Source organism: Ascidiella aspersa, chromosome 4, assembly GCF_963924565.1.
Source record: "Ascidiella aspersa chromosome 4, kaAscAspe10.2, whole genome shotgun sequence".
NCBI lineage: Eukaryota > Metazoa > Chordata > Ascidiacea > Phlebobranchia > Ascidiidae > Ascidiella > Ascidiella aspersa.
Window position 1 is genome coordinate 5,641,621 of NC_139450.1, and position 144,179 is coordinate 5,785,799.

Sequence of the window (144,179 nt, forward strand, 5' to 3'; positions counted from 1 at the left end):
CATACGCGCCCAGGAAACTTGACAGCTGTCCCGGCGGCCAAGGCAAAGGCAGGGAATGTTGTTCGTCGCACTTGATTGTTTGCAGGATGCACCGCCCACGTGTTAGGAGAAATTTCCAGTGTTGTAATGGCTTGTTAATGACTTGACTCTAGAGGACTTAAGACACTGTTTTGAATGACTTTATTTGAGTCGTTTTGGTAAAATGACTTGACTTGAATTAAGCCTTTTAGACAATGAGATGACTTGAATATTACTTAAGGCAATGAGTCAAACGACTTGGGTTGAGCTTATTCTAATGGTTTATCGTTTTATTTTTTATATTAATGGTGACTTGGAGATGACTTACTGTAATGATGACTTGACTGGGACTTGAATTATTTCTCGAATGAATTGAGTGGGACTCAGTCATTTCAAAAAGATATGTTTACAACAGTGGAAATTTCCCATCGCCTGCATGCGCCGCTCTGCCTAGTAGGTGGCCCAAACAGAAGCCCCGGCGCGATTAAAACCTTAACGACGTGTGGCCGCGACTGTTTTCTTTGCACGGAAAGTGAACGTGTGCTAGCTGTCAGCCTCGCGCCTTTTTCTGCCCGCTACTTTCCCAGCGATGCTCGTCGCGAGACGCCTTCATTGAAAAGCGCCCTCAATAAGTGGCAGGCCGGCATAAGGGCCCGGGCACTTGGCGTGCGCGGCGCACCAGGACACTTGTCCCTGCTCCTTGTTGGTCTTGAGTCGATTTGTCGATTTCTTTTCGGCCCTTGACAAGCTTAGCGCAAATGCCTTGGTAGCCTTATCGAGTTTCGGTCGAGGGTTGCCGGTGGCCTTTCGAGCGGTAATCGAATCCGTCGTTTCCTCGCGAGCCCGCTGCTGTCAGTCAACGCGACCCGGGATTAAGTGGCGCATTACATGCAGCCGGATTTTTTATACGTTACCCATATATCGTCAGGCGATTTTTTGGTGATCACGTTCGCATTTGTGCTTTACAGGCAAATCCTGCAGCATATAGGATTTCATCAGGGAATTTACCGGCGATAAAGATGCCAGGTTTAAGTAAAAGTTTCTGCTGATAACGTTTTAACAAAACCGTGGTGCGGAGTGTGCAATTCTTAAGAATAGCGTTAAACATTTTCATATTTACTCGAGGACAGAGCAAGGTTCCGGCATGAAGTTTTTGTCCAGGAGAGTGGCCCCAGCTTTGTGGCTTTGCTGCTGTCTGGCCACCCTAAGTGCCGGCCAAAGACGCTTCGGCGGAAGGAACAAGCCGGACGCCCGACCTATAGCGCGATCGCGCCTGAGCTTTCGCGAACTGTTTGCGTCGCGATTTACAACGCCACGCGTACAACGCAACCTCACGGGCTTTGCGCCTTTTAATCCCCGCGTAACGCCCGGGACATGCCCCTTAGGCTGTCGCTGCTACGGTGAGCGCGAGGTGCACTGCTCCTTCAAGAGACTAAAACGCGTGCCGGCCAATCTGCCGCCCAACGCTGTCAAAATCAACCTTGCCTTCAACAAGATCTCAGTCATCACGCCAGGCGCTTTCGCAGCGTCCAACGCCAGCCTCAAAGTGCTGGTTCTGCAGAGCAACGAGATAGCAGCTCTGCGTGGCGGCGAACTAAACGACCTTCGCCGCCTGGGAATTCTGCGACTCAGTTCGAACCGACTGACCGGTGTCTACCGTCGAAGCTTCCAGAACATGAGCGACCTGGCTCGTCTTCACCTCGACCAGAACGCGATCGGCTTTGTCCACCCGCAAGCTTTCCGCGGCCTCGCCAAGCTCACGTTTCTCCAGCTGGAAGGTAACCGGCTATCGCGCCTGCACAGCGACACCTTCGCCACCGTCCAGTTTATGAGCTACTTTACGTGAGTATTTTCTAAGTATATAAATAGGTGTGCTTTAATGCATTCGTTAGTTTGCCTTTTCGCATCTAATCGTGCAGCGAATTTGTTGCGAGCGAGACACGTGTATTATTGCAAAGACGTCATATATGCTGACCTCACTGGTCGGGGTTTGTGCAAACCTTAGCAGTATGTCGTTGAATTCGGCGCAAAGAAACGGAGTAATTTGGTTTTAGACTGTATTTCAGGCAGAGTATTAGTAAATATGGGAAACTGTGACTAATACGTTTATAGTAAAGAAACAGCGAAATTATGAACTAATATACGAGTCTACATCCATTTGTTGAACTATTAAATGTGAATTGTGCATACGAATTTTAAAATGTATGGTGAATTTTTGAAATCCAATAATTGTTTTAAAAATATGCGAATATAATAAAAAAAAATCCGCTTTGCATTATTTCAAGACTTCCAAATTTCCTACAAAAGTGTCGTTTTGATTCCACACACTTTAACGGAAATCTTAAAAAAGTTAACAGCAGTTTATTTTCCACAATTACTCGAATTGGCCGATTAGCTCCAAAGAACGGCAACACTCCCCAATTCCAAGCATTCGAAAACCAAAAAAAAACACCCTGGCCTTTACAGAAGCAAAAAAGACTTTGTGTGTTTTGTCTTGATTCCTTTCAGCTTCTCGCACGTGCAATATCTCTACCTGTCGAACAACCGCTTCACCCTGCTACCGCAAGCGCTCCTGGCCGGCCTGACCAGCCTGCGCAAGATCTACCTGCACGGAAATCCATGGGACTGCTCGTGCCAGATCCAGTGGCTTCACCAGTGGATGCGAGAGAGTGGAAAATACAGGCAAGTTTTTTTGTGTGTGCTAATTTTTATGCCTTTTAGGTTCATAGAATATGCTTATAGACTGTAAAAGTACATAAGTCGTTCCGACCAAAGGGTGTTACTTCAAATTATTTGTTTTGACTAAGAGATCAAATAAGCCGTTGGACAAAGTAGCATTTTTTCTATTGATTTTTTGGTAAATTAGATTAGAACTAAAATTGGAGCACATAAGCAATTCACAAATTATTACTATTTTTTACTAAAAAGAAAGTAAAGAAAGTAATGTGAAATAGCTGGTTAGCGTGTAGTGGCTTTTTCTTCCAATTGGCCAAAACGGAGGCCGGAAATGCCTGACATGTCAGTAATTGTTCGGATCCAGTCCTCAGGACAACCGTTCTCCAAAAGGGGGACGGTGCCGCCACTTAGAGATAGGGCCAGAGTTGACCTGCGCATCTGCAGAAGGTTAACATTTTGACATTTTTGGTTATGGTGTTAGAGTTAATGTGAATGTAAATGTAAGTAATAATTTTAGTATTTTTCTGCCCCCCCCAAAACCGGTGTTACCCACGAAAAAATGGCAGGATACTACCCTAAAGGCACCATTTAGGGTACCATTTATAATGTTCAAGGGTGCCGAGAGATATTTGAGAATCTTTAAGAATTTTATTTTTGCTCAACTCTTACAACTTTTTGTGTAAGATTAGAGTGTAATATATCCATTTATAACTTCCTACGCTGAGTAGAGTTGATGTGTGTTGTTCAATTCCGTTTATTGTGATATTCTAGTCATTTACCTAAGGAAAAAATTTGCAGGGTGCCGCAATCTATTTATTATTTCGGAGGGGTGCTGCAAGTCATAAAAGTTGAAAACCACTGAATTAGGCCTTCATGGACCCACTAAAACTAGTTCACGTACCCCCACTAAAACTAGTTCACGTAGGGTCCAGGGACCCCAGTTTAAGAACCCATGCCTTAAGGGATCCGGCTAATGACGACCGGTCAGGTAAAAAGTACAAGCAAGTCCGCCGTTGATCGGTTTCCGGCGGGGACAAGATAGCACTGCGCTCTCTCTCTGTCTTCTACCTCTCAAACATCGTCGCATAGCACGTATGAAATCGACTTGCCTCCTTTCCCCCGCGATGCCAGGCATAATTTGCGGTCGTGCCAGCTGCCGCGAAGTTCGTGGGTGATCCCGGCGCATTTTCATTCCGAATTCTCGCGAGGTGTTTTCGCGAATCGAACGGCGCATCCCCGCCTCGCATTTAAACCGCTCGCCCGCTACCGGAGCGCTTGTAATTGGCCACGCCCGGCGGGGATGGGTGAAAGTGAACGCGGTGGCGAGATTTCGTGCTTTTCATACATTTATAGTAAATAAATTGTGATCCAATAACCAGTATTGTGTATACTGTGAACCACAAATGTCACTCGTTTGTAGTATTGGTACAGTATCAATAAATCACATTGTGGCGAGATTTCGTGCTTTTTATACATTTAAAGTAAAGAAACTGATAAATTATGAATCAATATAGAAAATAACCAGTATTGTGTCGACATAGGTGGTGTGTGTATTCCATTTACGCACAAGTGTTTCTTGTTGTAGTAGTGGTGCAGTATTAAATAAACGCACGTGTGGAGAGATTTCGTGCTATAGCGCGTTTTCAAACATTTACAGGAAAGAAACGGAGAAATTATGAAGCAATATAGAAAATAACCAGTATTGTGTATACTTAAGGTGGTGTGTGTGTCATCCACTTATGCACAAATATTACTCGGTTGTAGTAGTGGTGCAGTATCAATTAATCACATGTGTGGTGAGATTTCGTGCTACAACGCGTTTTCATACATTCATTTAAAGAAACAGAGAAATTATGAACCAATATAGCAAATAAAATCGCAGACTCACCGAATCTGTCGATCAATGACTTCGGTGTAATAATGATACCGTAGTCGTCGGTCAAAAAGCAGCTTCAGAAAGGCTAGATCGCAGTTGTTAACACAAATATCTGTGTGCATGTTTCGTTCAATATTACCAGTTATCCAGTATTTTATCGTTTGTATCATTTTTCAATAACGATCGCTTGGCTAAGTCTTACCCGCTTTCTAAAAATCGTTACCAACAGATGCAAGATGAGCTTATTCGGTGCCAACAACGCTTCCAGCTGTGCCTTGTGTGCCAGCCCCTCCAATCTACGAGGTCTAGAGGTGATCAGGGTTCCATTTGACAACGTCACGTGCTTCTCGCCTCGTCCAAAAACACCGCACGAGGGCGCCATATCGGAGAAGTTTCAAGATGAAACGAGCTGGCTGGAGCTGCAGAACGGTAAAGTGTTTTTTTTTCTAAAATGCTTTTTTAAATTAGCAGAAAATGGATTTAAATAGTATTTAACACTTAAAACGTTTACAAAACACTATATTTTTTCTATTTGCGCTTTCATATTTTACCTACGTATTTCAACAACCTCCAATCCTCCATCCATTATGACGTCGACAATGTGCATTGTTCAAAATCGAACGTGGAAACAATGCCAAATATTTTAAACCTACTTTACCTACCGCTGTTTTAAAGGTAATATAGAAATGTACATACAAGTGAAACATACATAGGCCTATACACAGCGTTTATATTCTGCGATCAAGCTATTCTCGAGCCAACGATAACTACACAAGATGCATTCGAAGAGACTAACCGGAATCAGTCAACCTAATCAGGATTGTAATATGTTCAGAAACTGAAACGTACATATGCAGCTATATACAAGGTGTATTCTTTGATCAACCCCTTCTGGAGTCGTACTGGCCAATGATAACGGACTCATATATAATATATAAAATGCCTAGGGACAGGCTTACCGAAGTCAGTCAGCTTGATCAGGATTGCAGTCCAAGTAAGGCCAGGCTAGAAAACACAACTAGTATACGTTGAGGTTCGAACTTGCGACCTCCGGTACAAACGTGCATTTATTATAAACTGACATCATCCCCTTGGCAAGTCGTCCGTCCAACGATAAGGGCGACTCCGTTTTAAGAACACGGGAATGATCTTGCTTTAAATTGTAATCCTCTTTCATCGAAAAGAAAACTCGACCATAATTTTACAATATTGATGACGTAAGCTTTTGTCGAACCGTTTAAAAAAGTTCAAATGTTCTAGTTTTCAACGAGTTTTATGTTTCTTTTATTGTTACATTGATATCGATTGTCTTTTTATACCATTGAAAATAGGTAATTAGTTAAATATAGCACTCGCACAGTTTTCAGCCGCCCCCGTCTTTTCACGACCGCCAACTTTTGTAGTATTCCTGAGATATTTGCAGTGGAATTAACATTAGAAAAAGTATGTTTTTATTAAATGGAAAAAATTGCCGACAAATAACTTCGTAGTCAGCTTGATTCATCATTGTTTACACGTTTGCCCTACAAAACAAACAATTTTGTTAGTTTAAAGTCTCCCACCGCGGCGAAATCTCCATCGACGACATTGTAATGTAAATGTTGTCTGCGGTTGTTGATATTTGTCTGGGCCCTTGCTTAGTTCTCCAACTTGCCTGTCTGATCACAACCGTCAAACATTGCAGTATTCCGGAGATATTTGCAGTAATATTAACGTTTGAAATATTACGTTTGTTAAGCTGAAAATTGCCAAATATTCAATCAAAGTCAGTCACGAGGTTTACAGATTTGCGACAAAACAAACGATTTTGGTCGCGCCATAAACACTATTGACGATATTGTGACATTGTAAACTTTGGCTGCGGTTGTTGGCATTCACTGTCTCGTGGGAGGTTTCGTGTTTACTTTTCGGCGATAGTTCAGTTGCTTAGGGTGTTCACTTTCGTGTTGTGGGACACCGCAAGATTACACTAAAACGCGACAGTCGTATATCCACCCGCCAACGGAAATGGCAGTAACTGACGTTGCCATATACTCTTTAATGTGAACGCTAAGCACTGTCGCGACGGCGAATCGCTAAGCACGCTGTTAACATTCAAACGAACCTTGCGTGATATTTGCGCGATTCGGCAGTAAACCACTCGGCTTTGCGACGGATGTCGTTTGACGGGGTCCCTGACATTTAAGGGCGGACTTGACATTCGACCCGGGTTCGAAGCATGAAAAATGCGTTGGAAAAACGCACTTTGGTTGGGATGGTAATGCTTACAAGTATGTGATTACACGCCCAACCCTCCACGTCTGAGAATTGATCCTCGGATAACATAATGACATGTCGCTAAGCCACAATCTTCGTTCCCCGATCTCCTAAACCCGAGGTAGTTGCAAGTTTCGTCCGGGAGTTTTGCAGGTCTAAAAATACTAAAGGTAATGCATATTATAAACGGGACTGTTTTCTACGGAATATGGACAGTTTATAATGCTTGTTCTAATAAATTTTCGCTCCTTTCGTTTTACAGCGAATTTAATAAAATACTTGCTATAAAAAGCTTATTCTTGTACAAATGTAAAGCCTAAAATAAACGTGTTGTTAGATCTACCACTTTATGTAGATGTTGTGATCTTGATTAAACTCACGTTAATTAGATTTTTACTTCTGCAACATTTCCACCGCACTTCTTCAAGATTTATAAACGCCTTTATCAAAACATCACACAATAATAAAGTTGCATTTAGAGAGAAAGGCAGTTTACCGCCTAGAATCCACGCCTGTAGTTAAACTGCCACTCACACCGAAAGCGCGGGCCAAGGCAATAAAGACGCACCATAACATGCAAAAAGGCTTTTCACATTGTTGGCGCATTCCGTCAAGGCTAATGTAGTACCGAAAATGGTCGTAGAAGGATGTCGGTGGCGAGAGCGTTCGCCCTCCCTTAAATCATGAAAAAATGCTTAAAGGAAATATACAGGGAAAAAGCTCAGAGAAAATATTCTGGGAAAGGGCTTAGAGGAAATATGCTGGGGAATTGCTCAAGGGAAATATACAGGGAAATGCTCACAGAAAATATTCTGAAAAACGGCACAGAGCAAATATGCTAGGAAATGGCTCCGAAGAAGTATGTCGGAAAAGCATATTCTGGGCCCGAAAAATGCTGGGCTCTACCCGCGACCGCAAGGCTAAACGCGACAACTTTTTTCGCCGCCCCCAATCCTTTTCCCGTCATTTAGCGACATTTTCAAAACCTTACCGTCATGAAACAATCTGTGTGTGCAAAATAGGAAGATATCTCCTCGCCCTTACAATAAATGACGACAATGGCTTCAAATGGGAACAATAATACTTTAGTTTAGGCTTTCCGGTCTTAGTCAAAGTGAGTCATTCATAAGTTTTAGTCTTTAACAGAGAAATATATTTCACAATTCGCAAATGCTCCATCGTAGACAAATCAAAGATAACCTTCAAAATAGACGAAAATCAGCATAAACTAATAAACACTTCAACGAACGAAATTAACGAGGGCAAAATCAAATATATTTCTCTGTTAAAGACTAGAACTTATGAATGACTGACTTTGACTAAGACGAGAAAGTTAAAAGCAGTGCTTCCCAACCATTTTCAGTTTGCGGCCCACTTTAAATGCAAGTTTTATTGTCCGACCCACAATGAGGTATGACCAAACGAATGAAAAACAAATCAATGAGAAAAAAATGCATACGCAGGCAACTTGCTATTAGTGCGAACTTGAGCTTGCATATTGGATATTATCAGATCAAGCATAAATGTTACGTAATGATAATGCAATAATTTCCCGATCTAATAGAAAACTGTAACGCTAAAAATGCTCCGCGACCCACCAATGAGTCGCGACCCACTAGTTGGGAAGCAGTGTTTCTTAAGCTTTTTTAGTTTTGTTCACCCCTAGCATCTATCTCCAGATTTTGTTCCCCCTTGTTTAATGATATGATAAAACTATCTTGTCTATATATATAGAAACAGGTTAAACACCCGGAATATCCGCCCTGATCGCAAGCTATCATCCATTTCTGACGGTTCACTCTTATTCACCCGTTTTGGTTGGTTCACCCCTGCAATTTTTTTTTCTCACTGGGGTGAACACATTCACCTGATTAAGAAACACTGGTCTAAAGTATATTTGCCTTGACGTCATGTTGTTTCTTTTCAGAGGCCGTTCTCTTTAGGCAGGGAGCACGCGCCAAAGAGAGCATGACGCTGCGACTTGACAGCAGGATTGGTTCGCTGCTGCTTATGCACTGTGAGGCGGCCCGAAAGCCTGAGACCTCGACGGGCCTGCAACGCGGCGGAACGGCCGAGAACGACGACGGATCGGCCAGCAGCTACGTCGGCACCTTTGAAGCCATAATGACATGTATGGTCGACTACCCGGCCAAGACGCAGCGTCTCGACGACCTGCTCAAGCCATACCTGAACGCGGCCTTGAACTTCACCGTTCGCAGCGTCGGCGCGCGGCAACGGGCCGGTCGTCGCCGCGACTACGACGTTAAGGTTGGTTTACACTTTACAGTATACGCGTTTTGCGTTAAAGAAAAACGTCGACACCGAAAGCGGCTGTAGCGCTTTCGGTTGCGGAAAGTTAGAACATTAGGATGTGTTGTGTTAACTGGACAACGCTAGCGTTTTGCGCCAGACTCTTAACACCTGCAGACGTAAAACGCGTCTAGTGTGAACGAACCTTTTAAGGTACTGTGCGCGAGTTTTCGAGAGCGTAAAAGGCCATTTCGCTTCGCTTCTCTTTCGTGTAAAGCGCTTAGAGACAAATGGTGATTTCATCTTTATCCTGTCGGGTTGGGTGACGATAACATCTATCTAAAGTACAGTATATGGCGGTCTTATAATAGTGACACCACATACAAACAAAAGCTTTCCGAATTTCTGTTTCAGGCAATATGCCCCTTTTGGTTTATAGCATTTCAGTAGGATCTATTCCGCTAGTAGTACGTATCAGGGTTTAAACAAACACAGTTAACCTTACATATTACATACTTAAGAGAGCTATGTGTGTTTACTTAAAAACATTAAACAGCAAGGCTACAAATGTATCCTTGTCCTTCACTCCAAAAAAGATGGAGAAACTCGTCTAAAGGTTTAAGAGTAAAAATACTGGAAAAGCAAAAACGTCCAAAATGAAACGCTTTACCGTTAAAACAATTGAGACGTTTATGCTTCAAGTCACTTTAGTACGTCCTCTTTAAATTACGCTGCCCACGTTAAGTATTAGGTTTTGAATAAACATATAGATCATCTAAATGTATTAAAATCAACTATACTATCACGGTGATTTGCATTCCAAGATAAAAAAATACAAACAGGGTTAAACCTTTGACCAACACAAAAGCTTTCCCCTCTGTTTTTCTGCCAGATTATCGGCGAACCCTTCGAGCCCCTTGCCCCGCTCGGCTCCGGTTTGAGGATCGCCACCGCCTCCGTTCTGGAAAGTTCTCCGGTGCTCGAGAGCGGCCAGTTCATCGTTACCATCGCAAGTAACCGCTTTTACCCAGAGGTTGGTGAATTTTGAAAACTTGCTGGCGCGGCAGAGTTTTAACGCACTGCAGTCTAAAATGCTTCATTGCGGTTTGCCAAGTCCGGTTGTAATATGCGAAAGACGCTTTGTGTAAAATTAATCAGGGAACTAGGCATTTTATTTGCAAGCAAACTCGCAATTCAGTTTTGAAAACTCGCAATTCAGTTTGAAAGTTTGAAATGTTTTGTAATACCAAACGTAACGACGCCACTGGTATGAAACGCTTCAATTTCAGTGTGTTATCTTATAAAGTTCACGGCTGAAGAGGATTGGTAGTAATAGAATCGTTCAGTGTTGAAAGAAAGTCATTTTGAAATCAAGTCCAAGTCATGTCATTCGTAAAATACCTTAAGAACAAGTCCAGTCCCAGTCCAAGTCATCGTTTGCTGAAGTCAAGTCATTTGAAAACAGTTACTCAAGTCAAGTCATTATACTTCATTGAATTAAGTCATTACAATACTGGGATCGTTGTAAGCCAAGCTTATCTAAAAATAGTTGGATAAATCTTAACACTCATAAAAACTAGTTTTTATATACAAAATGCATAAACAAGCTTACTTAATTTAAAATTTTGGTTCATGTATAAAAATGGTAGCCATATTTTGCGTGTTAAGTTATCGTTTGTTTGCTGTTACGTCAGCGTGAAGATGATATCGTTTTTTGATCGCGCCACCAAACAGATATTATCGCTTTAAGGGCGATGTCGCATTCACTTGAAAAGCAAACGGGCAGATAGCGCCGAGCCAATAATAAATCGAAGCAGGGTGGCCTCATAAATCAGGTGCCGCGACATACGCCGCCTCAGCGCGTCCTTACAAACTACTCCTTGTCGTTTCAGCGCTCCTCGACCTTTTGTGACTGGCGAGGGCCACTTAGGACACCTCTCCTTCCTTATTTTAAATCGCCTTAACTCCCTTCGTCCAGACCAAAGTTTCATTCATGATTTCCGCAAGAAATTGTGATGTACATGCACGTATGCAGTGGCGTGTTTCTAATATTTAAGCATATGTTAAAAAAACAATTAGTTGCCTTACAAAATGATGATGGCGAATTTATATTAAACGTGCCAAATAATATTTTGTCAGTTGTCTTTGGAAAGTCGCTTCGCAAATAGAAAGAAGATTTCCATGCATGCAAATCAAATAACTTGTCTTGTGTTAATTTTGGCTTGTATATAATACGTCATAAAATTCACGAAAAGGGCGAGAAAAAAAAGTTCCATATTGTATTAACTGTTACGTCTGCAGCCATATTACGTCTTCAATAAACAGCCCAAAACCTAATATGGAAAACAAAACGTTCATTTATAGAAAGGTCAACCTAAAAAGCATCCATTGACGGAAACATCAACAACATTAGTATCTTAAAAGGGAGAAAAATGGATAATTTGATACGCATATTTTAGTTACAAACGTTTCATATGACTTTTTAAGCATTAGTGTGACATAGATTGCCTCGAATGACGCCTGAATAACTAACATGCTTCAATTCAAAACGACAAAGTACGAGACATCTAAGAATAAAATTGAAATTCAATATAACGAACAATAGAGATTTAATTTTGAACATTTACAATTTAGATTGTTTCGATGTGGCCTTTCAAGTTTGGTCATTCTAATGCACTGGACATTTTAGTTTCAAAAACTGGGCACGCTTGCAAAAAACTGAACACGCTAACTGCGGTGCTTTATCGTATTTGGGCATTAACAGTGATTTAAATTTTGCTGAGTTGCAACTATCGGCCTTCAATTATTCCGAAAAAAAACAAGTCCAAGTCCAGTCTTTAAGTTTTTTTAAATAAACAACAGGTCAATTGTTTTGTTTGCGATGTCTCAACCATAAAATAACACAAAACACAATTTACCGCAAGAAAATTGCTTTAAGTGGAGATTAAAATAATCAACCAAGGTTTATAAAAAAGCTTAACAAAAAGCACTTCTTTAAAAAGTCATTTGTCAAACGACTAAAGTCAAGTTTTTTCCCCCAAAATACCTAGGTCAAGTCAAGTCATTTATATACAGTTATACCTAAATACACTTAGGTCAACTTATTTTCCCCTTAATACTTCAAGTCATATAAAACAGTGACTTAAGAGCAGTTAAATCAAGTCATTTGTCCAAACGACTTAAGTCAAGTATTTTTTCCCCAAAAGACTTAGGTCAAGTCAAGTCATATCAAACAGTTACTTAAGGGCACTTAAATCAAGTAATTTTCCCAAAAGACTCAAGTCAAGACATGTCATTTGAAAGCAGTGACTTAAGTCATTGACTTACTCCATTACATTCCATCACTAGTGTTTTCTTAACATTACCTCTACCTTTGTGCTCTCCTGCAGGATCACAAGCTGGCGTTGCTCTTCCAGTCCAAGCAGGTCTTCAGACCGACGCCGGAACAGCAATGGAAGGGCGATCCTTGGACGACGGTGATGCGGCCGCGGCCCGACGCCAGAGATACGGTGGTGGGCCTGGTGCGCCTCTCAGTGGTCCTCACGTGCCGGGCCATGGGAGTTCCCCGTCCGAAGCTGTCATGGGTCAGTGCGCACATGGATAACTAGATAATTCTAAAACGTAGTAAGAATATCAAAGCCGATACAGACGTAGGTATCATTTTGATGTTTGTAATAACATTTTCATTCAATTTAACATAATAATAAGGCACTGTTAAGTGTTTATATATATACTGCTCTGGTTAATTCTAGCTTTCCAATTGGATGGATTAGAGCAAAGTGCAGCTAATTCTAGTTCTAATTTAACTTAACAAAAAAATAATTACCAAAATTGCTACTTTGTCCAATGGCTTTTTCGGCCGCTAACCAGAACAAAGAATTTGAATTACAACTCTTTGGTTGGAACGACCTATGCAATTTAAAACAAAAGGCATATGCTGTGCTAAAACGCATGAAAGTTAGCACATTTTTGCAAAACACATTCTTATTAGAACTATTCTTCATTTAAATGAAATTGATTGTGAATAATTAAATGTAATTTTAGTTTGAATTTTAGTTTAAATTCGTATTTTTAAGAATTCGGTAATTCAAATTCTAATGTAATTTAAGAAAACTCAAAAAGATATCAATCTTATTCTAACCTGATTTATAAAATGTGAAATCCTCTAATTTTAATTCTAATCTAATTTAAAAAAAAAAGCTAAAATAAATCTAGTTGTCCAAGTCATGGGTGAGCGTAATTGTGTCTTGGTCGCGCCATCAGCAAGGACATCGCCGCAAATATTTGCGCCTCGGAATCGGGTTTGGAACGATTTTTACCATCGCCCCGAATCTTGTATATCTTGTAAATGTTTTGCCGCCCGGTTAAAATTGCCCACGGGCGATGCGAGGGGCGACATGTGCGTACAAAGAATAACGCCCAAAACGTCAAAGGCAGAGTTTCAATTAAGCCATGTTAGACTCGATACTTGGCCAAACCATATAGGTACCCAAACACAAGCCTCAGACCTATAGTTGTTTAAACTTAAGCTCTCAGCCCTGGTTGTTTAAACTTTATTTCTTTACCTGATAATTCAAATCCAGCCCGATTATAATCCGCAAGCAAAAAAACAAGTAGACTAAATTGAAATTTTAGGTGTGGCCTTTGCATGTGGTAAGATTCACCAGACTCAAGTCACAGGTTGTTTGATTTTGTAATGTGGTTTCGAATCGGCCTTTCTTTTACCCAGCCCTAGTTTTTAACAATTTTGTAAATAACTTAAGATATTTCGCGTGCTTACTCGATGAGCGGTTGCAAAAACCACAGACCGGAGGGTCGTTCATATCGCTCGTCTTTTTGGACTACGTCTTATTTACATGCACGCATTTAACGCATGCTGATTTGGTAATCCTTATTTTGCCAAACCCAAAAAAGAGAAATTTTGCCCTGCCTTCGTTTCACTCCAGTCAATTCCTAATCTCGTTTTGCCCTGCAGTTTGCAAACTTGAAATACGAACATCCTGTCCGTATGAAACAAATAATGCTACACGCCTTCGTTTTTTCAAGGTTCAGACTATTCAGAATTTTACTTAGAATGTTTAGATTTTCATATTTTTCACTCTTTGCAATCACAAAAAGGACTAACTGAACTTGGTCCCTGTTTTACAATATGCACACAAATATTTTAGCAATAAACGCCTGAATGTTTCTTTCATACAGTAGAATCAGTCAGATAAACAGGAAGTTGTATTCTAGTTCTTCGACTTTAGGAATGTACAATCACACAATTAAATTATCAACTTCGACATATTAAGGGTGGATATGAGTTTGATCACGGCGCCTTCCTGTATAATCCACTTTAGAATTGGCAGGTTATAATAATCCACTTAGGGATGGAAATGTATGAAAATGGTGGTCAATTCCACCATCATGTAAAAAAAGATGGAAATTAAACACTCAAGCGTGGAATTTTGCATGAACACCTTTAGCATAATATTTATAGCGTTAAAATTTCCACCCTATGATTGTGAAAGTGTGTTGAAAGTCATTCCTAGCAAGTATTCCCTAAACTATGTGGCTAATTGGAATGTTTTACTTAAAAGTGTATCCTAGTAAAAGTAACTAATATATAACGAATGACCTTGCCTATGGTGCACTTACTTCGCTTTATTCCATTTGGGTCTAGAAGACAACTTTTAGATTGGCGGACCTCATAAGCTGTTTCACGGGCTCCAATTGGTTTGGGGACTCCCTTTTAAAACCGTCGTATAAGAGGATAGTTTATATTAAGGTTGGAATATAAAACAGAAAACGCCAAAACAATTTCCTTGCCTTTGGTCAACAGATCCTTCCCGATAAGACGGTTTTAGCCGCTTCGCGACGGTACAAGCGATTCCGTGTGTCCAGGGGCGGAAGACTGATCATCCGCAAGCTTAGCAAGCAAGATGCAGGCGTCTACTACTGCATGTCGACGTCAAGTTGCGATGACAAGGTAGCTGAGGACGCCGCCTCTGTTCGCCTCCATGTCTTCTCCTCCTCCGAGGTAGGAGGGAGGAGCGAAGTGAGGAGCGCCCGGGCGCAGGAGGGAGAGGACGTCCGGATCGACTGTGCGGTGGAGGTAGGTCGGGAGGTTTTGTTAGAATTGTTGGATTCACGCTCATCCAGCATATCTTACCCTATGTTAACATGCTGTACTAGGGGAAAAAATATTTTGTTTACTTGCTATATAGGTAGTTTCGTTTGATCGTTTTGTTTTGAAGGGTGCATCGCACCTATAGAAAAAAAGTGTCCTCCAGGGTCAAAGTCTTTTGTTCAATTTTATGTTTTACTTACTACCCTTTGAATTGTTCAATATGTTGTGATTATTGAGCATTAGGACTCGGACATCTTAAATGTCGAGTAAAACATAGAAAAAAGTACGAACAGCGCTGAAACATTTTTTAAGATCAAGTGACACAGTGTAGGAGTTATCGTTATTAAAACACTTTTACAGTCCCAGTATCACGGCGGTATGTGCGAGAAGTGCTTTAACGAACGTCGTGTATACTTTTCAATGAGAAATTCATTTGCGTTCATGCTTTGCATGAAGAATTGCAACTCAATGTAAATTTAACTACTAAGTTCGCTTTTCCAATGACAAACTGTTCGAGTGGGTTTTGATTTAACTCCTTATTATATAAAATGTTAGTTTTCCTTGTACATACGAAGGTTTATCTAATGCTTACAATTATCAGGGTGATGATAGTTGCGCTGCTGCATATATCAGGAATATTTACCAAACATTTTAACATCCGTATTTGATAGACCTATTTTGCTTCACAAATATTCCTTAGATTTTCCTGTCCTAATCACAGTCAGTCAATAAATTTAAAGAAAAATAAATCTTCGTCATAAAATAAGGTATAATCAGTCAAAAGAAATAAAGAAAACAACGCAAAAATAATAACTTACGTCTTAATCAAGATGATGCCAATCTACTCGATCGTTTTGGCTTTGCAATTCTTTATCAAGCTAGATTACAGATCCGTGCATAGAGTAGCCTACCCAAGTATATTAACTTTTGTTTTATGAAGACAGAAAAGTCAAATAATGTTTTGCTTCAACTTGTACCCATTGTCGTGATTTACCTGAAAGGGCGAGGAGATTTCTTTTTGTTACACATTCAGTCTCCAATGTTGTGGTTTGTGGTTAATACACCAGGCTTATTTTCGCAGCTGAGCGAATTGAGCGCGCCGAGATTTAATTGAAACAATATCTCCGGAAGTTGTGACGTTACAGAGTTGAAATTTTTACACAGTCCTTGTATTGGCTACAAGCTTTCCAGAAAACATACTTATAGCAAAACATTAATGTTTATAAATATGAATAGTAATATTCAGCTATATTCCCCCTTGTCTAGCAGACAAGTTCAAACTTTAACGATATAAACTAGGAGGCGTTCTCTTAAAACAGAGCTACAGATCATGTTTAAATTTATTCAGAAGGGGTGTTTAATATTCCTTCGAAAATTCATAACTGCCCAATTTCAAAAAAAGCCCTTCGCAATTAAAGTACGTAAAAAGCAATTAATAGTAACCTGACAGGGTTGAATTTTTACACAGTCCTTGTATTGGCTGAAGGAGATATTCCTCTATATAAATCTCGGCGCGCCCAATTAGCTCAGGTCATTTTCGCGGCGTCTGAGAACGCGCCGAAATGACAGCGGGCGACGTGACGCAGCGGTGAACACCGGGGCCGAAGAATTTCGATTGATCAAGGCCTCTGCGTCCAATATCGGCACCCCGATCCGAAAATAGTCGTCCCGCAATTGGGTTACCGTCGATTTCAGGCGTCTCCTGCGGCAACGATCGTCTGGAGCACGCCGACGAGGTCCCTACTCAACTCCAACTCGTCGGAAGGAGCGCGAATCCTGGCCAACGGCAGCCTCTCGCTGGAAATGGTCGAAATATCACAGTCGGGATTCTACAGGTCGGCAAATTTGCCTTGGTGCGCGAAGCAGGGTTGCCAGATAGCCAAATTAAAAAAGGCCAGACTTAACTAAAAAAAGCCTAAAAAAGCTAAATCCAAAAACTCTAACAAGATGTTTGCCTGAAATAAATAAAAAATGAGATAAATAGTCATGCTGGTACATTGAATTTCTCTTTTTGTAAATTTTTCGTTTTTTTGTTTGGCAGTTTTTCTCTTTTTCTGTTCGTTTAATCTATTTTTAACATAATACCCATGATATTTTTGAATAAAATCAAAAAAGGCTAAAAAAGCCAAATTTCATTTGGATATTTTTTTGAAAAAATAAAATCCAAAGGAGTTCAAAAAAAGCATAAATTTTCAATGGCTTTAGAAAATCCCAACTGGCAATCCTGGCGCGAACGTGTCCTATACGCCACAAGTCGGACGACAGTTCGCGGACGTCCTTATTGCTGTGTATTTGCCCGACCGCAAAATGTAATAAGACCCTTAATATGTTTTCGCACTGGCTGTTGGCTTAGCGGTCTCGGCCCTGTGCTTAATGGAATCGTGATCTTGCCCGACATGTTTGCCCAATGGCGACAGGATGTTGCGGTGCTGTAACGGTTTTAGACTGGGTGCAAACCTCGATGACCTTTAATAAATCAACTTACAGTGTAGTAAAGAAAATGGAATGATAATTTTGTTGCTATTTGAGCTTTGATCGAAAGTAACGATACAAAATATTCGATTTTAATTTCTGAAAATATATTTCTATATGGGAAGTGAATTATGTTATACTATTACTCTATAAGCTCATATTTATACGTATATAGTGCATTTAATACGCCTGGGCAATAAATATTGTTGAAGCAGTTTTATTGCAATATTGCTGTGATTAATTGGACGATGTGGAACCAATATGTGACCAAGTGTTCGTATTGCGTTTCCGTTTTAGTTGTGTAGCGGCCAACCGAATGGGGGCACTCCTGATGACGACATTCCTGGAAGTGACTAAAAACCACGAAATCGTCGAAAGCGAGATAGGTGAAAATATACTTAGCAAATCCAACATAAGAAAAATGTCTGGCATTTTACGTTTGATACTTTAAGTTATAAATTTTGCATATTAGTTCACAACATTAAATTACACTTTTTTTTCAAAAAACGTCATTTACAAAGTGGTAAAGAAAATAAAGTCCCAAACACCACAAAACGTTGTTTGTATTGATTTTGATTGCTGTTGATACCACTATTGTAGCATGTTAAGTCGGTGGTCCTTTCAAAATACCAACATACATGTCCGCATGTAGTGGAAAGGATACACTTTTTCTATAGTGCTTTGTTTTTTTAAACAACGTGGTAATAAATAAAGAATTAAAAAAAAATATAAATGTAACCCTCTTAATCTGGTATTTCAGGTGATGATATGTTTGAATGGGACGAATACGACAACATGGACATCGAGTACGTGGTTAACCCAGCGTTGGACGAAGATACGACTACCTGGTTACCACCATCGACCACATGGTTTCCACCATCGACAACATGGTTACCACCATCAACCACAAAGATACCATTTTCAACCACAAAAACACCAACCATGACCAGAAAGATTCCATTTTCAACCACAAAAACACCAACCATGACCAGAAAGATTCCATTTTCAACCACAAAAACACCAACCATGACCAGAAAGATTCCATTTTCAACCACAAAAACACCAACCATAACCATGAAGATTCCATTTTCAACCACAAAAACACCAACCATAACCACGAAGATACCATTTACAACCACAAAAACACCAACCATGATCACAAAGATACCAGTTTCAAGCACAGAACAACAACCCTCGAATACACAGCATTTTCCCTTTGAAAAAGTCAAGGCGACAGACGCAGTTGTGACAACGGAACCGTTCGTTCCCAATGGACCGCAGTTCACCTCGACCGAAATAGATGCAGTAGCTGCCGCTTCAACCACACGGACGACAAGCGCTGCGCCAGAAACGGCGAGTCATCAAAAAGAAAGGGCCTCCTTTTATCGGCCAATCACTGGCGCTGGGTTGGGCGGCTCAGCAGAGCAGCGATCAAACGGGTTCGGCCAGACGACACTGAAAGACGTCCCCAGTGTATCCCTCGCGCCAATAACAACAACAACCTCAGCGAAAACAACGCTTGGCGCAACAACACAAACAAGTTTACCCCCGTTTAAAGGAGTTTTGTCAACTAAAGTGACCGAAACGGTAACTGTGATTTCCCCAACACGTGCGTCAACGTTGCCATTATCAAAACCTAGATCTACGACCAGATTTCTCACGACCGACAGTGACGTAAATGACCAACTGTCTAACCTTTTACCTGCTGGTTTGAAAGCAGAAGAACTACCGCGAAACAACTACAAAAAGTTAGACGTGGAAAATGCTGTCGAAGAAATAGAAACAATTTTAAAGCCTACCATACGAAATTTAACCGGTGATTTTGTGGATATAGGTACGGCTAATACATCTCATCAAGCAACAACGGAAAGAAGTTCACCCCAGTTCACGACTACAACGTTTTTGTCACCAACAAATGCTAAAGCGACAACCACGGTTTTATCAACGATATCAACACCAAAACCTGGATCGATGTTCAAACTAATCACAACAAACAGCAACGGGGTGAATGGGCATTCTGATGTTTTACAAGAGGGTTTGGGATTAGAAGAATCTAATCCAAATAAAGAGAAAGCCTTTGACGTTGAAAAGGCTGTCGAAGAATTAGAGGTTATTTTCGAGCCAAGGCTACGAATTTTGAATGGCGATTTGGTTGATATTGGCACGAACGAGATGTCTACTCTTGCAAAAACGAAAACAAGTGTATCCCTTGCTGCAAAACTTTCGCCACCAACAACGACAAGCCAAGCAAAAGTCGGGTCAACCACTTCGCGAACGCTTGCATCCGACAGTTTGGTCACAACAATACCCAAATCAACGACTGAATTTCTGACAACCAGTAGCAGCAAAGTTTTAGAACCTTCTAGTATTTTACCAGAGTCTTTGGAAATAAACGTACTATCACCGAACAGTGAAAAAGCGTTCGATGTAGAAAAATCAGTCGAAAGGGGAGAGGTAATTTTTGAACCAAAAATACATAATGTGGCTAATTACCTGGTTGATATTGACACGGATAAGTCATCGACCCAAGGAACAACAACGGCAAGTTTACAGCCGGTTATGGCAACAACCAAAGCACAACCTGTGGTTTCCACAACTCTTGCGTCTATAAAAGCAGCGTCTGAAGCCGGAACAACAACCTTGCTTTCCACAACCGCCAGCTCTGCAATTAGCGACCTTACAAGACTTTTAACGGCGGGTTTGAAAATAAAAGAACTCTTGCCAAATAAAGACAAAGCTTTCGATGTTGAAAAAGCTGTGGAAGAAGTCAAGTTCATCGTAGAGCCAAGGCCAGCACATGTGACTAATGGTTTGCTGGATGTTGGCAACGGCAAGTCATTGAATCATATAAACAAGCAATCGCAAGCGACTACAAACGACATCGTTTCAACCCAAGCCTTGGCAACATCAACGGACCAAACAGAAATGGAACCAGTCCCTGACACTTCGCATTCCCCTCAACAGTCTCAAACAAGTGGTAAGCCCGATAGGCAATATACCTTGTTTGGGGGTAAAAGCATAACGGACAAGGCCACTTCGGGGCAAAACATCGGGCAGACAGGCCAGGCTTTCCGCTTTACCCCGACACCGGGTATTTCACTCTCGCCATTAACGTTTGCGAGCCAAGCGTCTATTGGCACCCTGTCGGCATCACAGCTGAGTGACAGCAAGCCATTGCCAGTCTCGACACCTGCAGTCATTCGCGATGGCCAGGAGCCGACTAGAGCGTTACTCAAAGAGGGGAATTCAGTTCCAGTCAGCCAGAGGACAAGGTTTACCTCAGCACCTCCAATCACGCCCGATGATGTAATTACAAAGGAGTCGCTCTTTGAAGTTACTCAGACAGACAAGGCGCCGGTCATCTATACTTCTCGTACAGAGAAACCCAACGGAAACGACTTGACTTCTTTCTTCGTTAATGACCAAGTGACGACCGCCACGCAGAGTGGACACAGCGAATTGGGAAATCCCGAATTTGACGGGAGCGAAATTGTCGTTTTCCCGTCGTTGAGTTCTCTGACCAAGCCGAGCCGAAACGTAACCAAAATCGTTCGCGAAGCACCGAGGACCGTTTCAACGCAACTGCACCAGTCGGAATGTGCGTATAACTTCGAACTTTGTGCCAACAACATATTTTTCATTGCTTATATTAGCAAATCGATTACTCAGCGGTAAAAAAGTGAGCGACATGGCTAGAGGCTTTGGACAGTTTATATTACTTGTGCTATCAGAAAATTGTTACTTTTCATGGTCATAGTAGGTCACAAATCTGAAACAAATATATTTGGTTGTCTAAAAGAATGTAATTGTTATTGACGATATAAATATTTTTATTTTGAGTAATTACCATGTGTTACTAAAAAAGTCCAATTCTTTTTTGAAAACATCTAAAAATATTTATTTGCCACTAGCTACATGATTTAACATAGTATTTCTCAAACTTTTATGGCTAGCGGCACCTCTCAGAAATATTTATTACATTGCGGCACCCATATAGGATTTTTTTTAAGTAATTCACTAAAATAACAAACCATAAATGTACTTGAACAACGCAACCACTGATTAAACAACACGACAAAAAACCTTTTTTACCAATTCGAATTGCTTCGATTATTAGGTCTGCCGTTTCTCTCATCGCTTTCTCAATAAAATGAGATTTAATATTTTATATTCCTGTGTTAGCCTCAGTGCAGGAATTCTCTTACTCCGTGGAGGGCGTCGAAAAGAACTTCGTCACTTTGCTATGCAAGCGTGAAGCGCCACCAAGTGACGATCGGCGGCCCAGCAACTCCGCCACTAGAGGTCCGACGGTGTTGAAGTCCACATGGACACTTCCCAGCGGCGAACGGGTTAGCTTTCCTGACCAGTTGTCCGAGAGGTTTGTCGTCGGATTGAATTCGATCATCATCCTTGAACTAAAGTTAAACGACAGCGGAACCTACTTTTGCGACAGCTCGAGCGAAACCGGGTGAGTTGGTACGTTTTCTGTTTTGATTTCTTCGCAAATCCTTTCATTTTTCGTGAGAAACAATCTATCACTTGCAATTACCAGGAATATTTTGCTCGAAGCGTTACCTCATTAAAAATATACATTAATGCTAAAAATGATTTGAAATGCTTTCAATTCGAAATAGATTTTTCTCTTTTAACTGACTAGAACTTATAAATGTCTGACTTTGACCAAAACAGAAAAATCGAAAGTATATTTGCTCCCATTTGAAGCCATTGTCATCATTTATGTGTAAGGGCGAGGAGATATCCAATTCTTATTTTACACATTCAGTTTGCTGGTGTACTACGGTTTAGCTCAACTTGCATTATTTACGTCCCCTTACAATAAAATGAAGAGCAAAATAAGCTTTCTACATACAACTTTACCAACTTGATAACAACATACAGCTTATTTCAATCTAAAACTGATTTTCCATTGATCTCTTACGAATACGACTATCTAGACCAGTGGTTCTCAAATGGGGTGTGCGCCGAACTGTGGGCCTGGCATGATTTTAATGGGATATGCTTGTTTTTGTGGCGACAAAGCAAAACATATTTTTATGACGTGTAAATTGTTTCTTGTTGGGCCTGCCATTTTTGAAAAACCAAAGTGCGTCCTGCTTTATAACAGTTTAAGGATTACTGGCCCAGTCGAAACGTATGTCGTAGTTACTTTAAGCACAAGCTTTTTTTTATAATACAGTTTGAGCAGAGCCGTAATCACACTGGCCGTTCGACCTAAGTCAGTGTCAACTGAAGCCTCTGGAAGCACGGTTTTGCCTATTGAAGATCCACCAAAGTTTGACGTGGACTCGCAATTTGTCGAACCAGGTGAAGGTCGTACGTTGGCGGCCAACAGTCCAGCTGCAGTTTGGCGCACAGTTAAACCGAACGAAGCCGAAACCAGGAAAGTGTCAACTGGGTAAGACATATATTTATTGGACTAAGTCATGATGGGCCCCAATAATAAGGGAGTTCTTAAAATATGTCATCGAATTTAGGCATATCTATGATTATTAACCGAAAGACAATAGTTGTTTGTTTCCCGTTGATGCGTAAGTTGCCAGTTTGCTGCTTAGGTATAAGTGGAATATAGCCGAAATGCCAATTTTGTTCTCACCCAAACAGCTTAAGCTGTCGCAATAAAAAAACTGAAAGTGAATAAATAGCGAAAGAATCAGTATTCCAGTACTCGAGTGTGATTGGTGCCTATCTTAAACCTAATTCAATCATGTATTCTAGCCATGGTTTGCGGTGGAAAGCAGTGCTTTCGGCACGAAACGATTAAGTATCAGCAGAAAGTAGTATACGCTAACAAGCAAGGGCATAACTTACTTCCTAAGGCTAAAGTATTTATATGGTTTAATTTCCTCTTTTTTATATTTTTATTGAATTAAAATAAATGGTGTTCGGTCATACGTTCAACATGTTTCACTAAAACTGAAATAATCGGTATCGTGATCAAAAAGGATGTACCAGACATCCCCGAGGTATACGGGTGAAAATTAAAAATCATCGTAATTTTTTTGGCAGAAAGGTCGAGTTTAACAACAGAAACGCGATAGAAGAAACCTCTGCTGTATCCACCAGGCCAACTTGTAAGTACATTGTGAAATTTATTTTCGGTCATTGCGTAAATTGAATAGTGCTTTAAAAGAGAAATAAATATCACCTGATTTTTTGTGTTTTACCTAGCTCAAGCTACAACAAAAGATACGAAACCCTCAAACGATAAAGAAGCCCGGCCGGAAAGCAGGTATTTATTTTCCAGCAATTCTACGCAAGTCTTAAATACGCCGAAATACCACCTGAATGGTCAGAATCAGGCATTTTTTTTGCATAACCTTAAAACCCTCCCATAAGTAGATCACTAGCTCCCCTGAATTATAACCCTAGCAATCTCCAGAACGGCCAATGTCGCGTATGCCCCAGATCGTCCCCTACCCTCTCACTACAGTTCAAGGCCTGATTTTGGTCGACAGGTTTAGGTCTTATTCAAACGATTTTGTTCTTATTCCGTCGCAGATATTACTGTGTATTTGGCTTTATTACGTCGTTGGTCTTAAACAATAGTAATATAGATTATTATGCTTTAAATATTGCTGCTTTGTGGATATTATTTTGTGTACCATTACTACCACCAAAGTTAAACGTTTTTGTCCATTAAAAAAATTTCCATTTTTCTTTCATTAGATCGGACAAAGTGTTCCGTAGTGTAGAGGTTGTGCGTGCTTCGTACGGCGACGCTCTGGACATTAAATGCTCGCTGTCCGGCGTCGACGCAGAAGCTCTGACGTGGAAATTCATTGCCAGTGACGTCACAGATGCCATCAACCACTTTGACGTCACATCTCTGGGAAAAATCGGCGACGATCGATCAGTATTTTCAATAACAAAGTGAGTGCGTCAACAGTTTAAACGAAAGTTTTATTTGTACCAGAGTCGTACAACTGATACTATTTATTGTATCCTTCTTGGTATTTACATTTCGCAGTTCGAAATCAAATGTATGAACGATTGTGATACTATATTTGGCATTCATTTTGACAATGGCGTGTGCCGTTGTACTGTTTTTGCTTTAAAGCATAGTGTATAGACATATTTGTCATTTCGAGCAATCGGTATGAGTTTCACTATTTAGGGCAACTACCAATTGCTTAACGTTTACCTTGTTTCGTATCAGTTAATTTTTCATGACTATTACGCTCGTGTTTTGCATAAACTTATCCAGATGTGGAGTATTGACTATTTAAACTCTTATAGAACTCTGTTTAATTTATAGCAGGGGTCGGCAAATCATTTTTAAAATGCGGCGACATGAGAAAAAAATGTTTTGTAGGACCGGGTCAAAATGTGGATGTGAAACAGCCACTATTTACGGGGTAATTTTTTAAATGATCCTGTCAATGTTTTGACAAACTTGTATAGGAGTATGGAAAAGTAAGGTTGCATTACACGTATAATAAAATTAATCAATAAAATATTTTAAAATCAAGGAAAATAACTTAAGGACTTAGTTTTGCTTAAAACTAATTTTATGGAAAATAAGCCGCGGGCCGGATTAAATTGCTTGGCGGGCCCGACCAGGCCAGTAGGCGGTATAGTTTGCCCAGGTCTATGCCGGGTGTAAGCTTTATCGAGCTTGAAATAATGTACATTAACCACAAAAAATTTACAAAATCGGGTGGCACCGTTTAAAAAGAAATTGTATTGTAATGCTGAAGAGGTTTGTCACAACCGTGCTTCATCATGTTGAAGCAGCAAAGCTTTCCAGATGATTTTTAAGATTTACTTGAAATAAATATGGCCACCAACAAAAATTGATATAAACAAATCAGGTTTATTCCTTTGTTTCAGGCTGAGCCTGATGCACAACGGTACGTTTACCTGTTCCGCAAACGACACCCGCGGCCGTCACATCCATGAAACGCAGCTCATGGTCCTTTCCAGCGCTCCGAGCTTCACTCAGCCCAGTCAAAAAAGTTTGACGATCGAGCGCGGACAGTCGGTCACGATCCCTTGTGAGGCCAAAGGTGAGAATCTTGCGGTTGCATGCGAGCGGCTCGCGTGACACTTGGCCGTCCGCAAGCCCCTTAACCTTTGCGCGGACATGCGAAGTGATGCTATCTGGCCATAGAGTGGGTCGCTGTCACCGATAATAGCGCCTGTATCTGGCGATGCGGTCTTATCGCCAGTTAATATTGCGGTCAATGCGGAGGCCGAAAGGTTACATTACAATGGCGACCTGTTGTGTTTTGTCGCAGGAGCACCCAAGCCGGAGGTTGGTTGGTCGTGGCCGCGTACAGTTGCTGTTTCAAAGCGTTACACGACCGCAGATTCGTCGCGGCCCGCCAAGGTCTACACCTCGCCCGATAACGTGCTTCACATTGAGAACGTAAGTGTTACCCAAACTGCAGGATCCCCACTTAACGGCCTATATTGGATGCCAAGCGCTACACGTGTCGAAACTGTATTAATATAAGCTAACGTAAATAAAACAATAAAACACGTAAAACAATAAGAGCGGCCAACGTCTGAAAAGGTAGCAGAAACGTCAATTACCAAGTTTTCTAAATGTTCCACAATGTCGCCCCAAATCCGACTACCTTCGTTGGATTTTGGTTTCCAGAATCACCACAACGAAGAGAAAAAAATGATGTAAAGTGCCAAAAGTAACTAATATTTGGTGCTAACGGAAAATATGATAAGATAAGAAATAAAGCGTGAAAGGTGAGGTGCAACATTGGAAAAGCGATATAACGTGAGGGAGAAAGAATGAGTGAAAAGAACAACAAGCGTACATACGATAAAGCAAAGCAACAATACCACAAGCACACACGCAAACAAAAAATAATCGTTGCAACATAAGTACCCCCTTTGCAGGTGGAAGGCGACTTTGGCTTAAGTGAATTGACATTTGCTTTTACCCGTCGCTGAGTAGATTTCCATCGATAGTGGCTTACTGTACATGTCAGTTAGACATTCTGGACTATCGTCCAAAGGATTCTCCTTGAGCGAAACAACTATAAGTGCATTGAAATGATGTTGGCCAATAGAACCACTTTAGATTAGTGTATGATTTGTCAATATGGATATCCGATTTGCGTCGTACACCCTTGGTATGCTGGTTTAAAGGCGTAACGTAATTAACTAAGTGGCTAACGCTTAACAACATTGGTAATTATACACATTTTTATTCATGTCGCACATAGGTCTATGTAACTAACGGACACTTTTTTTAATTTCGCCTTAGGGTCACTGATGCAAATTGAGTATTCAGCCTCCACAAAATCGTTGAAACAAACGAACAAATATTTTTTAAACTTGAAAGTTCATCAAACGTGGATCGTGAATATTCCGAATCGTTTTGTCGACTATGTAATAACTTCAATATTACATACATTCCTGGTATTCATTTGAATCAAGTCCACAGATAATGCCATTGATACATAAGGCGAAATGCATATTTATATTAGAAGTTGTAGACCTTGATAACTGATTGTTGTTCGAAGCTTTCATCCTTGGCTTTAGGTGTTCTGTTGTACGGCATGCTTCTGCTGTGGAAACACACACTATACGCTTGTGTATTCGTGGTTCAGCTTTAAACACTTAACTTAAAATAAAAACCGTTTTAAATGTAACCGCTTTTAAAAGCCATCTGAGGTGGAATGTTTAAAACTCCTTTTTGTAATATGAATTGTGGATATATAGTTCCTTTACCTGGTATATCATGAGAGAAGAACAAACGGTTAATTGCAAAATATTTATTTTTTAAAGGCTGTCCCGCAATTTGGTGTGATGTTCCTCTGCACGGCGAGCAACGCGGTCGGCCGGGCAATGCACGAGGTGTACGTGACCATTTCGCCAGCGCACAGGGCGCCCCAACTCACCACCGACCTACCGGAAAGCTACGACATTGAAAGTGGCCAGGAGTTGACCCTCGATTGTTCGGCGACAGGACACCCGCTTCCAAGGTAGTTTTATGTCATTGGTTATCGGGAAAGCAGTCGTTTGAAATAAGAATTTAACCTACTGTAGAAATCCGCCTGGTTTACTCTGTTGCGTAAAATAAATATGATTTAACCAGTGGTTGTTAAATTTTTTTTCACGAGGCCCCGCACCAATCGATTGGAATTTGATATACAAAAGACAGCCCGTGCTATTCAGATGAGAAATTTTGTGTGACGTGTAGCGTTTAAACTTCTAACAAACTAGCCTACTCGTATTTAAACGAATTGTAATTGTGACTAATTGTTTTAACTGACGCCTAAGCTAATTAGGAATTATGATGTTACTTGTCAACATTAAAAAAAAGATTGTTAAAAAAATGATTATTGTACTCAGTTTAAAATGACTATAGTTTAAAGCAGGGGTCGGCAACCTTTTTTGCTCTGTGGACCGGTTTTACAACTTGAATTTGTCGCGGACCGGCCTTAAAAAAAAACAAATGTTTAGTAAAGGAAATTTATTACAGTTTTTTCAATGAACTAATACAAAAAGAGCGGAGATGTGGGCCAATTGGTCAGTTTAGACGTTTTTGGATCTGCAGGTTTTATTTGCCTCGTAAAATGGGATTTAAAAGTCTTAACATGAAATTTAATCTATAATCATTCAACATACCACAACATTTAACTCAAAATATAAGCATAAAAGTTGTTTATTTTGCATGCAAAAATGCTACTCAAGTGAACCATTCGTTTACGGGTTGGCGATCATTGGTTTATTTTTTACAACAACAAGAAAAACTCAAGCACCGACCAATAAAATTGCAATTTTTATCTGCATTATTTGCGAATTATTTTTATTACTTATACATGGACTTGTAGTTTAATATATATTTCTATCAACAAAAGTATACTGGGGAATTACTATGTCCCTTTAATACTATCGAGTTAATAATTACATGGTGGTCTGTTAATACGTTTAAGGCTACCACTAACTTTAAAGTTTAGAGATCTGTGGAAAAGATGTTAATAAATTTGCATGCCTCTGTGATTTGTTTACTCGGTAGACTAACAATACTGCTGAATCAGTTAACCACCTGCCCCCATCGGGTTGTGAACCACTGGTCCCCATGGCGGCCATTGGCACCCGGCCTGAGTTCAAACTTAGACTAGCTTTTCATGTGTACTATTTGCCATCACAACTAAAATGCAATAATATTTTTTCCTATTAAACAACGTTTCTAAAAGCATTTGCTTTAGTACAAAATACAATTCTTTAGGAATGAAAAATTTTACTTTTTTGCAAAAATCGTTTTACTGTTTCAAATCTAAGTTTCCGTCTTGTTTGAAACCTCGTAGACAAAGATGGCGTTGCATAATGCATTTATGGATGTTGTGAACGTGCTATGTAGACCTAACTCTTGAAGCTCACGATTCTTATAACTAAATGTGATTTTCTATCATACAAATCGACCATGCATGAGGTATATCTAAATTCTAAACGAAAGTTATTGTGATTTAAATATAAAAATACATCCAATTGTTGTTGACTTTTTGTTGTTTTTTTACGAACTGTTTGGGTTTAAATCAAAGTTTTAATCTGGCAACCCTGCTATGGACCGGTAACGAACTCCTCGCGGACCGGCACCGGTCCGTGGACCGGCGGTTGCCGACCACTGGTTTAGAACACTAATTTTTCTGAGTTTAATTTTTACCAGGTCTCATTTTTATTATAGGGATTATTTAATGACCAAAATACATATTTTTGAAAAAAAAAAATTATTTTTGATATATTCACGTTATGTTTGTTCGTAAATACATTTTCTATTAAGAATTTCCTGGAAGTTACCGAACAACCAGAGGTTGCATGCGAATCAGACAAAGAATGGCTACGTAATGATGGAAAACGGTGCCTTGAAACTACCAAGCGTGACTCTAGAAATGGCAGGTAAGCCAAGCAATCGAGCACAACTCATGCAGGTATAGGCCGACTCGGATAGGTACCTTTATCGATTGGTGATGTCCTTTTGTCAAATCAAATCGTTTTACTGAGTCCCTTTGCTTCTAGCCATGTACAGGCTTAATTAAAGCTAGTTCTAGAGACGGAGGTTATTTGCAAGTATAGGTTTCGCGACCATTACATCACGATTGTGTTCCAGGTCGCTATCAATGTATTGCTGAAAACACGGAGGGCATCGTTCACAAATCTTTAGAGCTAACTGTCCATGCAGCAATAAGTGAAGCTGAATTGGAAACGACAGGTTAGTTGACTATAACTGTTCTTCACTTGAATCATGTCAAACAGAATTCTTTCTAATAAAGTCGCGACTCATTTTAAAATTTACTACATTAAATTATTTCGGGTTTATAATTTATACTTTGTATAGTTCATCGATTTAACACAGAAATGCTTTCCAGCTATAAAGAATTTGTGGTATAGCGTTACAAGTCCTGTAAGTTATTATAAAAGACGATAAGATTTACCTAGGACAATTGTCCAAGTCCGTAACTTTGGTTTAAACAATTGCAGCCATCGCCCCTAATATACTCCAATAACTTTAAATAAATTGAAATGTTACCGTCCTTCTTTTAAGGTCCTTCGTCCAGCCCGACCATAGCAAAAACATCAACAAGGTTTCAAGTGACAAAAGCATCATCGATAACCAACAGTTTGTCAAGAGATGTTCCGCGAAAAACCATAACACGTCAGACAGATGTGCCGATCAGTCTTTATAGGTATAGAACTTAGAGTTTTGTAATGATATTTTCCTGTAATTTTACAACCTACATTGTGATATCTACTTTCTATTCGTTTTTGCAAATATATTTGTACCCTGAAAATAACAAAAAAACTTGTTGTGCGAAACAACGGAGATTTGGCCGATATTTGCCGAAATACCCGGCGTTGCCCTGATAAATTATCAAAGTATCTTTTTGGAGGACTTTTTACTCAGGAGACTTTCACAAATTAGTCGACCATAATTTAATGCTTGATGCCACGTTTTAGAACACGCTTTGAGTATTAAAGTAAAAGAGCTGCGAAGTTGGAGTTGGAAATCGGGTCTCGAATAAGACCACATAAAATTACCCGAGTCCGACTTTCCCATGCGCAGTACCAAATTTCGAAACTGATTAGGCCGATGCACTTAAATTGTAAAGGTGGAATATAGCATATGATAAAATATTTGCCAACCTCGTATAGTGGGTGGATTAGTTGCCCTATGAGTGGCTTTCTCAAGCCTTGTGTAAGTTTCGAGAAGCCGGAACCGGTATCTGGACTCGACGAAATCGGTGCATTGGGCCGGATTGGGTAAGGTCAGTGTTTCTTAACCTTTTTTACTTAGTGGCGCACCTAAAAATGTATGAAATCGTGGCGGCGCACCTTGCGTGCGAAGAGAGCGCGAAATTTTTGAGGTGTAGCAATATTTCTCTTAAATTGCTTTCATTTTTATATTATATGGGTTTTATAGTTGTTAAAAACGTATTTTTGCCCGTTAAGTCTTATTCCGATTAATTTTGGAATGATTTCGACATTTTTTCTTTTCGCTTGCGGCGCACCAAGCAGCCTTCCATGGCGCACCAGTGCGAAAACGCTGGGTTAGGTTAACAACTCACAATCAACTCCGGCGAAGACAAAGTCGCCCAAAGCCTTTGCCAGGTAACTCAGCTTTGTCTCGCCTTACTTACAGTTACAAAACAGCTTCCTACTACGGCGATACCGTCGAGCTACAATGCACACGACCTCCCAGAAATCGGCAAAGAACTCGTCAGCGATGGATGCCCCCACAACCGGTAATCACCCGGTGGGAACTCCCCTCGGGTGAAGTGGCCAGCTTCCCGGCCCAGGTGCCCTCCTGGCGCCACCGACCCCTCTACGACGGCGTCCTGCGCATAAGAGAAGTGACGTCAAACGACAGCGGCGTGTACCGCTGCGTCCGCCGCGATAAGTTCAAGGGAAACATGTAAGCATTGCTCTTAGAAAATGAGACGTTTTTTAGAGTCTTACTTATTGAAACCACTATTTTCAAATCATTTTACTTTACTTAGGTATTTTAGGAGAAAATATTCTTGAATTGACTCAAGTTAATGAAACATTCACACATATGTGTGTTCATAACTGAGACCTAGCCCTTCAAAGCTGCTTTTTGACCAACGACTACGGCTTACGTATAATTGGCTTTCGGTGTACTATTGACTCAAGTCTTTAGACTTTTAGTAAAATGACTTTGAGTACCTTTAGACTTTTAGTATGCTACAACTGATGGCTTGGACTGAGACCCGACTTATTTTTGCCAATGATTTCTCTTGGATTTAGGTTATTTTAAAACTCAAATGGACTTGATTACAACGCTATACCTGTTTTCAATATTTCTACTTTGACTTAATAAGCACGTTTGTGCGAAAGTTTGTAAATATTTTACCACAAATTTTAGGCAAACTTACGTGACTTGATTGAAGTTTTAAGATTTTTCTTATTTACTTTGAGAGGCTTATTACTTTCGTTTTGACTTTGTGTGCTTTTGTTACTCTTTTAAAATGGCTCGTACTGAGACACGACTTTTTCTTTTGCAAAACCTAAATAATTAAATTCCGATTGTACAATTTCCTAAACATATCTGTACCCAAATTCAGTTACATTACGCAGCAATTATATTGATGAAATGTACTAAAGTCACTGTTTTTTTAAAAGACGTGACTTAAGACTTTCAGACAAAATGACAAAATGGGATTAAAATTAAGCGTTTTTAGTCAGCATTTTTTTTATTGTGTTATTTATCTTGATTTATTTATATAAAATAGTTTGCTTGCTATATATGTTACATTTATGTTATTTTTACTTTAGTTTTTGCTCATAATAATCGGACGAGTTTACTAGTTTAAAATTTTATTTTTATTACTAAGACTTGACTTGGGCAACCGATGACTTGGACTGGGACTTGACTTGCTTAAGTAAATTTGTGAATGACTTGACTCAGTCATTTCAAAATAAGTTTACAACACTGTTATGCATTGACTATTAACTTAATCAGCATGTGCCCTGTACGTTTAGCCTCTCGCGAACAGAAGCAACTCTGTCAGTAAGGATGCAGCCACCAGTACTGCGACAGGCGCTCAGGCAGAGGGTGGTCGCCTACAAGGGAAGGATGGCCAAGGCCGATTGCTCCGTATCAAGAGGAAATCCGAAACCGCGTGTCTACTGGGTGGCACCTAACGGTCGGATATACACAGCGGGATCCTATGGAAACGGGTAACAGCAGCCTAATCGGGTTTTATTATGTAATGTAATGAGTCTTTTAAAGCAGTGACTTCACCACGCTTGCAGGATTACATCGTTTTTTTTTCCACGCCATAAATCTCATGCTATTGGCGATGGTGGAAAATTCCACATTTATAAGTTTCAGTTCCACCTTTTTCCCCCTGATGGTGGAAATTTAACACCATTTTTTTGTTGGATTATTACAACCTCTAAATTTACAGTGTAGCATTAGCAAGCAAATTACAGCTGATCCGGAAAAAACATGATAGCTCCAAGCCGGGTAAATATTTTTTCCTGGGCCTTCAAGCCAAGCAGTAAATATTCCTTTTTTTACCAGTTGACAGTGTCACAAGGTTAAGAACCACAGGTATATAAGTCATACCATCGTATAAATATATATTGTTGCTCTATAAGCAATATCGCGTGCTCCCTGATTATCGAGTGGCAGTAGTTTGTTTTCGCCTTCTATAGTGCTATATATAAGCATTCTTTTTATATCTAACAGTCTGTACGTGAAATATGACGGCCAGTTGGTGATTCGAAGTCTGGACCTTTCGTTTCTTGGCACCTACCAGTGCATTGCTGAAAATCTCGCAGGAAACCTCACTCGACTCGTTGCTTTTCAGGTAGGTAAAATTTTTGTTTTAAACGTTGGATGCCAGGTTGTATAGCACTGTCGACAGAAAGTCGAGTTCCATTTCGAGATTGGACGAATTGGTGACCTAAAACAAAAATTTTACAAAAAGAAAAACGAAAGAGATGGTCTTTTATGGCAATTTGCATTGGGTTCAAATGATTATTGTTTCCGATTTTGGCAAGTTTTGGGGTAAATGTGTCTCCCTGTATTTTTTTTATTTCGTTTAGGTAAGTAATATTAAGTGTATACTGTATAGGCTACATAGGTCAAGTTAGTTATTTAACTCTATATAGCCTATCTTTGCCAGTCGACTTTGAGCAAACCCGGTGCAAATAGGTTCCGTTGATGTAATTATCGAACAGACACGCCTGTTGCCTGTGCTATACGCCCATATTAAAACGTTTTGAGCTTCTGAGGCAAAGCCAGCTTTGTTCGACCTGAAAGCAAGGTGAATTTGTAAACGATGATTTGTACCTAAAAAAATCTGTGTTGGAAAAACTGCCTATCAAGAAATTTCCAACGACGTTTACTATTAATCTAACAGGTTTTTAATTTAAATTATAAGAGATGGTTTATTTTGCTTACAGTATCGGAAGTTAAAAATGATGTATTGCGGCTATAATCTTCCCCTAGAAAAGACCAACTATTTTACGAAATTGAAGGAAACACACAATGGAATAAGACCTAAATAGTAAAGAAACGATAACAAAAGCGGAAATATCTTTAATACCATAGTATTAAGACCAACAACATGCTTATTTTTATGTATTAGCTCTATTTTGGCCTAATCAGGATTTAGTTTTTGAAGATTATGTTATCTTATGGGTCTTATTGCTGGAATTTCAATTTTGAATTGAATCACAACCGTTATTGATCTTCAGGCAACATAGCCCAAGTTGTCGCAATTGCTAGTCTGTAAACCTGTTTTCATGTTTTTTTTTGCTGCTGTCTTGCACAACATCGATTCTAAGGGTCGCCCAATTTTTGGTCTCAGTTTTCTGTATATTGTTTTTCAGACCAAGCCCTTCGTGCCGAAAATCAGGAGGAGTCGGTACACGAGAACGGTTTATGTACGCCACGGCAGAACGGCCCGGCTTGAATGCACAGCAGTTGGTGTACCTACTCCTGACGTGTACTGGATTCTGCCACGCGGACAGCGCGTTGTGGAAAGCAGGGTTCGTTTTTCTTTATTTCATTTTAAATAGATTATGTGAAACATAAAACAGACTACTCTGATCAACGATAATGGCACACATATCTGTACTTGTAAACAATTGTGAATGAATGTTTTATTGATTATGTTTTCAAAAACTATATTTTTAGGGTGCACACTATGCACGGATATAAATATGATGTTGCTACCAGGCATAGTATATTTAAAACAGGTTCCTCTGGCAATATATATTATTTTCTACCAACGTTTCGGCTTACTATCCGGCAAGCCTTCGTCAGTATATATATATTGCCAGAGGAACCTGTTTTAAATATGCACGGATATGTAATGCACCTTGATAATGAATTGCAAAGCGAAAAGTGACGAATAGATCAACATCATCTTAATTAGGACGTTATGAGCTTGTAATCATCTTATATGAGCTTGTAATCATCTTCAGTTAATTCATTTTCAGTTAATAAACCAACTGAAGATAATACTTTCTGGCTTGACAACACACTATCAAGCTATATTTTTTAAATTTAGATATGTAGGGCATACAACTTCGGTAGTGGTTAAGTTAAATTCGTTGCATAGCTAATTGCCTTCAGTCCGTAAATTGATATAATTGTATTGATTAGGTTTCTCACCCAATACAGCAATTATTAGTATAGATAGAACATTTGTTGACCACTTAATCAAGGGAAATACGATTAATTCGAAACGTTCGTACAAAAATTGTGCTAAACTCGGGTGTGGTTTTACGGAATTTAGCCCTAAGTTATTCATTGCAACATACGACCATAATCGTTATGCTTTACCAAAGAATTTTCAGTTCTCTGAACGAATTGTAATTTAGCACAACATACAACTGTTAGTGGCAGCCATATTGCGTAATTCATCTCTCTGGCAAATGACTGTTTAATCCACCACAAATCCACGATATATTTGGATTACTTGGATCAGGGGTGGGCAACCTACGGCCCACGGGCCAGATCCGGCCGGCCAGCACACATCACCTAATTTACTAAGGCACTAGACCATTCCTTATATATTTTAGGTGTTTTAACTACGTAAAAAGCAATCGAGGGTAACATGTAGGGTAACCTTTTTAAACACAAAATACTCTAGTTTCATACCTAATGTTATAAAGGTGCGAAGGTCAATACCAGTTGTTCTCAAACTTTAGTAGCATGCGGCACACGAAAAAAATCTTAAATATTTCACGGCACACTTTTAACAGAACAGCAATGGAGTAGTTTTACAATCGCACGACAAACTATAAGTAAATGTTTCAATATTATTAATTTGTGAGGGATAGTGCGTATTTAAGTCTAAAATGCATTCGTGTATGCCTATTGGTAATACAGAAACCTTATTTTACAAAATTACAGTTTGGGAATCACTGGTCTATACAATTAAAATTAGAAGCCCGCAGAGACCTTTCTGAGTTTGGTTTTGGTCCACGACTAAAAAAGCATTTTTACACATACACTGTTTAATCGAATTCTCCAGATGTTGATCAACGGCGACGGCAGCAGCGGCGACGGCGCGGTCGGCGGCAACGGCAAGTATACTCTCCTCGCCTCCGGAACGCTGCAGGTCAGCCACGCCAAGTCATCGGACGACGGCCGCTACATTTGCCGCGCCGCTAATGTTATGGGTGTAGCGTCGAAGACCGTAAGGCTTCGAGTCTACCGCTAGCGTTCGCCGCTGCCCGGAAAGCAGCATCGCATGATCACACGCTCGGCTATAGTGCTCGCTGTTCTTTCAGTTCCTCACCGTTTGCTTTTTTCGCCGCCCGAAAGGGTTGCCAGATGGCCAAAATAGATAAGCCAAACTGACCACCCAAAAAAGTCAAAACTGATAAATCTACTACAAGCTATAACAAGCCTATGTTTTTCCTGAAATAACTAAAAAATTCAATAAATGGTCATGCTGGTACATTAAATTTCTCTTTTTTTCCGCAACTTTTCTCTTTTTGTGTTAGTTATATCTCTTCTAAACATAACACTCATGAAATTTTTGAATCAAACCAAAAGAAAGCCTAAAAAAGCCATTCGGATTTTCTTTTAAAAAAAAAAAGAAATCCAAAGAGGTTAAAAAAAGCCTAAATTTTCAAATAAATCTGGCAACCCTGCCGTCCGACCGTCGCCCGCGCGTTCCGCATTGCTGCGCACAGGAAGACGCGCGCGATTTTTTTCAATACTGCCGCTGCCTCAGAAAGAAAAGTTCAAGCTTCCGTTTTTGTGTTTTGTACGAGCGACGCGCTGTAATAAAAGAGACCTTTTATAGTGTGTGACGCCCGATTTTGTTTTGATTCAGAAATCCTAAATGTGTTAAAGCATCCCAGACACTGTTGATTGCATACATAGCATGATCTTTTTACATAATCTGGTTGTTTAACTTACAGAAACCTGTAAAACTTAAACATGTTTCAAATGAATATACCGTTGCAGGTCTTCCGGCAATTATTTTTTGTTCCAAAATGTGGCGGCATTTTAGTACCTATTGGTAAAAGACAATGCCGTCAATAATAGTTTAGATAATAAAATATCTGAATACTGACTATAGTTTCCTTCAGACACCGTCAAAAACTACAAAATAGGCCTAGTGGTTGACTTTGGCTACTCATAAGTAAACTAAAACGACAAGATCCGTGGCAATCTCGAAAAGTTTAAGTTCATCTTAAAATCAACGCGGTATAATAGAATGTATTTTTATGAAACCTGATCATTTCCCTTTATAAACCGAAAATATTTAACAAAAGTTGTTAGTTCACTTTCGTTAATTTTGTTAAAGTCGAGCTTGGTTGCCGTTCTTTAAATTTAAGTCTTTTTGGGGGCATCACACCGTTATGACTTTGAGTCTCGTCGTAGTTTGAACGACATCGTTGGGGCGCCACTCTTTGGAAACCGGATTGTGTGTATAAGGATGGGAAATGGTTTTAAGGTTATAATTTGTATTGTTATTGAAAATATTGGTGGAGTTAGTTATGAAGTCTGTGGTGGGGTTTGGGGTTAAATTAAAAGTTCTTTAGATCTTATTTAGAAAGTTTATGAAATATTCCGATGTGTTTAGGTTCGATTTAGACCTTGGTCCGCCTATTATACGTATTTGTCATATTTTTTGGTATTATTCCGAACATTCCGAACTGGTGTTTATTCCGACATTGATGGAATTGTAGTTCTGGACTTATTGAGTCCTTTTGGGGAGCAACGCGGTTTATTAAAATGTCGGTTAACCTGCTTATTTCATTTCAGAAACCTTAAGAAATATTAAGCGGACCGAAAAGACAATTCTACTTGAACTAACTATATGTTATAAGAATACTTCGGTTGCCCTTTGAGTCCAGGTCCTGTTTTACAAGCGCTCATATAAAACCTTTATTTATAGTGTAACGTTTGAACATTTCTTTCCTTTAATCACCTGTAAAAGTGAAACATGTTCAGACAAGGCCGAAATTAATTATTGTCATAATTCAGTAAGACGAGTCTCGTTGCGGTCTTGATAAAAGTTCGAGCTCCTCGTGATGATATCTGTCCTATATTTACAAGCTGACGCCTTTATATTTGACCGAAAAGTCACCTGTGGAATATCTGAGAAGCCACCAAATCATATTTGGTCTTATGAGCTTTAAGAAAAGTTCCTTAAATGAGCGATGCGTTGTCGCTTTCGGAGTGACGCGAGCATATTTCATTTTAACGTGTTTTAAAAAATAGGCATGTACGTTGTTATCATCCAAGTTGTCTGTTGTTACTAACGACTTTTCTTTTCGCCTCGAGGAAAGTTCACGTCCCTGTTACGAGCAACACGTTGTAATAAAATTGCGATTTTTCGGTGACGTATGATTATTCAGCTAAAGTCACATCATAAAATAATTAAACAAGCTAAACACCTAAATCAAGCGTCATTAAGGGCAAGGTTCTCCGTGCCCTTAATTTTAGGCTAAACTTTATTTATGTGGTTGGAGTCCGACCTGTACTCCCCCTAAAGTAAGTAAATAACCCATAAGACCGCACATTGTAAATAGTAATTGTGTAATAGCATAGCGCGGAAAATTTACCATCCACGTATTATAGCAATATAGGTGGTTGAGTTATATTTTTGAAGTTGCTCTACATGCACCTTATTATAGACACGTGTGTGGCTTGAATAGAGGTATGTGGACCGAAGTCTGCCAATTTGGCTGGATTCGGCCTCGAGTTGTTTTAAACTAACTCTACAGCCCCTGTTTTATTTAGAATAGCCGCTTGTCCCACATTTTAAAGTAAAAATAACGACAAAGCGGCGATGAAGGTATTTTGCATTCAACTTGGTGCACTTAGCTAATGTGTATGGTACGACCCCTCGCGTTATCCTGTTTGAAACATGAAATTCCCCCCGAATGTTGCACTTCGTTAGAGTTTGCGATTTCAGTTGTTAAAGAAAATGCGTGCTGACCGGAAGATGTAACCCAACCTGTAACTGGAATTACTGGTTCTATTTCGAAAATGTGCCACAGGTAACACTTAAGGTCAGTGGTATTCAACAGTCTTTTAAGGCAGACGTTTCCTCTATCCTTCTGTTCATTGGAATATTTTAGGGGTGGCCATCCAGTAAGTGACCAATAGCTGCATTTGTTACTTGATTAACCGCCAAAAGCCACAAGTTGCACATATGGGAATAAATTAATATCTACGTTTCTTTCCTACTTACATATACTCAATGCGAGTTGTTATATAAGAGTCGTTAACTCATACTTTAGTGCAGCCAATAAGTGACCCTGCGAAATGTATACTTTAAGATAAGATATTTGGTCTTATCTTACATATATTTTAAATTGCTGTGTAAGTTCTGTCTTGCTTTTCTGCATCCTTCTTATCATGGTAATATATAATAATTTCCATCATGAAGCCTCCCAGTTTGGAAGGGCGTGTAACACAACATCCACCTTGTTGTATGGAAAGTCTGTCAGTTTCCGCTGCCTTGCCTCGAACGATTATTTTTTAGTCCTGAATTGAGATCATAATATAAAAATTCATATCCATAGCTTTCACAAGATCACTGTTTACGCCAACAGGTGTTTGTTTAAGGTAGTTATTAATGTTGTGTTACCTTATTGCTGATTTCTTTCTTCATTTTTCTTTGCTTGACTAAACTTCTTGCCTTATTTGGTTTCATGCCGTTACACCTTCACGTTTTCGCTCGTAATCACGCTTTTGTTTTAGCCCTAAAGAATCATTCCTTAGTTGCGGTGCAAACTGTTTTACAGCAAATGGGCAATTTGTTTTAGTAGGTTGTGAGATGGTCGGTTCATAGAACAAGCGATCTATAGCGTACACGCTTGTCTTGCTTAAGAAAAGCTTTGCGTTGGCGTTCTCAAATTTTGTATAAAAGTTGTTTGCGTACATGAGGTCAGCGACAGGCCGATTAGCAGAAACCAATCTATGACGTGACATGAATTGGTAAAAGGCGAAAAGATTTACTAACTATCAGCGCAACAAATCTTGTACAGTCAGTTTTGTTTTATCATATATAGCTTCATTAATTTTTGTAATTCTACTGCATAACGACAATGCCAAGTGTACACCATAATGTGGCTATAGCCCGTTAAAGTAAAGTTGAACTTTGTCCCACAGATAGTTTATTGCGAATTATTTATTACGTGACGCCCGGCGTTAAATTACAAGCAAGCAGATGGATTGGGTCGCGTTGTTACGATGTATAACCGTCTGTTTGCTGGCAACGGTTAAATTTTACGACTTGCTTCGACGTCGCCCAAGTTAAGGCCCTTTTACAAGTCTTTCAAGTTTTACGATGAGTTCCATCGTGGACTAATTCTATTGTGCCGGTGGTACACCCAACAGGTGCGCACAGGTTGCCAATACAGTAGTTCTATTGACGGAACGTGACAGTTTCACAAATCTGAGAAGAAAACGACGGCGGAATTTTGACGCAGTTAAAAAAATTCTTGTTAAGGTCACGCAAAGCTTCGGTTTTGGTTGATGGAGCAGCGTCGCAAGCTGGAATTTTGACGAGTTGATTTCTTCTTTTCTCTACTTGTATATCGCTGACAAGAACGGGCGTTTTCTCGTTAATTTTTTTGATTTATTAGGGCGTAGCGCGTAAGTGCGTCATTGAAAATACAGCTTTGCGCGCTTCATATATTTTTACACGATCGATCTCACACATTTCGAACAGCGGAAAAAGTTGGAACTTTAGGAGAAGCGAAGTAAATTTTCACACAAACTATAAACAAAAATGATTACATGATTATTGCAATGCGGTGAATTGAAACATTGCTTACAAACAAGAAAAGAAAATGTCGCCGACCCCCGTTCGTCTCGTCGCCAGTGCAGTCCGCTTAATGAGGGCAACTGTTGAAGCAGAGTGGGTCGGCAAAGTTGCAATGCAGACAGCTCCGGGCCTCAACTGCGACAAACCGCAAAACAAATATTATTTCCTGCCATTACCCCGTTCTGCCGCCGTTTGGAAACCGCGGACGCTTCCTTTCGTTTTTGGAGTGCTCAACAAATTGGAAGTGCACGACAAGGTCTCGCTATCGACCCACACCAAACAGTGTGGACGTTTACCAAGGCAATTAATCACCGCAATGCGACCGCGACATTTTACCTTTGGAATATAAGTGAGACATCTTAAGGGCTTAAACTCGATGGACAAAGTATTTATAATTGCCAAAAACGTTTGAAAATAAAGCATGTCGCTTTTAACGTCTATTTGGGCCGTTATTTTCACCATTAAAGTATTTGTGTTGGCTTAAAAGCAAAGGGTAAGGCATTTATTTAACTGTAGTGTGTATAGGTGAAAAATTTTAACAGGTTTTCGCGCACCGAATGGAATAAGCATTGCTGGTATGGTAAATCATAAGAAACGATTGGTTGTTTGCGACAATTTTGGTTTTCAACACTTTGATCACTCTAACTGTATTTAAAGTAAACCGAAAATTTAGCCGTGTGCATGTCGAAACAACCAAAATATATAAACTCAATCAAATTTACATTTATTAATCAATAAGTTGGCCAATTTTTTTTCCGGCTTTATAGAGTAGGTTATTTTTCAGGTCAAATTCAAGAAACCAGTAGAAAAATACTTATTAAACAACATGAAACTTTAAGTTCTATTGGACAAAACAACTCACTGTCGAAGCTGGAGCTGGCAGTCTTCCCAAGGTACCGTCTGATCGCTCTCTGACAAAAGGTCTCCAAGATTTCAGGTTCGGTTTCGGGGTTAAGGCACAGCTCCCCAATAATTTTAGCGGCAGCCCGCTTCAGCTGAATCTTGGACCTCTCGGAAAACTCAAAACCCTCCATCTGCCAAAAATTAACGATCGACGTTAATTGCTTCCCAGCGCCACTCAAAAAAATCTTGACCGTTATTTGTACTTTGCCTTACGTAACGCGTAAAATAATTTTAGGTATGAAAATGACTGTGCAAAGTCCTTTCAACCGAAGTGACAGTCTTTAAAATATTGAAAGTCAACCAATTGTAATTCTTTCGGAAAAAAGTTTAATGTGTTAAATATAACGCTGCTCAATATATTATGGAAATCTCGGTTTAAAATCCATTTTAATTACAAAAGGCCTTTCGGGCTACTTAATGACACCTCGCTTTATCAAACTAGTAAAATTTATATTTGATTTAATAAGCCTGCATACCAATTTGTTTTTGTGGTTCCTAATCATATTTTTTAATTGTGCTGAAAGTAATAGTTTACAAAACTTGATTTCGACCCTAAAAACATTCCAAACATTTTCTAAAGGAGTGTTTTCGAAAAGGGTTTATCAAACTAATAAACTCTATATTCTGATTAATATGCATGCATACCAACACCCGCTGGCGTTGCCACGTTTACTTTTACAAGCTCACCTGTTCTCTTTCTCTCTTGGGATAGGCTGACCCTGCGTTGACGAACAAAACACAAACCAAGGCCAACAGCATCAGCGTTCCACATCGAAGCGACATCTTGCAGTAAAGGGCGTAAACTTGATGCTGGTCGATCTTTCTTCGGTAGGCGCTGGCTCAGAGTGTTCCAATTTGTTTCAAGTCGAGCTACAGTGCTGTCGTATGTGCTCACAGGCAAGTTGTGCCTGCCTGGTCGCGGCAGTTCTTTTAAACGCGAAGGCGACGCCCAGTTGTTTGCCAACGCAATAAAATGCTCGTCGGGAAGCGATTTACTTTCGTCCGGGAGACCTTAGCTCGGCAGTGGTCATTGGCTTGCTCTGAATCGTAGTTTTATGGCACTAACACCGCCGACGCAACCACGCTGGTACTGAATGGATACGCTGCCAGGTCGAACAGTGATGTATGACCACCCATTACTCTTCCCCTGGGTGCGCCTATTCGTCCTGTTTAGACTTTCAGAGGTGCGCAGACGTCACTGAAGGAGATAAATAGGTTTTACGATTTTCGAAAGCCCATTGAAAGAAACACCTTGATTTGAAGTCGAACATAATCTTTAGGATAATTTGAAATAGAACACTATAACGATATCCTTTAATAACGCATGAGATTTTGTTCTAAAGGATTGGCTGGGTTATTTTAGGTTAATTACATATGTATGTTTATTGTACGTCTGATAACTATATCTTTAACTGTTTAAAAAAACGTGCGATATGTAAGATTGATAATAATTTACAAGGTTTATTAATATAGTAGATATTATCTAATTGATGCCTTAAACGTTACTATTCTTAATTCCTGGACGTTTTCAAATTTAAACTTTAAAAGTTATTGGTTAAATCGACCTTCCTAATTTGGTTGTGTTAGCTGTAAGATTTAACAGCGAAAGTGAAAAATCGCGCTTATGCCTGGAACATTGCGAAACTTATCAAATGACACTTTTATAGTCTTTTGCAATATTTAAGGGGTGCTTTAATCACTCAAGTAACAGCGTTTATTGCCACCTTTCGACAAAATGAAAGTCGTTAATTACACACGCTTTACCCCCCACCACTCGAACTGTATATCCGGCATTTCGCCGCTGTGTAAACTTGTTAGTCATCATTGTTTTCGGAAACTGCAATTTGAGAAAGTCTGCTGGCGCCGGTGTGGTAATTCTGATTGATTACCAAGTCATTTGTCTTGCTGACGTAAATTAGTTAAAACACTCTACAAGCAAAAGCAGCTTTCTATATCTGTTGCTGGATTTTTATTAAACAAGTTGTATAGACGAGGTATGAAAGTAGTAAGTAAAATCATTTCATCACTTAGACATACAAATATGCCATAAATTATATGTCAAAGTTAATATAAGTTAACTCTTGAGCTGATAGGTGTGACTGTTTTTCTGTCTATATTAAAAAAAAATACTTTCTCGTTATTAAAGCTCGTTTAACAAATATAAGGCTAAAGATATATGGGAATTATTAAAAGAAAAGTATGATTTTTCCGAAATACGGTCAAAAAAAGTTTTAACAACGCTGAGTCAGATAAAAAACAACACGTTCCATGGCTGAGTATTTTAGTTAACACAGATATATATAGTGAGCTTCATAAAATGGAGCCGCAACTGAGCCGCGAAAAGTGATATTTTAAGTTAAATAAGTGAAATACTACTAATAATTTAGCGCATCCAAATTTTTACACAGATGATAAAAGAGTTTGCAAAGCAACGCTTTTGTATACCATAAAGTTCCCAAACAAAAACAAATGATTATAATTGTTCTAATGATTAATTATATTTAACAGTTTTTTTCCTTTGTTTAGGTAGCTAGCACCTTATTTTTAACTGTTGCCAGTGTTTCTTCACCTTTTTTCGCGGCCCCCCAAATACTAAGTGTAAGTATAACAGCAAATCAATGGAGACCCCATTCTCTTCACTAAACGTTTGTAAACTTAGAGTAAACAAACACAAATAAGAAAGTAGCATAAATAAGTTCGAATTTACCCAAAATGAGCCATGTTTTCGTGTTGAGTTGGCAATTTTCTCAATTTTACGAAAAAACTTGCCCGTAACCAATCTCAATAAATTCAACCACATAAAACGAGTGCAATCGGCTACCCAATTTTGGGTCAAATAGTTTTTCGGAAAAATAGTTCTATTTCAGAACACCACATAACATGACAGTTATAACGTATTTAGTCATTTCTTCAGTGGAACATTAATTCAGTATAAGCAAAGTGTCGTTAGGCACTTGTTCGAGATTAAGACGGAGTTATTTTTTGAAGGTAGATTATAGGATAGAAAACACACACTATAAAACTTTTGTGGCTTCTAATGATTGTCCTGTATATTGGTTGTCCATCGCATAGTTATCAAAACATGTATATATAGTCGATTCTATTTATTAATAAAAAAGTCGATTAGTAATGAAACCATGCACCAAATAATGCATTCGTACATTTTTGCTCTGATTTATGCATTTAGGCAACTACATGGTGTAATAAAACTAACAATAAAATTGTTTAACGGAGTACAGGCTACAGTGATTCGGAAAATGTATTGAACAAACTTTCTCATTGGTAGACGGCGTTTCTTCGAGCAATTGACGAGCACCGATAGAAATTTCTGTTTTCTTCTTTCTTGACCATTCTGACTCTAATCGGTCAAAGGAATCACGCAAAGCGGAACCGGTTTGAATTGGTCGGTCGTTGGGCTGTTGAAAAACCCACTCACGCTACGGCCGGGTCCCTTGGTTACTTGAAAGCCGACCCCGACGTACGAGGTGTTGGAGTGCGGAAAGCCAGTGTGGTAGAGGTTCGCTCGTGGCTTCCAAGAATTTCCGTCAGTCAAGGCGATCGTGTTGGTAGCGTGCTGCAACAATTCGTTCGTTATGCGTGATTACAATTTGCTCTGTATGTTGCTGATATTGACAGTTCATCGTTTTTGGTAATTTTTAGTTGAGGTATTGCTCTTATTTGGACGAGTTTGTTTACCAACTTTAAATAGCCTAACGTGTAATTTTGATGACAAGGACATGAATTAGAATTTGCTCCGATTATGACTTGACTGGGACTTACTTGACTTGTTGTTCATTCATAAAGACTTGACTGGGACTTACTTGACTTGTTGTTCATTCATAAAGACTTGACTGGGACTTACCTGACTTGTTATTCATTCAAAAATACTTTACTGGGACTTAATTTGTTATTCATTCAAAAAGACTTCGTGGACTTGAAGTATTTTACAAATGACTTGATCCGGACTTAAGTCTCTTAAAAATGACTTGTTTGGAATACTGGTAATTTTAAAATGTGTTTGGCGTGGAAGACCTCACGCTGACGCCTCGAATATACCATTGCAGCACCTTCTGACTAACACTTCTGAGCACTAATATATTTGCAAACAAATAAATGCAACAATATTTACGTCGAATGTTGATCCGAGCCAAACGTTAACGAAGGTTTCGTCGCCATTCTTATTTCCCATCCAATTGCGAAAGACGTAGTCCGAAATCACGTTATAGTTGTTCTCGCAGTCAATTTCGGCGAGATTGCCATTGTAGAACTGGCACCACGATTTGGCTTCGGCCAAACTTTTACCCGATCCTGTCTTGTAAGCAAGCTGGAAGCATTGTCCTTGATGAACTACGCCGTGGCACTTGGCTAGAAAAAGAATTGAAACAGCATTTATCGCAAAGGATAAATTGAATGGTTGTTACCGGCTATGCTATGGTTTATCAGTTAAAAATAACAATGCTACACAGTCAAACCCACTTACAACAACAATATCCATTAAAGTGATGTGGTAAGAAGCTAGTGACCTATTGTCAATTTGTGTAAATACAATGTTAAATTGAGAAAGCAAACCGATTGGTATAGTACATCAATTATATGTGGGCCAGACGGTCAGGATTTTCGAGCGTCGCAAGGAACTTAATAAGAGGGGGGAAATGATTAATGTGAACCTATTAAAGCGGCCTAGCTAATTCCAAATATATGATAGCGAATAATTTATCCCAGACAACTAGAAGAAGAACGCGTTAGTGTAGGGAATTTCTTTGGTAGTATTTGTGGGTTTCTTAGTCATGTGTAGTGCGCTATAGGCCAGTATTAAGACTTGTCAATTCAGGCACAAATACACGACATTGGATTTTGGCTACTTTTTGTTCAACTATATACCAGTGGTTTCCCGACCCCCAGGAACCCCCTTGCGACCCCCTTTTTGGGCCCCAGGTTGGGAACCATTGTACTATACGAATAACTCAGGCAGAAGTCGCAAATTATTGCCTTTATTCCAATGATAATTATTTTACATCGCCGGCACAACGCCAGTAGTTCAAGCATTTTTATTATTCCAAGTTTAAGGCGACATAATATCAAAGTACTGTTATACTACCGTACTACATTATATGTCATATTAAACGCCAAATTATTGCTACAGCAACAATGACACCACGTGTCAATGTAAAACCGGTTGACATTTGTGTATGTTATAGCACAATATTGTGTGAGAATTTTAATAGGGGGCTTATAAATAAAAGAGGCTATTTTTCTACGTTTTTCGGAAGAAATAGGCTACTGCTAGCGCTCTCTGCTTTGCTTTAAAATACCGAAGCGGCTCTAATGGCTATTTAGTTTGGTCCTACGATATAGCACCCACCTTCACATCCAATAACTCCCAAAACCATAGTGATCGCCACCAAAGCTAAAATATTCTTCATGTTAGGCAACTATCTTTTACAACAACAAAGATATTACCGGGTACCTAAGTTAAAAAATAGGTTAAAAAGTCTGTAAAATTTGACAACACTCTATTGTATTTATACGTTATAACATTTTTCCAATTTACTTCCCGTCTTACCACACTCCTAACTCCAATTGTCTCTCTATCTCTCTATTTCTCTTTATGTATTTAAGGACAAAAATGTTTAAAATAAGAATTACAAACGAAAGGATGGCACTATACCTAAACAATAACGAAAAAAACAAAAACAAGTCAGCTAACCCCAGCGGCGACAACTGACCTTAGCAAAGAAAAGGCATAAACTCGTTTAATCTGCACCTATACCTTTTAGATCAATTGTGCCATTAATCCCACCAACCAGTTTGACTGCTTTTGCACCTGTTGCAACATTTTTTTTCCGGTTGCAATAATTTGCACCGATCTGAGTGAACCCATTGTTGGATTATTATATTTGCAAGGAAACTTAATATACTGCTTCGAGAAATTATGTGTTGTTTTATTCGGAGTGACGTTTTTGTTCTGCAGCCTATATCATGGTTAGATTATACGGCTTATATAGTGATATTTTTTTAATACTTTTTACATTACCCACATGCCGATTTTCATTTTTGTACAGTTTATTTTATACCTTGGGTTACAAATATGAATACAACCAAAATGATGGGCTAAGTTATATTTTTAAATGAATTCTATTGGTTTGTTCATTCACCTTTTTATATTTTTTTTTCTGACTGTCTTTTTTTGTTAAAAGTCAAATATATCACTAGACTTACCTCTTTTGCATTTCTGCGAACTTTTGACACCAATGTAGAAATAAACCTGACTCTATATAAAAAATTAAAAACCTACGTTTGTAAAAGCCAATAAAAACCTCAAACATGAACGTTTAATGTGCCGCTTTATTAAATCGTTAAATAAATGATCGTTTCACGTATATCAATGCAGAGCCAATATTGACATAGCTCTGCTTAATCTGAGATCAGACATTGGATCAAAGTTGAACTACCCAAAAATTAAATATATTTTATCGTTTTCATGTCGATTGCAACTTGCAACATACATTTCAGACTTACAAATTAAAATGCATAAACCTGCTATCAATAGTTTCTTGTGCCGGGTTCCATAAAATACACGCTTTTATACAAACTAAACATACGTAGCCTATGTGTATGGTACATTATCACAAGCACCATCTGATTCTTTATTAAGGTTCTTGTTTATCGTACCGGTTAAAGTTAAACCATGAATCGTTTCATTTCGTCCCCATGATTGCCTATACAGACGTGCTTGTTAAATGTTTACATTACCGATAGCAGTAAGCAAAACTCATCGGTCAAGTACAGCCTACAGGGTTAATTCGTTCGACGAGCGGCATGTTGCCTTTACGTTAAAAAAGTGCGGTTAATCACAGGCAAGGCAGCGAAGACGGTTAAACATAATAGAGTCCGACTCCCAAGACCGACTTTGGACAAAAAAATTAACCCTAGTCCGACCCCGACTCCACAGCTTTTATTATACCCATTTACTTCACTAAAATAAGGTAGATATGAAGCAATCCACCCATAGGGTGTCATATAATTCATCAACATATTTTTTGAAACAAGTGATAACGTCGTTTTAGGATATTTGGCGGCTCAGGTTTTCGATTTTTTTCTCTAGCTTTCGACATTTATAACATTGAAAATATTTTTTATTTTGATATTCGAAGGTACTTTGATTCCATTCGACTAAGGTTAAATGATGCAATTTTTTAACTATCAATATGTGGGGGCAAAAAACGTATAAAGGTAACATTAGGCGATCTATGGATCCGAGTTGAAGAACCCCTGGAAGCATGGGCGCCCGCAGGGGGGGGAAAGGGGGGGCACTTGCCCCCCCCCCTGGAATTTCAAAATGTGATTATTAGTATTATTTGTAAGTGTAATATGTTATTACTTATGAAAGTTAAAAATAATATACACTATCCATTGTCCCAAGTGGCGTATCCAGTGGGGGCGGGAGTTGTGACCACCCATATCACTTTTTGTAAGTGATATAATCGCTTTTGCTTCGTTTTTGTCATGGTTTAGCAAATTGTTCGAAGCGGCGTGCTTTTCAAGTAATTGGGTCACGCGTCTTAGTCTAATGAGAAGCCAAAATCGAGCGCAAAAAGCCGTTTTTCGTCTTTAGTTTGGTCGACCGTGAACGCTGGATAGTTTTTCTCTTTTGTTATTTGTTTAGGTCAGTGGTTCTCAACCTTTTTTCTTTCGTAGCCCATTTACCTTGCAAAAAAATTCTGTGGCCCAATAGAATAAAAACTTTAAAATAGGTTTAGAACAACACACAGCAGAACATATTTCAAAACAGATTATTTAATCAACCGTGCATTAGTGAGATACTTGCTGCTGAACAATGAATTTACATTCCTTTTTAATTCCTCCCAAACCATTATTCCTTTAAATATAATGACACAAATGAACCTAAATCTAGCTTTTTAAATTGGTCTGTGGCCCACCTCAAATGTTCTTATGGCCCCCACTGGTTGAGAAGCGCTGGTTTAGGTTGACTGATTAGTGATCAGCAAGTATTCGACAATTGAAAACGCCAAGTCATACCTTATTTATTTTTTTCTCGCTAAAAAACGTCAAGTTATACACAGTATGTTTCTCGCTGTTCGGTCTCTGCGCTTATATCCGATGTTGGTGTAACATCGACATTTGTTTAAATGAAGCAGATTCTTAAAAGGAGGTATAATGGTGACTGTCGTGCGCGTTTTAAAGTATAAATTTTTAAGTAATGATAGTCAACGCAAAATTATGCTCTTTATGCATACTCTAAGACCACGTGCTAAGTGTGCAATGGACACGACTTATTTCCCCTCAACCAAAGCTTGTAATTTAGCTGAATTGGTACACAGCTCGGCGCAGATGTTGCGCCAATCGTGGCATAATAACAGCCGGTAAAAACTATCTTCGTTTAGTATTGCACGTGGTGAAAGATGTGCTTGTAATTTAGCGCTTGTTCCGTTCATGGAACTTGAAAACTGCGCTGCTGATAGTCGAATTATGTATGATTCTACCACAATTAAACACACATATTTCACGGTCTTGGTTTGTTTTTTGCCTGAAGTTAACAATTGCACACCGTGATTTCGCAGCTGGCGCCTGACAGGATTGTCGACGACGCACGTGCTCGCTTTTGCTGGACGTATTTGGCTGTTTCTGGGTTTTTTCTATCACGACTTGCAATCACCATTCTATGACGTCATACTTTCACTGTTTTAATGACGTCATTATTCATTAACATTAGGCGAAAAATAGGGGAATTCCCTAAGTTTAAAATTCAGGACCCCTGATTGCCCCCCCCTGGAAAATTTTCTGCGGGCGCCCCTGCCTGGGAGTAAAAATGTTAGGTATGACAGGGAAAACTAATTAAGAAAAAAGCTCCATCGGTACATCACAAGTAGTAAGAGCTTGAAAGTCATGCAGATATATAAAGGAAGCTTTGGGTTAAAAATTTGTGAAAAAATTGTAACTTTAAACATCTACTATATAAAATACATTGCTTGTCCGCCGTCCGTCCAAAAAAAATAAAAACTGATTCCAGCGGATTTCGAAGAGCGAAAAATTTGAAACGAAAAATGTCGACATCTCAGAAAAAGCCAATACTAACAAACTAAGTGCGTTTTCGGAATCAGGGGCTTTCAATATACCCAAATGGCCCTCATTTTCCGTGCTTAGAAAATATGTTTTTGCTGAACAGTGAATAAATTCATAAAATAAATCTCCAGAAAATGTTTGAGGGTGTAAATTCAAACTAAATTTTGCTTCAATACTAATACTGCTTTTAATGGTTCGCTTTTTAATTTATGGAAAATGTCCTAATAGAAAGATTTCCGTTTAGAATATATAACTGCCAATAATAAAATATGTCAAACGACCATTTTTTAAATCATTTAATCAATGCAATCATTGCCGAATAAAATTAAGCAATTATCCTCTTTCAACTATCCTCTTTTTTCACTTTAGACGTGCTGATAGAATCTGGTATGCTTTTCAATTTATTGAAATTTACATTTTATACTTCTCAGGCATGGTTTGTGATCGAACTGTGCCTTTTCAACTTTCAAAGGTTGCTTTTTAACAAAATCAACATAGTAGGTTTAGTTTTCCATCGCATTTGCTAAACAACGAAAGGCATAATACGTAATAAAAATATCAAAGCCCATACAGAGGTAGCTATCATTTTGAACGTTTCCAATAACGCTTTATTCATTTCCAACAAAGCAAAATGATAGCTACTTCTGTATGGGCTTTGATTTCTTATTACGTCTTACTACAACCTCCAACCATTATGCTCCAAAAGGCATAATATTAGGCCCAATAGAAAACTACGGCGAAATCTTTAGAGAAAAAATATATTTACCAGAGGAGCAGTTTTTGATTAAAGGGCGTACGTGTCTTTTAGGGGCGATGGTTAATACTCCACTACTGTTCACTAATAACGTCATGATATACCGTTCACCATATTATTGTCGTACTATAACCTCATGATTTAAACTTTAAAGGGTGTCCGAAACTTCTTTATGTTTTTTTCCGATACTAATTGCATATATTTTCGACAAAAAGTACTGTGATCCTTTTACGATATTCGGGGACCAATTTTACGATCTCATATATCGTAAATAAAAATTTAGCGTGAGTTCTGATTATTTATATCTTAGCGCTAATGTTCTGCCGCAGTAAGACTATCTGCCTGATTCTCAAAAATACCAAGAAACGTAAATACCATTATTAATTATTGACAACAAAAACGAGCTTAAGCATTACAGTAAATTACATACATTATGGACTAACAATCAACAACTATAATCAAAGACTTTTACATAACATTTTCCCTTATCATAGAATATATCTTCAAAACGGCAGCAATACATAGCGACAAATACACTATACCAATTCCTATATCTGATTACTATCCTAATTGATCCAACATTATCTACACAATAAAAAGTGATATCACATGCTATAGTCATACACAGATTCGCGAGGTAAATTGCGTGGTAACCGGCGCCTATGAAATGCACGAATGTTTAAAACCCACTGGGTTACTGAGTGTGTTAATTTAGTATTCCTTAAGTAATTACTAACGGCTAAAGATGTTGCAAGACCGCAACAGATCCGTTCCGATCCAAATGACATTATTAGGCTACTATGTTTAAACAAGCAATTAGATAAAAATGAAACGTTCAATGGTACTTTTTCACCCACTTATGTTTAGTCGTAGGCTGTAGATAAAATGTACGTACTATATAGACCAATATATTTATTAATACAAAACTCGATTAGTAAGAAAACCATTCAACCAATAATATGTTTAACATTTTTCAGTTTTCCTTTGATTTCTACGTTCCGCAAGCAAATGTTATGAATAAGTAAATATGTGACAAATCAAATGGTCTTTTAGTAACAAACATTTTTAACAGAATACAAATGCTTTACAAGTTAGATGGAATATTGACAACAAAAAAGCCTTATTAGTTGATGGCGATTTTTACACGAGAAGTTCCGGCAAAAGCGAAATATGAAAATTAGTAATAATCAATTTGGCACGCTTCTTTAAACCTATACCACCGCGCAGTTTTTATTCGGTCAAGGGAAACACGCAGAGCGGAACCGGCTGAAATTCATCGGAGGTTGGGGTGTTGAAAAATCCTTTTTGGCTTCGACCGGGTCCTGTGATAACTTGGAAGGCAACCCCGACGTACGAGGTGTTGGAGTTGGGAAAGCCAGTGTGGTATAGACCCGCTCGTGGCTTCCAAGCATTTCCGTCAGTCATGACTATGGAATTCGTGGCGTGCTGCAACAATTTGTTCGTTATGCCGCGTTAAAGTTTGGCCGCAGTTAAACCAAATTCCGGAAGCTTGTTCTAATGACTTAAGTCACTGAATTGACTTAGTGCACTTAAGTTACTGTTTTCAAATGACTTGACTTGACTTAAGTCTTTCAGATAAATGAATCGACTTGACTTAGGTATTTTGGACAAATGACATGGGTTGAAATGACGTTTTTTCTTTAAGTATATTTTTTTTATAAAATTGAGCTATTTATCCATTTTTTTGCACATAAAACAAATTGCTTCCTATACGTTGCGTTTTTTTTTTTTTCAATTTTTAGTTCAGTTATTGTTCATAATCGTTCGAGTTTAAAAATCATAATAGTTCAACTTTTTATTTTTATGACAAGAACATGACGTGAAGTTGACTTGCTCTAATTATGACTTGACTTGGACTTGTTATTTATTCGAAAAGACTTGACATGGCCATAAGTCATTATAAAAGGACTTTGGTAAAAGTATTTTGTAGTTCGGCACATTGATATCGTCAAGCGTCGTTTTATATGTTCTGATAAAAGGATATGCTTCAGCTTTACAACTATAACCATAAAAACAAATTAAAAAAGTTAGTCCTAGTAAAAGCAAAAGCAACCAAATTTTCTTGGACACATTTAGTTGCAAAAACGGTTGCTTTCTTTCAGATTGGCGTTTACCCAACTACGGTCGAAGGGGGTAATTTCTTCAGCCCGCGGCATACTGACATAATGGTAAAAGAATACGGTCCATTTCAACTGTATTATTTTTTGTCAGATCTAATTTCAAGCTGTTTTTTTAATTTTATGCTGAACAACAAATTTCATAATTTTATAAATTTCGTATTTTCATAAGGCCTTGTATTATATGTTTTTTGTTAAACAGCTATTTATGTTTTCTATATTTGTTTAATTAAAAATAACTTAATAAGGCCCACGATCGTCAGGCTTTACAGCATTCCGGTCCTTACTAAAACTTTCTTCTAATATCACGGCCACCGTTAAACAATACTTTTACACCTTAATTGTTATCCATTCCGACGTAGTTTTTATATTGTTGTTATTTAATTTCCATTCATTTATTTTATCAGCGCTTTAGCAACGTTGAAAAATATTAATCTTGGACTTCAATGCCAACTGAGTTACGAAATTGTTTTCGTGTAGGAGCATGTAATATTTAAATAAAGGCGCGTTGGTTTGGCCTAGAAAATCACATGGAAATATAACGGGGGTTGCCTTTTCAATTACACATTTCAGCAGTAATGCATTTTACCAAGCATAAAAATTAAGGAATATAACAATTACGTCGAATGTTGACCCGATCCAAACGTTGACAAATAGCTCGTCGTCGCTTTTATATCCCATCCAATTGCGAAGGACGTAGTCCGAAATCACGTTGTAGTTGTACTCGCAGTCAAGTTCGGCCAAAGCACCATTGTAAAACTGGCACCAGGCTTCGGCATCGGCCAGACTTTTTCCGGAGCCTGTCTTGTAGGCAAGCATGAAGCATTTCTCTTCAAAAATAATGCCGCCGCACTTGGCTGAAAAAAGAAAAAAAGCGAATATGTTCTCGCGACTGATCAAAACAGTTTTTAAAACGCAAATTTTTAACGCAAAACAAAACGAGCCATTGGCTCATGGAATGTAACGATTCTTGGATAAATATTGAACGCATAACTTGCCTACAATGTTTAATATGATACATTAACTGTAGCACAAACTATCCGTCAACATAAGCCTATAGCCTGGACGTGTTTTCGTAATTACTTTAAAAGTAAGTGTTTTAAGCACAATAAAATTGGTTAGAACGTGCAACAAAAACACTCACCTTCACATTGAACGACTCCCAAAACCAAGATGACTGCCGCAAAAACAATAATGTTCTTCATTTTGTTTAGCTATACGTTAAGCATCTACTAGGAAATAAACTAAATCCTTAAAAAAAGAGACAAAACAGAATTAAGTCCACCGAGGGCACATTACAACAACTTTGTATTTGGACATAACTATTTATCAATTGTTCATTACATTCGCTTAAAGCTGCACGCTGCGTAATATTTTTGTCTCACATTCTGTATTTTCTCACTTCAAGAAGGATGAAATTTAAACACAATCCTCAACTTTTATTCACCGGTCGCCTCTCTTTCTACCCCTTAGTTTCTACCCATTTACGATCTCTTAAGTCAGATTACCTAAAGAAGTATTTGATGTAAGTCTTGCCAGCCGAGCTGATCGCAGTATATATCTGGCCAAACAGAAGCGTTAAAAAAACAATCCACCTATCCCCAGCGGCGATATCTAAGCAACGTTACGAAAGGGCATAAGCTCGCTGGGTACCTATCAGTTTAAGTAAACTGTCAATTCCATTATACCGGTTTGACCGCTTTGCATCTCTTGCAATGTTTTTCTCCGGTTGCAATATGTCTGTTTACATTAGCAGAATTGCGTGTACAAATCTAGTTATAGATGGAAATCGCTCTTCTGGTGTAAACAGAGTATAAACCGACGTTTCGGCAGCAGATACCAGCTGGCCTCAACAGGGTTAATAATTAGTAAATTGTGATTTTTGTTCTCAGTGCGCCAAAAAGTTAAAACTTTTAGTAAGTATTCATCTAAGTAGTAGAGTTGTTCTATTGAGTTTCCAAACTCCTTTATTTTTTATCTTAAAATAATCTGTTTTTTAAATAACCCAATTATTTCCTAAAATTGCATATTTTAGTTTCCGATAATATTAGATGTCTCTTAGCATAACTAATACCCCCAAAATGTAGACATTTTTTTTTTAAATTTGAGACACCGCAAACGTGTGGTTTAGGCTTCAATTCATTGTGGGTCACTTTGTTCCCAGCGCTTTTTTAATTGATTAAATCGTTAGAAATAATAGGTAAACTGTGTCACTCCGGTGTTTTACGCCTATCTATATAACCAACATAGCACTAAATTATTTCAACACTGAATCTAGTATTACGTTGGCGGTAAACTACCTAAAATATAAACTCATAAGAAATCCTACAATCTGTCACTTGCGACCTGCGTTAAGTTAGTATTCTTAAGCGCACGAGTAAGCTTAGCATGCCGGTTTTTGTTTATTTTATACTTTATGTTTGTTTAGAACACTGTGCCTAACATTCTTAGGAAAATTATACCAATTACATAATTTTAGTGGGGGTCAGGTAAACATTGTAGGGGACTGTATTAAGCTACAGAGTATTACTTTGCATCGCAAGCACCTGCTGAAACACTAATTAAATGTGATATATGAAATGTACAGAAGTGATTTAAGTATCGTACGAGTACCGATGCTGCCACCTTGGTATGGGCAATAATATCGACTTGATAGTATCGGAAAGCACACGAGACTGCTTACAGTGATGATTTCCAACTAACTTTGAAACAGTAAATAATTGTAAAAATAACACTTAATATAACGAAGAGGTTTGGTACGACAAAGTCAACCGGGCTGTCCTCTTAACCTCAAAACTGGCATTGATTTAGTAAACCCACATTTGAAGTTCGACCAAAACCATGACTCCGGGTCAAAACGTTCACTCCACACCTAACTGGCAAATACTTGGACCTATACTTCTCCTTTTCTAACAGGTTTCAATACTTTTAACTAGAAATATACAATATTGCAGATTGAAGAACCAGACTTGCCACAACACAAAAAAGTCAAGAAGTAGGCCAATGTTTTGTGGTATCATGTCTATCGTTTGCAAGTACACCAGACGACGCTACGAAGCCTATAATGCAGATTTAATTAGTGTTTTGCATATTAAAAGTGACTGAAAAATAACATTTTTTTTTCAATAGTGTACTGTACTTAATAAATCGTTGGACAAAATCTAATGGATCGAGATAAGCTTCAGGTGTGGAGCGGTTTTGGTTTTACGTTAGAGGTCTGTTAACGGTTCTATTTACAACAACACCTCAACCTAAAAGCAAACCTCATTGTTAGGCTTGCCATTTTTTAGAAACGTAAATCCGGGACGCATATTGAAAACTGCAAGTTAACTTAATGTTTACCTAATACAAACGAATTTAATAAAACTAATCAACATAATGGGGTTGCGGTTGTTTTATATTTTGTCAGGGGGTATTTTTCAAGGCCTTATTTTAAGGGTGGTTTGTCTGAATAAATTAAATTGTAACCGAAAGTAATGTTCTGTATTGTGAGAAAAATAAGTCGGGTAAATACTTTCTGCCATTAAAGTATAGGATGCGTCCCTCGTGAAAGCAACAACAATATTAGACCGTACATTGGCAAAGGCGCTGTGTCCATAACAAATTCTTATTCCCCGGACCAAATCATTCTCAAGCATAGGTTAAAAAATGTAAGACTCCATCAAGCTGGCCTCTTAAAACTATAACATATTATGTTGTACTTTGCGTCATTTGAGTGTTATTGCTGATGATTTGAAAAGGTAATTTACCATGTTACTAAAAAGTAATGTTACGGATAGCGTAATATCCTGGCTTGAGTGCTAAATATTGTGTAAAGTGGTAAACATTTTAATTTTTTCTAAAAATACATTTTAATTTCTCTAATCGTAGATTGTTATACGGCATATATGTTGGTCGTCCCTTGACTATTTCTTTTTTGCTTATTGTTCTGAAATGGGTTAACTAAATGTTTCCCACAAATGGAGTCACATTCTTTAGCCTGTGTGGAAGCAGCATTTAATCGGATGGCGTGTTATAAATTAACGAATTTATCTGCGTGACTGTGAAACATCTTAATTGTTCGTCGTCGCTAACTAAAATTTTACATTTTGTTGAAACAAAATTGCAAATAATTGTGTGCTTATTTCAAATGAAACGACTAACTACCCAACAGTTAAGCACGTCAATCATCTTTTACGTAACGAAAATCAGTCACATATATCAATAGGGAACCACTCACTAACGTAAAACCTTAAGTTGTATAGCAGCCATTGTTCGTATTGCGTGATATTCAGCAACGACGTAATCTTGGTACCATACTGCGTCCAACTTAAGTAAATCTGGTGAAACTGAAAATTGGTTACGATTAAAACCGCCGCATTAAATGCGATGTTTTGCGAACTCTACCTAAATTTTGCGCGATAACAGACTTAAACTTAATTCTATTAAGGCACTTAGTATGTTATGACTTTAATTTAATTTGCAATGCTGAAAACCCGCGACATTTATCGATCCAGAATCACTTACACAAACGTTAAACTTTAAATTGTAACAGCAATTGTTTAGACTTGCGTAATATTCAAGCAAATAATACCGGCACCAAACTGCGTCATCACGTGAAATAAATCCTTGAAAATAAACGTTGCTTAAGGTTGACCGACCAGTTTGCGACGGAGCTCGCTTACCTTAATCAAAAAGCTATCTCCCAGCACCCGTCGGATATTATCCATTTACATTTTTGACTCACCACACACAAAAAAGAAACTCGCCCCAGCAACCTTACCCCCACAGGCTAGGCGTGACATTTCGGTTAGCCTTATTATAACGTGCAATATGTGTATAGTTGTCATTGGCCAGAGTTGTCAGGTTTTCGGTTGCGCTTTTATAATGATCAAATCATTGTATATACGACTGTCAGCAACACAATAGATACGAGTGAAGCAGCATATAATAAATGCAAGTAAAATACAACGAACTCTATGACAAAAAGATAGAGAAAGCGACTAAATCATTCAAAGTGAAAAAGCAAAATCCTTGAAACAAAATCACGCAGAATATTTATACACGATGGAATTCTAACTGAAACAAACACGAAAAAGATGAAACTTGTACGAAAATTCAAAAGATGAACGGCATCTTAAGCTGACCAGGCGGTTGGGAACGCATAAAGGCATGATATTTTAGGCGACGTGGCGTTTGTACCCGTCACACGAAGCGCTGGCTAGCGTTTCGAAAACATTACGACTATAGAAAACAAAACTACGCATTAGCTGGTTTCAAAGCACAATGTTTAAAATTAATGCAGCCCTTGCGTCGGACGTTGACGTTCAAACGCTGCCACTTAAAAGTCGAGCGCGGGATGTTTTAATAGCCGCTTTCGACGCGCGCATTTTAGTTTATCGTCAGCCCACGCCGTGGGACTTCCCCGTAGGCGTACGCCCGCGCAGGTAATCGCGGACATAACGACAATGACGGCAATCGAAAAAGTAAAAGACGGGGCCTTACGGTGCCAGCCACGCGTACAGCAAAGGCATGACAAGGATGAAGAGTCGGAAAGAGTGTCGGAGAAGTGGAGCAGAAGATGTTGTGCTCTCCTTAGGAGGGGGCGTGCCCACCAAGAGGTACTTTGCCTCGCGAATCGGTTTCTTGCCAGAGGGTAAGGTGCGCTTGTTGTCGACACCGGAATCTGCTGTTGGCGCGACGTTTTTGTCATCAGTATCTGTTGAAGGGCTTTCTGGATAGCTCGGAGGGCCTTCTGGAACATTCGGAGGGCCTTCGGGATAGCTTGGAGGGCTTTCGGGATAGCTCGGTGGGCCTTCGGGATAGCTCGGAGGGCTTTCGGGATAGCTCGGTGGGCCTTCGGGATAGCTCGGAAGGCCTTCGGGATAACTCGGAGGGCCTTCGGGAACGCTCGGAGCAATCTCACCACCTGCTGGTGAAGGTGTGAGATCACCGCCTACCCTCCCGCTCACCACTTTATGGTTTTCCTCTGTCCCGTCAGTCTCTTCGGTAGCTGCTCCAGTTGGGTTTGGAGTTGGGGGCGCGATCGGGGGCATGGGGCAAACCCCTTCATACAGGAAGTCCTCGAACTGGTTTCGCTGGTCCTCCGAGTCGGGAAAGATCGCAGTCTCCATGTTGATTTTGTCGAGCTTGAACGTACCGCTGGAGGACGGGAATGGATTTTCCTCCTCGCCGAATTCACTTTCCCCGGTTTGGTCTTCCGGCTCCAGGAATAGAAAGTAGTTTCTGCCTTCTTCGGCGCTAAGCTGAAAGCGCAAAAGTCAAACGCACTTTAAACGATTTGTTTTTAAGTATTGGTGGTCTTACCCTGACGAACAGTATCAAGTTAAAAACCCATATTCATTACCATCCATCGGGTATTTCAGTATTAAGATTCATTAGATTAGACAAGATGTAAAAAATTCAATTTAAAATAAATCAGTCCCAGTCGAGTCTTTTTGAATAAATGACAAGTCAAGTCCCAGTCAAATTCATCAGTTGCCCAAATCAAGTCCTAGCTAGTCAAGTCATAATTAGAGCAAGTCAACTTCAAGTCACGCCGTGGTTATAAAAATAAAACGTTAAACTATTAAAATTTTTGTCGGGTATTTCAATATTAAGATGCAATCGACAATTTTTTTTGGCAATAACTTGCATTATGAACGTCTTAAACTACCTCCAGTCGCAAATAAACTATTTTTAAAATACAACAAGGTTTTGGGTATGGAGTGCTGTGGACGCCGGACGTTCATAGATAAAAAGTTTGCAATAATTTGATGTGGTTTTTAATCGGCGCTAATATCACATTACTAAACAACAAAATAGAGTAACGCTGAACCATTATAGTCAAACGATGATTGTATAGCAATAATAATACCTGTCTTATTAACTCAGGAAAATTCCAAAGTCGCCTAACTGTTTTATTTTACAACAGTGGAGTATAATGCTCGTTCTTGTGACGACAAAACGATCTAGTCGTTTAGCAATACAAAACTACAGGTGTGTGTTTTTTGTATTAATATGATAATATGCCTGTGTTTTTACAGTTTATTATTCTGTCAGTAAACGTTGCCAAAATTGCAACTGCTGTTCAAATTGTTCTCAACAGCAACACACAAATGCGGAGACTACAATCTACTATTGTACGTCATAAAGGAAGTATGCGTAAAGGCGGAAAATAAGCCGAACAACGTTTATTCTGTGAAGCCTTTGATTCAGTTTGTGACTGCGAGCGCACGACATTACGCAATCAAATACTTCGTGTGTCAGCAGTACGTCACTCGACTGCTGCGAAAGCGCTTTACCCTTAGCAATTTATTACACAAATGTTTAAATATTTGGCCGTCCATTCAATGTCTCTTTTGAATGTAGTTGTTTTAAAACTCAACAAGCTTTGCGACTTTCAAATTACTTGTACAGTCGTAGCTGTATCCCGAGAGAGGCTGCTTTATTTCTGTATGAATCACTTAAAAACGTCAAAATCTGTAAAACATGACTTCAGTTTATAAACTTCATGAAAATTTTAAGCCGGGTCCGCCTAATTATTGATATAATATCACATACAAGAGAGCTTCATTAACAATTCATCCGTCGTAAGCGGATATTAAACCGCGAAACGATTACTTCGCTGATAAGTACACGGGGTTATATCAGGCTCCCTTATCGTGTAATTTTCGCCTAGATTCGCTTACTTTCGCACTATTACGATCACACCTATCCACATTGCTGCCAATTAATACACAGGCGGTTTGTACTTTGCGTGTTAATGAGAAAAGTTTTGGATAGGTTGAATAACTTGTTATAGGCACTGTTGTACAGCACAAAACAGCGCCGAGTGTTGTTCAACCTTGTTGGTGTGTTCTATATGCAATCCAAAATAAATAGCTTAACGTTAAACACAATGCTTCGTATTGTGACTGTGACTCTTTTGTACTTTCATCAATAATTTAAGTTTCATATACAATAATGGCCGGATCTTTGCCGTAAATCTTCCAAATTTACAAACATTGAGTCAGCGTTAAAAACAAAAATTTTACCACGGTCTGTAACAAATTTTTCTATTAAAATCATTTTAAACAAATTTGGTTCGCGACCTTCAGGTTTAGGAACTCTGGTATACAGCCATAATTAAAGAGATTTTGGTGAGTCAGTTAACACATCAGCCCTCCGAACTGTAGCCCAATGTTGTCAAACAGCACCTGTTTTAAGCAGATTACCTAGCTCATTGGCATAGGCGTAATGGTGTCTAGAAATCCGCCAGTTTGCTCGCATTCTTATCGTATATTGTCATTGCCCTTCCTAAGCGAACTAGACGCACCTTAAATAGATTAATGATGTGAGACAGGCCTGTCGCCTAAGTTTATGGGTTGTCTGAAAAACGTAGCATTCCGCAATACTTATATATTTATTTTACATTTTATCATTTTAATATTTTTTACTGTATTTTGTACTTGTACAGTTAAACTGATGATGCCATTTATTAATATGGCGAAATGCATATTTATGTTGAAAGTTTTTAGACCTTGCTGACTGATTTTTGTTAAAAGTGATGCGCTTCTCAAGCTATTATAAAATTTTAGAACTTTTATCGTCGGCATTATGTGTTCTGTTGGAGGGCAAGATTGTGTTGTGGAAACACACACTAAGCTTATTCCGAATACATTACATTTAATATGATCAACCATATTAAACACAAAGCCGGTATATGTGCGCACCGGAAGGACAAACTAATGGCTAATCGCAGTCAAATTCGGAAACGTGGATAAAGATACGTATTTACGGAAATTAATCCGCAATTAAGTCACGATATAGCGATTTTGAAGATGTGCGGCATCTTCGGTTTGCAAATATGGTAAACGTGCAGCAAAAGGGGTCAATTACAAGCGACCGAAAGGAATAATTAAAATTGTTTCCCATAGGAACAATTCATCTTAAATTAACCCCATTTTCCAACATTTCAATGTTATGTTTTTACTGTTGTTCGCCAGGGTATCAGTTGGTTTAAAAAAAGGTTCGTTGTTAATTCATCCCAAAGGTGCTAAATACATGTTAGGCTATTTTACTGGTATGCATTAAAAAAAGCAAGCCCAAAAATTAATTAAATCATTTCTAATGTGGTTTAACTGAATTCAGTATATGGCTCTATGTCAGGGGTTCTTAAAAAAAAGTCACACAACAGTTTAATTAAAAATAAAACGGTATTGCGCTGAATGCATTAAGACTCCATTTCACTTTCACATTTTTGGACCGAAATCAGCAGACTTATGAAGTCTATTTGTATTTGGACGTAAATTCATGACGTCATTTTAAAAAATGTTTGCCTATTGTGGTCCACGCGAGGCCCAAAAAAATTTTAGGGGTCCGCGGTAAAAAGAGTTTAAGAACCCCTGCTCTATGTGGTATCGTTGGTGGTTGGAACACGAGGACTGTGTAGCGTAATACAAAGACAATTAACTTTTTTTTAAATCTATGGATTTATAATATTGTAATATTTTATATTATGCTCGATATGTATTTTAACAAAAAGCAATATTCGACTTATTTACTAAAATGGGAGGTAAAGGTTATTAGGTGAAAGCCTTTGAACCTGCATTAACGAAAAAGACAGATGTTATATTCTAACTCATGGCATCAGTCACATACCGGAAGATTTAAATTTGACTGCGCTCGTTTATTTTAGTCTTGCCTCGCACGGAAATCTTATACGACTGATTTTTGTTAGCGCCCACCAAGCAGTCTTGGACGACTGGATAATTCTAGTAATAGTTGACCATATAGTTCGAAGAATAAGAGTTATGTTCTGCGCATCCTAAATCCTATTTAATTACTGAGCTGCTGGTTTGCTCCAATTCTAGTTATATTCTGGTTTACCATTTACTGCTTTGTCAAACTTCTTTTTTAAGTTTTCAAGTTTGAACAAATTTTCAGTTGTGGAGGTCAATTTATACAGGTTGAAAAGGGTCAATACTTACGTACGACTCTCTATGGCATGTATCTTATATTTATAGCAAGTAAATTGGGTTAAATTTTAGTTTGCTTTTAGCTTTTGCAAATTAGGTAATTCAAAATCTCATCTAATTGAAAAAAGCTGAATAAGTCAAGTTGTCTTCGTAAAGGATCCAAATGTCCAATTGAAAACTGTAGAATATTTATATTTGTTACCGAGAAGCACCAGCCCGCGGCGTATCCCATCTCAGTGACGTTGACGACAGACGCATGTTCGGGTTCGAGTGACGTGCCCGAGTCGGCCAACTCGATCGACTCGTCCGAGTTCTTGAGTATGCATAAAAGGCGGAACTCAGTCGTATAAACGTGGTCGTGCTTGCTCTCCAAACTGGTGTACGTCTTCACTGCCTGTGAGCGCCAATATAGAAAACAAAATTGTCAACTAAAGCTTAGCTTTGCTAGTTTGGTAATAAAATGACTGCATGGGGGTGATGTTAAACTGATTTAGGAGGTAAACAAATTGAGGTCCTGGGATTGGGTTTGAACTGCGCCTTTGAGTTTAAATTCATTTGGAGTGACAATGGTATGTATAACTATAGTACACCAGGAGCCTTCAAACAGTAATTCTTAAATCCGTAGCCAAAGCCTAGATCGGCACAGCTGTTCTCATTTTTTTCGTATTTTTCCTAAACTGATTTGGATGTGAACAATTGTAGGCCCTCGGGTTGGGTTTGAACAGCGATATTGTACTTTGGGATTAAATTAATTGAGGGTAAGACTAATTCGCGAAATTTTCGGTTCGATAATATTATTGGGGGTTTGCTAGTTTGGATTTGTGATGAGAGCAAAATGGGGCCCTGAGGTTGGGTTTGAACTGCGACTTTGGGATTAAATTAATTGGGGTAAGACTAATTAAAACTGTGAAATTTGGGTTTAGATAATATTATTGGGGTGGGAATACATAAAAGCCTTTGTAGTTCAAAATTATACTTATTAAAAATACGATTATCTGGGGATTTGGTGTTTATGATAAAACTCATTGTGGACTTCGGAGTTTAAGTATACATAATAGGAATACGAGTAAACTTGATACTTAGATTTTTGCTAAAATATTGCGACTGAGTTTTGTTTTGAAACGAACACAGATTGAAAAGTACCACAACAAGTTAAGGAATTTAAATATTGCGCCTTAAAAAAATCATTCTTGATAATATCTGTTAAACTTCAACTTCTACGAAAAACTGTCACGAAAAAACTAATCCGGTTAAATAGCATCACAGCATCATAAGTATAAGTTTACTCGAAATAGCACTTTAAACACGACTCTAAAATTGGCGTCAAGTCAAATTGGACACTAAAATGCGTTTAAAGGTTAAGTTTATCACAAATCCGTTTAAGTGGCACATTTGGTAATCATTCAAAGTTAATCGCATTACAGGTAACATGTGTCGGTGCTATTTCTCGCTAAAGTTTTGTTGCAACTATATACCATATAAAAAGCGCTCAGGGCAAACTTAAAATTTACCGACTTCTAGTAATTTGCGTATAAAATAATGCACGTGAGTTCCTTTCCTTTGAGTCTCTTTTAGTTTACCTAACGCTGGCCTTGATTTTGTTTTATTCTCGTTTCACTATATTTGGTGATGATTAAGGCTATGACTCCTTATTTAGGCACATGCTATAAAAGTGTTGACAGACAAGGCTTTATTAAACGGATATACGTGACAACGCTGTAATCATAATTATACTCTTACAATGAATCAACATGATTTTTAAGCTGAATAAACAAAAATGTTTATCAAAGATTAACTGTTAGGGCTAATGTGGACTTGTTAGAGAAAAAGCCAGATTGCGCTTTAACATGAAAATGTTTTTTTTTTGTTGGTAAAAATAAAATTCGAAAATTAGCCTATACCTTTGCACATTTCAATTCGGAAAGTATTTATTCGAAACTCGACCTGTGTGGGTTAATACCAAGAGTCGTACTGCATAATGCCCCTGAAAGCCATTTCTTGTACATTGCACCAAAAACCTATAGGTGTGTCACCCTGAAAGTATAAATTTAGAAAAGGTTGTCTACATCAGGGATTTTAAAGGTTTTACTGTGCAATCCCTATTCATTTATTAAAATTTTTGTGCGATGCTTAATTATTTATCGGAATGATAAAGTAATATTTGTCGGGGCTTTTGGCACGAGTTTAATATTTTTTTATGAAAGTAAGTCGGAAGTTCGATGTTTGCGCTAGTTTTTTTAATTTGCGTATCATAAGCAAAGAAATTATATAAACCATGTAACGCTTGTTTAAAATTGCTGTAAGCTTATTCGCAAACCCTAACACTACCCCTGCAGATTTGACGCCTAATTTAGAAAAATACAGCGAAGAACGAATTTTGCGTACGACAGACGGTATTTCGTCAGAATAAATTAACCACCAAGTCTTAATTACATGCTGAATCGATCACAATACACAGACACCAAATACCTCTATATAAGGTGTCAAAATGAACCACGTTGCTCCCGCGTATACCGACACTTAAATGGCCATCAAATTCGTGTAGCCACGCCTGACAGCGACCGCGGCTCAATGGTATAGTTAATCATTTACATTCCAACTCAAGTGGCTATTAACGATCGGAAGTAAATTTCAAGTTGAAATCCGTGCAATCCAACGCTTACGACTTCGCCGCTTGGCTCAGACGCGTGGAGATTCTTAAGTGATTTATTTCGAATTATTGAGTTGCAAAATCGCTACTTGGGCCTAAGTTAATTTAAACTTGTTTTATGGGTAATTACAATAATCCTGCACGCCGCTGCTTTGATCGCAAGAATGCCTATAGTGAAATAAGATAAAAATATCTGCTTACACCAGTGGTTCTCAACATTTTTTTCTTTCCTGGCCCATTTTCGTTGTACAAAAATACTGTAACTGTAGCGCAATTTTTTGTGAAATAAAACAAATATAAAATTGGCTTAGAACAAAAAATTGCAGAACATATTTTAGAACCGAATATTTATTCAATTGGTGAGATACTTGTAGAAGAACAATAAATTTACATTCCATTTACATTTCTCAAGCCATTATTCCTGTACAATTAAGTATAGTGAAACAAATGAAACTAAATTATTCAATAAATGTATTTTTTTTAATTGATCTGTGGCCCACCTTAAAATGTTTCCATGGCCCACTGGTTGATATTAAACGGAAAAATTAAGTTTTTGTTCGCATTAATATACAAACATCGTTTGTTTTTCGCCTAAATTGTGGAAATACGTATATTACCGAGATGTTTAAATTTTATATTAAAGAAAAGCAATGTACTTAGCAAAAATTAAAGAATATGTCATTGTGAGAGGTCATACTTTTTTGCGGGTTAGGGTGAAAATACTTCAGTGAACGACAGAAGTAACCTACCAAACAGTGGAACTATCCACAAAAAAATTAAAAGCATAGCGGGTTTTAAAGTTATATAGGTGGACTTTCCGAATGTATAACTATTTTAGCCGATTTCTGACACAGTGTGACGACGTGAACGAAAAACAACAGCCGAATCTTGCACAAGAGCAGTATGTCATCCAACCAATTCACTTTGATACAGTGACAGTGGTCACCAATGGCCGGCAATCGTGTTTTTACTTCATCGATCATCCTTACACAATCACGCTATAGCATCTCTTACCTTCGCATAGACGACGATCTTCGCCTTTTCCGCCCTTTGCCTGATGGATTGGAGCTCGCTGTTTCTGATTTCGGAACAGGCCAGTACCAGGCCGCAGCCGATCAGCTGGAGAAATACTCTCAACCAAGTCATTGCGTTCCAAACCTACGCTGGCTATATTTTATTCACTGCGCGTACAAACACAGAGTTAAGTAATAAATTGATAAGGGTTTATTTTTATGGAATCCAAAACCATTCGCAGCAGGTTTCTGCCTGTCGATCACTGTTCCGCTGACGCGTATACTAGCCATAAAACAATAGATTATTTTTGAATAAGAAACTGACGATGCCAGTATGGGCGAAATATATATTCCTTTAAAAACTGTCTGATTCTGCTTTTACTTGGCTTTTTAAACTCTGAGTTCTATTGTTAGAGTTAAGTGAACTTTAAGTTCATTCCCGGGCGTTCTGATAACTAACGCACCGTTTATAGGCACGGCAAGCCACTGAACACCTGTACATTGGATAAGTTAAAACCCACACCTAAGGTACGCGATAAAAGAGCGACTGTATTTTTAAGGGCTGCTAGTCGGTTTTAAAGGCTGCGAAGGACAACTCCCGGCCACTGGCGAAAAGTTATGAGGTTTGTGTGTGTGATGCCCACTCAGTTTTTTCGCCCACTATGCGCATTCAGCCAAATTGCTCCGAAAAAGCGTGGCCGTAATTCGTTGTGACGCAACAAACAATGACGTACACCGACCGATACACAGCCTTGTCTCGTTTCGCGTTACATCGAAAAAGAAATAACGCGCGGTTGAGAAGTGGAATTTTCCATCATTTATTTAGATAAGGAACGATGTGCCTCGCTCGATAAAACATCCTAAAATTAAAATTGGGGGGGGGGGGGGGGGGGGGGGCGAGACATACAAACGCGCATCAGAATTTTTCGAACGGGTATCTAAAAGTGAAGAGCTTAGTTTATCGAAAGACAACAGGACGCAAGGCGTTATGGAGACTGTCATACTGTCCTGACAGAGTTCTAAAAAAAAATACATAAAATTTATTTCTGTCACCGACCCGCAACTATCTTTACTCGGATAAATCGCCTACAGACATACGCAAAACACACAAAGCTACAATTATTGCAAAAAAGACGCTGATAATGATTTTACGGACCCGTACGTATAATTTAAGCAACGTAATCACAGCAATGGTACTTTAGTCATGTATATATTTGAATAGTTAGTCATACAATCTCGTATTAATAAACTCAACAATTTTGACAATTTTCATTTAAAGGATTAATTCTAGTGCAACTTTGAATACAAAAAAGCGAAATGCGTAAAAAGGCCACTGTTCGATAGCATCACCAAAACGCTTGTATCGTTTTATTCTACGTTCTATCATTTTATTCTATAGAAAAAGTTTCATTAAAAGCAATTAACATTTAGCAAATGACCGTCAGTTTAACCTCGTTTACACTACTCTGTGCGTCAAGTTGAGCACGACTGAAACATTCGGGTTTTTCTCGTTTCCTGGCCCGTTTGCACGCATACAATACGAACAAGTTAACAATTACGCTATACTGGCAAAACAGAAATGCTTTTTTATGGGCGTTATCTAAATATTGGTTTTCCATCATACCTCGTCCTTAAGCACAACTAATGGCCATGCGACACCGAAAATAGCCCTTAGAATAACTAATTCACATTCAATTAGAGAATATTGCAAACGATTTTCGCAATTTCCAACGCCCTCAATATCCAGCCCTCTTTTCCGGTTATTACGCCAATTTTTAAACCGCTGTGCAAGAGCGAAGCGCGCCTATCGCAAAAAGACTTTTTTCCGCATTTTGAGTCCAATGCCCCGAAGCTAATCGCGATCGCAGGTTGAGCGGCCTCGACCAGAACAAGGCGGTCGCACGATGCCAAAACAATAATAAAGAGCTGGCGACTGAATGCCTCTGTTGGGCCGAACGCGTGCCTTTTGCCCAGCGATCAAAATCCGACTTTCAATGCGCTACGACCGACCGCCCGACAGTGTTCCCCAAAAGGTTAAGAAATATATGAAAGTCAAACAAGTATCTTGCGAATTCTAAAACGTTGTGTAGTTTATATATTCAAAAATTTAAACCTTCAAAATAACTTTGCCAAAACCGGACAGAAAACTACACTTCATCTATGCAAAGCGTGTAACAAGTTGGCGAAAATGTATTATACCAATGTGAAAGGGTAGTTTTTTTTTTAATTTAACTGTCGGTGCGCGCTGCACACGGTTGGTCGTCACAGTAATTAAAAAACGCAAAAATACCGTTCTTTCTGGCGACATGAACGTTCACCTTAAAGCAGACCTGGACAACTAGATCAGTGCTGTTAAACCGTTTTAATGAACCATTTTTAACTTTAACGAACCATTATTATTTGACATTAAGAATAATATAAAATAGATGTAGGTTTCAACTAATGTATAAATGAACCTCTGTATTTCTTTCAAATGTTGATGCGGCTGATGAATGATATTAATATGTATAATGATGTTTAATATCGCTTTTTACCTCAATTTATACCTTTTAAGTAAAGAGGGATGAGTTCGTCACAACGACTTTAAGGGTTTACCAAACAAAAAAAGGTTGGACTGAACTAGATAATTCCAGTGCGGTCGAGCGATGCCAAAATAATAATAAAAGCGCAGGCGACTGGATGCCTTCTGTCGGGGCGTAGGCGTTCTGTTGCCCAGCGATCAAACGACGACTTTATTGCCCGATCCGCCATAAACGACGAAAGCGGGGAGCGAGAAACGCTTATTGCATTAATTTTTGATGGGCGCGGCAAAATGACGACACGTTTATCGCCCTGACCCCGCGCCTATCGCCTTGTTGCGCTTGAGCGGCGTAAAACAGCTATAGGGCGCTTGGGTTCGAGCTGTAGCGGCCTTGTAGCATGCTTGCGTTTCGCCAACATCACGGTCACATAATCCCCTCAAACGATTAGGCCTGTATTTGGTATCACGACACGGTAAATATTTTTTGTCACGGCCCAAAATACTCTTTTTCAAAGCTATTGAAAGCCCACTACGTAAAATCAGTGCGAAATTCTTAGCCACACGAACTTTTAAGTAAAGTTCAATGGGTGTACAGCTATCTCGCGGCCCACAACTATACATGATAACACTAAGCTATTCAAAAGTAACTCGCAGCCTTCTAAAAATGGCTCTGCGCGGCTCACATTTGGGTCACGGCCCACAGTTTGCCGACCACTGCGATAGGCCGTTTGTCAATTTTAAGTCGCAGCGAAAACAGTTGAATGGAAGGTTGTTTTAAAAACACACATTTTTTAGGCACGCCTATAACAAACATTTAATGTAAAGCTTGGTATGTATATCAGAGAAAACCGATAGAGGGTATTTTGCGAACTGCTTGTGGCTTGCGTTTTGCTAACATCACTGTAACATAATCTCCTCGAACGTTTAGGCCTGTGTTTCGCGTCGAGACCCGATAGCAGCCTCGTTGGCAATGTTACAACATTAAAGCGTGGGGTTGTCTAAAAAGACACATTTTTCGACTTACGTAAACGATCAGAAAAAACGGTAGGTATGACAGGAGAAAACTATACTCGGAAAATTTGCGAACTCGATTGTGCAAAGCTTTAAGCATAGAAATAAAACAATTCAATAACTAACATCACCTAAATACCGTGTTTTAGTACGACAAATGCATCTGTAACCCTAGAGTTAAACTTTTGAGCCACACACCACAACAACGGGCAAATTTTCCATTGCGAACCTGTTTTCTAAATGAGAGCACAAAATTTAGCTGCTTAACAATTTTGTATCGCAGTGAAAACAGTTAAATTGTCCAAAACACACATTTTATAGGCATATTTTAATACAAACAAATGTAAAGATTGGCCTGTATGCCAGAGAAAAACAATTGAGCGTATTTTGCGGACAAGTTTGTGAGAAGCTTTTGATTTTGGAAAAGAACAATTTTTAATTCATCATTACCAACTAAAGTATCGTCACGCTCATAACTAAATTGCCTAAGTCATTATGGCAACAAGGAGTGACTTGGGCAAACACTCTGAAAATCATAAAAAAATGACTTAGGCAATTTGGTTATGGGCGTGACGGTATACACTCTTCAACTTTTGGTATGTATGCCAGAGAAACCACGTGATGGTATTTTGCGAAGACGTTTGTGCAAAAGCTTTTCATTTTGGAAAAGAACAATTTTACATTCGTCATTTAACAAGCACTGCTATGTTTTAACATTTAAAATGTAAGACATGCACACACCAAAACTGTTACGGTCAACATGTACCGATGCGACCCTGTTGAGAGCACACAGCTCAGCGTTTTGCGATCGATGAATTGACCAAGCTGCAACAAACGGCATTAGGGTAATTTCCACTCGCAATCATTGCGTTAAACTCTTCACCCAATTGTTACGTCAAAGTCGTTGCGAACTTGTGCCCTCGTTCAATCCCAGGAAGAAAAGTGTCGTTAACGTCATGGCTACATTTCGCGGTAACTAGAATTAATTAATTAAAACGCAGACGCTCAAATACGACACGTATGGTTACTTCCACAACTGCCCAAATATGGTAGAGTTCAGCAATCAAAAGATCGAACAACTTTTGTTTGACTCTTTTGGCTTTGTTTATTTAAAAAAAAATATGTACATCACATATTCGTGTGAAGCTTTTCATACGATTGGACATGCTTTTACCACAAGCTTAAATGTAGTAAATGTATGTCCAATCGCTGTTAATATGCTGATAAGATTTCTCAAAAATATATATATGAAAGACGAACAAGTATCGCGCGAAATGCAAAAACATTTTGCTTTCAAGTAGTTGATGCAGGGAAAAATTAGGCACACGAGAAATGACACTGAACATCATAAACTCAATTGCAACCTTAACCTAAGAGTCGCGGTTTGTACACTCCTGAATTATGATAACACACAGATACATGCCTTATAGCCTGCCCTATTTGATATGCCAGTAATTCAAAAACGTTACTGTTATTTCCGTCGAAAGTTATACTAAAGTGACATGGAAAATAAAGTGCACAGCAAAACGTACAGTCTTTAAAACGTATTGTACTCAGTTGATGCACCAGTTGAACGTAAAATCACCCTTTGAGGTGTAGGTCTCAAATTTCTCAACAAAATGTAATTGTAAAACTAAACAAACTCCTTGCAAAAGACCACACGCATCAAGCACAAATCAGACTGACTGCCGCTTTTCTTTTAATAAAGACAAGAACATTTTGTTATTCGGCATATATTTTTTTTCTAAAAATGAGGAAAAACGTAACTTAGGAGAAACGCCATACTGCGCTGAAACAATATCACCTAATTCCGGCTTAAATTGTCTGACAGACAGATTCCATATTATACAACAACAAACATGAACAAGAGCGGGAAAACAATAGTGTGTGGTAGAAGCGCAGTCGCACTAAACTACAAACTAATTGTTACAATAGCCATCAGAAAGCACTGGCAAAGAGGCCTGTCCACTTTTAACCACAAATCTAAAGGAAGTGTTTCCCCAGTGAATATGTTATACGTTGCCCGAGGGGTTTCAACTTGGTATTCAATGTGTCGATAACGTGACACGAGCACTCGCCTCTCTAACAATCGCCATTACCGAAATATTTCACCGCAGTATTTTGCGCCATCCGCAAGTTGTTTAAATTCAAGGGCAAAAGTCTTCTAATGGTACTTCCGACCCACAACACAAAGTTCTACGTACGTATAATAGGATCATAATGAATATCGAAGCCTAAATGGTCGAGTGAATCGCCATCATCTTGATAAAGACGTTTCGAAGCGTACTTGTTCCATCATCAGGTGATGTTTTTTATTCTCCCTTTTTGACTTTGAATTTATTATCAAGCTACATTACAGATCGGTGCATAGTGTAACTCTGTACAATAAATGTTTAAAAAAACATTGAATTTTGTTGTTTTGAAAACGACATCAAAAGACATGAGCATGACAACACCACAGCGTTGGTTATTTTAAAGATATATTTCCAAATAACCGTGATCCTGGAATGTTTAGTTCGCAAGAATCAAGGAACAGTTGTTTGTGGGTCGTGTCATAAATAATTACATCGTCTTCAGTTCAGCACGTTTTCGGGCAAGGTTAAGCGGAATAAGATTTTTTTTCTAGAATTGGTGATATCAATGCATTTGCGTTAAAAAGGACCAACATGGCCAACTCCCGAAACAGTATTCCGCAAAATTCAAATAGTAATAGAGAAAATAAACTTACTCGGTGGCAATTTTTTGTTGGCCCTGTCCTAAATTTAAGACAAATGGGTAACAACGATAGATCAACTGAAACAATCATATACACAATATGTATTATAATGTGTATTATGTGATAAAGCCCTTCTGGAGTCGTACGGTCAAACATATAGATCATTTACTCACTACTGATTCAAATCATTGCATAACAAGGATTCATTCACCTTGATTAACAACGTTAAATGTTAACACGATATGTCCCGAAAATAAATTTTCAGCCTGTATAATAAGTTAAGCGTCAGTTTGAAAAGTGTATGTTGTGGGTCAGAAGGCCAAGCCACGGCCTGAGGGCCGGATTTTGCTGGGCTGTTTAATCCAATCGGCAAAGATGTGTTTTTTGACATTTTTTGGCTTGCTTATAGCTATAGTCTTGAAAACTCACTTGTTAACTAAAATGGCGACCGCTTGTGCAGTGGTTCGGGTTGTTTCGTCGTCTAAAAGACGAGTTTACCCGCAGCTTGGTAACATTCGCCATTTGCTTGCAAATACGATAACTTGAAACATGACAAATATTGCAATGTTTTTGGTGTTTTTATGGGTTAAGTTAAGACACATTAAGAGATGTTTTTTCCTTTTTTTTCAAGTTTTTTTTGTTATTTAGAAACGATATTATTTCTTAAAACGGAGTTATGGTCTCCTATTCTAAACGTTTAAAAGTTTCCGTACAGTTTTCCTGCTTTAAACTCTGCTAAAATTGCACATGTGTCAAAAGACTATAACTATAGAGTTAAAAAAAAGCTTTAACTAAAAATTTATGTATAACCTAAAAAATAAAGCATCTTCAACCCCATGATAAATACCACATTTCTCCTAATAACTTGTGGAACCTTAGAGATATCCTATTCTTCGTGTTTGTATGACGATAGAGATATCACGTGTTTTATTTAGTTTAGCTACTAGTTTTCAAAGCGTTCTTAACCGCCAACCCAAAACAATATGTCACATATCTTACCATTCTCTGAAAAGCAGTATGTAGCTGAATGGCTTCAGTGACAAAGCTACGCCACTGTTTTGAAGGTTAGTGCGCTTAGGGCAGTGAGCTACAGGCTATCAGCTAATTGAAAGGTTGTTTTGCGATGGTTTGGAATGCAGCTTAATCAGCGCCGACCAATTTCTGGGGGACGAAAAAAGGTGAAGTGAACCACAAGGTGAGAATTCATGCACTAGTTTGGTTTAACCATTGTCATGAAAGCAAAAACTAAGTTAGCGGAAACTATAGCTGGAGTTGTTTAGTTTGCTTAGATGAGTTGTAGAAAGCAAAGGATTCAATTCAGTTGTAAATTATTAGGCAGGCTTTTAGCGGCTTTGCGTTTTTTCTACCAGTTGTGCGTTTAGCAACGTTAATGCCATTTTTCGGCGTTGCACATTTTCCAAGAAACATTAAAGTTCCGATTCTCTACTAAAACGCCGTTCTTAACTTATCGCCACTATTATCAACCATGGATTATTACTACAAGCAATACCTGAACGTGTTTTATTTTATCGAAGATTCTTCAACGGAGTTTGGATGCGGACTGCCGGAAAGGAAGATGGAAAAACTAAAGACAGTTCATCCCGGTAAGATAGTAAACTTTAGTTCATATCGTAAGACTACTCAACCAAAAACAAAATTTGGACTTGTGTATAATTTAAGCATAATAAATCGCTTGTGTTATTTAGTTCAAGCATTACTTATCTGAAACAAACGATAGGTCGCATGTAAATGTCGATTTCAGTTTATATAAATTGGGGTTGGATAATGAAAAGGTTAAAGACCTACGAAACTCAAAACGTCCAGTAAATAAAAAGGCGCATAAAATATTACGACGTATAGTTTTTCGATTTGGTTAAAATTAGAGCCGACTTTTCGTAATCGCCAGATAGGAAGTCCAGTATACATTTTCGACTTTCAAAAAAGCTTGGTTGTTTTTAAACTGAAAAGTCTCGATTTCGATCCGCTTTGACAAAAATACGCTTGAGTTTTGTTTATTAAGACTTATTATTTTGTATTACAGAAGAGGGAATCACAATCAGCCTCAAGAAAGGATGTCGCAGGGACCCATCACATCCGACATCGACAACTTCCAACATTCCAATAAAACCCAGGCCGGTAAGTTATTCAAATGTAAGACGAAAATCGGTATAATTATAAGTCTACCAATAACTTGTTTCAGAACAAAAATATTAATGTCCATTAAGTTGGTGTTATCCTTAAGTTAAATGTAAACACTGACTGTTATTATTTAGTTGTATTTGTCCCCATGTGTGCTTGAACTTTGAAATATTTATAAGATAAGATTTCTTTAATCATTAAATTTGTTTAGTTGTTGTATTGAGTTCAAAACGAATTCTGCAAATCCGAGTATTAAATTATAGGTTTTATCTTGATAGCAAGCAAATTATGTCTTAAGAGATTTGATTTTTAAATTTATTGAAGACTTTTCGTAATACACAGCAGGTTATTAGCAGATGGAGTATACATTTTCGATTTTCGAAAAAACTTTGTTATTTAACACTGTATAGCCTGGATTTCCATCCGCCTAACCTAATCAGACGCTAAACTTTTGTTTATATAACTTATTATTTTGTATTACAGAAGAGGGAATCTACAACCAACCTCAAAGGATGTCGCGGGATACATCACATCAAAAATGGTCAACTCCTACATTTCAAATGAAGTCCAGGCCGGTAAGTTACCAAAATGTTAACGAAGATCGGTATAATTAGGTTTACCAATCGTTTCAGAAAGAAAACATTAATGTCAATTATGTTGGTAAAATGGCTTTCTGTAAAAATGTATTGTAAGTTAAGTTTAAATACTTTCTGTTAATTTTTCGTTGTATTCGACCTAATGTGTAAAGTTGAATATTCAACTGTTTATAAGATGAGATGTCTTTAAATCTTGAAATTTGTATAGTTGTACTAGAGTGCACAAGTAGTTTTCCAAATCAGAGTATTAACTATAGTTTTTTTATCTTGAAATGCAAGCAAATTATATGTTTTTAACAGATTTCCAGCACATTGACACGCCACTTCACCCCAACTCTGTGGATATCTTTCGAAAGATCACCGCAGCAGTATTCACCCTTAAATACAACCAAGTGATGTAAAATTTATATTTTAGTGGCTGTAGCGCACGTCAACCTCGATTTTCGAAAACAAACTATTTTGTTAGTTAGGTTTTCTTGCTCTAACAAGTTATTTTCACCTCTTGAAAAACGCTTGTTTTTGCTACTACCAAGGGGGGGATTTTTTCAACTTTTGATGGTTTGTGGCATCCCACTGCGTTGCGGAGTAAATCGGTAAGGTTTCGTTCGGTTTTGCGGCACCAGATTTTTCCGCATTTTTACGCAACCAATAACTTTTGAAAACTGTGGATATCCGCGTCCTTATGACGCAAAACCACGTAGCGGTCCAAGATGGCGTGATTGGACAAAACGCGTTTTTAACTTTTTTTGTCACCTTAAGGCTAAGGAGCCGTGGCTAATGTAACGGACGTTTTTGTTTTGTTTTAACTCTCGGTATTTCAATTCGTTTACGCAGCGACGGACGTAAGCATTTGCACTTTTTTTCGGATAGCTAAATATATTTTCGCATTTTGATTTTTATGCTTATATTCGGAAATCGAAGTTGACTGACACCGTTTGCGAGTTTTACGATGCTCTGCAAAATGGAATGCGAAATACTTAATATTGCAACGAAACTGCAAAATTAAGTATATGGCAGAACTGCGCTACAGCCCTCCTATAGTGGATAAAATTTACTTTTAGTGTTGCGTTTTAAATAATGATAGTCTAATGTTTGGGTAAAATAAGCTTTAATGCGTGTTTATAGCGTCGCGACGTTGCGTTCGCATTGTCGCTTTTGCGAGTAAAAACATAAATTTTGCGCCTAAAGTAAACAAATAGGGCAGAAGCGAAGATTCAAGTCAAGTCAAGAAAAAGCAAAGAAGAAGTAAAAAGAAAATTGGACATAAAGAGAAGAATTAAAGTTAACATTCGAAGTGAGTTGAGTTTTGATAGGAATAACTCATAGAGAACGCTTTGTGATTTTATCTTTTTTTGTTTTAGACGTTACTGCTCCATACTGCCTCCAACGGATCTATGAACACCAACGACTTAAGTTTTAATCTACGTATACCACGGTAAGTGGGTTAATTTTATGACATACCCATATGATATTATAGGCTATTTGAATGTTTTTTTTAACTGTTAACATTAATCAACAATAAATAATTAGCCCACGTATATTGTGACTGTTTCTTTTTAATCAACCGTAACAACCCATATTAATTAAATTATTGATTAATAAATATGGTAAAAATAAAGGTAAACCTTTATTGGTGACTATCTTCGTGTTTCCTTATATCAATATTTGTTTCAAGTTCGGCGGCTGTTCCTTGGGAAGAAGGGATTCACCACCGGACAAGAATGGCAACTATTGTACGTGGATCAGTCTCCAGGTGATTATAATTTTTCAATTTTACTACTAAAAATAGTGCCACCTAACCTTTATCGACTGTGTTTTCACAACACTTGTCAAGGCTGGTTTGGTGGTGCATAACAGGTAAGGTGTTACGTTTATTTGATTTATGTTTTTATTTGATTAAAGTTTTCGTGGCTATAAAGTCTGATAAATTTGCAGGCAGTTTCGGCAGTCAGAAAACAGTTATTGTGTAAGCGGCTCTAACAGTGTACAGTGGAATGTTCTATTTTAATTAGGCCTTACAGTATATGTTTCGTATGTTTTTAACCGTTTTTTTGCAGGTTTAATTTTACACTTTTTGCAGATCGTGTAGGCTCACACTAAATCATGTGCATATAGGGCAAAATACTGTTTATGTTAATTCTTCAACAACCATGGATGGGAGATGCGGAGTTGTGTGGGACCAAAAAGGTTGGTTGTGATTCTAAACTTGATTAAAAAAAAATAACAGGAATTTTTTTATTTCACAGAATACCGACGACGTGTACTTCAAAGTGGAAAAAGGATTTTAAGTGTTAATAAACGATGTTTTCGAGCAGTTGTGTTTTATTTGTGGACTTATAGGCTGTGCGTTATCAACATTTTCCTTCTATGCAACGTTAGGTAGCAAACACATTGTACATGTTTTGAATTTTGTGATGGCATTTTTTAAGAAATCCCTCAGTTTTCGTGGATGTTCGGATTGAGAACTGTTTCCTATGATTTTAACCTTACCTTTGAGAAATCCTTGGTAGAGATTTCTTGTATCTATCGTTAAAAGGATTGTAAGCAAATAGTTGTTACTTTAAATAAATCTATAAATGTGTCGCCAAATAAGTAAACTTTAGGACGTGGCACGTTGGTTTATTTTGTTTTCGGTTGAGAGAGTTGTTTCTTTTACTTTGATTTTGTTTCTTTTACTTTGATTGGTTTAAATCGGAAGTACACAATTTGGAACTGGGGATGTCCGGTAATTTCGGATCAAAGGTAAGTTCACATCCAGTGATATTGTTTGGACTCGTTCCGACACTAGAATTGTGTCGGTGCCGATTCGATGGTATATAAAGTAAAATTTTCAGGTTAATAAATATAACGACCACTTGCGCCAGACAATATTTTGCATCCTTGGGTGTTGTCACTACCCCCACTTTGAAAACTACTGGTATGAAACCAGTAATCAAAGCCGGGTATTTCGCTGTTACGAAGTTTACCATTTTTTAAGGCCAATGCCCGTTTTTTTAGTTTTTCTATTAAGTAAGATTATCTTGTCCTCTTTTAAAACGGTAGTCCACATAAAACAGTGAAGTTATATGTTTGGTTTTAATCCACATTGTAGCGCCGCGAACTGATAAGAGAAACAATTTCCTCAATTTCGTTCCACGGTGCTTAAAAATTCGTGACAGAAAAATCAGTTACTCGTGTTGTTAGTAGCGACGAGAGATAAAAAATTTTGTCGTCGATCAAGTTTGGGCATTTGTAGGATCATAGAAAACTAATTGGTATTCTATGGTAGGATAATTGATCAGTACTTTTTGTTGCATGCAAAGGATTTTGTTTGTTTTGAGGGGTTTGGTGGCTTCATCCTGTCGTAGTTCAACAAACTATAAAAACTTGTATTTTGAAATTATTTCTGTACATTAGCACTTATTGAAAGTGTTCAGTACTTTTCCACTCAAGTCGGTAAGAAAGCAGTATGTTTGTAGTGCAATCAAAGTGTTGACGTGTTTAAAGGGTACAACACTAGCCGCCATTATGCGACAAAACATGTAGGCAATGGCAGTACAATTAATATATCGATTAGGAATCCGGCCCGCCAAGTACTTCATTTACCATATCAGGCCCGCCGACTTCAGAAGTTGCCCGCCCCTGATCTATAGCAATCAAAAAAGTTCCGCACATTGACCTAAAAAAATTACTTTGGGTTTTTTAAATGGCCGCCACACAGTATTATTCCAAGTCATTCCATCAGGCAATGTACACACGATTTTTCTGATCCCCAAATTCCTATTTGAAGTCTCTCGTGAGGAAAATGACATAGTTGTTACAAGCGAAACAACACATTAATCAGCCTTTGTTGGAAAACATATATTTTGATGTTGCTGCAAATAGTCTTGTTTTTTATGTATAACGCCACACGCTATAGCGATAGACGCCAGAACAACACATAAGATGGCATACAATTCGCCTGTGGCTGCTGTTGCCTTAAGAGGGGTTCCTAAAAAACTAGGGTGGGAGGGGGTTATGAAGGGTTAACAATGGTTGCGCGAAAGGCACACGCCCGGTTTAAGTATATTTTCAACCCAAAGGCGTCGTGCACGTTATGGCCTATGTTGCGGCGGTGAAATGATACTCTTTTCTGGAATGGCAGTCCATGTCAATACTTTATGTGTCCAATGTGGACGCCCCCTTTTAAATTAAAAGTTTTTAAATATATTTTCTGTAATTTTTTTTGGCTTTCTCTCATAAGCGCCATTATAACGTTGCGCCATAGGAATTCCTAAACACTACCATGTCAATTTATGTTAAAATTCGAGTATAAACGTCATTATCAATTGTAAACTTGTTCTTTCGACAAACTTGTTTGTAATCCACACGTTTGGTAATTACTGATACGATTTCAAATGTGAGTGTTGAGTAATTTAGATTTGCCTTTAAAAACCTGTCACGATTACCGGTGTCGCTAAACTGAAGAGTTTCCAACTTTCCCGACTTTATAGAGCTATTAGCATAGAATACTTATTCATCTCTACCACCATCCAATCAAAGAACAATATTCACGGAGAGTTCCTCACTAGTTCTTCCTGATAAAGGTGAAACCCAGAAATCATTTTCTGCAATTGCTCCAGAAATGGCGTTGCTTTTGATAAACAACCAAGCACCTAACTTAGAGAAAAAAGCGAGACGCGAAGCGTAATAAAAAAGTTTCGGATAAAAGTGACATTGGTACCTTACAAAAAAGCATTTTATTGCGGCATGGAGTACGAAAAAAGCTTTTGTGGTCTGAGAGCACTTGATGCGTTTATTCTACGCTTCATGCAATGACGCAACTGAAAGCATTGTGATATAAAACAGCAATTCAAAGCCATTTTTATGATGAAAATGTAGTTTCCGCTTCCGTGTAGGGGTGAGGAGTTGTTAGTAGTACTAATGAAATTGAGGACGAAAAGTCTAAAGCGGACAGAATCAAGTTTCTGGAAAATCGCACGGTCACCTTTTTAATTTGCGATAGCAACCAATGTCGCAATAGTTCAGTCCGTGTTTGATAAAATATTCACGCGCGATCACGAGTGGTAAAAAAGTAGTAAAAAGTTACATGGCCAATCTGGTGTACATACCAATTAATGCATTAATAACACAAAGAGACTCCGTGCGTATGATCTAAACAATTTTATCGGACTTCTGTTTTGCAATTGCTTACCTTTTGTCTGACAATTACCCATCCATACATTTTTATTTGTACAAAATTCTTCCTGTCCAAGGTAGCCTAAACTTTGCGTAACAGCGTCCAACAGGTTGTTAACGAATGAACCGACATTTTTAATAAAGTTTGGCTACCTAAGCGTGTCACTTTAAACAACGATTTTGATTGATCCAAATTAATTTTATGTAAGAGCAACAATGGTTTTAAAATTACAAAGTCACTTGGAATCTGCTGACAGTTGCTGCTGATTGGCGATTGCTTCGGCAGCAGCTCTTTATCTGCGGAGTTCCCCCTGTGAACCTTGTCGCAAAACGATTACGAGGAAACACAAAAAAGACCTACAAACAGGGTTGCCAGATGTAAAAAATAAAAAAAGCCAAATCTACTACAAACTCTAATAAGCCTATGTTTTTCCTTAAATTAATAAAAATACAATAAATGATCATTGAATTTCTCTTTTTGTGGCAATTTTTCTCAATTTTTTGTTGCTTTTCGTAAAATTTTATTGGTATTTTATCTCTTTTTGTACATTTTTTTGGCAATTTTTCTCTTTTTGTGACAGTTTGATCTCTTCTTAACATAAAACTCATAAAATGTTGGAATGAAACAAAAAAAGCCTAAAAAGCCAAATTTCATTTGGATTTTTTTTTTGAAACAAAAAATCCCAAGAGGTTCAAAAAAAGCCTAAATTTTCAAATTTGGCTTTAAAAAATCCAAACTGGCAACCCTGCCTACAAAGCAACAATATCTAAAGCAGAATAATCTATAATACCTTAGCATTAAGACCAGTCACCTAATAAAACCGAATACACAGTAATACCCACGACTGAAAAATCTATACTTTGCGAATAAAACCTAAACCTGACGGAATGTGTTCTAAATTCATCGAAATAAAATAATAACGCCTTAAACTGTGGGAAGAGGGTATGGGACAATCGAGGGCCATGGGTCTGCATCGGTCGTTTTGGTGTCGACCTTTGGGCGTCCTAGTTTTAATGGGCCGTTATGGTGCCGCTGTTGTGATTGTTTGCCCCTCTTTAGGGCTTGTGGGTGTAATGGTAGGGGATAGGGTTAAAATTATTAGGAGAGTTAGTAATGCACTTAGGGGTGGGTTTGGGGTGAGAAAGGTTGTATAAGCCTAATTCTGACCATTTAGGTCTTATTCCGGCGGATTTAGACTAAATGGGTATCAGGCCTAGCCATATTTTGGTCTTATTCCGAAGTATGTGTTTTTTCGATGTTATGGCTGCAGTCCAAATACGCACCGTGTTAGCCTTCTGGCATCGAACTAAAAGTATAGAGGTAAACATTATGCAAAGCGCGACATAATACAACGACAATTGAGGTGTTTTGTAATTGCTGTTTTATTAACCAGATTGTGTAGCAGGTGTTCCCGCTAATGTCGCAAATGGCTAGTTTGTCTCTGGGTCTTTGGGTCAAAAGAAGAGTTTGCGCTGGACATCTAAGGCAAATAAAAAAATGTATAAAAATTCCAACTTAGTAGCGGAATAACTCACATTTCGATAATGTTATTATCATTATCTAAATTACCAGACTACAAAATACGTTTTTTTTAAATAAAAAATGTCTTGTTTTTCCGCGCCAATTTTGTTTTTCCAGATAGCTTTAAATGTTTTCTGTGCAGCCCTACAATTTATTTAACAACACCAACTTGTTCACAACGCCCAACAGAAATAGCACGTTTCCCAAAGTGACTTGTTTAATTGCGCCATTATTGAACTTACTTTTTTATGTCCTCTTTATAGAACCATGTACGCACAAAAAATCCTCTAAACACAAATCCAATATAGCAGAAGATAAAATGGCACAATAAAGTTCATGGCAGTATCAATATACAAAATATGGTTTTACCCGGTGTTAAATAATTATGTGTCTTCTTTGTTTTTACTTTTCATTTTGCATTGTTTTGTCTTTTATTTTAGTTGCAATGGGCCTCTACCGTTTACCTTATCGTCTTTGTTGTCACCTCTTGCCACCTTTTTTCCTTTTCGCTTTACGAACACAGCTGGTTGTTGTTTTTCCAAAGACTTGGGTAGCAGGATGGTCCGGTTTTCTATAGCCCTTTACCTATAATTTTAATTTTTACCACCTGGTTTAAGTGTTTACATTAAACAGTCCAGCACTTCTTTATGTCGATCACAACTACTTACGTGTGCATTCCGAAGTCAATTTTTTAAACTTGCCCTTCGCTTTGATGATTTAAGTTATCCTTTTTTAAAGGGCTAAGTTCCCTCCATACGTTGTAAAAAACTTAAACGTGTTGTTTCCTGTAGGTCTTTCTTTATTGACCAACTGGCAAACACAACCACCCGTGTCTTATATATTTTTTCTTTTTATTATCTTATTCTAAAAAGGTGTGTATTATTGGGATCTACTTGGTTTTCGCATAGATAAAAATAATTCGTGAAAGTAAAGATTATTAAATACTTTTCTCGAAAAATTGCTGTTTCAAGACATTATTTACAGTATTTAAATGCATGTATTTAACAATGAAAAAAAAATGAAGGACATAAGCAAGAAATTATGATAAACGTTCTGTATAACACGGTATTTGTGCAAACTAAAAAAACAGGTAATCGGGCACGAAAAAAAATAAGATTGTACACTAGGTATATAGAACCAGAGTTGCAATATGAAGTTATTTCCAGAAGGACAGGGCAAATTTTAACGCCATAATGTAATTAAAGAAAAAAAAATCGTAATCTTCCAACAGAAAGTTTTGCAACACTGATTAAAAAAACAAAAACAGAGCAATATTTTCTTTGCAACACTGCCAAATAGTGTTCTAAGCATTTACAATAATAAACAGAAAAACGATAAGACACCCACAGTGTATTGACACTACAACATACATCTTTACATCGATTGGAACGTTAAAAAATAACTACCTATATAGTCAAGTCTGCTTTTATATGCTTATTTTAGTTTTTTGCGAAAAACAATTTTATAATCACAGTAAGAATACCAATCCAAATTTGAAGAACAAAACTATCGCCTGCTGCTTCCAATAAAAGCAACCATGTTCCTGGTTTCCTGCTGATAAACATCTGGAATCAAACCAATTGGTGACTGGATCATTGTGACAGTTTTCCTGCCGTGAATTTTCTTTTCATAATCGATCAGCTGCTTCCAGAAGCCGACATTGGGTCGAATGACCGGCCTTCTTTGCCGCACATGGTTATGAGCATCTCTTAAAGACAACCTGTTGTAATTTCAAAAAATAAATTCAGTTTAAAATGGTTACGCGTAGTCCTGCTAAATCAATGTTTATTAACTTTTTTCGCGGCGCCCCAATTTTTTTCATTGAACTTTTTGTAAGTGAACAAACTTAAGTCATCATTCTTATGAGCTATGTCTTTCTATTTCATTAAATGTTTTTTTTTCCAACTTTGGATAAATCTTGCTTAGAACAAAAGTTAGCAATTCAACCATGTAAATAACAGCAGTACAGCAGTCTGCAACCCAATTTTGGGTCACTACCCATAGGTTGCGAAACACTGTGCTAAATGATATATGTCAGAGTAAACTGATACAATGAAAGACACACACACATATGTGTTTAATAACATCTGTGATCTAGCCCCTCGGAAGTTGACCAACGATTACGGCTTCCGTATCAATAGTATCCCCCAATGTGAAGTTGCTTGTACTAGCAGAATGTGCAAGTATTGGCGCATGGTTGTTTCTCAACTTGCTCCTCTCTGAGCCTGCATAGCTCAGTTGGTAGAGCGACAGTCCCGGCTTGACCGGAGGTCGTGAGTTCAAACCTCACTGCAGGCTAGTTGTTTTTCTGGCTTGCTCTGCTTGCATCATAGATCGACATATTCGGCGAGTCTGCAATGGCTTTTCGGTGTAAATTATTTATTGTAACAAAGACATTAGTCATATGTTAAGTTTCATTACTAACCCAGTTTTTTGGTTAATTATTATAAGTTGAAGCCCATTTTGGAAAAATGGGTAGAAGCCCATTTTGGAAAATGTTTTACCCACTTGTAATATTTCATTAAATAAACCATACAAAGAGTTGCAGATCTTGATACTCCGGCCACACAATGAACAAGACAGCGTTCCCCCTGTCGGGATTTTGTTGCAATGAGGTCTGCAACTTTGTCAAAGTAGGGGTAAAGTTGAGCGTTAGGCACATCGTTTACTGGCACTCTAATCTAAATAAAAAATGTGGTTATATACTAAATTGAAGTTTAAACAATATGTTTGTTGAATGGCATATATTCACTTGGTGGCATTTACTTGTTAACAAATTATAGTGCAGAAACAAATGGTAAAGCACTACAAAACTAAATTTCTAATGTAGCCTATGTTTGCTTTTAATGGTTTGGGAAGCATCTACACCTCAAAATGTAAAATAAAAATAATTTTTATTCTTGACCATCTTAAAATTATAAACGAAGACTTCAAATCAAAGAAAGGCGCTGGTCTAGAATCCTACCACAACGAAACACCATTTGGGTTAGGGTGCGGGTTAGCGTTTGGGTTAAGGTGGGTCAAGTATTATTATTAAACAAAGAATATAATAATACTTGACCCACCCACACCCGAACGCTAACCCGCACCCTAACTCAAATTTTGTGCGTTGATTTTAGAACTGTGGTAGGATTCTAGACCAGCGCCCAAAGAAATATTTAAATTACAGAGCTTTGTGGCTCAAGTTATCCACTTATGGTTTTTGGGTTTCAAAATTTTTTTTTCCTGTGTTAAAACAATGCCTATTTTAACAACTCATTTTTATGATACAGGAAATCATATTTACAACTTTTTCGAACTAAAGATAAATCTACAAACGGGGCAAGCGGCCATGTCGTTTCATACCATATCAATCTCGCGATGCCATGGTTTGTTTTGCAAGTCTATGGTGGCATTGATGATGCATTTGATTTTCTTGTCCATCACCGCTTGTTTATTAGCAACTGCAGTCCCGCTACATAGATATAACGTGGGGGTTATTTCGTTGATTGATCTCCAGAACGCCATTGCTTTTTGAATGTGGATTTTCTTACAGTTTAGCAAATCTTTGCACACATTTTTTGCGTTGCACGTGATGATTGACGTCTGTAACCAAGGAGGTTTTCACGCATGAGAAAGCAGTCAAGGTGATTCCCCTTCGGCTTTACTTATGCAATTTTACTGGATTAAAATTCGTAATTTATAGTATTGCAAAAATGCTTAGAGTAAACGCTACAATAAGAAAAGTGAAATTTCTGAAAGTGGTTTGCTTCATTTAGCGCATTTCTAGCTCCAATATAATCTATTACAATTAATTTGACTTTTTTATTAACTTTCATTAATCTGTTACCACAATCAAGATTACGAAACAAAACTTTACCGACAAATGCATTGAAAAACTCCCTTTGAGTTGTATAAAGTGCAAAAATGTCATATTTACAAAAAGCAGAAATAGAGCAGAAAACCCGGCCTTAAATAGAGCAGAAAACGAAACAACACTAGGTTAACCAGGGCTAGGGGCCACCGTAAAATAGCATTAGTTCCGGCTCCAGCTCCAGCTCCGGAGCCATCAAACACACACCCAATGACTCCAGCTCCGGTGCCACCAGTCACTTATTCAATGGCAAGTTTTAAAAATTGTTATTGGCTAACTAACGTTGGAGATGGAACAAAATATAATTTCTTAGCTTTAGCACCACAAATTGAAAAAGGGCTCCGGCTCTGGCTCCAGAGAAAATGCTTAGCTCCGGGCTCCGGGCTCCGGGCTCCGGGACCCCAGCCCTGAGGTTAACTGTTTTGAAGGAACACAAAAGCTTTGTTTTGGGCATGAAATGTGATTGTAAAATAACGTTTTTGTTGTTTTGATTGTTCTTAAAAGAGACCGTCATATGAAAAGATTCCAGATCGCGGGCCAAAACCAAACTCAGAAAGGTCTCTGCGGGCCACACAAAATTTTTAAGAGTATTTTGTTATTAAAATGTTACAACAACTGCGAATCAGGGGGGCGTCGGATTTTTTTAAGCACTTAAAAACGTGTTAATTACATTTAAGGCGGCAGTAAAGTATTGGGCGCAAAGCGCAAATAAAATGCGTTTGTTTGGCTAAAATACTCACGAGTAGTATAAAAAAAAAACCTTTAAGAAACCCCGATAACCTTGAATAGTTAACCTAGTTCTGTGTTTGTTAAGCTTTGTTAGTCGGAGAAGGACTGGCGATCGAAGCGAGCCCGATTTTTTTTAAATTTCTTGCAAGTTTTTATTACATTGCCGAAAATAAAAGTTAAAAAAAAAGGTAAATATATATGTTTAATATTTTTTAATACGTTTTCCGTTTGTCCGCGACGCACTCCACGGCGACAGCATCATAACAGAAAACAAACCGGAGGTAGAACGATCATTAACGCAAAGCGCAAAAATTTTTTGCACTAACGTAGTTAAAATAGTCAAATAGTATTTGAAATAGAATCGTGTCTAGTTTATCAAAGAGTCGAGCCGTTGAATTACATTGGCGGGCCGTAGGTTGCCGACCCCTGAGTAAAAATATCATATTGATTATCTCTTACACAGTTTCAGCCTTTCTGTTTTCTATTCACAACAGACATTTTTAAGTTGGCTATATTGTCGTAGGTCGAACAACATGGTGTAAAAATTAACAGCATACGCCCCTACATTTTTGTCTTATTTGGTGCAAAATTCCTTGTTAGTTAGTTAGTATAGCCTTTAATTGGTGTTTGTTGAAATTAGGAAATACTAATGTGGTAAGCCGTTATAGACTTTAATCGTGATGATTTCCCCCTCTTACTCCTGACGTAAAATACCGTTTTGTAACTGAAGGTTCTGGCAAAAATTATATGCCAATCTTCTATGATAAAATAATAGCTATTTTAGCAAGGGAATGTGGTAATGTCGAACTTTGTCAATGTGACGCAGGCTCACCATACGTCCCGGTTAATTACCAAAATGTCCTGCTTTTTAGTCAGCCAAAATTTTTCACACATTACACGGATATTAGCCTGTTGTGATTGGTTTGTTTTGCCAAGTTGATGGGGAGTGTTGATGTTGTGCGTTTTTATTTTCTTAAATTCGAATATAATTGTAAAGTCACTATAGCGTGTATCTAGCATGTTAGCTAGCTTGATTGCATTCCAGTGCCTTCCTGCCAAAGATCTTTGGCGTGAAATTTAGTCCAAAACCACACCGGTGACGTAATTTGGGGAAAAATACCGCCATTTTACAATGAAAAAAATAGAGGTCACACTATAACGTATTTTTGTGGCGTCATTCCTAAATAAAACAATGGCATTAACGTAAAACGTTGGTCAAAGAAGTGAATCAATACAAAAATTAATGGCACCACAACACAAACTACATGAAATATTTTTCAGAATGTAAAACTTTAAGTTAGTTAGCCACGGTGTCTCACAATTGGAGTGATTTCGAAGAGCGAGATTTTTCTAATACCAGGACTTCTATATTAGTTTGCTTAATAGTTATATGTATTGTGCTGTAGCTTTAGCTCATCATTAGGCCGTAAACTGAAGGCTGATAATATCTGCCTTTCTATCAACGGCGAAGTTAAGCTGTATATTCCAGGCCAAGGCTATGGCGTGTTATTGCAGTCTTACGCACACGGGAAAAACACACAAAAATGCAATTAACTTGTTTACGTTTTACAATAATAATAACAAAACTAAATAAATTGCATGCCAAAGAACAACATCGTGTGAAAGAAAAATGTCAATATCTCAAAAATAGGCGTAGGTCATATACACAGTTTACTCATAAAGAAACCCGGCAGAAAATTTGGGTCATTCGAAATGTTGATAAATCATTAAGTTGCGCCAATTTTGCCCACCCAGAATAGGAATAAGTTAACCGACACTTTTATGCAAAGTTAGGTCATAACAGCTCGCACCTTTCGGTTGATACAGTACACAAAGAAATTGAATTGGATTACAACGAAAAATGTCTCGTGTAATCGTACTCGATGGTCGGTATGACGGCCTGGACAAACTTGAGAAACACCAGGAGGTACATGTGGACTTCCAGCTGGCCGCCGCCATCTTCGACCGTTTGCAGAATCTTCTTCATAACGTCGGCATGTCTGCGAGACAAAAAGTGACAAAAATTAGAGATCGACAGAAATCACTTTTTTAGATACCAGATACTGATTTTTGTATATACCTGGGAAATGTTAAAAACTTGAATTAATTGAAAATAAATTCCAAATAACATTTTGTTATATATACGTTTATTAATTAATAAACTGCTATTTTGCATATTATTTTTTTATCACAAATGGGTAAGTTGTTTGTTGTATAAAATTTTCGTACTAAAATATCGGCCAAAGTATCGGTCTACATTTACCGATACCGATATATATCGGTCTATCTCTAAAAAAATGTTCGACTAGCGTGACGGGTTACAAATCTGCTAAAGTAATGACGGTATAATGTCAGAGTTTGAAGTACTAATTAAACAAACTGTTACCCACATTAGCTTAGGTACAAATCAAAACATCGATAAATGGGACAATAAAAGCAGACATCAATCCAAACTTTTACCAAGTGCTTGCCGGCAGAATTGGACAACTAGATTATTTTTAGTTTTTTAAAATTAAATAATTTTTGTTTTCTCAAATGAAATTAGAATTATCGAATTTTTCAAAAATTGAAAAACTAAAATAAAATTTAATTATTTACAATCAATTTAATTTAAATCGCAAATTATTCTAAAAAGAGGGTAAATGGTAAATATGTGTGTTCGAATTGCCATGCCTTAAAGCACAGCATATGCTTTTCAGACTGTAAAAATTACCTAAAAATGCCGTTGGACAAGTAGAAGTTTCGGTAAAATCCAAATTAGATAAGAACTAGAATTCTAGCACACAAGCAATTCACAAATTAGATTAGAATAAGCGGTGTTTTGTTTTGCTCAATAAATTATAAAACTACAAATATTAGGACTTACTTGCACGGATGCACAGAGCACATGTTTGGTGGGGGAAGGTGAGGGTGCGGCTCAACTGTCACGGTTTTGTTCACGTGATCCTGGCTGATGTCTTCGTACATCTCGTCCATGGATAAGGGCCTTCTTTCCTATGGTACCAAATAAACGATGTAAATTGTGTAAAACAGTTGAACATAATATAAGAAAAAATGCAATTTTACTGTTACACTACTGAATTGTGGTAACTAAAAAAATAACACTTTTCAGACATCTTAAAACTGTTTATTTATTAAAACAGATAAAACATAAAATCATTTCTTAAAATCTTTCAGAAATATATATTATGCCTATAAGGCATCGTCAACTTTCTAATTCGAATGAATCTTTTCAGACATAGTTTTCTAAATGTTAATTTTTTATCAGAAAAATTACTTCATTAAAATTTTAAAGCAGTTTATAAAAAAAAGGTATTTTTTATGCAAATCACTTTATTTGCAACACCCACCTCATTATAACCAGAGAGCCAAAGCCTTGGGGTTTGATAATATTTGTCGTAGGTTATGTGGAGGTCATAGGTCCTGGTTTGCAAGATACTTCCATCATCGTTCGGTGCAGATGACATGTTTGCTTTCTTCACAGCAACCAAATCAACTGTTGCCTATGAAATCACCGAACAATTTAAAGGGGAGAAAAGTTGTTTTGGATACATGTCAAATGCAAGCTGTGCTAATAACAAATTTAGGATTAAAGAATACAACAAAAAAATGTTTTAATCACAAATAATAGATTTTATTATATTTTTTTAAAACCTTCAACTATTATGGAACGTGATTTGGACATTTTTGTAGCATTCAAAACAAACACGAACCAACTGAATGTAACTGGAAAAAAGTGATGATATTGGACATTACACGAATGTTAATAACTTTATATTAAAAATAATTTCAGTGTTACGTTGTGCTGGGCTTACATCATCAGTTTCTAGTTTCTCAGCATAATCTTCCATGTCAAGGGCTTCATCATCATCTTCATCATCGTCACTATCATCTTCTTCATTTACATCAGTGGCCTTCTGGAGAGTAAAATGGCAATTATTTTCCACTAAATGAATAAAAAATCTAAAAACACTTTTTTGTTACAAATATAACATTAACTTATATGTTAAGTAGAGGTTCTTAAACTGGGGTACATGGACTAGCTTAAGGAGGTCCATGATTGCCTAATTAAAATGTAGGTGGATATTTAACAATAAAACTAAACTTTTTTTCATAAAAACAGTTTAGTTAAAAAAGGATTTGTATTTTAATGTATTTAGATTTTTTTCTACGCCATCTAACAAATAAAGAGTTATCAAAAAAAAAAAAGAGTATATCAAAAAATAGAACACTTCTTCTCAAGCAACCTAAAGATAACTTTGAACCCTTACATCTTTGCTAAGTGACATTTCCTTGACCTCCCCCTGGAGCTTATCGAAGTCCACATTGTGGTGAGTATCGACCCAACCCCCGTCACCTCCATCTTCGATGATCACTTCGTGCTCGTCGTTGTATTCCATCTGTTTGCATCGCTTGTGGCACGGAACTAGACAAAACAAAATATATTTTTTGTGTGTAAATTCATGAAAATTATGCAGCACAAATTACAATGAGGAATTCTTTTAATATCTATTATACGGATGACTAATCCCTCTTGGGCATTTTTTACCAAAATACATATCAACATTTTTTAAGGTGTTAAGTCTTAATAGGTCGAACTTTACAATAGTAAACTGCCATAAGTTTTAACATTATATCCACTTTACAATTTGGTTACATGAGTGCAAAACTAACTGTTTTAGAATCTTGCTAACCATTTCTGGTCAACAGGTACTGCTTATCACTCGGAAGATATGGTTTTAACTTTGACTTGTCGCCGGAATGCCATTGCCAAGTTGGACAATGATGGACAAGGAAATCTCCTGCCACCACAAATTCTTCTGGAGTTAAAACTCCTGTTTCCTTGAATTTAGATTCCTGAAAATTGAATACAGCTCCTTATCCAGAATCATTTCGAGAATCTGTATGCTTTCTGTATTGCATAAATTGAACTGTAAACAGATGCAAATGCGATAAGGGTGTGTGAGAATTTTACATAGTTGGGGTGCAGTTCAGATATTTTTACGGGGTGCACTTTTTAAAGTTGAAAAAATATGCGGGTGCTCTTGTCATACTTTCAACAGTGGAGGGTGACCAAAAAAGGATACAAAAAGTTCAAAGACATTTAAAAATTGGACGCTGTTCTAAAATCCCACCACAGCATTTAAACAATTATTCAGGCAACGTACAAGATTTGAGTGTGGGTGGGTCAAGTATTATTATTTAATAATAATACCTACCCAATCCCAAAGGCTAACCCGCGACCTAAGCTCAATTAATGTTCTTTGTGGTAGGACTCTAGACCAGCGCTGAAAATTGTTTCAAGACAATTTATTTTTCCATGAACGAAATGAGTTGTCAAAGTTGAAATTGCAAGAAAAGGCATAAATATGTTTGAATTAATAAAATAATAATACTTTATCTAACCGAAGCCAAACGTTTAAAGGCGTATTTAATGCAGGTATTATAGGCTATTGCAAATCCAATTTACCTTTAGAACTGGTGTCAACCGTTCTGCCACTCCTAATGCACTGCTTTTTACTGAATTAAATACACTTTGCATATTCCGTTGTTTAAATCAGCTCTTTGTCATTTAAACAATATTTCATACAAAGAGGAAAATATATGTATTTTCCACAGACCACAGTTCGTTAAACAGGCCTAGTTACGAATCTTATGTGTAGTATTCTGAGATCGTTTCAGTTCTAGTTGTGGTCGAAAATAAATTTAAAATATGACGCCATTTTTTGTTCAAACATTTGGTGATGTAGAAATAAAATTAAGGGTGCATCAAACGTATTTTGCATTGGCAGTCTAAATACCACCATTTAAGTAATTTAAAATAAACGTATGTGTTTTTTAAATGCGAAAAAGGGTTTCATTTTGTCAGAGATAAACGACTTTACTCCTATTTACTAAATTATTTCTTTACAAAACAGATTTTTATCAATGTTTTTTAAAAAATATTTTTTACCAGTGTTCCTTGTTAAAAAATTCACACTTTTTCACAAAAAGTGCTGGTTAAGTATTGTTTTAAGTTTGGACCTCATTCAGTTGCTTTTATATCTATATAGTGTTTGCTAAGCTGTGTTAAATTCATAGTTATGTCTCATCCTGCCAGCGAAACTATGGCAAGGGGACCAAGTCATGAAATGAATCCTGTTACACTCTATCAAGCTGGTCAAGACACTGTACAAGACATAATTCAAAATGCACAAGATATTTTTCAAGTATTTACAGTTATTATAAGCTCAATAATTCTTCGTTAATTGCTGCATTCTGTCCGTGTACCCTACCCCTGTTTGTTATGTTTCTTTTGTGAATCCTTCTTTCTTTTTTGTGGATCTTTAATTTTGACTTGTATAAATGTTATTTAATATATACCCCTGTAATGCAGTTATACATATATATATATATTTATTTATTGACTATATGTTGAACTTGAACATTGATTCTCAACCTTTTTCAATTTCGCTCTCAGCACATGTGTTCCCCCCGTTAGTGCTTTGGAAAAATATAACACGAAAGGTAACCAAAGATTCAAGAAAGGGAACTTTTGTCTTATTGAAAACGACAAATTTGATTTTAATTGCCTGATTTTCATAAAGTATTCTGTTAGTGGCACTTCCAAATATTTATCCCCAAGGGATTTCGACGTGGAGTACTTGCCCAAAACGATGTTATCAATCTCAACACTAGTGTTCACTAACTTACGATTAGTCATGTTCAATGAATCAATAAAAATTGACTCACTAAATTTTACAGCTTTTTGTTTGCACCATGATATATTAAAAACTTCAACAGTAAAATGTTTGTTTGTTGTTCATGGATTTTTCAAGTGACCAAAACCAACAGATTTTTTTTCTTCTTGCTAGGCTCTAAAGCTGACACAATTCCCGAATGTGCCCGGATACAGAATAGCACAAGAAAAGATGACAAAGCTTAAAGAGCATCTGGACAAGATTGAAAAGCTGTTCAAAAAACTGAGGGTGATTTACAATGAGTGCCAAGAACATTCTCCACAAGATCAACCTGCCTTACAAACTCTTGTTCCACTTGTTGCAAGTGATAGGTACATGTAACTAATTGCAAAAAAGTAAAGCATAATCAGTTAAAGATATTCTTATCATGTTAGCAATGGTAACCTGCCATAATAACTTAAATTTGCAGGGAAGAACAACCAAAAGAAGCACAGCCCAGAAAATCTCCGAAAGAAATTGTGAGTAGTATATAAACACCAGGGTTTGATCAATAACAATTTCTACTGCTGAAATATGGAGAACAGTTTATGTCTTATCCTTCCCAAAGAAATAAACCGTTAAACACTTTTGAAACTTCCAATTTTCTCAAAAGCAATGTGTTTAGCAAAAATTTTAGCAAGTTGCAATTAAACAGAATGAAACTACTGTAATTAAATTAAAAGTGTTATTAATTAAATCAATACCAATTGATCCAACTCTGATATATACATGTGTATATATTACCAATGAATAAACATGTTTTACACTTTTTTCCATGATAAATGAAATTGACTAAACCAAAGATAGTAAATTGGTGGTTTGCATGCCTTGGACATTTTGTTACATTTATAGGAGCTTGAAAAGAGAAAGCACCAATTGGAGCAACAGCTTTTTCAAAAGAATGAAATGATTGAACGCCTGCTTCAGCAAATGACAGAGTTGGTGTGGAACACTAATTCTGTCCTCACAAATATGTCTATGAATTGAACAGAATTATGCTGATCAATGCATGGTCATTATGCGCTTAAATTTTCAACTAAAAAGCCAGAGCCTAAAGGTGTTAGGTGGAGTGCAAATCTGGAGTCCAGAAATTATTTAAAAAACAGCTCTACAGACAATTCTTGCAACATTGTTTTTTAACTCTTTATTTGCCATACAAAGTTGGTGGTTATGCAAGCACTTTATAACAAGTTATACAAATTGAAACTTTTTATTACCGCACATGAAAACAATGGAATTGCAATTACACGAACATACAACATTTTATTTACAGGATTGAAATACAGTGAAAGTAACAGATGCAAACAGTGCAGAAAATGAGTTTTAAAACACACCAATGTACTGCATACCTTATTTAGCCATGACACAACTGGTTTATAAGTTATTAACATACTTATTGTACAGATAACAAATTACTAACTTCAGTAAATAAAATAGTAAACAATGAAAACTGTGGTTTTTGGTCAAGTTTGGAACATTACCAGAAGGTGTATCCACCCCCTGAGCCTCCAGTTAAGTAGTTGTCTTTTTTCTGTGTCATAACAACACTTTGACCTTGTGCAGCTGCAACTTGGCTGGCAGTTGGCAAACAGCCTGGTGGTGGTGGCTGTAACAAAAAAGACAGATGTAAAATTGGGCACTATTTAAACTTATCATTTGCCTACTTATTTGTGCAAACAAATAAATGTAAAAAAGTAAAAGTAGGTAAAAAGGTGTGACATTTGTGGTTGTATCATTTAAATCCAGCAATGTTTATAATAGTTCAAGTCATGACTAATTCAGGGGTGGGTAAAGTTTTCAGCCCCCGAGTTGCATCTAATATTTAGTAGCTTAATTTAAAAGGTGGAGAGTTTTTGCAATGGAAGAGTAAGCAGAGTAGTCGTTGTGGGGACCATGCTCATACAATGCTATATACAGCAAGACTGTTTTGCTAGAGACTTTTAAAACTACCATAATTGACTGACATAAGAACAGTTGTTTTATATTTTCCACATCAGCGATATCCCATTCGACCATATAACATTATATGCCCATTACAATGGTTAGGCTTATATCAACTTCAATACTTGACCAGCAATTTATTTTTCCTTTTTGGGCCCTTGTACCATTTTGAGTTTTGCCGGCCTAATTTAGATGAATACTTACCGGAATAGACGGCCCTTGCCCAGCACCAAATCTTGCTCCATTATCAAAGCCATCCTTAACATGGACAATGTGTTGTGCAGGCATCACATACTGTTGAGGAACCTGCATCGAATACTGAACAAAATAGTTCACCTTTACATGCAATAAATCATATCAAAACAAAAATATTTTGTTTTTTTACATAATACTAAACAATACACATCCATTATTTATTTTTCTAAATTTGTATAGTTCAATAGCATACATTATACATAGCTTCCAAGTCCCAGGTAAATATTTTGCATGAGAACAAAAAATAAATAATTAAAAATAGTATTTTTTATTTCAAGTTTTCATTTTGAAATTGACTTGTTGAATGCGTGTCAGAGAGAAGTAATTGGTATTAAAATGATGTACTGTTTTAGGCCTAACAAACTTAACATTTCAATCCTTACATTCTGTGGTGGTGGTGGCCCTTGTTGATATTGATAAGAGTTTTGAGGAGGTGGTCCTGTATAATATGGAGTGTATGGGGGTGGAGCTTGTTGGTGCATTGGGGCACTTGGGGCAGCTCCTGGTTGACCTATAAAAATATTGTGTCAGGCCAAGTCAACTGAAATAGTGATAGCACAATATTCCAACTCTGTACTTTACTACCAGTAGCTAATAATAAAATGACATCTCAATTCCAATAGCGATGAAAAATGTGCTACAAGATTTAAACCCATATTTTATAAGGTAAAATTTTTGCTACTTAAATTCAACTTCAATTAAATTAATTAATACATTTTAGTATTTATTTGTAGGCAACATGCCAAAAAATAGTCACCATATTGCATTTGTGGAGGATATGAACCTGGCACTTGCTGAGTTGGGTATGGACTTTTTCCAGGGTCTGTATGTAAATATTACAGATCAATGAAAGAGCACATTTCTTTATTGGGCTTTACTAATACAAAACATGTGGGTTAAAAAGAATCCAGTTCGACATCAAATCAAATATCTACTAAATAAGAAAATATACAAAAATATATATCGCAACTCCAGAAAGACTGTATCCTAGCCCAGTCTGCCTTTTGGTGTCAGGTACACACTCACAAATTTTTAGCATATCTTCACAATTTTAAATTGTTATATGGCAGAATGCTGAGAACTGGACGACTATGTCAGCCAAAGAATCAGCCACAAAAAGAAAGAAATTGGTGGAAAAAAATATTCTGTTTAAAAAAACTAAAAAAATAATAAATTTATTTCTTCGTACAATTAAACTGGGTTTGGGCGGCTTGTAAACAGCTTATTTATATAACTGTCTTTGAGTAAGAAAACAGACATGTGCACCCACATGTTGTGCTTTTGTGCCACTATCCGTTATCCCTTATGTGTTGGTTATTGTAACAAAATGTTGTGCCTTGGTGCTCCTCTGACAATGAGATAACATGGCAAGGTTTATACATTTGTTAGGTGAACACAGCATTAATATGGACATGACCAAATAAACTAAAAGGGAATTTGTGCCGAAAATGTCTGTAGCCAGAATGCTGGCAACGGCAAGATCATGTCATCCTGGTATATTGCACAAAGTTTGTACTTAGATTAAATTAATGATGACATAAAACCTTGTTTTTACACTGGCCTCAAGAGATATATAGATATAGGATTTTATTTGGAACATCAAAAAGCAAAAAAATGAAAGTGGTCGAAATCAAAACGTTTAGCAATATTTGACATTCCCAGGAGACAGCGAAAGACTGTAAGGTTCATCGAGTCAGCTGTCTCCTAACTGCCTGACTGCATTCCATGTTTTTTAGGCCTAATCGCAGACCTATTACAATTGGTAAGCTGATTCAATTCATGTAGAAATCTAGGCTAGTAGATATTTGGCTTCTAATTTACATAATGATTAACATCAAAATACATTGAAGATTTTACAAAAGATGAATTACCTTGCTTTTTAGACATGGTTGTTGGTGGTGATAGTGGATCTATGGCAACGGCAAGTTAAAAGACACTGAAATTTAGGGAATATAAACACCTACAGAAAACACATGACATTAATTTAGAATTTGGGAAGATAATATTAACAAGACAGGCAAAGAGGCTTAGCTAACAGTTTGCGTCATGCAAAAGCAAATTAGAAACTTTCTCATATTTTAATATAAAAAATGGTCGCTTTCCTAAAATCTCATCACAACGAACATCATATAGGTTAGGTTAGGGAATATTATTAAATATTAAGTGTAGAAATACTTGACGCACCCTCACCCAAACAACACTATAACCGACACCTTAACTTAACCCACATTTTGTACGTTGCTTTAATAATCGTTTGAACGCTGTGGTAGGATTCTAGACCAGCGCTAATTGACTGACATATAGAAATGTGCTGATATAGACGGGCATTTTCAAAACATTTAGCCTGAATCGGGAATGAGTTGAACGATTTATGTTAGCTGCATTTATAATTACAGAACAGAGTGGTAACTTTATCTCTGGTCACTTGACCGGAAGTTTACATGTGACGTCATCGCGTGACAGCACGTGACTCATGCAGTGAATCGTGACGAAATCGATAAACCGCACCGAATGACGTCACCTAATTGTGAAAACAAAGATAACGTTCCTGTCTGTTTCTGTTTGTTTGTCTGTCAGGCTTTAGTAAGTTATTTTAACGTATTTTTCGGTTTATGTGTAATACGATGGTAAATAAATTAAAAGTTTATTAATTTTGGTTTGGTGGTTAAAGTACACATCACCTTACTTGAGTGATGCGGTGTTTTATTTTTCCTTCTTAAGCCAACAACAGCTTCAGACTTTGTTTGTTTTGATGCTGCTGTCATTAAGATGTCACATTATGGTTATTGCGATATTTTTAAAACTAGTTACTTGTTAAACTACGAAACATTAGATCACAAACATTTAAACATTTGTCTTGTTAAACTGCGAAACATTAGAATAGCTGAAAGCAGGGCTGCAGAGTCGGACTCGGGACTCGAGGAAGACCACATAAAATTACCCAAGTCCCGAGTCCGATGTGCAAATACACAATACCAAATTTTAAACTGATATGGCCGCCAACTGGAAATTGTAAGGGTTGAATAGCATAATATGGTGGAATATTTTCCAACCATGGATTGTAAGTGAATCAATTATAACGACACCCCTATAAGTGGATTGCTGAATATCCACGTTATTTTAGTTACGTTTATTGGCGGAAAACAGACTGTAGAGTCATGGCCAGACTTTGTACTTGTCGAAACCGCACATTTTACTGGAGTTGGACTCTGGTTTATTTTGGGGCCAGAGTCGGACTCGGGCTATTTTTAACCGACTCCGCAGCCGTGGCTTAAAGTAATCTGGTATAAGATGGTTACTGCTATCACCCTGGTTGTAAGCAAGATGAGTACTGATTCTATGGCTTGGCATCTTATATGACTCTACTCCGCTCTTGTTCGACACCTCTAATTTAATTGTACATAATTATCACATTTTTACTTTTGTAAAGGAAATATTGAATTACCATAGAATTTAACACTAGATTATTGTTTGCTTCTAGGTATTTACTTTAGTGGATATAATGATTAACAGGCAAAATAATTATTAGTTAACCATGTTTCGCCGAACCGACAATGCCAATTCTCTTTCGACGAGAAGTCATTTTTCATCATCACGGAAGTTTAAGGAGAAAAATATCATCTCTGCTGTTCTTGGGACAGCAACAATTGTAGTGCTTTGTGCCAGTTTGGTGGAACCAGTTTGGTTCACTTTGACTGGAGGAAAATGCTGCCACCAATATCTCGGCATCAACAATTTTTTCGGAAAGTTTAAAATTGACAAAGTTTCGTTCTCCCAAGGGGAAGTGGACTGCAGTGATAAAGAGACTACAGGTGTGGATATATTTCTAAATAATTGTTATATGCACAGATCGTAAGCATTTGTATTATTGCATTTTATTTATCTGGACCACTGATTGTCATTCGTGGCTCTTAACCATAGTTTTTAGCCGATCCGATCATTAAAAAATGAATCACTGCTTTTTATAGGACATTCCATTATACCTAAATTAATTTACATTTGTTCATAATTAAGATTAACTTACATGTTTTACTCTTCAACAGCAAATAAGTCTATGTACAAGCAGTCTTACATGCAATAATAAAAATGCTCCAATAAATAGAACAAAACCTTGTATGGCTCAATGTCTTTAAAAGAAAGTTTGCACTCTTTAGCGAGAAATTAGTAAATTCAGAGTAAATAGGAGGAGAAACCCTTCCAAATTTGAATACATAAAGTGGCACTATTCCCTTTAGTTCTTAATGCTGTAAATTATTTTTTTTGTTAAGCTGCTTGGTCTTTTTGCAGTTCGCTTTAAAACCTACTGTCCAATTGTGTCTCAGATGCCAACAAAGTTTGAGAACCATTAATCTGGACTACATATGATAGTTATTACTAAATTTTGTGCATAATGTATAACTTAATAATTACATTTACAATTTGTTTAGGCGATGTTTCCTTGGGCCACTGTGTGAATCAAACTGCCCTCAATTTGATTCAAGTCATTATTCTTTTCTGCTTTCTTGCAATTATTTCTAGTCTTTTTTCCTTTATTCTTGATATTGTTGCTCCACGCAAAAAGACAATGTGGAAAATAATGAAGCGTTATTCATTTGGATATATTTTCACAGGTAAATTATTATACTATAAAAACACGATAAGTTACTGTGTGTAAATCTTACTCTTAGAATTGTGTGTTGTTACTTGATATAGTTTATATATATTAAAGAACAGGTTTAACACTTTTAATTTTAACAGGTAGAATAACATGTAATATGTTATACATTATAATATTACTTAGTCTAACTGGCCATGTTTAAAATAATGTTAAATTGGGTAAATTTACAAGATATTTAACTTGATGGAGTAAAAAGTGCATCCTAATTGTATTTAAAAAAAAAACAGTATACTTCTGTTCTGTCTATAACCCAAATGACAAAGCAATTCTTGCATAATTATTAGATGCATTTGTCTACTGGATAAAATACTTATAAATTGTGTCTAGATTATAACTGGGAAAGGCTAACATAAACTCAGTAAAAGTTCAACTGTTTTTGGTTCGTAATTTTTTCCTAATATCGCAAACTTCTAGAATCCCTGTTTCCTTGATTCACCCATTTTACCCTTTGAGGTTTTGTTAGTGGTCAACTAGATGTAAAAACCGTGAACACTTATTTTGAATAAATAATATTTACATAAACAGTTTGGCAGAAATCTCCTTCTAGTGACAAAAACGCCCAAATTTATGCTTAGGTGATAAACAATGGAATAATCAAGCGATAGTCATCTAGAAGTTAAAAAATATGAATAATCTTACTTCAATAAACATAAAAGATTGACTATGTTTAAAATGATCATGAGCGTTTTTCAATTTGTTTCACATAAAGTTAAAATAGATTTTTCAAATAAAAATAGATAACTATTGTAACGGATGTACCAATGTTTGGGTTGATAAAGTGCAACACAATATTATATAAATGTTTCGAAATTGTCTATCCTCACAGTAGTCGACCCAATAAATGCCAGGCCTTTTTTCAAGTAATTTGTCCTATTTGGAAAATAAGTTTTGACTGCCCCTGCTTAAGGATAAACCTTGTGCAGTGAACGACCAAAATATATTTGCAGTCACGTATAGCTCCAGTACATTTCAGCCATACCTTTCCATTCTAGGGGACTTTTCGCCAACAGGGGACGTGGCGTTGTTTTGCACAGTGTGCGCAAAAAATGTGCGGACATTCTGAAAAAAGTACATTTTTAAAACGCATTTTAAAATATGAGCACATTGTGCAAATAATGTCGCATTTCCGTCCTCTTTTAAGGAAACATGTCCCTTAAAACAAGGTGGTTTAAAACCACTTCCGTAAAATTTAAATTTTTTTTCATATCCGTACAGTGCTGCTTTGCGCCACCGCGGTCGGCTTCTGCTACTGGGCATCACAGGAAATCTTCTTCCTGCAGTACACGGACCGCCTATACGAGGGCAGTCGCGTCAAGGTCTCCTTCGACATGGGCGTTTACCTAGTGGCGATCGCTGGCGGGATTGCTGTGCTGGCCACTGCCTCCAATCTGATGCGACAGTATCCTACAGAGGAAGAGGAACAGGCTGACCGGCTCCTGGAGCAAGAGAGCGAAGACGAAAATGACTCTGGCTCGTGGTCCAGCATCCGACACGCCGAGTCCGAGCCACCGCCCTACGCACGATAAGCAGCAAAAAGTAACGTAGCTTGCTGTGTACTTGGATCGACTGATGAAGTCTATTGCAGTTCATCTAGTCAACCTGATATCGTTGAATTCCAAAGACAAGACGTGACTGAAATTCGTTCAGCAGCATTTCCAAGTTTCAGAGTCCTAGCCACCGCTTACGCATGATAAGCTGTGAAAAGAAAAGAGGCTGATGCCTCTGTTTTACGTTTGGTGGGCTTTCGTACGGTCTGCGCCGTTCGCTTTACGGCAGTTTGCGCGCTACGTGAAACTGTAAGCAAGCAACAGCATCCGATATTTACGGCGTTGTTGCTATTTTTGTGCCGAGTCTGAGCCACCGCCCTTCGCACGAGTCCGAGCCACCGCCCTTCGAAACGAAACGTAGCTTGCTGCATACTTAATTGATCGACTGATTAGCCAATTCTATTGAAGGCTCCAGGTAGACATCGCTCGTCGCTACCTTCATCAAGTCAACCAGGTCTCGTTGAATTCCAAAGACAAGACGTGACTGAAATTCGTTCAGCAGCACTTCCAAGTTTCTGTTTCCCGTTTGACGGGCTTTGAAACGGGTAGTTTCAGTAGCACGAAAATTTCGTGTTTTACGGCAGTTTGCGCGCTCCCTAAAACTTTAAGCAAGCAGGAGCGACCCATTTTAGGTTTATCGCTGCTACCATTTGGTGCGCGTTTTTCGGATTTCGGCCGTTTTCGCGAAACTGAGCAGTTTTTGTTTTGTATCTAACAAGCACGTTATCAAAGGCGAACTTCAAGCAGCAGCGGCCAATTTAAGTTGCGAAATACTGTCTGGGTCGTTGTCACTAAACGAGACGATAACATTTCCCCTCAACTGTGTCTAATATAGCTGTCATAACTTTAAGCTTAGTTGTGATCTTAAGAAGCGAAACAATTAGTTTATTATTATATAAGTTTTTTCGTTTTATGCGTACACAATGTAATGCTTTTTTGTAATCAATCAATCCAGTCTTTCTATTTGACCAGATTTTCAATCGTTAATTTTTTTCATAATCGCATTCCGGTTTGGAATGTTGGCATTTCTAAAGGTTTGCGTTTTACTTACAACGTCAGTTAGGTCATAAGTATGTGATATGTAATGTAATATGATTTCTTTATTGTCAGTAAGACTGCACTTTGCTATTGCGTTTTTTATAACATCCTCAGAAACGCCTATATTTGTCGGTAACCAAGCAGCACCGTAAATGTCTCTCATCTTATTAAAGTGTCAGTGTACAACTGAGTCGAACGTGTCATTTAAACAGCCGATCTTTATAGCTTTTCAAACCCACTTAACTCGCGCAATGGAACCCTACCAAATTACAGGTCAGCATTGCTTTTTATGTGTTTCTCAATTATATTCGATTGTTTTGTAACGTAGTACACCTATTAGATATTAGTTTTTTCGATATAAACGGCGTGTTATTTAGCGTAATTGTCCCGCCATATTTATAGAATACGCCTATATAGGCCTTGAGATTCACTGTAAGCATTACATGCATATTCTACTATAACTGTACGAGCCAGAACCACCAAACTCGTCCTTACGGTAAATGTACTGGACACAAGGCTGCTTATTTTAGCACGACAGTTGAGCGGTATGGAGCAACTTATTTGTCAAGTAAGGATTGGCCAGTTGGCCTTTTCTATGAAGCTATCGTTACGAAACAAAAATTGACAACCTTATTTTTATTTTTTGAATGTCAGACTGTTGCCAAAATATAATATATTGTGCACCACACCATGACGCAGACCAGGCCTGCACAAATAAAATGATACAAGGGCCTCACCAAGCACAACAAAAAATACTGAAGTTCGTACAGAAAAAAAATACTAAAGTTTCGTATAGGCTAACAATTGTAACGTACATTTAATACTATATATAGTGGAACAGAATACCACCTATAGTTCGGAAATAAAAACACCTCTTCTAATAACCAAGCCATGACGACGTTTTGCTATTATTCCTTTTTAAAGAGCACTGTTTGCTAAACTTCATTGTGCTCATCATTGCATTAGGGCATAGGTCTGGGTTAACGTTACAAAGTGTCATGAAACAGTTAATCTTAAAGCACCTGTTGTTTTTAAGCTCGCTCGTGCGCAAACATACATCTAAAATCCAATTTAATTGCGCAAAGTTCATGAAATATGCTTTAATTTGGTTCATATAGATACTTCGCACTGTTTAATAGTATAAGTGACGCTTAGGTAAAGAAATGACAGTTGCAAATGCTCGAAATAAAGGCATTTGTAGTCTAAACAGATGTTGCAGTAGAGTTTATAAATCACACAGCGCAACCCATCATATTGGTTTACCGCTGTTAGGCGGAGAAAAAACACAGAAGTTAAAAAATATTTAGTAGTAAAAGTGAACAAATATATAATATTTTAGGGTAATATCCTGACAATATAAATCAAAAACAGCTCCCCTGGTAATTGTAATTGTTAACCAACGTTTCGGCAACCTATGCAAGCCGCCTTCGTCAGGGTGAATGACACTGAACGCTCGTACAATAAATGAAAAGGAAAAATAAACGCGAGCAACGAAACGATAAGAAAATAATCCTGACAATATATCGGATTGGAACCGTTCCCCAATGTAAAGTAGCAGTTTCGTGCCTCGTCCGATACTAGGTTTGTATCGCTGTCAATCCGACACCAAATTCCTATCGGAATTCAAGCCTTGGTTTGATATTCAACGCAGTGCTTTTTCTTGACAAGTATAATCTGAACTTTTTTACGTCAAAGCATATTTGATCCACGTTTTCGCTGGATAAGCTAGTTTTCTGCTCCAGATTTAAAAAGGCTGGCTGTCGTAGGTTTTAGCAACCCACCTCAGTATACGTTGTGTGGTTGTTCAAGTTGCCGTGAATTTTTGAGTTAGTCTGGTTTCTCGAAGCCACTGTGCGCGTGTAACTCGTCGTAGCGTCGTCACTCTTTGTTTGATGTTCGGTTGCTTTGACGAACGGAGACCGAACAATGTCCTTCCACGTTTCGAAAGTTAGCACAACGGCAACTGTGTTGAGCATCAGGTTAACTTCGTAGCAGGCCAGGGCTATCTTGTCTGACCTCCCTGAAAGGCCAACCCAGCCGCCAATGACAGAATCAGTCGTTACGCACACCAAGGTACACGCGCATACTCGCTTCAGCAGATCAAACATGCGCTGACCGCGGCCACGATGAGGCATTCCAATCTTGTGGATAACCGGGTAAACGAATAGAGCAAGTAAAATGAACTGGCCGATGCCGTTAATAAGGGTGCAGTAAAGCGCTGGCCAGTTTGCACCTTTGTTGACACACCCGTGAACGGTGCTCACAAACTTGCTCTTGATATTGTATACAAGCACCCCTGAGTTTATTCCGGTGACCATAAGTACAATGCTAAACACGCTTGTAGCTTTTACCCAGACTGTGTTGAGCGAGCTAAAAGCCTGGCACTTGTATATGGCGCGCTGCTTCAGCCAGAGAAAGACGTAAATCCAGGACATTGAAACAGCTAACAACTCCACAGAAACCATAACCCCGATTGCACAAACTCGCAGCGTTTTCTCGCTGTAGCCGTTCGGATAGCAGAATAAGCAAACTGCGTGAAAGCAGATTCCAAAGGCTGCGGACAGCACTGCTACGTAGTAAATCCAGCCTCCGCTGTGGTCGGCTGTATTGCACAGCTTCATCTTGTTGTTTCTGATTCCGTAGAACATGAGACCCGCAAACAGCCAACTAGTAATCAAGAGGCAAATGATGCTTATGGTGGTGGAGATAATCCAATAAGGATCTTGTGTGGGTATTGTGAGTGTCACATTGGCGCTCACGGCCGTGATATTTTGGATCTCAGTCATTTTTTGTGTTTTTAACCAAAACGTCTAAACAACAAACAGAGAGTAATTAGCATCATCCACTTGAAATGCATGATATGTATTTGAAGTCGAAATAAAATCGCTAAAAATGAAAATTAGTTGTGAAGTTTAAACAATGCACCCTATTCTCATTGCTTGGGCATTTTAAACGAATAAGAGGTTTGGCAAAAAATCATATTTACACTATACTATAGGAAAGTAGGCTACAACATTTGCCTTAGTTCGAAAACGGGAGAGTTGATTTTACTTTGGCGCCGAGCCCTGCTTTTACGTATAACGTACTTCAGGCACGGATGCTTTCGTAGAATGTCTATAGTGCTGCTATAATCTCTGGTAAGGTTTTTTGAAATAAACTGTCAAACTTTCAAAACATAATAACCAGTATTTGAATTCTATTGAATATTAGTCTGAGTTTTATCTGATAAAAATCCATGTTTACGTACACAACTTTCTCGCGCTAACTATAGCTTAATTTCCATATGACAAATCACACTCACAAATGGAGTTGGATTTTGAATATTATCGTGGTAGCATTCGAAAGTGTTATCGGTGCCGATCCGATCTGAAATGCGTATTGGCTTTTCAGGTCTGGTTTGCCATTCAAACATCGCTTTTACGTTAAAAGGTAACTTTATCAAAAATTAGTAAACTACAATCTAAGAAAACGAAGATTAATAACGTCAAATATTTTTTTACAAATCTGTTTTAGCCTACAACTAAACTTATGCATGATGAACGATATGTTATGTTTAACTATAGCAAACGTCATTTACGTTCTAATATCTGAAATGTTTACTTTTCTAAAAGCGCATTAGTTTAAATTAATGAGTAATTGAAAAATTACTGTAATTAGTAGTACCGTACCGGTACGCCAAGCTTTTTAGTAATTACTCACCTGGACACACTGCAATTTGCACCTGGTCGCCCAAATAAAACAAACTATCAACGACGAGCCGATATCATGCAAAACGTGCGAATGCATTCATTTAACGGTGGCAGTCTACGGGATTTCCTCCAAGTTGTATAGGAACAATGCGATAGAAGCGCGATGATCAATGTTGAATTTGCCAGTATACCTGGCTCTTGCCAAGATAATTTAACCGGCGGGACAGATCTGGCCTGCGAGCTGCAGTTTGATGAACCTGAACTAGATTAAGGATTGCATATATCAAGGGTGGGCAACATGAAAGAGCCATTTGCAGAAAATACAAGTACCAGAGAGCCTCTAAATTATTTCAATACATACCCGGTAAACAATGCAAGTTCAGCAATAATAACAGAATTGTAATATAACAAAACAGTAAAAATTAACACAATAATAAGAACGGTAATAACTAAATAACACGCACAATATTGATCAATATCAGTTTTTTGTTAACTAACTCTTCGTATTCTATGACTAGTGTTGCGTCATAAACAATATGCTGGCCGAAATAAAGAAAATAATTTTTTTGAATTTTACGATTTCGACTAGCAGAGCCACAAAAAACATGCTCGCGAGCCGCAGTTTGCCACCCCTGGCATATATCGTGACGTCGTGTTTAATCAAATCTTAGACCATGCAAACCGCAGTGTATAGTAATGACTTGCCTTAAGTGCACTTTGGTCACTTTTTTCGAATGACTTAACTTGGACTTAAGTCATTGAGTTAAATGACTTGGGTTCTGTTTCCATTTAACATTTTACTATTGTATTTAGCTATTTATCTCACATTTTGCACGTAAAACCATTAGATTGCCATAGGTTATTTTTTGTTATTTTTAGGTGGAATTATTGCTCATATCGGACAAGTTTACAAATTTTAATTGTTTGTGTTTTTGTTATCATATTATTGGTTTGACTTGTGGATAACTTGACTGGAACTTGACTTGGACCAGGGGCGCCCGCAGAAAATTTTCCTGGGGGGGACAATCAGGGGCGTAACCAGAAAATCAAAATGAGGGCTCCTGAATTTTCAACTTAGGGAATTCCCCTATTTTTCGTCTGATGTTAATGAATTATGACGTCCTAAAACAGTGACACTATGACGTCATAGAATGGTGATTGCAAGACGTAAGAAAAAAACTAATCAGAAACAGCCAAATACGTCCAGCAAAAGCGACCATCTGCGTCGTCGACAATCCTGTCAGGCGCCAGCTGCAAAATCACGATGTACAATCGTTAACTTCAGACAAAAAAACAAACCAAGACCGTGAAGTATATGCGATTAATTGTGGTAGAATCACACATAATTCGACTATCGGCAGCGAAAATTTCAAGTTCCATGAACGGAACGAGCGCTAAATTACAAGCACGTCTTTCGCCACCTGCAATACTAAACAAAGAATGTTTATCCGGGTGTTATTAGATTAGCGCAACATTTGCGCCGAGCTGTGTGCCAAGTCAGCTAAATTACGAGCTGCGGTTGAGGGGAAATAATTCGTGTCCATTGCACACTTAGCCTGTGGTCTTAGAGTATGCTAAAGAGCATAATTTTGCGTTAACCATCATTACTTAAAAATAGATACTTTGAAACGCGCACGACAGTCACCATTATACCTCCTCTAAGAATCTGCTTTAGTTAAACAAATGTCGATGTTACACCAACATCGGATATTAGCGCAGAGACCGAATAGCGAGGAACATACTGCGTATAACTCGACGTTTTTTAGCGAGAAAGAAAAGAAAGAAGGTTTTACTTAGCGTTGTCAATTGTCGAATGCACACTTGCTAATCAGTCAACTTAAACAAATAACGAAAGAGAAAAACTTCCAGCGTTTACGGTCGACCAAACAAAAGACGAAAAACGGCGTTTTGCGCTTGATTTTGGTTTCGCATTAGATTAAGACGCGTGACCAAATTACTTAAAAAGCACGCCGTTTCGAACAGTTTGTTAAGCTATGAAACGAACAAAAAACGATAATATCACTTACAAAAAGGGGGTAAGAACTCCCGCCCCCCCCCCCCCTGGATACGCCACTGGGGGCAATGAATAATGTATAATATTTTTAACCATTATAAGTTATACATATTACACTTATAAATATTACTAATAATCGCATTTTGAAATTCCAGCCCCCCCCCCCCCCGTGCGGGCGCCCATGACTTGGACTGAGGCGACTTTAAAAAATACCCTAGGTTTAATTTGAAAACTAATGTTGAAAAACTACACGTTTTAAATGAAACAGTTCAAATTTATTACGACAAGAAGAATGTTCTTTTTTATATTGGTCTAGCGACTAGAATTCCGTCTTACTATTGAATGTTCAATCCGATTTTTTTATTGTACCACATTGTTACCCCCGACATCGGGACTCGGACAGTTTCACGTGTTCTTACTCGAGCCCCGAGTCCGAGTCCGACTTCGCATCCTTGCTTGCAGTAATGCCGTATTCAGGTGGAAATTACCTTTGTCAGTAGTGTTTTTTCTTGTTTCTAGGACGTATTATAACTATAGCGTAAATCATAATTACAGAATACGCCTGGGCCTTAAGATTCAATAAAAACAGTAAATTCACAACCTGTTTTAACCAGATCTACCAAACTCGTTCTTATAGTAAATGCCCCTCAATAGTAAATGCCCCTCAATAGCACAAATTAGTGTTATAGGTCATCCAACATTTGTCAGGTAAGGAATTGGCAGTTGTTATTTGCTACAAAGCTGTCGTTACGACTGTTGCAAAACAGCACCTGCAGCAATTTAGCTGAAATGAATCACAGCATGCCACAACATAGATGCTTACCTATTATAGTAAAGTTATATATTTTTTTCAATAGAAGATCTTATTGAGTACACTATGCACAGATCTGTAATGTAGCTACAAATAAATTTCAAAGCCAAAAAGGTCGAGTAGATCGACAGCATCTTGATTAAGACGTTTCGATACGAACTCGTATCATCTTTAGTTAGACTAACTGAAGATGATACAAGTTCGTATCGAAACGTCCTAATCAAGATGCTGTCGATCTACTCGACCTTTTTGGTTTTGAAATTTATTATTAAGATCTTATTGATTTAATAGAAACTGTCCTATTTTGCGACTCACGACTAATGCCTGACTGTATATACACTTCACCAATCTCGCGACGCCTTTTTTGTAATCGGCAAAAATATGCATAATAATTTACCGAAAAATGGCCAAATAAATTGCGATAAGTATCATATTGTTTAAATGTAAATGAAGGCGGAAAAATAAAAAAACATGCTTTTGTTGCATCTTTTTTGATTATCTGCTCGAGGATTTGCTTTGCAATACTGGACTTTTTGGAAAAGTTGAGTAATCCAACATTGATTTCGCACGTATCTGTCGTGCAAATCATGAAAAAACGCCGCTAACAGAAACGTATTTATTCTTAAAAATCAAGATTTAGCAGACCACGGTTAAATAGGCGCAGTTAACACTAGCACTCTAAGTACATAGCGTGGCCAGGTATATTAAATAGAGAATAGGCCATTTATTTCATTATCTTCAATAAGTTAGTTGCATTTCCTAAACTTAAAAGCAATACAAGTCGACATTATTAATAAGGGTGTTGGCAAAATCATAACTATAAACTAATTCAGTATCTTCCCAACATGTTTGACGGTTGGCCGTCGTCGGTGTCAGCAACCCACGTCAGTATACATTGTTTGGTTGTTGGCGTTTTTACCCTGGCTGAAAGAACCCGCTGTGCGCGAATAACTCGTCAAAGTGGCGTTTCTCTTCATTTGGTGTCCGGTTGCTTTGACGAGCGGAGAACGCACGATGTCCTTCCACGTTTCGAAAGTGAGCACAACTGCGATTGTGTTGAACATCAGGTTCACTTCGTAGCAGGCCAGGGCTATCTTGTCTGACCTCCCCGAAAGGCCAACCCAACCGCCAACGATAGAATCAGTCGTTATGCACACCAGGGTACACGCGCATACTCGCTTCAGCAGATCAAACATACGCTGACCGCGGCCACGATGAGGCATTCCAATCTTGCGGATAACCGGGTAAACGAATAGACCGAGTAAAGTAAACTGGCCGGTGCCGTTAATAAAGGTGCAGTAAAGCGCTGGCCAGTTGGCGCCGTTGTTGACACACCCGTGAACGGTGCTCACAAACTTGCCCTTGATATTGTAAACGAGCGACCCGGAATGCAGCCCGAGAAGCATAAGTATAATGCTGAACCAGCTTGTAAGTTTCACCCAGATTGTGTTGAGCGAACTAAAAGCCTGACAATTGTAGAGGGCGCGCTGCTTCAGCCAGAGAAAGATGTAAACCCAAGACATTGAAACGGTTAACAGCTCCACCGCCAGCCTAACCCCAATCGCACAGATTCGCAGCGTTTCCTCGCTGTAACCGAACTGATTGCAGAATAAAGCCATAGCGTGAAAAGCAATCCCAAATGCCGCCGACAGCACTGCCACACAATAAATCAAGCCGCCGCTTTTATCGGCCGTATTGAACAACTTCATCTTGTGGTTTCTGATTCCGTAGAACATGAGACCCGCGAACAGCCAACTAGTAATCAAGAGGCAAATGATGCTTATGGTGGTGGAGATAATCCAATAAGGATCTTGTGTGGGTATTGCGAGTGTCACGTCGGCGCTGTTAGATATATTCACGGCCGTGATATTTTGGCCTCCAGTCATTTTTTGTGTTGTTAACCAAATCGTCCAAACAACAAACTGAAAGAAGTTAGCTTCAAAAGAAAGAAATGTTAAACAGGTAAATTACAGCTCCAAATAAATTTCGTATAGAATGAATTATATTTATAAACATTGTAAGTTTGTTTAGAACAAATATATCACTCCAATTTAATTTAGATCTGTCATTAACATATAAAGAGCATAACAACAATACTGGAAGTGGAATAAATGCACCACAATAGTCCCGCATAGATCTACCGCTGACAGGGAGCAATAAACGTTTTATTTTTCGTGTAACATTTATTAAGCAACGAAATAATGCCTACTGTTATGCCATACCATTCTATTATGCCAAATCTAAATTTTTAGGTAGCTGCATAGGCCACAATAACCTGCAGATTGCAGAATGGTTGACAGCAGCATTTTTTGTATCAATCGGCAAACATTTCCAACCGAGGATAAAAATTATCTTTAGAAGATCTCAGCGGGTTTTGTAGTTTTATTACTTACATACAAAGTCTTAATCGAACCTTTTAAGCGCAAAGTAATTCGATTACTACAGTTAGTTATCGGGCGGTTTGATTTGGCTGGGCGTGTCCTGGTTTGCCGTGCATTACTTCAACTTCTGCTTCCGTGACGGATGTTCTTTTCAAACGCTGCTATAAGCACTGCTAAGGTATTTCATTTAAAACTGATCTGTTGTAGGTGTTCTTCACGTAGAAAAACTATAATTACAGAGGCGAGTGCGCAACGTAGAAATACGTTGTTTTAACGGTGGCAGTGTACTGGATTTCCGCAGGGTTGTATATAGGCAACAATAGAAGCGCAACGATCAACAATGTTTGCAGCAAACCTGTCGCTCTAGAAACCACGGTTCCCCACTGCATTTCAGACGGGATATTGCGTGCACAATTCTATACCGATACGACTATGAAAAGCCTATGTTCAGTGGTGTTTACAATTGAGGCTACAAACAGCAAGAGAAACCAATCGTGGCCATGCCCCCATAACTATGTTTTGTGTCTATTTTAACTGCGTTAATGCAATAAAGTGCGAGTTTGAGATACGTTTTTAGTATTTCTTCATTTTTAAAAAGTGTTCGCCGTATGACCTATCTCAAAATTGAACGTTTTGGCAACTTAAACAGTAAAAAGATTATTTTTTGCTTCGCACGACTGGATACCGTCATTGTAAAGCTGTATTTTAATGAAAAGAAAACCACTTTAAACCTAAAACCAACAAAATAAACAAATTGTGTACTTTTCCCTAGATTTTTTACGACTGTACGTTTAGACGTAACTTTGTAACATCACGTTTTAACTTAACTTTGTCACATTGCCTCAACGAAAAAAAATTCCCTCAAACAAAAATCCTATACTCGTGCTGGTTGTTACGCTTTGTTGTTGTCTCTTGAATTGACCTCCGCACATTCGCTCAGTAATCATGAAAAAAATAAGGTCGCGCTGTGACAACAACGAAATTCTGAATCAGTGAAAGCAAGAGCTTGCTCTGCTTGCATCATAGATCAACAGATTCTCTGAGTCTGCAATGGCTTTCGGTGTACTAATTATACGTACGCCGTAATCGTTGGTCAAAAAGCAGCTTTAGAAGGACAAGATCTCAGTTGTTAACACACATATTTGTGTCAATGTTTCATTGAATCAGTGAAAACAACTTTGTAATTTGATGTTTTTAGTCTTAAACGTTCAGGGAGAAACCCTGAGCTCAAGATAAATACGATTTGCTAGCTCACGTTGACCTTGTAAAGGAGTGTCGCGCAGATTTATTCCAATGACAGCTGTAAGCAATGTCTCGTCCAGCTGCTAAATAGTCATTGTACCAATTTTTTATGACCGGCATTAAGCAGAACGGAATGGCCTTCGACGGTCAAAACAAATAGGTCATGCAAATCGCCATCGTCTGTTTTTGAAGTCGTTCCAACACACAAGTGCTGTTCTTGGTAGGTTTGTTTTTGGAAACGTGGATCGTAGTTCTTCAGCGGGTAAACGACCTCTTTACAGTATGTCAAGGGTTGAGATAGCAGCCTATTGTTTGCGAAGTGCTGACTAGGTTGAAATCGATAGCCGCGTGCGATTAAGGAAAGGCGAAACAATTCATGCTACGACATAAGCCGATGGCCAGTATTGAATGACTTAGGTTTTGTTGTTCAGTTAAGTGACCTACGGTGGAATATATATATATATATACTGTAGACAAGTGTATCAAATGCTGTTCTAAGATAATTTACACCGAAAAGCTTTGTTGATTTTTCCTCCAGTAAGGTTTTTAGAGCAAATTACTTTCATACACGATTTTACTTGTATAGGATGTACGCTCGACGCTCGTTTCCGCAACAAAATTGAGCAATTTTTGTTTACATCTTGCTGTTGTGTTTTAGCGTTGTGTTTACACGGGTTTTAATAGCCATGGTCCCTTATCATACAAATTTTAGGTTCGTATTTTACCTAAGGCGCTCTTTTAGAGTTTAATCCCAGTTTAGTCGTCACACAAAGCGAATGTGAGCAAGTTGCTAAAAAATAGGAGTCTGCCGTATGGAAAGTGTCGAGCAAGCAAAGGCAACCTTTTCCTCTTTAAAAAAGTCCCAGTGTTGCCAACAGGTTCTATTGTTTGATCTGTTTGGATAAGATATGGTCTGCACACTTTGCAAGTTGTTAAGCCAACAGATATCGTCTCGCAATAGTCTGTTATACAGCAGCGGAACGAGCAATGGTCCTTCTAGTTCATGCGTATCGGACAGGGAACAGAGCATGCAAAACTTAGCAGAACGTTCGAGGATGATATAGGTTGCCCGTAGAAACCAATTCAAAACATTGTTTTCGCGCCACTAACATCGCATTTGCACGGTTCAATTTCTTATTTGGCCATATTAGTTGTTTTTTATCGAATGGCTGAAGTTTTAATAACAAATTGTATAAGTGTCGGTAAAAAACTAAAAACTACCCCATCATGTTGACCAATTTTTTTATTTTTTTTAAACTTTTTTGGCTATACAGGTGTTTTTGGAATGGCCAACGCTTAGTTTCGGCCGTAGTAAGCGTTGAACATTTTATTTTGCAAGCCAACCTGCTTTAGAAACTTTTTAGTGTTTGGGCTTTTTCATTTTAGTTAGGATTGGAAGAAGTGGACATATATGTAAGAATAACTTTCTAACAAATATACTGGCAAAGTCCTCTGTATGTATTGTGTATTTTATTTAATAATCGTTTCATGGTAAAACTATATGCCGGTCATGTTCAAATGGCGGATCGCGATCCGGTTCCGGATCTTTTCAGCGTTTTGTGCGGATCTTTTAATGTAGTCTTAAAAAGCAAACTTTCTGCAGTGTTTTCATGTGAATACCAATTTTCAGTAATATGAATTTTGTAAAAAAATCAAGCAGAGAACGAGACTTCCAAATGCTAATCTTTGTGAGCTATTGAGAATATCAGTAAGCGACAGAAAGCTCCAATTCGATGCTATTGTAAGACCTAAAGTCTAAAACATGGGTCGGCAACCTACGACCCGCGGGCGGGATGCGCCCCGCCAATGTAATTCATTCGGCCCGCCGCCTATTTGACAAACTAGATACGAGTCCATTTCAAATACTTTTCGACTTTTTTAACTAGGTAAGTGCAAAAAATCTTCCCGCTTTGCGCGAATCATCTTTATACGTCCGGCTTGTTTACGTTTTGATGCGGTATTTTAAACTATTTTAAACTATATCAGCGCTTCTTTACTGTTAATGGAAAACGCATTCAAAAATATTGGACATATATTTTTAACATTTTGTATTTTCGGCAATGTAATAAAAACTTGCAAGAAATTTAAAAGAAATGCCGATGTACCTAAAAAAATCGCGCTCGCTTCGCTCGCCACGTTCGCCATGACTTACAAAGGTTACCAAACACTAAACAAGATTAACTATAAAACTTATCGCGTTTACATAAGTAAAGCACCATGAAAATAAAAGCGTGTCCAATATGTTTACTATTCGTATTTGGTGGATCATCATGTTGTCAGGTTGGGCTGTGGTGGATCATGACAGAAATCATTTGCATGCCATTATTAGGTTCAGGCCTCAATAACATACGGTGGGATTTTGAGTTATTATTTCGATTTTAAATAGGTTACGCGACCTTTTTTATTATACTGTCCTAGTGTATACCATCGTAAAATGGTTCAAAACAATCGTTAATATGCTTTCCGCGAAAAACTTTTTTTTAATTAAATTATCGAGACCCTTGTTTAATTTTGCCTTAGTTGTTCCTGAACCAGACATTACCACATCGCTCAGTTAAAACAGGAGTAGCCGCCTATAGAATAAAATAAACTAGGTTCATAGTTGTTCGATTTTTCATTTGTGTTTATCTTAGACCTGAGGTGGGAACGTTTTATGGTCGATGGATAAGAATGGTGTTACAATTCAAGGAGATAGAAAAAAACTATAGTGCCAAATAATTACAGTTACTCCGGTCTAAGCACACGGCCTTTAATACGGGATAGCCTACAATACCAAAAAACAATTGAAAGCCCAATCTAATCCATGTGTTATTTGGACACACTTCCAGCAGTTTGTTGTTTCCTAACCTAACAATACAAAATAGACGAAATTAAAAAAGGTTTTGTTATAACTTTTCCCTGTTTAAATTCATGTGCCATGTTTGACTCCATACTTTACAAATGAATGGATAAAAGGTGCAACTCTGTTTTTGTAAAGCGAAATACTGCAGAACTACAGGGTGAAAGTTCAAGAGTGGTACTTGAAAGGACAAGTTTGGAACCCCACATAATGATCTTGCGAATATTCGCCACGGATTTGCCTAAGTTGTTTAACCTGCGCGCTGTTGACTTGACGATTTCGTGCAACCTTGCACAGTCGCACATATATCAAATATTAATTTTGCTGTGTCAACTGAGGTGGACGTGGTACAATTATCGCCCAACAAAAGTGTCTGTAAAAACTTTTTGTAGTTTAGGCTACCTACAGTTTTAGTTAACAGTAGTTTATGATACTGCGTACGTATATTATTTACAGATTTAGACATTTCGCAGTTATTTAAGAAAGTTGGCACACCATGTAAAACAGATAGTACGTTTATTTCCTGAAAGTTAGTTAAAACCAGGGCTGGGGAGCCGGAGCCGGAGCTGGAGCCCGGAGCCCGGAGCTAAGCATTTTTTCTGGAGCCAGAGCCGGAGCCGGAGCCATTGTTATTATTTTTGTGGAGCTGGAGCCGGAGCCGGAGCCATTTATATTATTTTTGTGGAGCTGGAGACGGAGCCGGAGCCATTTTTATTATTTTTGTGGAGCTGAAGCCGGAGCCGGAGCCCTTTTTATTATTTTTGTGGAGCTGGAGCCATTTTTTAATTTGTGGTGCTAAAGCTAAGAAATTATATTTTGTTCCATCTCCAACGTTAGTTAGCCAAAAGCAATTTTTAAAACTTGCCATTGAATAAGTGACTGGTGGCACCGGAGCTGGAGCCGGAGTCATTGGGTGTGTGTTTGATGGCTCCGGAGCTGGAGCCGGAGCCAAAGGATATGAGTTTTACTACTCCGAAGCTGGAGCCGGAGCCAAAGGATTGAGTTTTACGACTCCGGAGCTGGAGCCGGAGCCATTTAATAATTGCCTGATGGCTCCGGAGCTGGAGCCGGAGCTAATACTATTTTACGGTGGCTCCCCAGCCCTGGTTAAAACAACAACAAATAAGCGGGTTAGGTTTGTTAACTTTGTCATCATAGCACTGTGACATTTCAGTGCGACAGCTGTAAGAAGAACACGGCTTTAAGCATCTCAACAATTAAAACACGCGTCAAATGTGTGCTATTGCGATGCTGTAAGCGTGCAAACATAGAGAGAACTTCACCATTAGCCAACCCAAGTCAACAGAAGTGAATTGCCCGTGTACTTTTATGACGACATAAGCACCTCTATTGCGCAACAGTTGTGCACATATTTGTCTAGCAGTGGGGCAATATTATCCAGCGAAAATTCTATCTAGTTTGTATAGTCAAATGTTTGTTTAATGTGTAACAGGTAGCCATACCAGCGTCGACATTTTTAATTCGGCATCGCTGGTATCGTAAAAACTGTAAAGGCTGCCGAAATTATTCCACTATCAGCAACGAGGCGAACAAAACAGCAACATGACAGGCACCTCGTTGAAGGTTGTAACTGAACAGCCGATCAAGGGGAGATTCGCGATCAACTGGGCTTACCTACCTTTCAAAATGATCTACTTTACCTTCATGGCCGGTAAGGCGATTTATAGCGAATCGATTGAATATGCTTACTGTTTTTATTGTGCGCCAGTTTGTAGCGTTTAGGCTCTGCGGCATCATTTTTGCAACAGCAGGGATATGGCCCCCAAGAAATCGATTTACTGTAACGTATTTTGTTTTCAACCTTATCTAGTATCTATAAATAAAAGCTTAATTTCCCTTTCGAAGAACAGCGTTTGACTGCTCGCGTTATGCGTTGCAGCAAAATATATTAATTGAGAAAAAACAATTAGGGGGTAGCCTTATATGCGTGATAAGTTACCAGGGACACCAATGTGAAAAAATTCGTTTCTGGGTTGCATTTATTTTGTACAATAACCCTGTTCTTCGCTTAAAAGAAAGGCGTTTATACAGGTAGTTTGGTGTTGGGTTTATGCTTTTTAGCTGTCGCAGTGCATATTTAACCACCTAAAATGAGATTTCGTTACATGTCATTGTCGATTTAGATATTAGAATAAGTTTTTTTTCCTAAATTTTTTTTTATTACTAAAATAACTTAATACTTTTAAATTATTGCCTTTTTATGACCAAAATTCTTTAATAGTTTACATTTCTTGTTTTCAAGCCGGGATCGTGAAGATCCTAGCATAGACTTCCAAATCATGGCCTATTGACTTGACCCGATTTAACCCCTTAGGTTCAGGACGCCGCACGAGTTTGTCTGCAGCGGTTTTCCTCTGTAAATCCACAGGGCCCTTTGCTTCCCAAACCTATCAGTCACTCGTTAAAGCTGTTAAAGACGCCGTAGTCGCCGTACGCTTTAATGGTGTCTGCTGCACTGCGTGTGAGTACGTTTCCTTGTAGAACAGGTATTGGAGCCAATCTTTATTTGTCTGATTATTTACATTACAAGTTGGGTCCCTTGAATCAACAAGGCGTAAAGTTCAATAATGGTATTAAATATGTCATTACCAGGGCTAACATCACTGATTTCGCACAGGGCGCGTAACCGCAATACTTAATATATCATTAAAAGTCTTATGTTGTTCGAAACTACACCTGCTTAAGTTAAATTACGCATATTTTACCATATCAAGTAGTTTTTCTACTATTCTTCTATATGTGTAGTGTACACAGACTTGGTTTGAGTAAACCAGGGCACAAAATGCAATATCAGACGTATTAAAAACTAAAAAAATATGCAAGATCGTGGCCAATAAACAGGAAAACCACAATCGGCTTCAAAACCGCGTTTTAAAATATTCATTTATTAGCATTAGGGATGTCATACTTACCTGACTGTTTGATCACTGCGAGTATTCTCCTGTTTCACCCATTAATTTAGCTTCGGATCGGCAGCGTAGTATCGAGTACCTACACTATACCATTAGGCATCGAATATCGGCTCCGACCTGATGTCATCAGACCTTCCACATAGCTGCGAACTTATATCAATTTAATTATCGGTGGTCCCCACTATTATACTAGCATCTGTGGTTATTCTTCTTCCCTATAACCAGGACAAAGCGCGGTCGTGTTTCGTTCCATCTTCATGAAGCACCTCGGCATGTCGACAACACAGAACGGCATCGTGTTCGCCGCTGACCGACTCTTCGGTATTGTGGCTGCCCTAGTCCTGGGACTGATTTCCGACAAATCAAAACGGCCGAAGACCGTGCTGCAGGTTCTCTTCGTTTCTGGTAGTCTGCTCAGCGCCGTTCAGTGTTTTATTTTGCCCGAGGACGGTGGTAAGACTTGTATATGTCCGGTCTGTTTTTCGTTTAGCTATAAGCCGATTTCGTAGAGGCCTGCTGAAAACTGCTTTGATCGAATAAGTTATTGCTTTTAAAAACTTTACTAATTGTTTTCGCCTGAACGAAAGGTTAAATATCCACTAAATTATTGTTTTTTTCGTTAGAACGGTTTAAATTGAGTTATGTTATTTCACAATATACCTTGACTCAAATTCTTTGCCTAAAGGCACTTAGTCATTTTAAAATCTAAACCATCGAAGCCTTTGAAACCAAAGTCTTTAAAAAACACTGGCTATGGCATTTAGCCAGTCTTAAAATATGTTCTTTGAAAAACGGCACGCAGCTGGGCGAACAGGTGTTATTCAAGAGGCAATGTTTTACTAACAAAAATTGTCGTTTATTGTTTTCTCAGGTGACATGAATTGCTTTAACATCACTTGCGCTCTGTTGGGGGACAAGTCAAGCTGCAACTATACCGAAGCGCATCCAGTGCAGCGAAAGTACACCGATCACTGCGCCATGTTGCTGTCCAATCAAACAGCTCCTGGAAACCTGACTCAGGATCTGACCTTGAATTCGGGAATGACGTGCGCGTGCCTCCCTGGCGCCTCTAGCGACACAGGCGACGTGTATGGCGCGACCTTCTGGCTGCTTCTGGTGGTCATGCCTGTCTTGTCCACGTCGGTGTTCAGTGGAAGCGGCCTGCTGGACGTTTTTGTGCTGCACAAGTTCAGCGCCGAGACGCGACACCGCTTTGGAAGGCAAAGGATGTTCGGAGGACTGGGCTTCGGCAGCGGCGCGCTAATGCTGGGATTTCTTCAAGGTGCTTGCGGGGGAAAGGGGCAGTGTTGTAAACAATCTTTGTAAATGGCTGTATTTGTCTAATTCTCAATAGAGTAATCAGATGGCACTATATAAAGACAAATTGTATTGAATTATTGAAACAAATTTTATTAAAAAATACTTTGACCTGATGAAGCACGGTTGTGCTAAGGCTTGTCGAGAATTCAATACAATTTGTCTTTATATAGTGCCACCTGATTACCCTCTTGTAAACAAGTCATTCTAAAATTACTTTAGCCCCCAAGCCCAAAGTAATATTAATATTAAAATAGTTTATGGTTTAGGTCTGCGATCAATTCCAACATTTTTATACATATTTGAAAGAGCACAACCGCCAACCGGGCATGTGCACATTTGGACGCGAACATTTTTAAATATCGCATGTTGGCACAAAAACTGCCACATCCCGCGTTATCAAATATTAGGTAGTTTGAATACAATCGATGTTTCTTCGTTCTTATATGTTTTTCTTAGCCGGCAATGATTTAATTCGCAGGAACAGATTTACCACTAGGCGCTGCAGGTCATTGTCTTGCGATTTTTTTGATGCCACCTTGATTAGGTTGAGATATATTTTCTTCAATTTCAAAGACGGTCGTTCAAGTTTGGCGAGAAAAAATGAATTCCTCTATCAGTGTGATATATCATATGTTATGTTTAACATATTGCGTTTTTAAAGCGTGGCACCTTAACCCCTATATTTTGTTCTTGAAGATAAGTTCGAGGTCATGGACCTCGGCCCGAACAGCGCCTTCATTCCGTACGCCTTCATTCCCGTTGTGATGTGGACGTTTTTGCTTGTGGCCATGTCATTTGTCGACTCGTCGTCCGCAGAAGAGACAGACTGCTTTCGAATCTCGCATATAAAGGTTTGTTACCGTTTGGCGGTTGACCGCGAAATCATATTGGCCGTCCAGGCTTGAACGCCGCGAACAAATTTAGGCGGTCAAAAATCGGGGTTTTCAGTTTTAAGTGACAGTCAAACGGCAAGCGAACTCTCGGGAATACGCGCTTATGTTGTAATTGCGAACTTTCTAATACTTCATTGCTTTATTGATTTTTGTTTCTCAAATGGGATCAACGCAATTGTGGGATTGGTTTTACTGGTTTCTTTGAAGTGGGCTTATTTATATAATATACATTAACGTACAGCATATATAAAACTGTTGCAAGCATGCATGTAATAATAATCAAAAACAGCTCTTCTGATAATTGTAAGTTTTAACCAACGTTTCGGCAACCTATTTAAATGACTCCGGTGTCATTCACCCTGAAGAAGGCGATTTGAATATGTTGCCGAAACGTTAGTTAGCAGTTACAATTATCAGAAGAGCTGTTTTTGATCCCTAATTATATAAACCTGGCGTTTCCCGCCAATCTGTATTTAATATTTAATACTAATAAACCGTAGCATATCGTACACACCATTTTCCATGGGGCAATGTTGGCATTTGTCTGTCAGCGCCACAATAAAAGATATGACCAATAAAAGCCCAAATAAAGATGGAAAAATACTTGAAAAAAGGAAATGGATAGGTGGAGAGACAAATAGATGGGAAATCTTAAACTCGCCATGCTAAAAAAATATTTAAATACACCAGCCAAATCGCTGTAGTTGGTTCGGAAATCAACTTTGCGACAGCCAGTTTATTTTTAGATATCCTTTTGCATAAGGTAATAAGGTACAACAGAGTAATCAGGTGGCACTATATGAAGACACAATTGTATTGGATTCTCGACAAGTTTCGTACAAACGTGTTTCATCAGGTCAAAGTAGTTTTCAATAAAATTTGTTTCAATAATTTAAAACAATTTGTCTTTATATAGTGCCACCTGATTACCCTATTTAGAACTCGACAAATACGGCCATTTACAAATTTTTGTAAAAGGTAAGAATTTGTTGCCTAATAATGAACTACAAAGCCCAAAAGGTCGAGTAGATCAACATTATCTTTATTAAGACGTTTAAGATTAAGATAATCTACTCAGCCTTTTTTCGCTTTGCAATTCATATCAAGCTTCATTACACATCCGTATAGTGTACCTAATAATTTGTTTTTTCAAAAAACGAAATTATTGTAAAATATTAAGAGTTATCCTAAAAAAAGATTTCAAATACACAAGCCTAATCGCTGCAGTTAGCTTGTAAATCAACTTCGCGCAAGCCAGTTTATTTCTTAGAAATCCGTTTGTAAAAGATAATACTTTTTTTTTTCGAAAACAGTAAATTATTGCAAAACTTTGAGAATAATGATAATTAATATGTTGCAAAAAAAAAAAAAATTAGGGGTCCGCGGTAAAAAAAGCTTAAGAACCCATGCCTTAGCACAAAGATGCGTTTTAAAATGATTTGATAATTGATCTCCTGCTCTTCTAACAAAGATTCGTTTTAAAATGATTGGAAAATTGATCTGCTGCTCTTAGCACAAAAATTCGTTTTAAAATGATTTCATAATTGATCTTCTGTTCTTAGTAAAAGGATCCGTTTATTTTCTGCTGAAACCCCATCATAAAACGTCTTTTTACCGCTGCAGATTATCCTGTCCGACATCCGCCTTGCCTTTTTCCTGTTCTACACTGTCGCGTTCGGCTACGCGCTCGGCTGCGGCGAGATCTACATGCTCTGGCTCGCCAAGGAGCGTTTCAATGCACCGGGGCTGCTCTACGGCATGGCGATCGCTATTCCTGCCTCCATGGACTCTGTCATGGCAATGTTGTCCGGCTGGCTCTTGCGACGCTTTGGCGTTAGAAAGATCATGGTCACCGGCCTGGCTCTTATGTCGGTAAGGCGAAACGGGAATTTGCGGCCGACGCCCAAACTTTGGACAAATTATTTATGATAATTCTAACATTTAATTTGCTTTTATGTATCTATTGAACATATAGTCTGATTAATTTTTTAGCTTAGTCTGAATATTTTTTTACCCACGCAGGAGAATTATACGCAATGTACCTGATGATGTGCTAAATTGCCTTGGACCGGGCTTCATCAAACTTTATTTTATTGATTACCTATAGAGTCCTAGACTATTTATTTCCCTTCATGACTCCATGATTTTAGTTCCCGAATTTGTCCATTTAATTGCAGAGTGGGCCAAAAGTAGGGTTTGGATCTATAAGTAAATTTATTATTTTGGGATTCTTCTCATACCCCTTGTTCTTTACAACACTCCAAAAAATAAATCCATTGGTGTCAGGTCAGGTGAGCGTGGTGGCCATTGAATGCTACCTTTTCTTCCAAGCCAACGCTGTGGAATAACTGTAAGCCTACTTTTGGCCCACCCTGTATATTTATATTATTCCTTGACTACTTTTTTTGTTCCTAATTGATTCCATTTCTTAACTACATTAACTGGATTGACTCTATTTTCCCATTTCCTAACTAATTGTTGCCCTGATTGTATTGACTTCATTATTTATTCGGTTCCCCGACTACATTATTCCAGTTCTTGACTTCGTTCACCTTGTTACCTGTAGATGTATTCATTCCATTGTCTAACTATATTCGTTCCATTAACTGAGTGCATTGTAATGAATTCACAACAGCGTTTCTTTCATTGCCTAACCATCATTTAAGCAATCCTATTAAATTTATTTGAAAAGTTAAAATATTTTGTCAACTTTCAGAGCGAATTCAACTTGATTGGGGTGCGCGCCCAAGATTTGGGATTTAATCCCAGTAGAGTTTTGACATTTTTAGATGTCCGATAGGGGGGTGTATGCAACCTGACTCTGAAAGTGGTTATAAGGAAAAACAAACCAGCTAATTTTGCGAATGCACTTTTTTGGCGCAGGTGCGACTGGCCCTCTACACACTGGCGACCGATGCCTGGCACCTAATCGCGATCGACACGCTACGTGGTGCTTCCTGGGCTTGTCCCTGGATCGCTTGCTGCAATCTCGCCACGAGACTGTCTCCACCTGAGCTACGAGCCACTACCATGGGCCTGGCCAATGCTGGCCTTTTCGGAATAGGTAAGTTGAAGTTTTGTGAGTGCAAGCAACGTTCGGTGGACGACTCAATACATGGTTGTTAGTTCTATTGGTGGGGCTAATACGATCGGCTGTACTGTACCATTAGTAGACGCTCTTCCTTGCCAATGCTGGCCTTTTCGGAATAGGTGAGTCGAAGCCCTGTGAGCGCAAGTAATGTTTAGGGAACGACTCAATACCTTGTTGTGTGCCTGGTTAGTCCTTTTGGTGGAGCTAATACGATCAACTGTTCTGTACCATTAGTAGACGCTCTTACTCGCCAATGCCGGCCTTTTCGGAATAGGAAGCTCTGTGAATGCGTTGACTTAAAATTGACTTTGTTAAAAGCGACTTGACTTCAGTTATTTTGCAAATTACAGACTGGAAATTAAGTAATATTTTAATATGTCGGACTAACGCAATTGTGGACTGCTGGATGTCGAAGTGAATGTCAACAACGTCTCGGGGACAACGCAGTACATGGTTGAGTACGGGGTTAGGCCTAGTCATTTAGGTAGGGCTACCACTTAATTGCGAATGTCCGATGCTTTCTATTTTATTCTGAAGCAGCAAATATGATCGACCGTTCTGATACCTACTGGCATCATTGCATGGCAGTGGTCAAAGAGAATAAAATTTAAAGGTGCGTATGGAATCCGATTATACAACTTCGAGCTCGTGTATTTAAACAGGTTACGGCGTTGCTGGGCTGTGCGGTGGCATACTGTACGAGCGACTGGGCGCCAATAATATGTTCCTGGTCTCCTTCGCGGCCACCTTCCTGGCGCTGCTTATCTACGCAACCTTCCTGATCTGCTACGACATGTTCGCATGCGGCCAGCCCGCTTCATCGACCGTCGATGACCCTGAGGAACTAAAGTACATGAAAGATGAAAACGCGAACCCGAAAATGGATGAAGCCGAACGAATTTTAGACGAAAGTTAAGGTTATTTTCGCTGCGTCCTTTGCGCAATTGTATCGTTCTGTTCGAGTTATTAAGTTTTTTATGGCCCGTGCTTTGACTTATGGCCGTTAAGCAGCCGTCTGGCACGCCGAAACGAAAAATACAACGCCAGAAGCAAAACGCGTCTAGTGTGATCCAACCTTAAGACATCCTTTCGCAAAACACAGCAAGTTGTATCGCTTCAAAAAGATTCTGTTCTGTTTTTGTGTAGTCCACGTGTTATTTTGAATTTGTTTGTGACGTAGCTTAATAATTACAACGCGCTTCCATAACTGTGTGGCTGGACTATTGGCGAATTATTTTACTATTTGCGCAGAACAAAATGTCAACATTTGTAAGTATTTGTATACTTCCGAAACTGTTATGGCGTATGCACAATAAAAATCACTGTAAACTTTCGCTGCATCCCCATTATTTTTTTTGATTGGTTAAAAATAAGCACAACGCAGAAATCAATTTAACAAAAAACACAGCGATTAAAAGATTAACAAATACTCATAATTAAAAGTCGGTCTGCCAGAAAGATCCTTCTGTTTTTTTTTAACAACTGTAAACCACTGAAATGGGTCTAAGAGAAAATGAGTTTTGTATCAGTGAGCCATTTTGATGCCGGTACCAAGTTGTTGGTTAAAAACCCGACTGAAATCATTCAAGTTAACAAAATAACGATACCATATGCGAATATATAATCCTTTAAAAAATGTCTGACCCTGTATCCACTCGGGTTTAACTCAGGCGGTATTCATCTGCTGAAAAATAAATACATACAATATTTAATATATACTTTTATCCTGAAAATAGAATTTTATATTAGCCCACTATAAACAATTATATACTATTATCGACAACCGATTCGTGGATTTAAAACAATATTTATTTTGTGTGTGATCCAAACGCTATCGGCGCTATTTCTTATTCGTTATGGGACTTTCGTATATAGTTATAGTGATAACCCAAATGCGTAAATCTTTGCTTTAAAACGTGACTCTGCCTTTTGTCCGATAGCAAAAATATTATACAAGGTGTTCAAATAGTGTGTATTTATATGTGTCCTTGAAAAATTCTACATATAACGTGTATAAACCACGTGCTAGTTTTGTAATATATCCTAAAACGACTAACTTTGCTCTTAATTGACGCTTGGGTCGCTCCGTGGCCCGTAAGCGGTCCAGTCGGCAGAAGCCTTGATAAGCCGTGACACAGCAGACTGATGAATAGACACTAGAATCAAAGTGTATATGGAACGGTCTGTCCAACATTACCCCTTCATGTTTGCACCCAACAGAAGCGAGTTATTAAACGCCACTCGAGAACAATACAACACTATATTTGTCTGGATCTCTGCCGAGCGGTCAAAGCATTCGATCGATTTTTTAATCTCGAAGAATTATTTTGAGAAAATTATTGCTCAGAATTGATTGCTACCGACGACTCTTTTATAAACGCGTTCTGTTTGCGAGAATGGGAATTGCAGGGTGTGTGAATTTAATCGATGCGAATCTTGTTTACGATGTTTTAGTGGGATAAAAATTATTTCTACCAATAACACGTTATTAAGTTCTTTTCCACACACTTGGATGTTAACATTTCGCACGTATTTATCATCCGGTTTATAAAATTGTAACATTCGGTTTGACGGTTTTACATGAGGCAAAATATTTAACATATGTTTTTAAATGATCTTAAATCTATATCAACAACAAGGAGAATGCTATGATACGAAGGTTTATTGAACGGTTGGACGGTGTGTTCAGAAGTTTGTAAGAGTGTGTTCGTTGTAATATTTTGACAATAGTTGAATGCCAGAAAGTTTAAGAATCTTAGCTGTGACAGACATGCATTTTTAAATGGTCCAGTCCTAATGTTAAATGGCGAAAAGTACCTCTTTTTACATAACATGTTAATGTCTCAGGATTGCAATTCTGTTAATTTTATAAATTTTATAAAATTGGCAACGCTGTAATAACGGCGATGGACCATTTCCCACTTGGCTCTCGGAAATTTAGCAAAGAAACATGTTGCCGTGTGCTCACAATGGCATGAATTCGAATGGCATGAAACAGAAATGAGTGCCAATTGAAAAAGGCGGTTCACATTCGTTTAATGTAGTTTACGAAATCATGCAACAAGCCGAATACATATCTGAATATTTGTTGCAGCTTGCACATAGGCAGTATGGTTTATGCTGGGAACTATGATAGAAAGATGAACGTCATTACACATTTAGTAATTTTCTGTGTCGTATTATTTGGCTTTGCTGCAAACGCGGAAGGTAAATTGTTTAGATTGTTTTTAATAAAATTGTTACTAAATAAATAGATTTAAAATTGCAGTTAAAGATTGATAACTTGCAACTAAGAAAAAACCTTAAAAAACTTGAAAAACCTCAAAACAGTACTTTAAACTACGTAGGCCACATTTTATGTAATTTTTATCTCTTCTTAGGTTATTGTCTTGGGAGCATTTGCAAACATTTTATCGAATGCTCAATGGAGGTAGCAAATCTATCATTGGACGGCCAAAGCAGAGCTTACTCGTCTTTACGTTATGCGGATTGTCCAGGTATTAATATATAATGCATTTTAAATTCAAATTTACCAATAACCAAAATTGACAAACGCATTTTTCCTTAGAATATTTTCGTTTCGAATTTGATTCTAAACTGACCAAAGCCCAATGGGTTTTAATATATTAATTTGATGTCTGTTCTGGCCTCAGTCATTTTATATATTTCGCCAATAGAAGCCTTGCAAAATGAATGATTTTTTTAAAGACATATGATAACATTTTAGTTTTATTTTCTCTTTTATACTTTACAAAATGACCTGCTTTAACAATTGCTATTTAATGCAATTTCCATTCGTTTAAATACTATGTTGTCATTTTATTTGAGGGCGAGGGTGATATTTTTCAATAAACAGTTAGGCTATTTTGCTATTTTAGGTATGAATTACTATAAAAAATATTTTTGGCTTAAGTGCCATGGTATCAATCTTGTTTACTGTACATAAAGAAAAACTCTGTTGTTTTGCGGTACAATATTTGCATGTGAATCGCATGGTAATTTGTCCCGAAATTTATGATTTAAAACGCGCCTAATCCGTCAAAGCAATCTGAACGTTTTCCATTTACGGACCCATTTCGCTTTATTATTATATTGGACAAACCCTTTAACCAAGGGATGTCCAACCTTTTAGCAGAATGGGCCGCATTGCCACTTTAAAAATTTGAAAGGCCGCAAAACCTCTCAAAAATTAAAGGGGTAACGTCGTTACGTCATATCGTGACGTCATAAAACAACCTAACTTATAAACACCCTCTCTTTGAGAGTGAACCTGTGCGCAAATATGCAAGTAATCTCGACCTTATTTATTTTTTTTATTATGGCGAAGTGCGAAAATTTGAGTTTTTATATGTTTGGGCCGATATATTTTCTTAAAACGGTTTACGAAAACACACATTTAAAAAAACACACATCTTGTTTAGCAATGATGGGCGCACAAAGTGGTTTTGATGGATGTTGAAATGCGACATTAGACTCGATAGTCGTAACAATTGTTTTTAATAAAGGATACTGAAAGTGAGAATAAGTGGTGGGCCGCACGTAAATATCAGGTGGGCCGCAAGGTTGGACATCCCTGCTTTAACCTTATACAAGTCGTTAAATAGCCATATCATTGATTACTTAATAAGTTTAAAATAAGTTTGGCGGAGCTGAAACGTTTAACAGCGCTAATTAACCACTGCGTTTCACTATCTTTTGCCAATAAAGGAAATCTAACAGAAGAAGAAAAAATCGAAGACTGCAGGCAAATTTTATCCAATTCAACTACTCAAGGAAAATTTGTGATATCTGGTAAGCTTTTTTCGGTATTGTAAGGTTCATCATTATTCGTTATTGTCTTATAAGACACAAATGTATGCGTGATACAATTCAGTTCCCTGCAATTAAGTGCCTAAGATTCCAAAAGACAGCGTTCATTGCAACTAAAGGCTCTGTTTGCTTTTACAGTTATCTTAAGTATTAGAAACGCTTATAAAAAAACAACTTTTTTTAAACCTTTGTATTGCCCGTTATTACGATTTCTTTAATTTTGTCTAGGTTTCCAGCTTCCTTCTTACAAGCTTTTTTGGGTAAACGCTCTTAATCGGAAGCAGTTTGTCAGTCAGTCGCTCTGCCAAGGAGACCATCGCGATGCGGCTTTGGCTAAAATTGAAACGGAACTGGAGAACGAGGTCGCCGACTGCTCTAGTACAAAAATGCTTGGCACAGATTCAGCCCCTTGGATAGGCGAGTAAAAAACAAAGAATAGTTTAACCAACTAATCAAAACAAATTTTCTGACTACTGCGTGTATCAGTTGTTGTAATGACTTGACTTGAGTGCGCTTAAGTCACTTTTTTAAAACGACCTAACTTGACCCAATTCTTATCGGTAAAGTGACTTGGCTGGACTTGAGTCTTTTGGCCAAATGACCTAAATTGAACTTAAGTCATTGAGTCAAATGAATTGGGTTAATTTTTGATGTCTTTATAAAACGTTTATTGTAAATTTATAGGTATTCATCTCAATTTTTGCACGAAAAACTTTTTGCTTACTATATATTGCTTTTCGTTATTTTTTAGTAGATCAAGTTTACCAATTTAATTAGTTTATCTTTTTTAGTTTGATCTTAGTGATTACGTGAATTTGACTTGATCTAATTATAACTTGACTGGGGCAACTGATGACTTGGACCGAGGCCTTTTTTGTTAAAATGCCTTCACTTGGAAGTCAGTTGTTTCACAAATCACTTAACTGAGACTTAAGTATTTTTCAAGTGACTTGTTTACAACACTGGCGTGTATACGTCAATATTTCCCACAGAGTCGCTTGCATAAGGTGTATTTTTGACGCATGAACAGTAAACACCGAAAAAATTGATTTCTTCGTTAGAGAAACTATACAGCTCCAACATTTTCTTATTACAAACCGTATTGCTGTATTGCTTCCACTGTAGGCTTAAAATATCCATCTGGCCCCGAGTCGTACAACAGGTCGAAGTGGGCTTGGCAGGATGGCTCGCCACTGGGCTCCTTTAGTCCCTGGAATTCCCGCGAAGACGCGCCTCCCTACTGCGTCTCGATGTGTTTCATGAGCAGCAACTGGTGCCTGAAGAACTGCGTGACCAGCACTCGCTTCGGCTTCTGCTTCATAAACTTTACTGGTATGTGTAGGCTACAGAGTTGGATCGATTGTAGTTTGTAATTGTAAATGATGTAATTAGTAACAGTTTTTATTGTAACTGTAATTGTAATGTAAATGAGGCATTTTCATTCTGTGTAATCCTAATTGTAATTGTAATTTGCTAAAATTTTGACTCAATAGATTGTTATTGAGAAAATTGAAGTTTCAATACCAAAAATTGTAATTGATGTAATTAATTACAATTTTTAATGTAATTGTAATTAAACTGAATTAATGTAATTGATACAACTTTGGTGTAGAAAAAGTTGAAGTGTCACGTTTAAAAGTGTTGCGGAATTGTTACGCCGGTTAAAGAGTACTTCATAAAAGTAATAGCAAAATATTTTAAGTGAACGTTAGAGCATAATGGTTGGAGGTGGTAGTAAGACATATAAGAAGTTCAAAGCCCATACAGAAGTAGTAATAGGAATATGTTTAAAAAGAATAAAGAATCATTCGAAACGTTCAAAGTGATACCTACTTCTGTACGGGCTTTGATATTCTTATTACAAAAAAACAATATATATTAAAAATGACGAATAAGGTGCATATAATTTTTCATGCGAATTTCTCGAAAAGTAAGCTAAAAGTTTTTACCTTGTATAAAAACATATCTCACCTTTTAGTTTTAACTCCTAATAAAGCGTTATAATAAGAATTCGTTAAAAGTATGCCTTAAATATTTTCTCTAGTTTTCCTGAACACACGACAATCGCGATCTGGTTAATTTCTTGTGTTAGTATTAAAAGCAGTCATTCGTATCCATAACTGTGAAGGATACGTTAACTATTTTCCCAACGAAAGGCTTGAAAAACGAGAGTCAACATGTTCGGCTTATCTTTGTGCAGAGCACCGGTTTGACTCCAGCAGCTACTTCGCTGCCATGGAAAGCCTGCTTTCCGAAAATTCGAGTTTGGATGTCGTGCTGCGTTTCGAGGATGAACTCGCCGAAACGGTGGCGAGTACCGGAGTTACTGAGTTGCACGCTTTATCCCGACCACTGGAGATTCTCGTCCGGACCCAGAGAGGCGGCGAAAGCGAATATTCGTTGCACCTCAGAAACACCTCGATGCAGTACACGTTTCCCCAAGCCAAACCTTTTTCTGAGGTGCGAATTAATTTCGGGATTTTTCAAGTTATGTATACTAACAAAATAGTAATGGCAACGGATTTATATTCCCATATATGCTGTAGCTACAGGGTATAGTACACTAAAAAGAAGCGCTTCACTATTTTATTTTCTTCAAATTTTTGGCAACAACGCCACTAGTTGTTATCGTTTTTCTGTACGGGGTGTTGAGCGTGATGTTCTATTCTCTGATGAAGGCATCTTGCGCAGGTAGCCAAAATGTCGAAGAAAATCAATAAGTGCCGGTCGTGCTTTTTTATTTTATTTAAATTATCGTTCCCAATTACGCTGGACAGTGATAAATCACAATTCCTTAAACGTTTAAAGGTGAGGGTTGTCGCCTTTGAAGGGATTTTCGTCGGCAACTCAACACTCAAGCTGCCAGCGCAGAGCGACGACGGCCTTTCATCGACCCTATACTTCGCGTTCTCTTTCGAACCCATCTTCACCGGCCTGTCGGGCTACGAAGCGGTGAGCGGAGCCGAGCTTGGCGGATCGGCGACGTTTTCCAGGGTCGTGACGCAAGAGCAACGTGCCGCCACCATGCGGCAGGTTTTCGATGCGACCGAGGAGATGATTAGCATCAAACCTGAAACGACAGTGCACAGCGTGGAGCCAGTTTGCGTCTTTATCGATCCTGCGTCTGAGCGCCTGTCCACGATTGGCTGCATTACTAAGGTAGGTTAAAAATGCGTTTTGTCATTATTATTTTATCTTATAAAAGGGCTTATCTTTATGGAATCCAAAACCATTGGCAGCAGGTTTCTGCTTATCAATCACTGTTCAGCTGACGCGTATATAAACAATAAAACTCAAAGTTTAAAAAGACGAGTAAAACCAGGATCATATATTCCTTTAACAAAATGTCTGATCCTGGTTTTACTCAGGCTTTTAAACTTTGAATTTTATTTGTTTATTTTTAGCCTGTAACGCAGTGTTTGTCAAACTATTGGCCGCGACCGAAAATTAGGTCGCCAATTGATTTTGTTGGCAGGCTAACCAGGCGGCACGATATAAGACAAATTGTTATTCTCGACAAGTTGGCGCACAACCGTGCTTCATCAGGTCAAAGTGGAAAAAAGTTGTCTTTATATAGTGCCACCTGTTTAACCCTATTTAGAATTAGACAAATACTTGTTGGAGTTGTTTTGAGCAAGATTACATTCTTATTTAATAATGCCATTCGCGTTTACCGAAGCTAATTGGGTGACCAAAGCTTCGCTGCAATAGGCTACTAACACCTAGTATTTGGGTGGCCGCGAAAAAAGGTTACGAAAAAAACAATGTTAAAACTATACATAGGCTGATGTTTGATGCTAAAACATATTTATTATTATCTTTGTTACCCAAATACTTCTTAAATTCCGGTATTATTTCTGTTATCTAAAAAATATAATTACCTATAAAAGCTTTCCAACAGTAGCAAGAATGATAGCGCTTATTTTGTCATGATAAGATTCTGTCCCTCATTTGAAACCATGTATTAACTATATCGATATCGATTAAAGGTCTAGATTGGCAAAAAACTTCACTTATGAAGTCCATCCGAATTTCTTAACATTTTTGTTAATAGTAAGGATACTTATTTTTGTTTATTTTACCCCTCATTTTTTCCTTTTCTGTATATATAGGTGGAAAAACATAGAGTTGTTTGCCAGTGTGATCATCTTACCGTGTTTTCGATTCTGTTATCCGCCAAAGTGGTCACTTTAACATTTGAGTTGAAGGTAGCCATTAACTATGTAAAGTTTAAATGCATCGTTTACTGCTTACGTATTTGCGTTATATATTGTTTACTGTTATGCAGTTTGCAAGGGAACAACTCACACGTTTGTTTAGAACATCAACTGCAAGGTATTTCTGTACAGCAATAATCAACAGAATATCTCCTGTTCTGCTCAGCCCATTTTTTACAAGAAATATCACATTACCCTACAATTGCAATCCTTTTATCAGCTGATCAATATAAACAGCAATTGTAACACGTTTCAACTCTTTGCGCTTTGTCCAGATTGTCTTTTACGTTATTGGTAAGGCAGACAAATCGAACGTTTTTCTTTTATTTTTTACACGTTTGCTGTTCCAGATCCTCTCGTTCGTTTGTGAATCGGTGTCTGTCCTTTTCCTCGCCATCACATTCGTCCTGCTGCTTTACCACAAGCGCGAGATCAACAACGACCGCACCCTCATCCAGATTAACGTGGTTGCCGCTCTCCTGCTTCTACACGTCGCCAACTTGCTTCATGACGTCGCACTGCTCCACCAAATCTCCTGTTACTTCTTTGCTGCGGCTGTTCACTTTTTTCTCCTCGCCACAGGTCCACGCTTTGCCGTTTTGTCTTTGAGTATTTTTTTTTAGTTTTTAGTAATTATTTCTGGCTCCTATTCCTCGGCGACATTAACACTTAGTGTTTGTACGTGCAATAGAATAGTGCTCACTTAGGAATGAATATAGTATTTCGGGTCTATGACCCAAAAGCTTGGATTATTTTACTCTGAACACACACTGAAAAACAGTCATATTACGAAAAAGGGTAATGTATATATATATATTTTTAAAGGCAGCTTTAGTTTGTGAAATCAATATTTATAACCGAGTTTTGTTGTCAGTTGCTATTTGTTGATCTCATACGTAGTAGCCTACATATGAATCAGAAACGATAACTAAATGTTTTAAACATGTATATTAGTAACTATTTGGAAATGATTGGCAAACAAAAGACACATATATGCGGGTTATCGTATAAAATTGTATGCGGGATATCATATACAACCTAAACCAAATTCAAAAATCCTTAATGGCTTGTTTTTATAGGAATGTGGTTTCTGCTGGACGGGGTCCGTATGATAATGGCCTTCACTTTTCCCATAAAGTTTCGCGTCCAGAATGCCAGTCTCCGCTCTAAAGTCTTCCTTATAATGGGCTGGTCTCTTCCGGCCTTCATCGTTGCATCAGCACTGGTCACGGGCCTCTATTTCGACAACTACATGAAGCCGGGCGCTCGTTACATTAACTTCGGCGCCTTTCAAAGCGGGATCCGCAAATACGACAGGTGCTGGCAGGCTCCCGGTACATACGCCTTCATTCTCACAGTGATGCTGCCGCTCGGGATAGTCATGGTGGTCAATTTCGTCGCCGCTCTTGCTGCAGCATTCGCAGCGGCTCCGTTCAAGGGGGGTTCGGGACGCAGAAGACAGGAGGGGCAGATGGAGAACGCGAAGAAGACACTGGGATCGATCTGCTTCGTACTGCTTGTGCTAGGTTCAACCTGGGTCATTGGATTTTTTACTGGTAGGTTTTTTACATCTGCGATGCGATTTCTTGTGACTTATATTTGCGGTGATATTTTAAGACAAACTTTTTTGGTTTAAGACGAACTTCTGAAGCGATTTTTTAAACTCCACTGCAAAAAGTGGTATTTATATGCATTTACCCAAATCAATGGCATAAACATATAAGTATAAGTTATTTCAGTGTTCTCTTTAGGACTTGGGTCATTTACTTTGATTTGAAGGAAAATTCTGACTTGTTTCACAGAACGTGCGCAAATATAGCTTGAAGTGCATGAAATTGACATAATTAGGAAAAATAAAAAAGTATTTTGAAATTTCAGGAAGCAACTAGTAGGGTTACGATAATCTTTTTTCGGCTCGAAGGTAAAAAATAATAATGGCTGCACGGTGCACACATATAAAAACATAAGGAAAACACTAGCCGTCACAAAAATTTTTAGAAAATATTGGTCTAAAACGCAATACTGAGCAACATAGCAAACCTCCATTCGGCAGGTGCTTTATTCTGTTAACAGAGGTGTGAACATAAACAAACGCGCAAATGTCGATCTATTTGTGTTACAATTTTGGTTAAACACGAGTTAATTATGCGCTGTCTACCTGAACGCATAATGTCTTCCTTGTAGGTCTGGGCAATAGATTGACGTCGGAAGTGATGTTGTACATCCACACACTGGTAAACGGACTGCAGGGTGTGGTCATATTCTTCTTCTACTGCCTGTGCAACGATACAGTTCTAAAACGAATGAAGATGTGCGCGTGCAGAAAGCAGAAAACTGTAAAGCCTGCGGCACAGAGCAATAGAGGGTCTACAAGCAAATCCACAACCCTTTGAGTTTAACTTTGGTTTCGATAAACCAATTTGAATATAAGAATACCAACCCCCATAGAAAGTGGGTAGCATGGCCATATCAAAAAACTTTCAAAATGCTACTTTAGAAGCCATTTTGTCATATTGTGTTTACACAGAGAATTTTTGTTTTAATCGATGTGTCGTAACGGAAAATTTTCAGTAAAAATCTATGGCCTAAATTCTTTGTAACCATATTCTAATGTTTACGTTACTCCTTGCAGCCAATGTGCAAACGATAAGCGGAAAGTTTTCGGTAAAATTCCGTTACGTAGATTTCTTGCAACCACATAATATTTGCAGCGAATTTGCAAAATTCAAATTGTTGACACCAATTTTTATGCGTCAAGGTATTTACATCCGTTTTTTTTGTATATGTTTCAAAACACCGCGGTCTGAACATTAGTCGGTTTCCCCGGTTGTGTGATGTTGACATTTTAACTGGAGGCAGAGGCTGTTTCGCAATCGCATTTTGACGTAAAATTTGTATGTTTCGCGTCAGAAATAAGTGTGAAAAAGGTTTAAACCACGCCTTGTTATCACGTGATATTTTGTTAAGTATTATAAGAATTAATGACGTAAATCTTTCTTTATCGCAGAAATTTTCTTAACTGATTCTCGTCTATAAATAGCGTGTTCAATCAATATAAACAAGAAAAAGAGGGAGATAGAGGCTTATATAGCTTCTACTCAGACAGCAAACTTGAGTGCTTTTGTGACTGAACCAGAAGAGAGGCTTTTACAGCTTTGACTGAAGACAGCAAAAATTGACTGTTCATGTATCTGAACTAAAGGAAGAATTGGACCTGTCTGGCCTCACGAAGACAGGCCATCTCAAATCTTGTAGGAGTGTGGTCGATTCATCTTGGCAATTATATAAATGAAGACTCATTTAATCTGACCCACCCCCAACAAATTGGTGCCCCGAGTGAGGAACGAACCACCTGCAAACTGCTTTCCCAAGAAGCCGGACGACGAACTCTATTTTCCCGCATATATCTTATGGACAAGAAAAGATGTGCCTTCCAGCTACAAGCGACCGCCTAAAAACTGTCATGTTTGGAACTTGCAAGAAGCCAGCTTTAGAAGAAAATAATCTCATCGAAAGATACGTGAAGAGACGCTCCATAGCGTCAGCAAAGCATTTGCTTGGAATTCGAAACACGAAATACAAACAAGCGTTGCCGATAAAGACATCACCACTATTTGGAATCATGGAAAACGAAACGGAATTATGGATTTCACAATAACTGATTCTGCCTAGTTTATCAGGTGAAAATCTATTATCTTTTAATATATATGTATATAATTATTAAAATACCGACCGAAAGGTCTGTAAATTGTTTATGTGACATTTTTTTTGAGCCATTCAAATGTGTCCAAATTTTGCCCGCGTCAAAGCACGCGTAGCGGAAATACTTCGTAAAAGCATAGTAATGTCATTCACAAGCGAAAAATATGCTTCAACTCGTGTAAGTCTATAAACACGACTTTAGGGATAAAACCCTGCTCGCTTTCGTAATGTGTTAAATGTTTTATGTAAATGTTTTCAATGCATCGCTTACCTTCGTGCTTTTCAAATGCAACCCCAATTAAATAGGCGTAAATCAAACAACTTCCGTAACGGCACTCTACGTGGAAACTGAACTCGTTTCCAACCGCATTTTCCCTTCCTAAAACAAACAGCGTTTCTATAAACGGATCCGCAGCTACTTATAAAACGCAAGCCAGTCAAAATGACTAATTTTAAGTGTACACTTCTATACGTCTAATATATTATATCTCATGAACCATTTTGTGAAACTCACTCGCAAAAGCTTACTATTTTAACACGGATTGCCAGTACGCGTTAAGACACTTGACCCTACCTAAAAAGTAGCTTGTTCATCTGTAAACTTACGCCCAAGGCGTGCCTGGCTTACAAGGCTTAGTTGCCACTCGATCGCTTTTGAATATGTTGGTAAGCTAGCAACCGACAAACCCATTAGCGGTGTTTCCGTAAGTCATCGCTTTTCAACGCCGGTACTTAATCCCTCCAAGCGAAATGTAAAGCAAAAATTCTACGTTTCCAGATAAATTTCACTTATCTTTTCATAAGAATACATAGCATACGCATTAGTTCTCAGCGAGTGCTATAAATGTATTCCGCAAGTTACCAATGATATTCGGTAACGTCAAATATCCTATAGCTTGCTAGGTCACGAGTTTTCATCGCTAACGTGTTGTTGCTACGTTGACCCTAAATATATCATGGTGGTTAATTCTACCATTTCCACGATAAGAAAATCCCCTTATCCGACCAAGACCTATATGTGGTCGCAATTACAAAATAGTTGGATAGAATTTCCAACAACGCCTGTCCTACTTCACAAACCCTAGAGTTGCCACGCCAAAATGAAGTTATGATAAACTTCGACTAGCCAGTCGAATGACGATAACCAATTTCAATGAAAATGCACGTTGCTCGCGAACTGCCCCACAAATGTTCACTTGTTGCAAAATTGTTATAACTATAATCATTGTATGTATCGCTTTTGAAGCGAAGAAATGTAAAAATGTTACCATTATGTATAAGTTACTCTATGTATCGCGTATAATGTAAATTAAATAACCATGTAATCGCTATAAAGTATATGTCATTGTATGAATCGCAAAGAATATAAATTTAAATGAATATATTGCAATAATTAATTGTCTCAAACTTTAAGTGTAACCTGTCGCGCCTATATATATATATAAGTATAGAAAATATGTGTGTCTATAACCAAAATGTTAATAACCTAAGTTTGCAGTGTTGCAATAAAAATGTTCAAGACATACGAACACACATCTGCCGAAAAATATTTCGCATTTTTCAGAATACAAAAGCACGTTGGACAGCGAAAGGTCACAGCACAGCGCAGCGCACAATGAATGGCTTTCCGGTGACGTCAAAATTACAACGCACCAAACAGGGAGTTTCCCCTGCTGCCGCACAGATCGCCTGAAAGGCTCAATCCACAGCAATGCAATGGTGTGTCAAGCACACAACAATTTCGAGCAACTCAGCGAACGCTGACATCAAAGTCCTCGGTTGCTAATTCAGGCACCAAAGAGAAAACTTTCTCTAGGAATCAGGAATCTGACTAAAACAATTGCGCAAATGCGTTATGTGATCGAACAATTTTCGCGTCCACGTGTCCACACACATTTCACAAACAAATAACCAGCTTTTAATATGCAAGCTGTTCCAAAATCTAGCGTGGGAATATTTGTAGAAGCCATTTTGTCATATTGTGTTTACATAGAGAATTTTTGTTTTAATCGATGTGTCGTAACGGAAAATTTTCAGTAAAAATCTATGGCCTAAATTCTTTGTAACCATATTCTAATGTTTACGTTACTCCTTGCAGCCAATGTGCAAACGATAAGCGGAAAGTTTTCGGTAAAATTCCGTTACGTAGATTTCTTGCAACCACATAATATTTGCAGCGAATTTGCAAAATTCAAATTGTTGACACCAATTTTTATGCGTCAAGGTATTTACATCCGTTTTTTTTGTATATGTTTCAAAACACCGCGGTCTGAACATTAGTCGGTTTCCCCGGTTGTGTGATGTTGACATTTTAACTGGAGGCAGAGGCTGTTTCGCAATCGCATTTTGACGTAAAATTTGTATGTTTCGCGTCAGAAATAAGTGTGAAAAAGGTTTAAACCACGCCTTGTTATCACGTGATATTTTGTTAAGTATTATAAGAATTAATGACGTAAATCTTTCTTTATCGCAGAAATTTTCTTAACTGATTCTCGTCTATAAATAGCGTGTTCAATCAATATAAACAAGAAAAAGAGGGAGATAGAGGCTTATATAGCTTCTACTCAGACAGCAAACTTGAGTGCTTTTGTGACTGAACCAGAAGAGAGGCTTTTACAGCTTTGACTGAAGACAGCAAAAATTGACTGTTCATGTATCTGAACTAAAGGAAGAATTGGACCTGTCTGGCCTCACGAAGACAGGCCATCTCAAATCTTGTAGGAGTGTGGTCGATTCATCTTGGCAATTATATAAATGAAGACAAAACCTCCGCCAGGTGTCGTTTACCATTGTAATTCGGAGAAATATATATTTTTAATTATTATAAATTTTAGAACCGCGTACCATAATATTACAATTTTCAGCAAACCAAGGATTTTAGCTATTTCACCTAAAAAGATCTAACTTTTATTGTCGGCATTATGCAAGATTCTGTTGTGGAAACCAAAGAGATGGAAATACATACTAAGCATATATATTTTTCCTATTGGAAACTATTCATATTTTCTCCTCCATGCAATGTTTTTCGTAATATTTTCTGCTAATTATCACTGTTATATATATATATATATATATATTGTTCAAAATCTGTTGTTTGACGTACTTGTAAGATTTTACTGCTAAGTTGTAGGTAATATTGTGAAATAAGATAACTGTGGTATGCGGTACTATATAAAAATTAATTAAAAAAAAAATTTAACCAAAAATACAGTTTTGCCGAAATTGGCTTAACGAAATTTGTTTTTATGTCCAGGATTTGCTCAGAAACTAAATCAGAAGTTTTTATTTTAATATTTGTTAGGTCCAAACTTTCCTGTTGCACCGTCTTAACAACAAATACTTTCAGCGCTGGTCTAGAATACTACCTCATATATTTTAACAGTAACGAAACGAGTTGTCAAAGTTGAAATTGCAAGGAAGGCATAAATATGTAAAAATACAAAACTCAAAGCGCTAACTCGGGTAACACTAATTTACAGAATGATGAATGGTCGGAATAGTCGGAACGCTCACTAATTTACGGAATGGTCGGAATTGTCGGAATGGAATGAACTGTCGGAATAGAATGTAGGACGCTGTAGTAGCAGAATGAACGGCGCTGGTCTAGAATCCTACCACATTATTAAAACAACACACAATATTTGAGTTAGGGTGTCGGTTAGTGTTTGGGTAAGGGTGGGTCAAGTATTAATATATTCATTATTTAATAATAACACTTGACCCACCCTAACCCAAACGCTAACCCCGCACCCTAACCCAAGTAATTTGTATTGTGGTAGGATTCTAGACCAGCGCCGAATGAACTGTCGGAATGAAATGAACGAAGCTGTAGGAACAGAATGAACTGTCGGAATAGAATGAACTGACGGTATGGAATGAACGAAGCTGTAGGAACAGAATGAACTGTCGGAATAGAATGAACTGTCGGAATGAGATGAACGAAGCTTTCCGACAGTTGATTCTGTTCCTACAGCTTCGTTCATTTCATTCCGAAAGTTCAACCCTAACCCTAACCCTAACCCTAACCTAACCCCAACCCCAACCCTAACAGCTTCGTTCATCTCATTCCGACAGTTCATTCTGTTCCTACAGCTGAGTCAAACCATGTCAAATCAACACAAAAAAGTTACTTTTTTGACATGACCTTCTCAGATTCTAACAAAAATTAAAATATATGTAAAGGACTTTAATTGAAGATGTGTGCCAAATTTTATTCTAGTCTGTTGTGTATTTGCAAAGTTATTTAGGTTTTAAAAATATGCATATTTTCCACTCGAGGGCGCTGTTTCTGCATAAAAACAGCCATATCTTTGGATATACAAAAGCTAGATTAACATGTAATGTATCCTTTGAAAGGTAATTTTGTGCCTTAAAGGCCTAAAAAGGATCTTTTGAACATAAGTATCTCACATAACCCCTACATGGCAAACATTAAAAAAAATGTAACCGTTGAAACGGGCACTTCTGATACTTTTGTTTTACGATTTTTTTTCTTTAGGGTAAAGAGTTATATTTGTTTGGTAACTAGCAGGAAAATTGGTATGGTGTTCTTTGCTTTTATTCAATTATGGAAATTTATCTATAACATACATTGTCACTTTCTGAGCCATTTCTTCATTGGACCTAACTAAATTGCAAGTACAAAACAAAATTCCACTCCACATTTCTGTAGTCAAATTTTGTTTTTTGCTTAACATATTTAAGACATGTTATGCATTTTGTTGTTCTTTGCTGGTCAATTAACAAATTCTTTCTGTGGCCGCTGATGGATAAACTTGTAGAAAAGTAACCAATAACCATCACTTCATCTGATTTCTTCAATAGGTCTAAAATGCAGGAAAGCCACCATTGGTTGTTGTATTTGCAAGTAACAAACCCCCTTTGCTCATCCCAGTGTAATAGTTGTTTTAAGGAATGTCACAAATCCAGACCTTTTAATAATCTAAACATGCAGAAAATTCAGACACCTTGATGTAAGTCTGGCAAGATTCCTCTGGAATAAAGCAGTGGTACTTTTGGGTTCCACAAATTGTAATTTAGCCAATTTAAATCTCTTCTTAACCATGTACATTCTTTTTCTACTTCCTTTTTCAATACAAATGAAAAATTAATATTGCAGATATTTGATCAGGCATCTCTCTTTTGGGGTTTGTATACAATGTTTTCCAATTTTCTGCAGACTTGCCCGAGCAGCCAATCTTTTTACAGTTCCACCTTAACCCATCACATGGTCCTTTGCCATTTAACATATAAATTAAAGTCTTGTTCACACATTAGATTTAGAAGATTTTTTCTGATTTTATATTGTCCAGCAGCACCATCTGTAAACACACTACTTTTTTAACAATGGGAATTTTATTTTGAAATAATTTAAGCACTCCAGATTAAAGAACTTTGTGCTTTTCTACTGTAAAAAAACCTTCAGAAACAGATAACGATGGCAGAATTTTTTTCCTGGCACCAGATTAAAATATGGATGTTCCAAACAGAAACTGAAGATAAATTTTTCTAACATTTTTCATTATTTTTGTGCCTGCTGAATAGGTCACAGCAAGCTTTGTTATGATGTGCATAACGTTGTAAATACTTTGTTGTTTGACAACACACAGGGTTGTAAGATTGTCTGTAAGTCTACACCTTCTTCTAATAATTTTAAGCTCCTCAGCTGTTAACTCAGAAATTGTCTCTTTACTAGAAGTTGCTATCTTCATTTAGCAATGATCCAATGTCACAGTTCATTTTAAAGATTACTAAAAAAATATATGTATGTACAATATGTTATTGTTTAGGCCTAATCTGCAAGCCATTATAAGTTTTTTCTGTCACTAGTTTGCTGTTGAACTGCCTGCCAGCACAGCTTAAAAATGATACCTTCTTTATTCATTACTTAATAACAAAGAGTCTAATGTAATTTTTATTTTTCCTTTCAATCTTTTTTCCTTAATCTTTATAACTGTTTTTTCTTTGCAAATGCACCTTTCAAATTTTTATTACTACAGATACATAACATATTTTTTATAAATATATTGGACAAAACCCCACTAAAATGTTGATGTTTTATGAAAAAGAAGTAATTAAACAATTTGTCTGAAAAAAAAAATTATAATATTTTTATGTCCGGAGTCATCTGATTACCCCCTGAAACTTTAAGTACAAAATCACCTATAATATTTTTTCTGGTCTGAAGCAATATTTATAACCCAATAAGTAGCATGCTATACATTCTAACCTTTCTTTTGATATATTACAAAAGCTTTTGTCATTTTCCAGTCAAAGTTATCAACAAAACAATGCTAAAAGTACGCCCTCGTGTGGAATTTATGCAAAAACTTTCCTCTATCATTACTCCTACATTTCTCGACCGATCGGGCTGAAATTTGGTAAATCCCATATTAATGACAACTACTTTATTCATGTTAAATTTGAATAAAAT

General features: G+C 37.9%; 9 protein-coding genes and 1 non-coding gene across 13 annotated transcripts; 4 read left to right on the plus strand and 6 right to left on the minus strand.

Moving 5' to 3' along the window:
• Nucleotides 1-232: 232 nt before the first annotated feature.
• Nucleotides 233-36,942, plus strand: LOC146146818 (uncharacterized). Its single transcript, XM_083387075.1, has 26 exons — nt 233-1,860; nt 2,527-2,700; nt 4,800-4,999; nt 8,754-9,094; nt 9,969-10,109; nt 12,466-12,660; nt 14,901-15,173; nt 16,884-17,023; nt 17,958-18,046; nt 18,421-21,258; nt 21,843-22,128; nt 22,858-23,076; nt 23,688-23,752; nt 23,850-23,910; nt 24,348-24,534; nt 25,486-25,687; nt 25,919-26,049; nt 27,432-27,628; nt 29,431-29,546; nt 29,758-29,859; nt 30,193-30,334; nt 31,288-31,560; nt 32,649-32,846; nt 33,361-33,481; nt 34,509-34,667; nt 36,161-36,942. Exons 1-26 carry the CDS (start codon nt 1,163-1,165, stop codon nt 36,347-36,349), a joined length of 7,737 nt encoding a protein of 2,578 aa, XP_083243201.1. The 5' UTR covers nt 233-1,162; the 3' UTR covers nt 36,350-36,942.
• Nucleotides 36,943-40,721: 3,779 nt separating this feature from the next.
• Nucleotides 40,722-42,837, minus strand: LOC146146819 (uncharacterized). The gene is made up of 3 exons (XM_083388309.1): nt 42,515-42,837; nt 41,787-41,958; nt 40,722-41,059 (listed from the first exon to the last, which is right to left on the minus strand). Exons 1-3 carry the CDS (start codon nt 42,608-42,610, stop codon nt 40,992-40,994), a joined length of 336 nt encoding a protein of 111 aa, XP_083244435.1. The 5' UTR covers nt 42,611-42,837; the 3' UTR covers nt 40,722-40,991.
• Nucleotides 42,838-52,014: 9,177 nt separating this feature from the next.
• LOC146146820 (uncharacterized) lies at nt 52,015-55,054 on the minus strand. The gene is made up of 3 exons (XM_083388381.1): nt 54,948-55,054; nt 54,425-54,660; nt 52,015-53,111 (listed from the first exon to the last, which is right to left on the minus strand). Exons 1-3 carry the CDS (start codon nt 55,006-55,008, stop codon nt 52,896-52,898), a joined length of 513 nt encoding a protein of 170 aa, XP_083244507.1. The 5' UTR covers nt 55,009-55,054; the 3' UTR covers nt 52,015-52,895.
• Nucleotides 55,055-59,283: 4,229 nt separating this feature from the next.
• On the minus strand, nt 59,284-67,559 carry LOC146146821 (uncharacterized). The gene is made up of 3 exons (XM_083387078.1): nt 67,406-67,559; nt 63,944-64,135; nt 59,284-60,048 (listed from the first exon to the last, which is right to left on the minus strand). Exons 1-3 carry the CDS (start codon nt 67,535-67,537, stop codon nt 59,284-59,286), a joined length of 1,089 nt encoding a protein of 362 aa, XP_083243204.1. The 5' UTR covers nt 67,538-67,559.
• Nucleotides 67,560-83,953: 16,394 nt separating this feature from the next.
• LOC146146822 (dual specificity protein phosphatase 14-like) lies at nt 83,954-86,632 on the minus strand. The gene is made up of 3 exons (XM_083387788.1): nt 86,412-86,632; nt 85,575-85,747; nt 83,954-84,786 (listed from the first exon to the last, which is right to left on the minus strand). The coding sequence occupies exons 1-3, from the start codon at nt 86,571-86,573 to the stop codon at nt 84,573-84,575; spliced, it is 549 nt and encodes a 182-aa protein (XP_083243914.1). The 5' UTR covers nt 86,574-86,632; the 3' UTR covers nt 83,954-84,572.
• On the plus strand, nt 85,290-85,364 carry Trnaq-uug (transfer RNA glutamine (anticodon UUG)). The gene has a single exon. It is a non-coding gene; the product is annotated as a tRNA-Gln (tRNA).
• Nucleotides 86,633-89,124: 2,492 nt separating the features above from the next.
• Nucleotides 89,125-93,274, minus strand: LOC146146824 (ubiquitin-like-conjugating enzyme ATG3). Of its 3 annotated transcripts, none has more exons than XM_083386736.1 (7): nt 93,119-93,274; nt 92,343-92,505; nt 91,920-92,074; nt 91,464-91,562; nt 90,999-91,151; nt 90,515-90,642; nt 89,125-89,648 (listed from the first exon to the last, which is right to left on the minus strand). In XM_083386736.1, the coding sequence occupies exons 1-7, from the start codon at nt 93,188-93,190 to the stop codon at nt 89,498-89,500; spliced, it is 921 nt and encodes a 306-aa protein (XP_083242862.1). In that variant the 5' UTR covers nt 93,191-93,274; the 3' UTR covers nt 89,125-89,497. The 3 variants fall into 3 exon arrangements, with proteins under 3 accessions (XP_083242862.1, XP_083242861.1, XP_083242864.1); XM_083386735.1 differs by having other exon boundaries at nt 91,464-91,565; XM_083386738.1 differs by having other exon boundaries at nt 91,914-92,074.
• Nucleotides 93,275-93,708: 434 nt separating this feature from the next.
• Nucleotides 93,709-95,810, plus strand: LOC146146825 (mediator of RNA polymerase II transcription subunit 30-like). The gene is made up of 4 exons (XM_083386917.1): nt 93,709-93,857; nt 94,503-94,699; nt 94,798-94,846; nt 95,220-95,810. Exons 1-4 carry the CDS (start codon nt 93,732-93,734, stop codon nt 95,352-95,354), a joined length of 507 nt encoding a protein of 168 aa, XP_083243043.1. The 5' UTR covers nt 93,709-93,731; the 3' UTR covers nt 95,355-95,810.
• Nucleotides 95,492-98,907, minus strand: LOC146146826 (DAZ-associated protein 2-like). Of its 2 annotated transcripts, none has more exons than XM_083386919.1 (5): nt 98,435-98,907; nt 97,321-97,386; nt 96,947-97,074; nt 96,513-96,614; nt 95,492-95,973 (listed from the first exon to the last, which is right to left on the minus strand). In XM_083386919.1, the coding sequence occupies exons 1-5, from the start codon at nt 98,448-98,450 to the stop codon at nt 95,845-95,847; spliced, it is 441 nt and encodes a 146-aa protein (XP_083243045.1). In that variant the 5' UTR covers nt 98,451-98,907; the 3' UTR covers nt 95,492-95,844. The 2 variants fall into 2 exon arrangements, with proteins under 2 accessions (XP_083243045.1, XP_083243044.1); XM_083386918.1 differs by having other exon boundaries at nt 96,513-96,626; nt 98,435-98,901.
• Nucleotides 98,908-100,049: 1,142 nt separating this feature from the next.
• LOC146146827 (transmembrane protein 127-like) lies at nt 100,050-104,515 on the plus strand. The gene is made up of 3 exons (XM_083387251.1): nt 100,050-100,375; nt 100,991-101,173; nt 102,436-104,515. Exons 1-3 carry the CDS (start codon nt 100,099-100,101, stop codon nt 102,744-102,746), a joined length of 771 nt encoding a protein of 256 aa, XP_083243377.1. The 5' UTR covers nt 100,050-100,098; the 3' UTR covers nt 102,747-104,515.
• The last annotated feature ends 39,664 nt before the right edge of the window (nt 104,516-144,179 follow it).

Coding starts and splice junctions, on each gene's coding strand:
- LOC146146818 (XM_083387075.1), top strand. CDS start 1,163: ATGAAGTTTTTGTCCAGGAGAGTGGCCCCAGCTTTGTGGCTTTGCTGC. Junction 5,000..8,753: donor CTGGCTGGAGCTGCAGAACG/GTAAAGTGTTTT, acceptor GTTTCTTTTCAG/AGGCCGTTCTCTTTAGGCAG. Junction 23,911..24,347: donor GAAGCCCGGCCGGAAAGCAG/GTATTTATTTTC, acceptor TTCTTTCATTAG/ATCGGACAAAGTGTTCCGTA.
- LOC146146819 (XM_083388309.1), bottom strand. CDS start 42,610: ATGTCGCTTCGATGTGGAACGCTGATGCTGTTGGCCTTGGTTTGTGTT. Junction 41,959..42,514: donor CCAAGAGAGAAAGAGAACAG/GTGAGCTTGTAA, acceptor AATTTTTGGCAG/ATGGAGGGTTTTGAGTTTTC. Junction 41,060..41,786: donor TGCCAGCTCCAGCTTCGACA/GTGAGTTGTTTT, acceptor GGTTTGTCGCAG/TTGAGGCCCGGAGCTGTCTG.
- LOC146146820 (XM_083388381.1), bottom strand. CDS start 55,008: ATGAAGAACATTATTGTTTTTGCGGCAGTCATCTTGGTTTTGGGAGTC. Junction 54,661..54,947: donor GGGAGTCGTTCAATGTGAAG/GTGAGTGTTTTT, acceptor TTCTTTTTTCAG/CCAAGTGCGGCGGCATTATT. Junction 53,112..54,424: donor GGATCGGGTCAACATTCGAC/GTAATTGTTATA, acceptor AAATTGTTGCAG/CACGCCACGAATTCCATAGT.
- LOC146146821 (XM_083387078.1), bottom strand. CDS start 67,537: ATGACTTGGTTGAGAGTATTTCTCCAGCTGATCGGCTGCGGCCTGGTA. Junction 64,136..67,405: donor AGATCGTCGTCTATGCGAAG/GTAAGAGATGCT, acceptor TGGCGCTCACAG/GCAGTGAAGACGTACACCAG. Junction 60,049..63,943: donor CCGCGGGCTGGTGCTTCTCG/GTAACAAATATA, acceptor TTGCGCTTTCAG/CTTAGCGCCGAAGAAGGCAG.
- LOC146146822 (XM_083387788.1), bottom strand. CDS start 86,573: ATGGCGTTCTGGAGATCAATCAACGAAATAACCCCCACGTTATATCTA. Junction 85,748..86,411: donor GGCATCGCGAGATTGATATG/GTATGAAACGAC, acceptor TTTTTTATTTAG/ATTAGAGTGCCAGTAAACGA. Junction 84,787..85,574: donor TATTTAATGAAATATTACAA/GTGGGTAAAACA, acceptor AAATTACAACAG/GTTGTCTTTAAGAGATGCTC.
- LOC146146824 (XM_083386738.1), bottom strand. CDS start 93,190: ATGCAAAGTGTATTTAATTCAGTAAAAAGCAGTGCATTAGGAGTGGCA. Junction 90,643..90,998: donor GGCTCTCTGGTTATAATGAG/GTGGGTGTTGCA, acceptor TTGGTACCATAG/GAAAGAAGGCCCTTATCCAT. Junction 89,649..90,514: donor TGCTCTGTGCATCCGTGCAA/GTAAGTCCTAAT, acceptor TTTGTCTCGCAG/ACATGCCGACGTTATGAAGA.
- LOC146146825 (XM_083386917.1), top strand. CDS start 93,732: ATGTCTCATCCTGCCAGCGAAACTATGGCAAGGGGACCAAGTCATGAA. Junction 93,858..94,502: donor ATGCACAAGATATTTTTCAA/GTATTTACAGTT, acceptor TCTTCTTGCTAG/GCTCTAAAGCTGACACAATT. Junction 94,847..95,219: donor GAAAATCTCCGAAAGAAATT/GTGAGTAGTATA, acceptor TTACATTTATAG/GAGCTTGAAAAGAGAAAGCA.
- LOC146146826 (XM_083386918.1), bottom strand. Junction 97,075..97,320: donor TCCTCCACAAATGCAATATG/GTGACTATTTTT, acceptor ATATTTTTATAG/GTCAACCAGGAGCTGCCCCA. Junction 95,974..96,512: donor GGCAAGGGCCGTCTATTCCG/GTAAGTATTCAT, acceptor TTTTTGTTACAG/CCACCACCACCAGGCTGTTT.
- LOC146146827 (XM_083387251.1), top strand. CDS start 100,099: ATGTTTCGCCGAACCGACAATGCCAATTCTCTTTCGACGAGAAGTCAT. Junction 100,376..100,990: donor CAGTGATAAAGAGACTACAG/GTGTGGATATAT, acceptor CAATTTGTTTAG/GCGATGTTTCCTTGGGCCAC. Junction 101,174..102,435: donor ATTTGGATATATTTTCACAG/GTAAATTATTAT, acceptor ATATCCGTACAG/TGCTGCTTTGCGCCACCGCG.